At 37.8% G+C, this 116,198-nt stretch overlaps 1 protein-coding gene across 1 annotated transcript; it reads right to left on the bottom strand.

The window, feature by feature from the left end:
* Nucleotides 1–2,591: 2,591 nt before the first annotated feature.
* Nucleotides 2,592–45,701, bottom strand: CMC1 (C-X9-C motif containing 1). Its single transcript, XM_015853957.2, has 4 exons — nucleotides 45,570–45,701; nucleotides 33,583–33,675; nucleotides 5,280–5,370; nucleotides 2,592–3,743 (listed from the first exon to the last, which is right to left on the bottom strand). The coding sequence occupies exons 1-4, from the start codon at nucleotides 45,592–45,594 to the stop codon at nucleotides 3,629–3,631; spliced, it is 324 nt and encodes a 107-aa protein (XP_015709443.1). The 5' UTR covers nucleotides 45,595–45,701; the 3' UTR covers nucleotides 2,592–3,628.
* Nucleotides 45,702–116,198: the final 70,497 nt, after the last annotated feature.

Below are 116,198 nucleotides of genomic sequence, written 5' to 3'. Positions count from 1 at the left end.
GATAGGAGGGTGGGGTTGTAGTGCTTTCTTTAGGCTGTATTTCCAATGCAGTCACTCATTGCTGTGGTGAAAATGTAATGTTTCAAAAGGAGTCCCCAGATCTGAAGTCACTTGGGAGCTTGCTCACTTGACAAGCATCTGTTGGTCTGAAGCTCACCTTTCCATCTTAAGTCAAAATCTGTTTGTCATTTAATCCATGCCACTGGTGGCTCAAGGTTCTTGTTTTCCATTTTCCGAAGTGAAAGGTGGCCATCACAGTGACAGCAAATAAAATGCAGAAGTAGCAGTAGAAAAGGAGTTCTGGTGTTTAGTATGCCAGTGTGTATTTGTTGCATCAAGCAGTAACGTTGCATGAGATGAGGACCGATACCATCAAATAAGCACAAAAATTGATTTGAAGGTAAACTGGAAATTTGAAAACTTGACCTAAACCACAGGTTTGACAATTATTAAGTTAAGAAAGCACTAATTCTACTGAACAGAAATGAAAGGCAGCTTTTGGGCAGGCGGTGGTTGTTGCCTTGAGTGTTTATGTGAGCATATGGCAAGTTGATGAATATGTATTTGAGTGCTTTCAGAGTTGGACTAACCTTCTAATAATGTGTATGTAAACTTCCATGGTTGCTCGATTCCTTTTAAGTATTTTTGAAATCTCATCATTTTAAGTCTCCCTACCAGTTTTATTGTGTTTATGACAGATTGTGGTTTTTTTCCCATATGAAATATCCATACTGAGGAAAAACAAATTCTCAAATGAGCTGTAATGTGCTGTCGAACTTGTACAGCAGGAAAAAGGCAAGCTGTGTACTGGACATCTGGTGGAGGTACAGTAAAACAGAAGCCAATGCAAATAATAGCATATGAGCTGTATTAGAGATGTAAAGAAGGTATGATTAAATCTCAAACTCCTTGCAGTAGACTTTGGAAATCTTAGACACCTGTGTTTTTAATGGAAGAGGATGCTGTAGTAGTTGGGGTGATGGTGTTTTTGAGTATGGGGTTTGATCCAGGGGAGAAGCATGAAAAATAACCAGGCACTTATTGTTACTAAACTGCGAGTGGATGAACCATTTGTTTCAACTGTATTTGACTTTTTTTCGGGGGGCCGACAGCCAGAACTGATACTGACAGTCATTACCACTGATAGAATTATGTCTTTAGTGCCACAAGGTGGATGGTTTTTAAACTGGAGCAGCATGTGGGTCCCCTTGAAAGTAGTTACAGTGGAAGCTTCGTAACTTGCTGCAGGCTTCTGCTTAGAAGTAACGCAACTTCCTCATCACCCACGTCTGACTACTGTCAGTCAGAGTAAGACAGCTGAGTGTGCTTAGTGTTTTGTTGTGTAGTCAAATAGCAAGCCTGCTTCTCACTTAAGCATAGCTTAAGGCTTTATTGGTACTATTGATGCTTTACTACCTGTATTAGAATCAAGGGCTACTTCCTGTTAACCTGAGTAGGAAGGAGAGGTTGCAGCTCAAATTAAAACAAGCCCTGAAGCAGTTTACTAGTATGTGTGTGTCACTGCACAGCACTTACATACTTTCATTTCAACTTTAAAAGATGTAAATGCAATTAATATACTAAAAGCACGAAAGGTGTGAAATCAAGAATTCAAAACTAGGAAAAAAGCAAATGAAGGCTATGAGTGTAAAAAGAGTAAGCTGATTTCATAGGTAAGGGCTGAGCCCAGTTCTGAATGCCACAGCAAACAAGGGAAGGTGTGGGTACTTGGTTCTTAAACATGTGTCGGTAAAGAGAAGTGAATGGCATACAGTGAATGATTTACAGCAATTTCAGGCTTGATAGTAAAGTGAGCTTGCTTACTGTCAGCTCAAAGGGACTGGTTATAGCCGTGCACATGAAGCATGTAACAAAATGGCAGAGGAGTAACACCTGCAGGTAAAAAAGGACTTTGTCCCATTATCCATGTTATTTCTATCACCAGCACCAATCAGTGCACTGGGGTTCCTGCCACCTGCTGAATGTAGGTTCTGCTAAGCCACAAAAGAGTGACTGTGTTGCTGTGCTATTATCTGTACTGACTGGCTGTTGTGTGAGCTTGAGTGAGACAAGATTCCTATGAGCCCTCAGTGCTGGCACCTACCTACCACAGGCAGTGTACCACACTGCTTCTATGTGCTTACCCCAGAACCAAACTCTAAGAGCCTTTGATAAAAATGACAAACACAGGCTCTCTCTCCAGGGGCTTCTAAGTGTAGCCAGTTTTCATACTAAAATAACAGAACTTTCTTGAAAAAATAATAAACTTTTAACAGTAAAAGTCATCATCTAAGTTAGCTAATTAAACATCTGAATACCACTTGTCTACTTACCTAGAATACAGGTACATCTTCAAGTCTGTCTTTCTGAAGCATTCCCTAAACTTTCAGACAGTGTGCTGCCTCATAGCAGAAGTAATATTACTGATTGTACCATCACAATGCACAGAGCAAAAGCAAGGAGTAACCTTGAAAGTTAACTTCAGCTTGTGTGTGTATGTATGTATATATAAGTATATCAAAGTCTGATTGAAATTTCCCACTTAAGTAACTTCACAGCAGTAATAGTTTTGTGGTGAAATAGTACCTAAGTTAAATGCAAATGTTCCAAAATTTATTAATTAGGAAAAAGATATTTCTATTTCATTTTTAATATCGTGACAAGAAATTCACTATGTGAACAAATACCCTGTGTGTGGCCTTTCCATACTCATACTACTTAGTGGTCTACAATTATGCAGTTTTAAGTATCTGTATGCAAGAAATCCTTGTCCCTTTCCATATAGGGCCTTGTTTATGGTTAGTTTTTGCAACAGTATTAATAGATGTTTAAAAACTGACCTGCATCTTAAGAATGTAGTTCACTTGTTTACTCATCCATAATCATTGTGCAAGTGTGGTCGCTCCTGAAGTATGGAAGTGTATATAATCTTCATGATGAAAAAATGATAGTGGGGGAAGACATTTCTCAGTGATTTCTTGCCCTGTTCCTACTCTCAAGGAAAGGCCGTATGGGACAACTCTTGAGTTCTCCTCTGGAGCTGACTCTGAAGCTGAAGCAGTCAGTTGTGCCATACAAAGACATGAAACATCCATCTCTTTTCATATTGTAATCTCAGAATTTAAGTCACAGTGCAGGTAGAAGCAATATTGAGCTCTTACAACTCAGTGCTTTCATGAAAAAGTAAATTGGTCCAAGAAGGTCTTGTCTTCTGCATTTACCACACATCTAGTAAGAGCATCAAAAATATTTCCAGGTACTTTCAATGTCAGGTGATGAAGAGACTAGTTTTCATATATACCTCACATTTGTTCACCCTTAAATTTTTATGTAGCCTGCCACGTATAACTAGATACAAGCTTGAAATTTCAAAAGGCTGTTTGTTAATTGGTAACAAAATCTCAAGTCCAGATGGAGGAGCAGGTTTTTGCTGTCAAGGTTTGCAAGAGAAATTGCATGCATTATAAACTTGAGTACAGAAAATGAGAACCTTCAGCTTCAGAGATATTTCTTTTACTGACTTGCTGCTAAATTTTACCACAAGATACTGATGATTTCAAAGTCTGTTTAAATCAAGTCAAATCATTAAGTTGGATATAAAACTGTAACAGTTCATTTTAAATTTTAACTATATATTTGAAGTAATCTTTTGCCTTTTTTTCTTAATTCCAGTTGCTCTGTATTCTTCTCTTTGCTTCAAATATTCTGCTTTGCATTCTTCATAGAATGATGGATCAGAATAGCTAAAAGAAAGATGAACATTATTAGAATAACAGAATAGAAACTGTATTAACAGCACTCAAAACTGCTCTTCAGTCCCACCCAAAGTTATCATCTTAAACTCTAAATACTGAATTGGTCTGTGTTCTCTCCTGAGCACACTCTTTCTTGAGGCATAGTTCTCATTCTTCAGGCCTATGCAGAGAAACCATAACGAGGAAAGCAAAGAAAGGGAAATATTCATTCAGTAGAGCCAAATAATTTTTTCTTATACATAGGAACCTATCTGCAAATAAGTCTCTGGAGAGCACTGATCTTTATGCACCTGCGAACCTAACATGAATTTTAGGGGAACGATTTTGAGTTTGCATCTTGAACAGTAAATGTGTGTGGGTAGATCCAAAAGTAATGTCTTCTATTTATTTCCAGGGAAACTACAACAGACATAAAGAACACAATAATGCTATTTGATAGAGAAAATTCTAAGCTACAAAATGCTATCTTGCGTGTAGTCACTTCTGTTAGCTATGTAGTTTTAACCAGAGATGAAGAAAAGCCTGCACGTCATGTTATACTTGTAAAAAGTCTGCACTGTTTCACATCTGCTATGATTGCACTGTTTCACATCTGCTATGATGTTGTCCATGCAGTCCATCTTTCATCAGCCCAAACAGATGGAAGTCAGAAGATGCCACCTTCAGACTATGGTAGGTGTAGTAGGATAATCCAGTCAGAACTGGCCCTGTGCTCCATAGTCTTCAAACTGGCATAGGATTTGACATTATCAAGAGAAAGGTTGTCTTTGTCTCTAGCTTGACTCTGAAGGTTCAAGTCTGTTGTGTAGCTGTACCTTTTTTTCATCAATTCTCAAACAAGTAACTCCACCTATCACTACATTAAAGGCATTAAACATTAACCTCTGGTTTAGCAGTGTACATATGACATGCATTCTATCACAACCCAATCCACCCATACCCACATAATGTTCAGAGAACACAAACTCCACAATAAGAAATTCAAGAATAACTTTGGCCTAGTGACACTGCAGGGACATTAGACTTCAAATAGAGACATTTCAATCCATCATGGCATCACGTCACCCTCTTTAACAACTTCCTACTGCAGATAACAACTGCTGGATGCTTTTGAAGTAAAGACTAAATACTGAAAGACAGTACAAGAAGTAAAACCAGAATGATCTAATCCTGTTTCTGTAACAGAATATGAAGGTGCTTCCACTGTTCACCCACATCCCCAATTCAGCACACTGAGTACAGGGCTGCATTTCATTGGGGCTGAGATTCTGGATCCGTTAGCACTATTTAAATGCAAGGAGGCCTTTTTAGCCATAGGATAGTTTTATTTCTGAAATTAAGTCTTGTCAGGTAGAACCCATGACCACCATCCTTTCTTCTAAAGCGAAGATGATATGATCTTCAGAAAAAAACCAAAGTCACAAGGTTAGCAAAGCCCTTTTTAGAACATTTAGCATTTCTATTCAGTTCTACATTAGAACAGCCAAAAACATGGAGCAAAACAAAGGCTCAGAAAGGACTTACTAGCCAACGAGGCAATCTTTCAGTGCTGTGTTCTCTTCCCGACACTTCACCACCATAAGAAAACCAGTTTCTTTGCAGCATTTAGTAAATGCTATAGAAAAACAAAAACATCAGAATTAGAAAAATGACTGTAAAATAAAGAAATCAAAATCCCTGTGTGCATGCTTTTCCATGGAAAAGTATGGAATAGTGAATAGTAAATATATATAGTATATATATATAGTAAATAGTGAAAAGTAAAAATAATAAAAAACACCTCACAAATCAGACCTGATTTATTACTAACATTGCTGTAGTTGGCCTGGAGCCTCATGCTATTTATAAGGTCTTTGTGGCTTGTTGAGCAACAAGATTTTAATTAGGATTCTCCCCTAATATCGTACAATGTGTGCATACGCTGCTGTAGCTAATACTAACAAATTTATGAAGCTACTCTTGCAGCAAATCCATGATTCTTAGACTGCTTTTCATACCGACTATTCAGGGCTACCGCAGCAAAACAAAAGGAAGCATGAAAAATTAGGTAAGCCAGGATTGCCAGCATTTCCTCTTCAATGAAATAATTATTTTGGAGTAATTAAAGTACATTTACATCTACAAATTAAGAGTGTAGTAACAGTGACAGCAACTACTGTCTCAAAGGAATGTCACTGCCAATCAATCACCTCTGAGAAGGCATCTTTGAGATACAAGGTAAGAAACTGTGAGGACATGATTCTCTCCTGGAGTGCAGCAGTTAGTTAGTTAATCAGCTGGGACTGCCACACTGTGCTCTATGGCACTACAGTACTCCACAGAGGACTGCCATCTTCTCTGTGTCATGTGGCAGCCTCTGGGTGTTCTTTGATACTGAACTTCTTTAAAGTAAGTCCAAATGGCCAAGAAAGGAGCACTGTCCCTGAAAATATCACCTTCAAAGTTCTTGGAATTATGATCTTTGGAACAACAGAATATATAAGGGAGGAGAGACAATCATCTATCTCTTATGAGGACTCTAGGTTAGCAACTATCTGCATTTAACAGGTGGAAAAAGAAAAGTACGGAGATAAAGTCCAACATAACCAGCAACCAAATCAAGAACAAAGTCCTTTTCCAGAATTCCACCTATTTCTTCATATCCAAGATTTTCTTGATAATTATTTAAATGCATCAGATTTAGGTCATATAAAAATCGTTATGTTCAAACATCTTTAGTAATACTTACTTACAGCTAATCCGGTAACATCAAAACTTAATGCAAATGGTAAACGGCATAGAACGGGATAGAATCATAGAATTGCTCAGGCTGGAAAAGACCTTAAACATCATCAAGTCAAGTCCAACCACAACCTCACTATGCTACCCTAATTCTAACAACCCATTGCTTAATCATGTCCTTGAGTACCACATCCAAATGGTTTTTAGAGCGGCTAGGAATGCTGACTCAACCACCTCCCTGGGGATCCCACTGCAGTGCTTAACTGCCCTTTGTGTAAGGTTTTTCCTGATATCCAACCTAAACTTGCCCTGGCACAACTTGAGGCTATTTCCCCTCATCCTGACACCGCTCCCACTTTAAATGCCTTTCAGATACTGGAAGAGAGCAATAAGGCCTCCCCTTGGCCTCCTCTTCCCCAGGCTAAACAGCCCCAGTTCCCCCAGTTGCTCCTCATAGGGCATATTCTTCAAGCCCTCCAAAAGCCAGAGATCACTGCCTACAAAAACCATCAAGAAAAAATGCTACCTTTTGCTCGGACCTTTGTCCTTTCCCCTCTAAAATAGGCATTAATCTAACTATAACGTCAGTGGGGCAAAGCATACCTCCTAGAATCATGGACACCCGTGACTTGAAAGTGACCCAACAGCAGCAAGCAAGCCCAGTCTATAGGAGGCTTTTAATTATTAACCTACAAAAAGACCCACAACACTTCTCGTGCTCAAAGTGTTGATGACAGTGGTGTGTCATTATCCTGCCAAACTTAAATTCACCTTTGCAAAACATTGCAAATAACTGACATCTTACCCATTTGAACACGTTACTGGTGAACCTTTAAACATACACAACTCCTAACATTATACGCGGGTTCTATTACCACATTCCACTTGAAAATGTACCATATGAAAGTACACCAAAAAGCTGCAATTAAATTGACTAGTTAATTACTTAGTTGGAAGGACACAGTAACTTGTGCTCAGGGGTATGTATTAACAACCAGGCTTGATTTCTCAGCTCTCATGCGATATGTGGCTTATCTTCAGACCCCAAAGCATCCAAATGCATATGCAGAGCTCTGAGGATACTTTGAGTAGCTAAAGCTTATGAAGCAGCACAAGCTCAGAGCAATATAAGTAGCATTCTATTACATTATCAATATGTTCTTCAGCTTTTACAGGTGACTGTTTTTTTTTCTTTTGCTTCCTGGAGTGCTTGCACTGAATGTCCCTACATCAGCATCTCAGAAAATTCATACCTATTATCACATTTCTAAAGACGTCCTCTGTTTTTCAGCAAAACATCAGAAGCCTCTGAAAGCTTATGGTTCATGTAGTGACTAGTTTGATTTCTACTCTCCACAGGCACTGCCCTAAGCGCCGTGCAGTTTTTCTGTAGTAATCATTCCTTCTGGAAGCTGTGAAGTAAAAAAACCACTGTAGACAATAGGAGGTCCCTCTCACTTGTTAGCTCACCCGTCTTGATCGGCTACAGGCGCAATGTCCTGGTGAACAGAACCTGAGCTGCAACTGCAACTGGCTGCCTTCAGGAGTCCCACATTCAACTATGGCCAGGAAACCAGAAAGCACTGCTACCAAGTAGTAATACTGCATCTTGCTTCCATTCCACAGAATGGAACAACAGAGGCAAAGAAGGAGTAGGCTGAAAGGTATCAGGCATTCCCACATGAGCACATAAAACTTAGTCCTCTTTCCCTGTGATTTCCAGTGCTCTAAAATCCCTTTAGCAGCCATGTAAGGACTGTGGTTCAAGGCAGCTCTAGTCACAGCTGTTTACCAGAAACCTCGCTGGATTCTGTGGAATGTTGTTTTAATTATGCTCTGTCTTGCTCACAATTCTTTCGTTGCCCCAAACATTTCAATGTTGATCAGCACAGAGCGCTAATGCTATTGTATGCAATGATTCCAGATACCATCTCAAACCATCTCTGTCATCTGACAATGACCACATTCCACAATCAAGCACTGTCTGCACTGCGGACCAAAGCTTTGGGGTGCACACCATACGACAAAGGGAGCGGACAGCACAGGATTTAATAACAAAACAACTGCTGTTAGACATGCGTTAGCCGCCACAAGCAGAACTCAGACCTGCAGGAACACCAACCTTGTGCTGCAAACGAGTCCACATCCTGACACTGCTGCATGTCATACAAAGAACAATTGCCCTCTCAGTGCAGAACTGATCTCTTAAAAATCTTACCCACGACCCTATTTTCACCATTTTGGCAAATGGCTTTCCATGACTTTGCAAGTTTGTGCAAGGAAACAATGTTTTCTTTCCGCACGCAAACAGAATGCGACCTACCATAGTAGAACCTCAGGCAGCGGTGAAACTAGATGCAAATTCAGGTCATATGCAAAGTCAGTGCAAGTTGTAACAAAGCAAAGAAATAGAGCATGTTTCAAACAATCAAGAGTTTTCAGCCACAGTTAGGAACTGGTTGTTTTAACTTTTAGTTCTGATATGGCTGTACTGAACCAAGTCCAACCATCAACCCATCACCACCAAGCACACTATGTTTCTTATCACCACACCTACAAATTCCTTGCACACCTTCAGGACTTTCTTGTCCTATTGCTGTTAGTGGGGAGAAGAGGCCAGACCCCACCTTGCCACAACCTCATTGCTAAAAATCATTAGTGTTTTAAAAGAATGTTTTAACTATTTTTGAGTTGTTTCCCCTCTTCTTGTTCTGTTTTATTGCTTGACTACAAGATAATATGGGAAACTGATGGAAAACGAAGTGAGACTGAGTAGTTCTCATTTATATTAGACCAAAGACAGACTGGATAAGTGACTTTCCCATCTATCCCAGCAGATACAAAAACAAATGCAATATCTGACACATTAAAGACATGATTTTCAAACTTTAAATGATCAGATACACTACCAGAGGGTTAGTTACAATGAAGTTGGTGGAAGTCCACAGGCACCTGTCCTGGGACATGTAATTCATAATTTAACAAAAAAGAAAACAATAATTGAGGGCACTGCCCATTTTTTACCTTAGAAAATATCTATAGGTTCAAGAAATACTTACTTCTAAATGCTGAGAATAAATACTTTGAGGATTTTAACCCAAAGGACAAATCAACAGCTGGCACAACTTGTCCCAACTCTGCGATATAAAGATAATGATTTTCTTCCATACCATTAAACCAGATTAAAGGTTAAATTTAACATTCTTAATCACGGTGTCTGCAGATATATGTGCACCACAAAAATAAAGCACAATGTTTAAGATGCAAGTGTTTTTTTTATGCAGCTTATCAACACCACCCCCACCAGCCTCAAAGAAGGGTAGACAAATCTCTCCCCTGTGCTGCACGCAAAATGAGCTGGCAGAATCTGTGTGAGACTGCAGGAAAAGTTTCAGTAACATATAAATATTTAATAGGAAAAAAAAAACCAAAACCCAACAATGCTCCGACCCAAGCATCAAAAGTTTTGATTTTCTGTAGTGTTAAGGATAACATGTTACAGCTGTGGGGATTTTTTAACATAGTATTTTTATTTAATTTATTTAGACTTAAAATAGCTTTTTTAAAAGACAGGTAATCATTTCTCTAGGTACACATGGAAGTCTTTCCACAAAGCAAGAAAGGAACAAAAACTGTGACAGTGAGCAGTGCGGAAAATGTGTTGGAAATAAAACACTGAGGGATCATCATTATTTTTATTTTACTGTATGAACTGTCATCTAAAGGCCATTTTGGAAGGTGCATTTTTTCCAGACTTGTAACATTACCCATGCACTCATACTGCAAAACGTTGTGCAATTAGAATAATATCAAAATGATCATTTATCGGTCATCATGGTGTATCTCTTGTGCAGATGTTCTTCTACACGAAACAAATACTCTGCACTGTAGAGCTAAATTGATCCTTTTGGGTCTGGCTTCGGTTTATTTAAAGATTTTACAATTTTGCTACTTAAGAGAAAGTCCTACAGAGGTGTTATCTCACCATTTATATTTTCTCAACACTTATGATACTGTTATCACACTCTTAAAATAATTTTTTTTGTTGTTTCAAAGAAAAAAAAAGCTCGTATTATGATTGAGACCAGGCTTATGTTCTATTCCTGGGGTAGGTTTCTTCCCCTGTGAAAAAGAGGGAATAATTATGCCCAAGATGGGGATGGATCAGTCCTTGAGCTCTACCACTGGGAGGACAAAAGCTGTCCAAGTAACAAGGGGAGTCCACGGTGGAAAGACAAGGAAACAGTTCTGCTACAAAGTAAACAAGGATAAAATTTTAAATATGTTTGTGAAATGTCCACAAAATCATTAAAATGGCAAAATTCATCAGCGGCATTTTACGGTGAAGTTGTTATGGTTTTAATTTTCTATTAAATTGTGATTTATTAGCTTGTTACTTTGAAGATTACTCAGTATGCACAGAATAGATTACTGGTGTATTTAATGAGCCAGAGGAAGAAGTAGGATGAACATGAAAAGATTGCTTTACATAGTACACTACAAGCTATTTGATATTTCTAACACAGTACAAAAGAAAGCTTCTCTGTAGATTGATCATGGTTCAGTTAACATCACTGAATATCTAATACCTCCAACTCAATTAATTCTCACCTGATTAAGATCAGTCTGATATTCAAAGTAAATCATCTCTCCAGTCAAGTAGAAATCAATATTTATGATTTTACTTTTAAATTACAATAACAAATAAAATATGTGCATCGTCAGTATGCCAGGAGTAGCTTTCCTGTTCTAGTCTACTACGGCATGCCTAACACAGCTGATTAAAGAATTATTCTAATTTGACCAACAATATATATAAGACTCAGATTAATTTGAATAGTGGAAGATTGCAAGAAATAATTAAATGCACCTTATATAGGGCAAACAGAAAATTGACACAAAATAACCTTGATTCTTTCAAGTGAACCTCTCTTATCAGATCAAATGCTATGTATTTGATAAAAAATACTAATAATCACATGGTTTCCTTTATCCTGTTCATCACCACCTCCCCAAAAACCTGCACCATTTCAGTTCTTAGAGCTCCAACATGCTGCCAACTCCATACGGGGGCAGATGATCCATCAGCAGTAGTACATGCTGCAGGACTGGGAAGGAGACATGACTACAGAAACCAAGGCACTTTACAGAAGGGATGCTGACCACGTGAATGATCACCCCTGACCAATCTTTTTCACAGTGCTCACTGTGGAAAACACCAGCTCTGCCTTAAAATACAAAATGCAAACAGGATCCTCCATTACATTATAGCATACCTTGCTAGGAAATGTCAAAAAGTCACTCACATAGTGATTAACAAGTAAATGTACAGCATGGAGAACTGCCATGAAGGCAGACAGCACAATTGGCGATACATAGAGCACAAGTATTTTCCTCCAAATTAGAAACTGTTTCTCTAAACACACTGCCTTGGGGTAAAGAAGATGTGTTAGCAATATCCTAGAAACAAAGCTGAAGACTTTGCTGTAGGGGACATTTACAATTAAAGATGAGAAAATGACATACTGGATCAGACAAAGGGCCCATTTGTCCTGCATACCATCTTTCTCAGAAGTCAGTACCAGCTGCTGCTACAGGGGGGGAAAAAAAAAAGTGCCAGAAAGTCTACATTATGGAATAGCATTTCCTCAAGTGAAGTTTGTTCCTAACCCCTATCAACTGTAAGCTGGGCTTATACCTTGAAGCAAAAACTTCTCACACGCCTTTCAAAACACTTACAATCACTTGCACAGTAGGAAACTTGTCAGCTCAGACCAAGATAAGAGGAGGAAGAAAGAGGAAAAAACCACCCAGTACCAAAAAGGCACACGCTAGCTTGAATTCCTTCAATGTCTGCCCCTGGCTTGCTTCAGAAGTCCGTGTCTCAGATATTGTGTTGCAATTGTACAAGTCACAACTACTGCAACTGTGGCTATTTGTCATACCACAAGATGCCTTTTTCATTAGCGAGTTTTCAAAATCCTGCTGCAAGAATTAATTGGCCTCAAAGTATCCCTTGGCTGGATGTATTAGACCTGCCTGTGCAGCTACTCTCTCCCTGACAATTCTTTGGCGTAGCCGCAATAGGATAAAGCAGAAGGCAGTAAAGGCACTCTGTGTATATCAGAAATGTTTGGTTTTGTGGTCTTGTTCCCCTCACACCTCAAACAATCCACTTACTTGCATTGTGAAGCAGATCAACTGTAGCTGCAACACTAAGAGATGATGTGTGCATCAAACTAAGAGAGATGGTTCTCCAAAACAAGAATCCAGGCTGGCTCCACAGACATTACAAACAATGCTTCATGAATAACTGAAATAACCCCAAAACAGCAAACACCAATATCTCAGAAATCAGCAGAAAAAATGGCCCTTAACCTAGTATAGGAAGCGCTTCAAATTCTCATCTCTTATAAGTTACATGGTATGGTCACCTGATAAGGGAGTTTCCTGTCTTAAATTAAGGCCTACAAGGAGCTTTTCAAATGAACACAGGAAATTAATGTCTTAAATTATTTTCACACCTATCCAAAAGTTACATATTAAAAAAGAACAACCCTTCCATGTCAATTCTGAAAACACATGTAGGGCATGTAGGAAGTCTCCGCTATCACCTAAATCCAAACAGATTTAGCTTTGTTTTTGTTACAGAAACTTTAACAGGGCTTTTGTTAATCATTGAAAACTGAATTTCTGACTGAATTTGGGGGGGGAGGGGAGGGAATAAAAGAAGTTTAAGAAACCAGCACCACAGAATCATAAATAAATCAGTGAAGCAGTGAATGACAAAGCCATATGCCCATTCCCACATGATGCAGAGGCCTGCAGTGAGGGAACTTCTCTCACTGGACTCACTATCCATGTTGTGACATCTAAAATTTGCTCACATTCAGACTGAGAATTGTGGTTGTTTGTCAGAGGCATAGCCAGAAACCCCAAAGCAAGGGAATGCCCCAGGCAGCAACAGGGAAGAACTTCTGTCTGCACCAATTAACCCACACTAGCCCACAGAAGACTGCTGGAATCTCTTCTTTCTAATTTCATAGCGAGCAATAAGAGACAGTGAATAAAAATAAAAAGCAGCAAGTGTACGAAAGGTGGGAATTGTTTCACTTTTAACAAAAAGGCCAGTGGAGACAGAGCCAAGCACAGTAACTTAAGCACACAATATTAGTACAACTAAAGATATATAAATCCTCCAGCAGATAACAAAAAAATATATATGCCTGGTTGGAGTAATTTGGGTTAAAATCAGGGTTCTGAAAAAAAATAAAATAAATAAAAATACATACACGTGCAACCTCGTGGTATTTTCTGTAGCTCTTAGTCCCAATGCTTGGATAAGGACAAGTCAGCTTTCCTTGTTCTACTTTTCTGTGTCAGTACTAACAAACGAGGTCTGATCAAAATGACTCTGGGGGTATGAGAGGTGGAAAGGTTAAAGTTAGTTTTCAGTTTAACAAGAAATCTGAATGCGCAAATGAAACTTGACCAGGGAAAGTGTCTTCCTAAGAAATCACATAGCCAGAAAAGAAGGTTAAAAAAAGTACACCTGCAAATTTCATGTAGTACTTGAACCTGACTGTTGCTGAATGTTGACAAAATACTGTTGCAGACATAAAATTTATTAGTAATATGCTTTTATCCCAAGAGAATATGGACTCAAACAGCAAACGGAGGTTTGGTAGAGATGGTGCAGTGAACTACCTACTGGTAACCTCAGGGTAGTGGGTGCAACCTGATCTCATCTCTCGATCTGATTAACACATTTGTCAGCATTATTTTCATATGTGTATAAACACACACAGATGTAAGTGCATATATATGTACACGCGCATATATACACACATCTATAAGTGTATATACATGCACAACTACAAGTTTACATATATACATAATAGACATGTGTATTCTACACCAAACACAGAAACAATAAGACACATCCTCACAACCCTGACTAAGCAACACACCCAGAGCACAGCATAACAGAGATTAGGGTTATGTCCTCACAAGAAAAAAGACAGAAGAAATCACAAGGGCACAACTATTCTGTGTAAGGTCTTACAGTGACTGTGCTATGTCAGGCAAAGGAGATTTAAACCAGGCTATTTAGGTAGATTTATCAAGACAAACCAACACTTTTGTCCTCCCTTTGAAAATAATAATAATAAAATCCTACTAAGCAAAGTAAATATATTGCTGCAAAACAGTCTGTGTGGTAAATCATGACTTTTCTGCTAAAGATAGCTGCTTTAGGAATGTTCCTGTCAGGTACAAGTATTGCCTTATACCTAAGGGTTCAGGTAAACCATGCCCAGTATGCACAGCCACCAAGTTAAACTACACTGTTTTTAAACAACTGCTTCCTTTAAGACTGACTTGATCTAATTTTCCTCCCAGCCTGTAGTAAGTATCCCTGACATCAAGTGTTACCATACCAGACGCTGGAAGAGGCAGAACTGGAACAAATGCAAGTTCCCCCATGGCTATTGTCTGTCACTGCCTGCTCCTATATAAACAAGTGCATCCAGCTTGAGCAGCACAGAGTCGCCTCGCTGCTGCTCATCCTCCCATCTCCTTCAGGAGCTGCTGAGCCACTCGGGGACAGCTGAGAAGTTAGCATACCAGATGATTCAAAGCAACAACACACCCCATAACGACTGACTCCTTAGCTGAACTCTGAATTTAAATAAAAAGATCTATTTATAAAGAAGCCAGATTCACTGAGTGGCACGAACAGCAGTACTGTCTCTCTGCCACACGGTGGAGGTAGAGGTCATTTATGTAACTCTCAAGGAGGCAATTACACAGTTACTCCACCATGACACCAGCTCTACCTCACAGTGTGTTCCTCCAGAGACGCATTTTTCTTCCTCAGTTCAGTTCACTGCATTTCCAAAAACACAGTTTTAACTCAAAGATCTTTTTTATTTATTATTGTTAATATTTTCCTCTGCTGTCCAAATGAAACAAAACATCCTTTAAGCAGAAGTGAACTCTCAAGCTGGAGGGTGGGAGGGTACAGAACAGGGCCAAAAATGCAGGTCAACTGAACTCCCTCAATGGTATAACACCTAAGATCAATACGCTCCCCTCCTTAGAAGGAGTAAGCAACCTTTCCTTACAGGTCACAATTCTTCTTCATATAATCTTCCCATAGTGCCAAGCATCACTCCAACATTTCCAGAACATGCTACCATGTACTTAACCTTGGGTTACAAAGTATGTTTAGAGTCCGCCTTTTTTCCCCCTCTTTTTTAATTAGTAGTCTTCAGAGTCTACAGGTGTGAAGGTGTGGGAAGCATTCGTGCTGAATAAGGCACTATTCAGCATTTTTAAAGACAACATACCTAGAAGCACAATTTTAATGGAAAAAAGGTTTAGCAGTGCTTCTGCATTCTGAGTTTCATACCAAAGACCCTTTGCAATGATAGCCACAGTGTCATTTCTTCTTCAAAAAATACAAATCACTGACCAGGTAGGCAGCCAGAACGTCACACTTCCCTATTCATGTCATGCTTTTTTAAAGAGATTTTTTAATGACAACAAGAAAACATATTATGAAAGTTCAGCTAAATCAGATGTTATTTAATATGCCAGTTTTATAAATTCTGTAGTAACAGCTTAATACCAGAAAGTAGTCCAGTCACCAGACATTCCCTGTACCTTTGAATTTGTTGCATAAAGGGCTTTTGAAATGAGAATGCACTACAAACTATTTTTTGTTGGAGTACTTGTAAACTCTCTACAAGCACCGCAGCTGCACTCAGCCCTCAGCTACTCCACACTTCCAAATCGATACAGATGTTCACAGGGTTCCTTCCACAGAGTGACTGCATCTCCTGTGCTAAGCCAATTCCATCACTGCTCTGCCTGGTTACTGCACTGCACAGCCAGCTACATACATCTACTATAAACGAGACCTGCTACAGACTCTGTAAAACATCAAGTTTTGGGGTTAAAAGGTGCTCACTAAGCTACCTTTTGACTGACCTCAGGTAGCCAAAGCAAATTACCCAGCTGCTATATAAGGTATTTCCCACTTGCCTTACAGGAATAGAGTGATCACAATTCTCCACTTCAGAAATTCCCTCTTGACACACGCTCTATCAGAGCTAGGAATGCATACTACCTTCAAACCTTTCTTTCAGAGTTACTAAACCAAACAGACAAAGTTAGTGCTATTTAGAATAATGCAAGATCCACAATTGATTACAGTCTTACTTGAAGAGCAGTTGGCCATGGTGGAGCAAAAACTTGTAAAAAGGCAGCAAACACCTAAGGTGTTCTTACTCACAGAGGGAAACTGACAATAGTAAGGGAGGAAAACAACCCAAAATACAAACCCACACCCTGATACATCCCATGGTCTCATGTGCGGCTTCCAGAAATCACTGACTGCACAGACAGTTTGTGCATGGACCAGAAATGAAGATGAAAACAGTCAATGACAAAGCTCTGCTCATGAATTTATTTGTTTTGACAAGGAAGCATCAGACAGAAGCTGTGATACCCAAGCTGATACCCAAGCATACAGCAGAGAGAGCCAAGCAACCGCATCTGTGATGCTGCTGGCTGTCATAAATGGCACCAGGCTAAAGAATTCTGCATGTGGCAGGGGTTTAGATTGGATTATAAGGAGACACTAAGAGACATGACCACTTCTCTACAGCTACGTTTATCATTTCAAAGCCAAAAAAAAAAAAAAAGAAATTGAGGGCACAGGACTTACAAACAAGCTTTTGACAGAAACACTGTGTGAAACCAAGAGCACCAGGAATCGTTAGCTGTGGAAGTCTCTCAGGAGAAATCATCCTTCAGTGTAAGGCTTTCTAGGCAAATGGTATAAAAACTGGTGTAACACCGTAAACTTTAATGGGACTAATCTAGACTGAGGTATAACAAAGCCTTCGGGATACTCCAACTTACAACAGTTGACTATACTGTCGATGGGTTGGCCATGAGCCAGCAGTGTGCCCTTGTGGCCAAAAAGACCAATGGTATCCTGGGGTGCATTAAAAAGAGCATGGCCAGCAGGTCGAGGGAGATGATCCTCCCCCTCTACTCTGCCCCGGAAAGGCCTCATCTGGAATACTGTGTTCAGTTCTGTGCTCCCCAGTACAAAAAAAAAACAGGGATCTCTTGGAAAGTCCAGCAGAGGGCCACACAAAGATGGTGAAGGGACTGGAGCATCTCCCCTATGAAGAAAGCCTGAGTGAACTGGGTCTGTTTAGCCTTGAGAAAAGAAGACTGAGAGGGGACTTGATCCAGGTCTATAAATATCTGAAGTGTGGGGGGCAAAGACTCTTTTCAGCAGTGTGTGGAGACAGGACAAGGGGAAACAGACAGAAACTGGAGTATAAAAATTACCACACGAATGTGCACAAGAACTTCTTTACTGTGAGGGTGATGGAGCACTGGAACAGGCTGCCCAGGGGGGTGGTGGAGTCTCCTTCTCTGGAGATATTCAAGACCCTCCTGGACACCTACCTGTGTGACCTGGTGTAGGGAACCTGCTTTGGCAGGGGGGTTGGACTCGATGATCTCTGGAGGTCCCTTCCAACCCCTACGATTCTGTGATGTACGCTGCCCAAAAGTAACTACTCAGGTTTTGTTAACTGCTTGCTAAGAAAGATGGCAAAGTCCATAACAGTGACAAGAGAAAGGGAAGACAGAGTTCTAACAATGTCAGTCATAGGATCCACAGACATGATTCACATCCTGCCAAGACCAGATGTGACAGAAGGCACATGTGCACTGAACAGTGGAGGCTGCGGACACTGAGAACTTGAAAACTCAAACAGCAGCAGCAGTCAGGCCAGGATACAAGCAGGACCTTCCCAGCAGTAGCATTACATCCTTGCAACTTTCTTTTGTTTTCCAGGTCTACTTAGGACCTTTTTTCTTTTTTCTTTTCCCCCTTTGGAGTGCATTTTGACTTCTGTGTGAGAACCTTTCCTGGCTGGGATCCAAGACTTGGTGACCACGCATAGCTTCTCTACTGATCTGAAATTCTAAGAGCACAATCTGACCAAAGATCTTTTCTCCATTTTCTGGGTTCTGAACAAAACGAGCTTTCCTTGCTGAATGCAGATGCACACATGCCTCCACCACCACAGATTTGTCAGTATGTAAATTTTTCCAAAGATTTCTTCTCACCTTTATTCTGAAAGAAAAAATCACCCAAAAGCTAGCATATGCTGTATTAATGTAAAACCCCTAGAGGGCAACTAAGCGTCAATTTCAACCTGCATAAATATTCAGCTCCTTAACTATTTTACAGATTATGTAAACTATTTCCTTGAACCTTGTCTTTTACCCCTCATTTAGAAGAAATGAATCCTTTTCATTCTCAAATCACATTACTGCTGCCTATTTAGTGTAAGTTAATCACAACTGCCCAACCAGAGGCTGAGTGCTCAACCCAACAAAGCTCAAATGTGCACAAAAAAAGAATAAAGGAAAGAAAACACATGCAAGGGCCTCCTTTAAACAAAGAGAAAACAAGCATATGAAAGTCTGAAATCACTTTCTTTGCATTAAAGTCTTTTATTATTCAGCCTAGTATTAATTTATTGCATGGCATCTGCTTTCTTGTACAGCAGGTTGGTTGCGGGTCTCACATTTCTGAATTTAAGTTTATACTGTTGGGATTATTTGCCTGTCTACCCCTACATACTATGGTTTCAGCCATCTATTCAGTATTTATGGGCATACAGGAAAAAAATAGTAATAAAGCAGGAAATAAGATAAATAGGAAATTAGTCTAGCTCCAAAAAAGTTTCATTTGCTCTTCAGTCTTTAAGTAGAGTCCAGGTCTGCTGATAGCAGGGAAAGAAAAAGAAGTGGAAAGTAGTTGGTGCCATGAAAGTAAAAAACCTTCACCCAATGCCAACAGTTCTTCTCAAATTTAGAAGTGATAACTCCTGTGTCCAGCTGAATCTGTTTGTAATGACATAGCAGACATCAACTGCCTCTCCCTTCCTTTCCATTAAATCCTGCTGTGAGCTGAAGGGCACTGCTCTGCCAGGCCACATGTGCACAGAACCCACAGACATTCATATTGCTACAGAAGGCACTAACAAATCAGTGGGACTTTAAAGCTGTATGGAAACAATCTGAAACAAGGCAGGAAAAATAGCTCAAAGGAATCCTTAGCAAACGCCTTCAGATATCAAGGGTTTCTATATAGTTTTTTTCAGAAGAGCAAATACCCTCACACTAACTGGCAGCATAACCATCCATATTTTATGCATAACAATGCAGGGTCAGTCTATTCATTTGTCAGTGTATTTACAGACCACAACAGTCCTTCATAAAGAAACCATAACCAGAATCATTGTTAACAATTTACCCTTGATGTGAAGTGCACCTTACACTCCTTATCAGGGTGGCTGAATTTGCTTTCAGACAAATCAGACTACTGCAACTTAAACATCAGGATAATGGAGATGAGCGGTAGCAAGTCTGCAACATACGGCTCCTCACTGAGACCACATCTTAGTCAACAGAGTAAAAATGTTTCTGAACTGTAAGCCTTGGTTAAGAAAACAAGACTAGAATTAGGTTGCTGTTGTGGTTCCACCCAGTAGGCAGCTTAGCATCACACAGCCTTTCACTCACTCACCCCCACCAGTGGGATGAGGGAGAGAATTGAACACAGAAGTAGAACTCATAGGTTGAGTATGGTAAAGACTATTTTTACTCATAGGTAAAGACTATTTACTGAAACAGAAATGAAAAAAACAAAAAAACAGTTATATATAATACAATATATAATCATATATAAAAAACAGTTATATACCATATATATATATATAAACATATATTTATAAAACAAGTGACACACAGTTGCTCACCATGTGCTGACTGACACCCTGCCAGTTCCAAAGCTGCAGCAGCACCCCAGCCAACCTCCTCCAGTTTAATAGCTCAGCATGATGCCACATGGTATGGAATGTCCCTTTGGCCAGTTTGGGTCACTTGTCCTGGTTCTGTCCCCTTTCAGCAACTTGTGCCTTTCCCAGCATCCTTGATGGCAGGGTAATATGAGAAGCTGAAACATCCTTTGCTCTGTAAAGAACTGCTCAGCAACAACTACAACATCACTGTTTTTGAACACTGCCTTTCTTGTAAAGCCATAACACAGGATCACACCAGCCACTAGGAAGAAAATCAACTGTGTCCCAGCTGAAACCAGGACAGCTGCAGTAAGAGAACTCCCTGTGAAATGATGCTAGTTTCCCAAGCTCAACTAATTATCACTCAGAAGAGAATTTTATTCTGTGGTCATGCTAATCCAGCATTTTCTATCGCAGAAACAACGTATTTTTGTACTGATACTTTCAGCTGTGCACACCCTTCATTAGCCATAGTAGTAGTGAGATACTAATTAAATTCAGATAAATAAATGCATGTTTGAATATGTAAGTAGTCATCTAGAAGAGATTGGAACTAGCATATTTAAGTTTTCTCACATGCCCTGTTTTCCTGCATTGATGGATGGCTAAGCAGCCGGGATGAAAAAAGATGAAATCATAACAATTGGTCTGAGTTACTACTGTGCTGGGAGAATGTAAGTAAAGCAAACATTGCCAACTCTGTTAAATACCTCCTACAGAATTATAGAAATTATTTTGGGGGAGTCTAAATTAAATGAGTATTCTCTGCCCAACAATGAATGCCTCAATGTTTACGCACAGTCAGTAACTAGCATTTATACAAACCTGATAGAGTGAACAAGACAGTTACTGAAAACAAAGAATAACAGTAATATTCTGTTTCCATTACTGTTACAGTTACTGAGCAGAAGCGTATCAAAATAAATTGACAAAACAGCTTTCACTAGAAGGAGGTGAACTCTCTTCCTCCACCATTCTCAGTCCCCACAAAGGACTTAAAAAGTTTCTCAAGCTGTTTTCAATTGATAAAACTCAAAAATACACGTATCACATGAAAATGTAGATGCTTTTTATTTTCTAATTAGTTGCTTGAGGATAGCTTTCAAAAGGATGAGGACACTTGTTACAAAGCTCTCCAGAGAACTGAAGACTCCTTTGTATTGTTATTCAACAGTAATGACACACCATCAAATGTAGATAACAGAAAATATTTTAAACTTAGAATACCGGACAGAGGTACTGAAGACAGCACAGAAGCTCTGAGTTTGGTCCTACCCTGTTTAAGACATGAATAATTAAATCTTTGGTTATAAAACCCAAAACACCATACGATTTATGATCCTATAAAAATAGTGGTAAATTTCCTTTCATTAACTAGACACATGCTGTACGTTAAGGTAATAAGGCAGAACAGTGCCTTAAAATAATATAAGAACGTTTGTAAGCGTTATGTCCTGACAGAATTTTACCCTGAACTCCCTGACAGGCAGAAAGGTATATGTCAGTTCAAATCCATGACAGTCTATCTGCACTACAGGCTCACTCAGCATGCCAAACATTTTCTATCATGTTGAATTTTACTTCCTAATATCTTTCTCACTGAGTTGCTCCTAAATCTGGAAAGAAATAGAAGGAATATTTTCTGAATTACCTGAAATAAAGTATAATGGGACTCAACCCTTGTGCAAACTACATTGGCAGGGGTCAGAAATGGGATGGCAAACAAACCAGGCACAATTTTGTAGACTGCACACCCAGGGCTATATCATGGATAAAACAATGTTTCTGTAAACCCTGCAACACAGAGATTCTTCCATACTGAAGAGTTCAATTTCTTCAGCAATGTTTAGACTATGTTTTTGTTACACTTCCTAAATAATGAACAGAAGGCACACAGCAACTTGTATACACACTACGAAGCTTTACTAAAAAAAAACACATTGAAAAAAGAGCAAAGAAACAAGAGGAAAAAAATCAGGACAGATGAAGAATGACAAAGATTATTTACACCAGAAAAAATAAAGAGTACTTTTCATCACTGGCCTTATGAATTATTTTGACTTGGCTGCCAGATTCACTATAGAGAACTACTACTCCAAAGGTAGAAAAAAGTAATGGGACAATGAAATGTACCATTTGAAACTGTAGACTGTGGTGATACTCATAGTGGGTACCGTTTTCTTCAACCAGAAAGTTCTCCCTCAAAATCTGAACATCATTTTTAACCCGGTGATACTCATGTTTTTGGTGCTTTCTGTCTTCATTTTGCCGTGCTCCTGAAAACAACTCATAAACCCTAGGTTCCACCATCTTCCCTAAACAAGCTCAAAGACTCCATAGTAGAAATAGGATGGTTACTGAAAAGGCCTTTTTTTTTTTTCCTTTTTATTTTTTTTCCCCCCCTTTTCGCCCTTTTTTGCCTTTGGATAAGCAGATTGTCTTATTTATTCCATTCAAAGTACTGCTTTTATTCAGGCCACTACCAGGAATCTGTCCAATGTCTGATGGTCTTCATGGGGACATCAGCATTTCAATAGCAGGCCTGTTGGGTTTTTTTTTCTGTTTGGGGTGGGTTTTTCGTTGCTTGTTTTTTTATAGCATAAAAAACATTTTTTTCAACTCAATTTACAAGCAGTATAAAAGTAAAAACTCTGCTCCTTCAACTGCAGATTTCATAAAGCACGCATTGGTATTGATGAGGTGATGAGGATCGGGAGCAGGACACAATACAACTTCCTTTTAAAACACAAAGCAAAGCTTTTAATATTATCTACTTGTAAAATCCATACATGCAGCATGTGTATAGTAAAGATGTTTAATGTCACGCAGAAACGCTATATTCAGTGAGGCCTTAAGTCATTCTGTGAGCCACTGAATATTCTGAGTGACAGTATTGCAAGTACACTGCAGGACAGCATGAGTAGTCAGAAGGCTCTTGATATACTAAAAGATTTAATCTGGAAAAACAGTGCAATTCAGCAAGAACAAAATAAAAAAATCTTTAACCCTAATACTGTATATACACGTGTTTGAGTATGAATGCCATGTACAAAACCACTCTGTTTCACAGAAACAATCAAAAGCACAAATACACAGCAGGCAGACAGATTCATTTCCTCTGTGCCTATCTATAGCTTACACTGAGAACATCAGTGACCTACAAAGAAAAGCTGGACATCCTAAAACAAAATGCCTTTGGAAACAAACAAAGCAATCTCTGAATGGTAAGCAATAACTAAGTATGGGAACAACCTGTCTCTACAAGCTGCAACATTAACCAGTTTACAGACATACCAAACACAACCTCAAGAAGAGAAGTCCAATTCAGCCCGGCATTCCTCTCAGTCTCGGTAAGTATATCCAAGGGAAACCAGCAAGTAAAAAAGCAGACCCCTAAATACCATAAATAATGTCTAAAAATGCCTACAGCTTCTTCAATTCTTTCCCAGTACTGAGGATTTCAAGAGAAGAATCTTTTTACCCCATTCCAAGCGTACATTATCAACTTCGAAATTCCTTATGCAAATTCCTGTCCTACTCGTCACCTCACAAGCACCACCTTCTACCCCTTAGTGGATTCCTCTCAAATCCTTCATAATATCCCTCTGAAATATGTCTAGTGTGCAGAAGCTGAATTGTTTTTCCTCATCCATACCTCCAATGGTCTGTCTGTGTAGCTCTAATACTCCTTGTCCATCCCCCTTCACACCTTCTGACCTGTTGTGCAGCTTTTGATTCCTCACCCCAAATACTTCTCACCTTCTGTCATATGATCATATTTCACGTGCAAGTATCTGTCCTGATCTTAGGCAGACACATTCCAAGCACTTTATTCAGCCTGATATCTTCCTTTTTTATTTTTGACAGTATTAAAATGCTACAAACAAGATTCAGAGAAATTACAATAAAGCACAATTATTTTATGGCCTTTTGTTACTGTAGCCTTTATTCCTCTCTCAATCAGACCTGTAAATAGAACACTCTTCAGAGCAGGAATCTCCTCTACTCTTTTTCTATGCAGCACTATGTAGCCATTTATTGGAAAACAATTATAATGGCATCAAAATTAAATTAAAATTTGCAGCAGGAAAGAGGGATTATTTTTATTGCCATTATTGAAAGTACCAGAACAAGAATAACATGCAGAAAAGTTTTACTTAGCAACAGATAAAACAGTTACTACTTAAAGCTGTATATTGTCGGTGTTGTTCCCATGACTGTTTAAAAAAGAAGTGCCTGAGGAACATCTCACTCCATTTAAACAACCTTTAGCTTTAATTTCCACACTGAAAAACTTTAGAATGGCTCAGTCCCAAAGAAGGATGAAAATTAGAGATTTCATTAACCACATCCTGATGTTTCCAAACAAAAAAGCATGGAGAACAGTCAGACCGCCACATCTTGTTAAGCATATGCCTACTCATTGGATGTTGTACTGAGGGACATGGTTTAGTGGAAGCTATTGGTAATAGGTGAACGGTTGGACTGGATGATCTTTTAGGTCTTTTCCAACCTTGTTGATTCTATGATTCTATATTTCAACTTTATCTTGCTTACTCCTGTTGCCTGATAAGGTTTATCTTTAACCCTCTGTTGCAATTTGATTTGGGGTTTGTTGGTTTGTTTTTTATTTTGGACTGCTCAGCTGACTCATAATATTCTACACAGAGATGTTCAACAGGTACAGCTCTCCAGTCTACAGGAAATGGAGATCAAAACTACAACTCTCATAATACGCTGCCTTCTCAAATCAAAGCCTGTTAATTTGTAATTATTATTCTGAACCCTATTTAGCACAGCAGTAATTAGAATTTTTCCCCACTACCTTTCCCTGAATGCAATACACTCTTTAAAACACCAAAACACTGCCTGCAGTCTATCTGAAAAGCACTATTTATTGGTTTGCAGTTCCAAATATGCAGTAGCTGCTTTTGGGCAAAACTAACTTCTATTTTCCACTGCTGCACCTAGTGCTATCTACACAACACATTCTGATGTCAGCAGTTGAAAAATAACCTATTTTCTGTGCAAAAGTAACCCCGGGGTAATATTCATAATTCATACACAATTAAAATATTCATACACGTGCACAGAGAATATAGCATGACCTCTTAAGGCATTAGATTTATTTACACAACAAACTGACTGTCTTACTGTTGAATGTAACTCTACAGTCATTCTAAGAGGGGTTTACAATCCAAAACTGCAAAGCAATTGCTGAAGTACATCATTATGAACACACAGTTAATATGAAAGTTACAATCACTCATATTAACAGTATGTGCAACTATGTCACAGGAATATAATACTGTAATATTCTAATACATAAACTACTGTATCTGTAGTTTATCACCATCATCAATGAATAGACAGTTTAAAAAAACAGTACAGAATTCATTCTCGATTGCTGGCAGTAACAAGAACCGAAAGGGGAAGAATCAGGATGTATCAACTAGGAAAGAAAACCGAGGGTCAGTAAACAACACATCCAGCATCTAGTAAGAGATACAAATATGGTCTTAGTAAGAGGCTGCAATCACAACCCCTCTTTCTAGGAGGATTAAAAAAGAACTTGACTATGTCTCTCCTAACCACTGGCTGCTATCCTGCCAACTCAGTCAGCCAACAAACGCACTTATGTGAAGGTTGATCCAAACACCACCAAACAGCATGACATTAATGTCAAGGGGAAGTTTGTCCTTCTGTCTTCATAGCCTGCACCAAACTGACCTCTGACATGGAATCAGCTATTCAACCTAACAGTACAGAGCTTACCAGTAAGAGAACTTGCAATAATTTGACTACATAAAAGGCATTTTTAGCCTCGTAGAGCTAAACAAAAGACGTAACCCAAAGAGATTAAATTGTTCCTAAGTCAGAGAACTCACATTAGCGCTAGTGTGCCTCCCAAGAGAAAAAAAAGTTCAAAGAAAGAATATCAAATAAGAGACAGACACACTTTTCATCACTGGGCAAGGAACCTCCAGGTACACAATCAGTAGCAATGGAGAGACACTCAGCAAGCTTGATTTGACAGGCAGTTTGTCAGCATGCAGCGACACAGCTAAAAGGTGAAAACAGCTGCTGAGGAGGATTTGGGCCTTAGTTCCAAGTCCAACACTTCCAATGATCCAAGAAAGGTATAAAGATTATTGTTTTGTTATACACAAGTACCTCCCTTTTGTATATGTTATAATACTGTAAGTCCAAGGTTTAAAAGAACAACACAGTACTTCCTCTACTCTGAAGAGCTGCAGAAGCAACTATACTGTCATTAACTTCAGCAGTTAACTTGGTCAGTGCTTAACATGGGTATTACTGCACACGCATGACAGTAATCCAAATCCATGCAGGCATCCTCTATTTAAACAAGCATTTGTTAATATTCTTTATTAATCTATACTGTGTTAATATATTTATGCTGGAATGGGAAAACAACTTAAAATTCAGGATCTTTAATGGAAACCAAGGAAACCTCTAACTAAAGAAAACCGAAAGAGTGGACAGAACATAGATAACCTATCAAGGTATGAACTCCAAGCTATCACCATCACTTTAGTGTCTATGCATAAAATTTCGTAACAGGTAAGAGAATCAAAATTAAGACAGTGCTTGTAGGATGTGGCAACCTGGCTGAAATTGATATTCATTAGAGTACTCTTTGCATGAATAGGAGCATTTGGACTCTGTGGTCTTTATCAGAGCCCCAGCTGGTAATGGTTGAAGGTTAATGCCTTACTCCATTCTGTTCAATTTTCTTTCCTAATTAGTCCTCCAAATCTATAGCTGTGAGCACCAAGTGTCTGTGCTCAAAAGAAACTAATTAATGCTAGCAAATTAGATCAAGTCCAAAGATCCAACAGCCAAACTCTTAAATGCTCCTTGTTAATAGGAAGTGTAGCTGTCAATAACTGCTGTTGGTGGCTATAATGAGGCCTCTTTCTTTCACTGAAAGTGATTTCATTTCTCTTTGTCCCTGTAAAAGCTGTTCCATTCCCTAATAAAAAAATAAAAAAAGACTCTACACGACTAAGTTGCAATGGCAAAGCTACCAGTCTGACCCACTTCTTGTGATCAGCTGGGTTGAAATGACATGAAGGGAGAGAAGGAAAAAAAATAAGAAATCAGATGGATTAAGTTCCCTCCCCAAACATTTTATTCAAAGTCCTTGCACTAGTTAGAGTACTTAGAATTTCCATCACCAAGCAACACAATATGCTCTCATATTTTTTCTTTATAAAACCTTCTAGATCAGCTTTGTTTAGTTAATACTGTAACTATCATTCAAAAAACAAACAAATAAAAAAAAAAACCAACATGAGATCTATGATCTATGATCTCATTTCTTCAAATTGTAATTTACATAGAGCTGTTCTCTCTGCTCAGTTTGTTGGAGCAAAGCTCAACGTAACATAATCCCTCTCGAGATTGTATTAATTCACTCACATGATTAAATGCGATGAGAGTAAATGTTTGTTGGAAATATATCAACCTGAATCTTCTCCTAAAATAAAAGCTATAGTGCACAGATGAGAACATCATAAGAATTCATCTTATCCTCAGGAAGACCAACCGGACAGAAACACCTACTAATTCATTACTACTGCTAAAAAGAGCTGTAGCACTACCAAAACATGCCATTTAAACAGCTGACAACTACACGGCATGTCAAACAGTAATCTCAGTACCTTCATACAAGGTGAGAGGCTCGCACAATACAACCATATTGTACTTTAATACGCGGAAAATAAACACAGCAACAGAGGAAAACACTTCTCCCCTTTTCTATCTGCAATTTTGCCACTCAGTTTTCTGAGAAAAATGAAGTTGTAGGTGACAAGGCAGCATCGTTTTTCTCCTCTCATAGAAAAAGGCTATTCCAGTCATGAAGTTTATGACTCCTTCCATGCAACCTTTTAGGCTTTCCATCGAATTTTCAATGTATACAAAAGCACGTGTAAGAAATGACTGGTCACAGCAGCTCAAAAATATTACCCGGAAATGTCATGCTATCGCACTGATTTTTACCAGTTACTTGATCTTTTTGCTTCAGTTAACAGATAATTATCTTCCGTACATTCCTTAAACACGCAAATTTCAAAAAGATGATAAGGACTATTTTCCACTGTACAGATCAGCAGGTGAGCAAAACTAAGTTATTTTTAGTTTCAATCTGCTTCAAGAAAATAAGACTGATCAATATTTTTACATATGAGCTGCCATTTAACTTCCTGATGCTACCAGCCTTAGCACCTGCCAGCGTTAATCTCAGAACAGACTATAGATACCAACAGGTTAATGCAATTGTCTGCATCAGTTAAGGAAAGTGAGCAATACCACTGAGCAGCATATCAAGATGAAATTCCCTATTTTGTATATTTCATTATTTGCATTTCTTACAAAAGGATGTATGTGTGTTCATACATATATGTGTACACATATATACACACATACACACACACTTTTTTTTTTGGAAGGACAAATACCCAGGCATGTACCTAGGCAGTTTAATGTGCAGCATCAAATATACCTCAATCAGAAATTTCTTCCTTTTTATGGAGTTTGATTTGTCAGGTGTAAGGGTCATGGACTAGAGCAGGTGGCCCCTACGGGGACAGAGATAATGTCACTGACAGGACTGTTGAGTAACTGCACATTATCAAAACTCTGGTTGACACTGGTCATGCTCTACTGTAGAGAAGCCTGCAGTAGTGTTGCATCCAATCATTTTCACTAAGTATCAACGTGAGCCCTGAGGAGGAGAGGGCTAATGGGGAACATGGAGAATGGGAGGAGGGTGACTGCCTGGAAATGTCCTTTTCCAGCCACACTTTCCAAACCAATTTTTAAAGCATTGCCAAGTATCTTAGAGATTTTTCAGGGCAAGTGGATTTTCATTGCTAATTACTTCCTACAGACACCAGAACCAACATAAGTATGCTCCAGAGGAGATTCCCAGCTCACCACAGGAGGAAACCATCTTCCTTTTGTCTCCCTCTTATACTAAAAAAAAAAGTACAGAACATCCCATCCTCTTAGCCACATTAATTCCTCCCATAACAAACTTCAAACAAGAAACAGCCACATTCTTATCTTGTAGGCAGGATCAAGTGTGAAATCATCCAAACTGTTTTCTTTACTTAACTGCCTTCCTAATGGCAGTAACCAAGCTGATTTGAACTAGCTATTCCTGTACTCGCTCTGAAAAGCATATAGTTCAGTTACTTATATGAATACTAGGAACCTAACAGAAGTCATCTGCAAGTCTCTCTTGCTGACTGTGAAAGGCCCAAAGCCACCTATCAGTAGCAGACACCAAAATGAAAAAGATAAAAAAAAGTTTAGACTAAAACCTTGTCCCTAGAAAGAAAAAAAAATAAGTTTGTGGGGTTTGGGAAAGAGGGGAGGAAGCATTTTCTAACACAACAAATACACATCACATTGAAAAATGTATACAAAATTAAAGTCTCATGATTGACTCAATGACCTGAGTACTTTCTTTAGCGGATCTAAACTTAAGACAACGTTAGAACCAAAACCCATGGCCTCTAAAAGTTACCTGTTTCTGCTTTTTCCATGACGAGCTATTACAAATTAGCTCAATGTACAGTACTTGCAAGACGATGGTTTATATATTTCTGTCCTGAAAGGTTCTTCTCTACCTAACTGCAAGTTAAAAATTTCAGAATCAGTAACTCTGAACTGCAGAATAAGTGCTCTTAAGAAACGGAACAAATGTTCATTATGTACACAGAATCAAAATCAACCTCAACCAAAGCTCCTGGAGCTTCTTTGGTGAGTTCTCCTAGTTTCACAGCAGATAGAAGTCATGGAAAGAAGAGCACAAGAAGTTAGAACAGCAGATGTTTTGATGAGTTTCACACTCTGAGCTTTTGATGAGCATAAGACTATGAGACTATGACACGCACAAAAGAAGATAAATTGACACATTTGCCTATTTTTAAGAAATTTACTCAAAATTAAGATTTTATAACAGTGAAATAAAACTAAAGAGTTGACAAAGACAAAGCAACACTGCTCAAGAAATTATTTTATAAAAGGAATGGATGCAGCAACAGCAGATAAGCACTCATTTTAGCTAGTTAAGTTTGTAATCACCTCTTTTATATGCCAATAATACGCTGATTGAATTAGAGGGGTACAACATGATTCATGCTAGCATCTGCATAAATACTCTGAAACGTTCTTGCATGACAATGTGCTGTGGCTGTTTTGTTTGTTTGGTAACATTTAAGAAAAGTACTGTTCTTTGTATGATACTCCAATAAAAGTCCACAATTTCATGTTCATATACTTAATGGACATTAAGACAATAAGGCATGTTGGCGTTCTGGTCATTTGTTCTTCAAAAAGCACGTTTCCTCTGTTACCAAAATTACAGTAATTTTCATTAGGAAAGTGCTTGTCCTTTTTCAGGACATGAAAATGATTCTGCAACTAAGATGTCCTTAAACTCTCAAGAAACGTGCAGCACTTACAAGAGTTATACTGCCACAGTTTGAAAAAAAAAAAATCAAAATAAATTTAAATAAGTAAAATGAAATATGGCCAGCATACTTCATTGTTCTTAGGAATTATCTTAAAAATGGACAAACTGTCATGGTTATTTCATCCCTAAGCTACTCTGTTAAGCAAAGACAACCCAGCACAGCAACGGGTCACCCATGTAATCACGGTGGCGAAGCAGTATCACCTCTTTAGTTAACAAATCCTTTCCTTATTTATTCTTTTTATTTTTAACCCTTGGGGTTTCTTTTCTCTGGATGCCTCCTAAACACGTGCTGGACAGGCTGTCGCTGCTCACATTATTAGCTCTGAGAAGCACACATCTCTAGGTGGTATAGCTGCAGGCTAAGGTAACGGCCCATATACAGATGGACCCCATGCTCATGCAGAGAACTATTGAATGTACAGGGGCTCCCTGTAGGGACAGATAGGAAGCCAGCACGACCAAGAAAATTGTAAAGACCTATACTTGAAGAATAGCTTTTTTCTCCTATACTAATAATACATTTATCACTTTCCTAGACACAAAATGAAACAAAGGTATACTAATAGAAGTTGGTCAAACAAAACTAACAGAGCAGAAAAACCTAATCCAAGAACAAGTACCTATGCTACTTAACATAAACAGAATCAGTTCATACCTGCTACATTCTGTAGCACAGCAACTGGATCTCAGGAGTTCTGATGACTTAATTACACAGCTTATGCTCTTAGTTTGTAATCGTGTACAGGCAATGGCTTTTATGCTATTTACCATGATTAAGGCTATCCTCCCATACTAACAAGAAACATTTATTCCAGAAATAATTTCACAATGGATTTGAGAGATAAATTCTCCTGCAGACAAAACTGTTTAACCTTCATTTACCATGATTTGCTCTCCACCTCCCTATACGGATTGAAAAGCGTACAACAAAATAGCTGAAGTGACGCAATCACCTTTTTCAGAAGAAATATTATTAAACTATATGGTTGTAACTAAATTTAATCCTCAGAAAACAGATGGGTGGTTGAAAAAAAAGCTTCTGTAAAGAAACTGTGAATTGAAGTTTGTGTAAACAACGTAACCACAACCAAACAAAAATGACACAGTTGACACCTGTTTTACTTCTAGTTAGAGCTGGTTGTCCAGACACCTTACAAGTCAAAAACAATAACAATCTAACCAGTGTTATTTAAAGTCATGGCTTCCTATGGTTTCCTTCCACTTTCCCATGAAGCCTCACAATTAAAGTCTAGTAGATTATTCTAACAGCAAAAGACAGAAAGCCACGCACCATCAGGGAAACGCTTGCGCTTGAAAACCAATGACTTAAGGAAGAACTGTGCAAGTGTAACCACTGACAGGGCAGCTGCTTTTGTGGGAACTAAAAAAGAGAATTCCTGGAAAAGGTCACAGGCAATACCAAGCATTAGACTTTTCCAACACACTACTCCTAGCCATGTGTTTGCATCAAAGCTGTTGGAGTCAGAAGAGCACAAAGTGCAACAGGATGTCATCAATGTAGTTACCTCCATAAAAACAAGCCCTACAAGCAGCAGAATCTGTAGAGGACTATGCAATGAGACACAAAATGACCATGAAAATCTTTCATACCACAGGGAGTTTTGCTGGTTAGCTCACAACAGAGTGTTTAAAAGAGTTGTCAAACTTCAAGCACTTTTTTTTTTCTTGGCTTTTGTTTTATTTTTATTATTTTTTTATTTACTTTAAACAAAAAGACAAGTGTTGCAGATTTGTTGACCTTTTGTCTGATGACAGGTGGCTGTGAGTAGTTTGCACCCTGGCAGACATTTTCAAAAGAAAGAAATAAACCCGCTTGATGTGTCCCTTCAAGGTGAAGTTGATGCTTCAGCAAAGAGGGAGAAAGTAACTGCTTTTCAAAAGATACTTGTGCTATGGAAAGATCATTTTGCAAATGGATGTTTGGAAATGGACACATTGTTACTGACTTACTGAAAACAGTGCAAGTGTCTCACCTATAGAACCTTCCGATGTATCTGTATACTTTAACTTGGAAAACAAATATTTCACCTTTATCTCATTCTTTTTTAATTTCTATTTCTGTATGGTTCGTAATGTACACAGTATACTAGTATAGAGAACATACGTATCATTAATAATTAAGTCTACATATTTTGGGTACAGTGTGCTCAAACTTGTTTTTTAGCCAGTAATCTTTATAAGAAAATAAAAAATACCAAAGCAGGCAGCATCAGCCTAAAACAAATTCTGTCTAATTACATATCTCCGTGTGCTTGCATCACTAAAGCACTGATGAGGGAAAGGATACGCTTTGTAAATAAATCTATTACAATGGAGGACGCCCTACCTGAAGGGTCATGTGAAGCAACTTCATCTATACAAGTATCAAATAATAAGGACAAGTAACCCTTTGTTTCTCCCTCATCACATAATCCAGATCAAAATGTGGAAAGTTTTCTAGCAATGAGAACCAATCAAGAACAAGTCATTTTTGATAAACACGTCACACCACCAAGCAGCCAAGGTCATCCTGGCAGGTTTATATATGTACCACACTATTGGTTTCACAGCAAACAGTTAAGATGCTGATCGTACATATTAATTTCCTGACTACTTGTCTCCAAAAACAAGGATTATAGTCTGGGAAGAAAAGTGAATACATCCAATCTCCTGATGTATTCTTGACTCTTACCTCGCACTTTATCTGAACACAGCTCCTTAGCTCGGTCTCTCATTATCTGTGGAATCAAGACATCTTTTTCTACATGTCTCAGCTTAGAATTCTCTGCAAGAGAGACAAACAAAAATAAAAGGAAAACGTTATTTTTCCAAGTTTCAGAGAAAAGTGATCCATGGAAATAACACAACACAGGTGTAGGGAACCTGCTTTGGCAGGGGGGTTGGACTCGATGATCTCTAGAGGCCCCTTCCAACCCCTACAATTCTGTGATTCTGTGAACACCGTTTATAGAACAGATACTAAGATACTAAATCTGTCACAAACCAACAGCAGAAAATACCATGGATCTGGTGGCACTTTCTTCATTCTGCCTTAACTAAATAGAACATCTACATAAAGACAACACAAAGATTTAGACACGTTTAATTCAAGAGATTAACTTTTTTCTGTGTTATCTATACAATCTTCAGCTTTTTAGCTCACGTAATAAGGCAGAGAAACATAGCACCTTGGAGCAGAAACTAAAACTTGTATACTTGTATTACTACGTGGAAGACTGAGGTTCTTCAAAAAGAAACACAAGTAACCATTTTCTTATCTGTGAGAGTTTCTTCACTGAGAAAAACAGCAAGACAACACTGATGCCTGAATTCTGAATTTAAATGTAGAGCTGTAGTTTGCACGCAGTTGCCTCTAAACAGAGTTCATTACTATGTGCACAACTACTGATAACAGATCACTTGGAAACGCATTATTTTTTTTCTAAATCAATTCTCTTCAGAACAAAAGGGGTGAGAATTTACCGAGCACAACTTCTTCCTTCTTCGCTTCTGATTTAAAAGCCCTTTATAGAACATTTGTTCAGAACACTGTAGAGCTCAACATCATTATACTGAATACTGGACTTTCCTCCTCAAACACACTATTTATTCACCTTTTGATGCTGATATAATTCTTCAACATAGAATCAGCTGTGATGCTCTCATTATGAAAGCTGTGAGATACGCTGTAATTCTGGGTGACAAATCATTTTAAAATAGCATTTAAATATTTAGATTGAATGGAAGAAAATGTGTGATGTATTAAATCAAGGAAATGAGAAACAATTAAGTCATCTGCCTCATTTCAAACACGCTAATTTTCAGAGCATCTGCAGTTATCTCTAGATCAAAAGGAAACAGATTAACGTTTCACTAGTCATTTCTAATGCCTCACCTTTTAAAGCTTAGTAACATTATGAGGCTACATTATGAGCTTGCGCAGCATTGTGTGTCCGATATTACTGGGGGAATCTGGTAATGAAACAGAACTCTATAATGACGAATACACAGAATTAGAACTAAAATTTTCTCTTTCTCCTGATAAATTTCTTGTTTGAAACTTCTACAACAAAAAGAAACAGTCTTTTATGCAGCAAAAATACTAAACACAAATCAATGTGTTTTTAATGCTCTCATTTTCATGACTGAGAAAATAATTACAATTAAATACAAGTTCTTCAGGGTATCAGTACAACTACAGTACAAAGGATCTGTACAATCAAACGTAAGATGCCACACAACTTTAAAGCACATTTCTTAAAAAGCAGGATTCAGCCCAATGGTATGGCAGGAAACAGCACCACTGAACTACATGCCTCAGCTCTACTTTGAGCAACTTCAGCCAAAACAAGCTGGCACTACTACAGTCCTTCCCTATCCCAGTGCCTGCAATGCTCTTCCCTCTCTCTGCACACAGAGCTGTTCTCTGCTGGCCTGTGGACCAAAAGGGAAGTGAATTTGGTTGGACAGTGAATAAATTTCTTCTCATGCAATTTTTCAGCTAGATAGATTCTCCAATCCATTTCACTATGATACTTTGATGGTCCATGAGAAAGAACTGTGCAGGAGCAGAAGCAAGTGGAGGGAAGGCTACAGCTACCACGAGCACCACTGGCTCAAACTATAGCCTACACCTTTATTTTGTCTTAGCTACGGGAACATCAGCTGCCACCAAAGCAGAGGATTTGACAGTCCCCAGTCAGCACTGTGCACCCTCATCACATCAGCACCCATGGGCAACTCAGGACACAGGGAAGCGTCTTGAAAGAAGAATCAGAAGAGAGCAATGACAATCATTTAAAGGCAATTATGGGACAGTACAACGGAAACAAGAATAAAGATCACTTATGGTCTCATCTACAGTTTTTTCTTCAGAAGTTCACTGGCAAGTATCAGCTTTTAAACCATACAAAGCACAGGCAATTCAGATCATTTTATATAGCCAAGGTGGTAGATTTCTGCACCCACATGCATCTGTATCACCAAACAGGTCGAATGGAGATGTTTAGATTGAGTAGTACTGTATTTACTCATGATTTTCAACCGGAATGTCTAAAGCATTTTAGCATTCTTCTTTGATTCTAAACTAATCATTTTATTATATGAATAGCAATTTTCAGTCAAAGATCTCAAAGCCCCGGTGGCGCAGTGGTAGGAATGCCATGTTGCAACACTGGAGGCCTGGGTTCAAATCCCCCTGTGGCGCAAGTGGTAGAAGTGCCGCTCTGCTACACAGGAGGCTCGAATCCCGGGGGTTGGACTCGATGATCTCTAAGGTCCCTTCCAACCCACACGAGAATGTGATACTGTGAACACGGTCCTGAAGTTGGTATCCCTAGCATTTATACAAAACATCAAATCAAAATAATAAGGCGCAAATATTAACAACATCAGCTATCAGCTAGAAACAGTTTATGTGTGGAATAATTTCTGATAGCAACCGACGAGCACCTGCAAAGAGATCGACATCAGTCTAACCAAATCAGCTCTACAGCTGAAGTTACATGGCAAGAACTTTCAAAGAAACCACACCTTAGAAGCAAGACTTCATCAAAAAACATGAGGCCGTCACAATGTAAAGCTACCAATTCCTTTTGCCTTTTTTCAACTATATTACATTTTCTAGAATAATAACTAGTGTTTCCCTTTAGATAGTTCACTAGTCTGCACTAAGATATATATTTCTTATTCTAATACCAGATTTGCTGCTGACTAGTCCCAACACAATCTGCATTACAATACACCTACTATGTTTTTTGCCTGCTGTTTTATTTTTTCTTCAAAATATCAGTAGAATTATTCCTAGGCAAGCAAGAAATAGGTTTTCTTACAGTTTGTCCTTGTTTGAGAGTTGATACCTTTGGTTCCTATCCTCATCCTCCTGCACTTTGCCTGGTCTTCCACATAGGCTGCTTGATGCTCTCAGCCTTTGGCAGCAAAGTGTGACAATAACATACTATTTTTTTCAGCTGCCAGCAAGCCAAACAAGTGTTAGCAGCAGCTTCTCCTCCTTATCTTTGCCAGCCAAAACTTGGGCACACTTGTTACAGCAACTTAATGTTTCAAGCATGTTCTACCTATATAGTGTTTGGTGTTGAAATCTACTACAATCAAAAGTTACAAGGAACAAACCAGGACCATAAGCAACTTGAGTAAAGGTTACATAAATCAGAATTAACAATAATAAAATATTGTTAATAATAGAATTAACAATGTAATTAAAGCATTTTGTATGAATAGGCGCAGAATAAAGCCAAAACCAAATGTAGGCTTGCAGACGTTAACACATCTGGACCACTGGCTCCTTCAAAACAAGGGCAAAGCTACAGCCAAGGAATTGGTGAAATAAAGCTACCAGACAAAACTGTATCAGCACACTCCAGAATGCTGCTGCTTCTCACAAGGACATAGAACATAACAGCTCAAAGATCTAAGCTTGTAGTTGCCAGAATAAAAGACACATGGACAAAACCTATAAAAAAGTATGTATCCCTCTGAAAGAGGGACTATTTTCCGTGCCACTACAGGGTACTGTAAGGAATTAAAGGCAGAGATCACAAAACTATGAGATATTCCTATTCAGTGAAACACTAAAAACAATTTTAAAGCATTTTTCTTAACACAAATAAAATCTGGGGGTTTTGGTAAATTTCAATGCCTGAAACAGCTCTGACTGTATACAATACGTAGGGCATGAGGCTACATTTGCAATAGTTTTCTGTGGTTGATTAAACCCTCAGCTGCAAAAGCTATCTAGTGCGATGGAAAGCCAAGGACCACAACCATTTAATTTAATGGTTTTCATTATTTTTCTATAAAATGAGAAAAAAGCCAGGAAATACAAGCATCAGTAGGATGCAACCACTAGGAGAGTAGAGTATACACATCTTATTCTCTCTGCATGGGAGCTGGGAAACTGGGAAATGACTGAAACATTCTTTGCCTTCTTGCCTCTAGCTATAGGATCCACAAAGGCCTAAAGAAAGGATCACGGCACAGTCCTGTGCAATGGACAGCAAGCCTTTAAGAGGACAAGAGATGGAAAGAACATGAAGCTGCTTTGCAGTCTTAATAATGAAAGGAACTCTAGCAGCTTTTCATATTGAATAGAAGACTGTAACAAAAAGGAGATACCAAGATGAAATCTTTCCCTGAACAGTATAAGTTTTATCACCTCTCCATCCTCACTCAACATTGCTGGTTACCGACTCTATTCATCCCCCTGTCACTACATCTTGCTGGTAGTCTACAGCTCTGCTCTCATCCTTCAGATGACTTTAGGAAGCAAGGACATAGATTACTCAGAAATGTTGAGAAGAAGTTGAAAACTCATCCAGATGTTTGAAGAAGCCTCACAGCTTTAGCATCCAAGTGGGACTGCATAAATCAAGTCCAGTGAAAGGTTTTGAAACATGCATTTTTGGATACTCTGCTTGTAATTTGGATGCCCTTGGTTGTTCATCTAGTGACTTAAAAACAACTGAAACTAGTACTTCAAAAATATGAGATGATTCAGTAAGAAGCACAGTATCAACGATGAGCAAAGCAATGAGTAACAAGTTAACAAAGTGCATTAAATTCAGGGGTTTAGTCTTTTTTTTGTATCCCTTGACAAAAATATTTCACATACTGCAAAGACAGCATACAATTGTTGTGTTTTAGGAAGTTCATGGTTTCCAATGCGCTGATTACAAAGCTGCCTGCGAAGTATACTTTCTTTAATAAAAGAAGTAGCAGTGCAGTGTTAATTGTATGCTTAGAGGCAAATGTTCCTTTCCTCGGACTACTGGCTTCAAAACCCACGTCAGACTTATTTTAGTTGCATCCCAGTTGCATTTTGAATGGGCAAAGACAGCTACAACTTACAACTCCTTCAAGGAAAAAAAAAAAACACATTCAGGATTTACATCTCTGCTACTCTGCCCAACTTAGCCAATCTGGATTAAACAAGAAGTTAGCATGAATTAACATAAGATCTGTAAGTCATATGTATACGTGCACCATAAAAACAGTCATCAAAAAAGGTATGTATCACTGAATATGCTGTATCACTGATGTTATCAATTACCTAAATCCTCTATTCTGAAATATGAAAGTCACACAAATTCAGAGAGAGATCTATTAAAGTTTAAGCTGCGCCAGGGGAGATTCAGGCTGGACATTAGGAAGTATTACTTCTTGGAAAGGGTAGTCAGGGACTGGAATGCACTGCCCAGGGAGGTGGTGGAGTCACCGACCATGGGAGTGTTCAAGAAACGTTTGGATGTTGTGCTGAGGAATATGATTTAGCCGGGAAGTATTGGCAATGGTTGGACTAGATGATCTTCTAGGTCTTTTCCAACCTTGATAATTCTGTGATTCTGTGAATCCACAAGCAGAAAAAAAGTAGGTGCTTCTAAAAACATAGGAGGGTTTATTTTCCTGCAATTGTAGTTCTTAAAAAATGCTTCTTGAAGATGAAATTAATACCTCCTATACAATCCAATGACCCACGAAGGAACTCCTGTGCCCATACTCCAAGAAGTTCACAGGGCCAAAATGACAGAAGAGTTTCAGCACATTCCTTTGCAACTTCGGTCCCACAGAAACATTCAGGATCCGGCTAAAGGTAATGAATTTCACCAGTCAAAAACATCCAGCGTGAACCAGCTCACGATGGACCAGGAGAGAACGTTTTCGTGCATACATGAAATGCTACCAAGTTTGATAACTTCATTTGCACATCAGCATTCGCTCAGGAATTGGGAGTCTTAAGTACTTTGCTTTCTACCAAGGTTTTAAAGTGCAGGACAACAAAGTGAGAGAAGTGTTATAATCCAAGAAAAGTAATGTATGTGATATCCTGAAATCCTGATTGAAAAGAGGCTGATCAGTTCAGTTTCTTTATACAGTAGGCTTTTTTTAAGCTGTATATGAATAAATTTTGTTGTATTTAAAAAGTTACAGATTTTGAGATTTTTCTATCTAATATTCACATCATTTTAAATTAAGATGGAGTACAGGCATGACAACACCGGGGGAAAATTTCCAAAGCTTTAACTTCTCACCATTCTATCATCACCTCAAAGTCAATTTTCACCTTTTTCACTGGCTGAATTTGTTATCTTACATTTTGCTTGGGGGCTCATGTGTTCTTGCAACATGGCAATACTGGATTACGAGAATACTGACAAGCCTGTTCACTAAAAATGAGCAATGGCTATATTACAGTCTGTAATATCTAGAAAGAAAAGGGAAAGCAAACCTGACAGAGCACACTTATTTGTTAATTACATGAGGCTTCCAAATGCTTGTATGTCTACTGACTAATAAGTAAAGCCAAGCCTGAAGTTGCTTGTGGACATTTTTGACACAGGGAGGTTTGGTTGCTGGTTTTTTCCACTCCAATCACATAACATAACTAGGATCCACACAATCAAATGTAGATCAGCGCTTAATATTTACTATGCTGGTTCATTCATGCTATCTTTTACTGCGGAGACCAGCTTCAGAGCAGGTAAGACTGCACTGGGCAAGGAATATGGAGTAGAAAAAGCCAACAGAAAAGCTCTTTTTAAGGCTTTTTTGAAGACAGCAACAGTGCTGTGCTTGTGCTGGGGAGCTGACAGCTTGTGGGCAGGCTCCTGAGTCAGCAGGGGTGGAGCTGGCACATTAGTAGCAGTTTAAACACCCTATGAAGATGCCATCACCTGCCCTTAACCTCTGCACCTTACTATAAGCTTTAAATAGCTTTGGGGAGCTGACTTCCACCCACAGCTCATCCTAGGTTAGTAGCCACTGTTGCTGCCCATTGAGAACAGTGTGGTTCTGCTGTGAGGGAGTGAGCACTGCCCACACAGTGATACAGCTGTGGGTGTAGGTGGTGATTCAAGAGCTGAGGACTGTATCATCCCTCCTTGCTCAGCAGTCTGGCTTTCTTCTTGGCGGTCTTTGAGACTGCAGGCCTAAACATGGTCTCCACTAGATAGAGGGCCTATTCTAATAAGACTGTGGTGACCCAGATGGAGGGCCTGCCCAGAAATGTAGCAGTTCAGGTCTCTGGCTGCAGGGAGGGCCTGAGCCTGTGGCTGCCTGGGGAGGGAGGCAGGCAAGAATTCCACCTGTGTGAGATGCGAGCAGGTGGATGAGCTGCTCAGCCTGGTGGTGGAGCTCAAGGAGGAGGTGCAGAGGCTAAGGACCATCACGGAATGCAAGAGGGAGATAGGCTGGTGGAGTGACTCTCTGGAGGGGGAAGGCGAAAGGGGAGATACCCTCCAAAAAAGTGGTGGACCCCCTGCCCTGTCACAGGAGGACAGACCTGACTGATGAGGAGGGTTGGAAGAGTCCTGACTCAGCGTCATGGGTGCTCCCCCTGCCTGCCTACCTCATGTCCACTGCTCCCTCTAAGCAACAGGTTTCAGGTGCTGGAAATCAAAGGGGAGGTGAGCCACTGAGTATTGTGTTCAGTTTTGGGCTCCTCACCACAAGAAAGACATTGAGGCCCTGGAATGTGTCAAGAGAAAGGCAACAAAACCAGTGAGAGGTCTGTAACACAAGTCTTATGAGGAACAGCTCAGGGAGCTGGGATTGTTTAGCATGGAGAAGAGGAGGCTCAGTGGAGACCTCTTTATAATTTACAACTTCCTGAGGGGAGGAGGGGCTTGGCCTCTTCTCCCAGGCAACAAACAGGACCTGAGGAAATGGCTCCAAGTTGTATCAGAAGAGGTTTAGACTAGACGTGAGAAAAAACTTTTTCTCTCAGGGAGTGGTCAGGCACTGGAATGGCTGCCCAGGGAGGTGGCGGAGTCACCATCCCTGGCAATGTGCAAGAGAAATCTGGATGAGGAGCTACAAGATATGGTTTAGTGGTTTGCTGTAGCTATGGTAATGGTTGGATTAGATGATCTTGTAGGTCCTTTTTAACCTTGTGATTCTATGATCTTAACTATTGCACAGGAATAGTAGAGCTGCCAGTTAGGAGAACTTAGAATGTGAGCTACTTATAAGGAAACCAACCCAAACCCCTTCAGACAACTGTAAGTGAGAATTCCAGCAAAATACACAAAATAAGAAGGCAGTAACAACTATATGGATGTTACTATTTAGAGTTCTATTACTTCTGAATTATTCATTTGTTAAACTGATGTAAAATTCCTCCAAGCACAACTTCTCATCACTTAATTGCTGCCTTGTGTGTTTATTTCAGAATCAAAATACACATTTTGTACTTTCTGAGACAGCAAAAATTGACATCCCTATGGTTACAACCGGATTCCTATACAAAGGGTACCATGCTTTTTATGTGAAGCCCAAACATTTGAGAACTTCTGGTCTAAACCAGTCACAAAGGTACAATTCCCATGACCCCACACCCTTCCTAAGAGTGGATGTTGTCAAAGAATGTGCTGCTCACTAACACCTGGAAAATGAAACAAAGAAAGGTCCATAAACATCACAAACTACCCGAAGAACATAAACCAAAACAAACAAACTAGACCTAGGCAGTGTATTCCAGATCTTTGTATACATTCAAAACTGAAATAAGGAATCAGTATCCAAGTGCAAAGGAACCTGCTCTTGAAGATGAGGTGCGGGAAAAATCTACAAACCATTGAAACCCCCAGAGGAGATGCCAATGACATTAAGAATAGCAAGAGTATTAAACACTCTTCTTTTCTTTCATATAAAACTGGAAAACAAAATGTTTCATTAGAATATTCTGCCTAACATCTATAAGGAATTGAGTATTTAGCTCTTCACTCGCTTTTTTCAATACATGGTTGAACAGTCTGTCTGGCTCTGCAGTTTACATCTTTCATTTCAGATAACAAAGAACACACACAAGTTAAAATATTTTCAATATCAAGACAAAATATCTTTCTTAATGAAAGTGCGGATTAAAAAAGAAGGCAAAACAATGCCTACCTTATTCATCTTTGATTTCTGCACTAGCAGATTTAGTGAATGCAGCACATAACAAACAAATCAATGAAGACCTTAAAAACTAACAGCACATACATATGATTCAAAACCACAGGTGATCATTCAGTTTGCCAAAAGCTGTACAGAATGAGGGGTTCTGATGTGGAAAGAAGAATGAAAACCTTTTGGTTACATTAACAAAATGACTGAAGATGTTTCTCTGGATTTTAAACTCTATTCAGTATTCTAAAACTAGCTGGAGTGTCCCAATACGGCATCCATGTCTTAGTTCTTTTCCCATACAGTTCTCAATAATGGGCTGTTGAACAACTTTAATGAATCACTATTATCCTTTCAATTCACATCTCTGACACAAGCCAAAGACACTTGGAACATCAGAAAGGTCAATCTGATTTAAAACCCTTCTTGATGATGGTAACTTACATTCTTGATCACCAATGTTATGTAAGGAAGTTTAATTACAAGGTGAAACTGTTCTTCCTTTTACTTGTATATTTTTCACCTCTTAATTTGACATTGCTGTCTCTAGCATTACTTCTTTCTATCTTTTGAAGCTATGAATCTATATCCATATATTCTTCTATTTCTGTTTTACTGTCTATGTCATTTCAAAACGAGCCCTAATCATTCTAGAAGGCCAATTCAGTCCTTTCACTGATACACTGCTACTGTATTTAACCACCTTAATTTTCAAATGATGACACTCAGAAACAGATACTTCAAGTAGCTTAAGAAAATGATTAAGTTCCTCAGTTCTTAAAGCCCCTAAAAATATCCAGGGTAGGTGTCAAACCTTGTACCGTGTATCCAAGCTACCATCAGTAACCTTATGTTTCTCTTTAAGCATTTGTGAGTTCTCAGAAGGGGATTCAGACATCATTACTAACAATGACAACTACAACCAAATGCATGTTGAAAATGTGCCTTCCAATAACCCATGACTTCTACTACTGAAAGTAGCATCTTAACAATGACAATTTTAGCAATGGGGCATAGAGTAAATAAATAAATACATAAATACTCCCGTGCCGGGCTGTAGCATGTTCATTCTTCAGAAGTATAACGCAAAATCATGTTAACACAGTAGATAAGTCATTTAAGAAAACTCTTATTCATTTCTTGGTTAGCGTGATCTATTGGGTGGCATCCCTGCCCACAGCAGGGAGTTCAAATTAGATGATCTTTAAGGTCCCTTCCAAGCCATTCTATAAATGCAACCACCTACTAACACAGCCACAGTTCGTTCCCAAATAGTGGCGGCCAAAAAGTCTCCTTCCTTAGGAATTGTGAAGATTCACATCTCCAAGCCTTAGAGGATTCTGACATTCACTCTCTACTCTCACACAAAGGCATGAGAATATTTGTGTTTTGTGAGCATAAATGCGGCATCACTCATGGTAACTATTTACTCAACTGTGATTTTTCCTCTTCTTTTTTCCTCATATGTGTGTCAAGAAGTAGTTAATGACGATAACCACACCAGAGTTATCTGAGTTAACACCTTACTGATACAAACAGAGCAGCTCACACCTCTTGCAGCTATTGTTTCCACTTTCTCCACAATCTCACGTAGACATCTCTGCTTTCAGTACAGGTTCTGAGGTTTTCAACAGAGATGTAACAGCCAGGGACTAACAATGGGGCTAGTGGGGAGATAAGGTAGAGGATAGCAAGGTTGCAGATTGAGCGAGGTGTCAGTAAGCAATGCTGCTGCTTAGCAGATCAATCTCAGTACTGGTGTCAGAGTATATATCTATAAAGTACCTCCACAGGACTACCACCACAGATTAAAAAAACCAAAAAGACTACAGTACAGGGTGGGAGGCATATGTCATATAACAACAGGAACAAACGGGAATGCAAAACATGTCAGTCTTTGGAATCATCTTTGTCACACAAGGAATGAACGACGACTTATTTTCAGCTATTCTAATTTCTACTGACTTCTTTTAAAGGATAACTGAGAGCAGAACTGTACTGTTGACAACCACCAGCAGCTGATACACAGCACAAGTTTCATACCATTTTCTTAACTCTAACACAGCAGCACTTAGATGTGCTATCCACAAAACCAGAGCTTGAGCACCACAGAAACACCTTATCAGCAGGCCCTGGAAAGCCAGGCCCAAGCCATTGCCATCAGGAACAGGAAATGGCCAGTGCCCTTTGGTTTCTAAGGTCAAGGCCTCACCAAGCAAGGCACAAGCATGAAGGGGAACTGCCAGCTTTCACCTCGCTGTAGGCCTGGCCTTTTAACATAGGTGTGCCTGCAAAAGGTACAAGCCTCAGGAACACAGCGCTCATATGCACCTTATGCTACTGTATGGCCACAGGTTTAAACTCAGCAATGAGACACATCTATTAGCCACCGGGACACTCCTGTGCCAAAGGTCCAGAGCCACGACAGCTTGCAGCTTTGCTCCCCAGGCAGGCAGGTAGGCATGGCGAGGCTCCCAGGGCACACACATATCGCTGTCCCGGGGCTCAAGCCGAGTTCTGCCGCTGAGGGGAGCCTGAAGCCCGCGCCGTGCTCCCAGCGCTGAGGCAGAGGACGGCGGAGGGCAAGCAGAGCCCCTGAGCCGCGAGCACAGCCCGAGCACAGCCCGAGCCCACCGAGGCTCCCGCGGCGATCCTCCTCCACACTCGGCAGGGAGGACACCAGAAGAGTCCCGCGGGGACTTCCCGCAGGAAACCATGGCGAGGCGCCGACGGGAAGAGGAGGCGCGGGGGTGAGCGCACCGTGGCGGCCGCCCCTACCTGCTGCGCCGGAGGGAGGCTCCATCTGCGGCTCCACGCTACGCCGGCAGCTGCGCACACTACGTAGCCGGGCCCAACCCGCTACCGCGCAGGCGTGGACCGACCCTCTCCCCACCCCCGTTGCGAGCTGAGGGCGGCGGGAAGGGGGGAAGGGCTGAGGGAAGTTCTGCGCTCATGCATTGGGGCGAGTGTTTGGGTTTGGGTGTTCGCTGGGATGTGGCGCTGTGTGGTGTTGAGGAGGTTTAGTTCCTCGTCACTGGAAGCCTTCTGCAGCAGAGGGTACCAGCTTCACCAGGAGCTCTTACGGAGTCACAGAATGACCCGGGTTGGAAGGGACCTCAAGGATCATGTAGTTTCAACCCCCCTGCCTGGCAGGGCCACCAAACATACACATTTACTAGATCAGGTTGCCCAGGGCCCCGTCCAACCTGGTCTTGAACACCTCCAAGGACGGGGCATCCACAGCCTCCCTGGGCAGCCTGTTCCAGGGCCTAACCACTCTCCTAGTGAAGAACTTCCCCCTAACATCCAACCTAAATCTTCCCTCTTTCAACTTAAAACCATTTCCCTGTGTCCTGCTATTGTCAGCCCTTTCGAAGAGTTTACTCCCCTCCTGGGAGTAAGTTCCCTTCAGGTATTGAAAGGTTGCAATGAGGTCACCCTGCAACCTTCTCTTCTCTAGGCTGAACAAGCCCAACTCCCTCAGCCTGTCCTCATAGGGGATAGCCCCCTGATCATCTTCGTGGCCCTCCTCTGGACCCTTTCCAAAATCTCCATATCTTTTTTGTACTGAGGGCTCCACACCTGGACACAGTACTCCAGATGGGGCCTCACAAGAGCATAGTAGAGAGGGACAATCACCTCCCTGTCCCTGCTGTCCACCCCTCTCCTGATGGAGCCCAGGATCCCATTTGCTTTCCGGGCTGCCAGAGCGCACTGCTGGCTCATGTTGAGTCTTTCGTCCATTAGGACCTCCAGGTCCTTCTCTGCCGAGCTGCTCTCAAGGACCACTCCTCCCAGCCTATACAGGTGCCTGGGGTTCTTCCGGACCAACTGCAAAACCTTGCACTTTGCTGTGTTGAACCTCATTAGGTTCACCTGAGCCCAGCTTTCCAGGTTGTCGAGGTCCCTCTGAATGGCATCCGTTCCCTCCACCGTGTCGACCACACCACTCAGCTTGGTGTTGTCAGCAAACTTGCTGAGGGTGCACTCAATTCCCTCATCAGTGTCATTAATAAAGATGTTAAAGTACACCGGTTCCAAGACAGACCCTTGAGGGACACCACTCATTACCGGCCTCCACCTGGACATAGAGCCATTGACCACCACCTTCTGTCTGCGGCCTTTCAACCAATTGCTTATCCATCTAGTTGTCCACCCATCAAATCCACTTCCCTCCAATTTGGAGATGAGGATGTGACTCTTAGCACAGTTCTGTGAGGATACAGCTGCTGACTGGGGCCTACAGGGTCAGAGTTTTGCAGCCTTTGGCCAAGGGAGCTGTTGTGGGGTGTCTGATGTGGGGACTGGAAGAAGATAATGAGAGTTACAGGAGTGGCTGCCTTCATTGGTTAGTTGGTTTGTACCCTTGATGAAAGAGCTTTTTGTCTAAGTACGGTTGCTTGAGAAAAGTCACACATTGGGAGGTCTGCAGAAAGAATAAAGTGTGCTTTTTGCATACCATCACTATGAGTTTATTGCTAATCAGTCCACTCTGTGTGTCCTCTTGGACTCCCACCACCTCACTGTGCTAACATCCACTGTTTGGTCTCCATAAGCATTCACGAGCATTAGTGAATGTTAACGGGTGCCATTTTATCAGTTGAGCAGAATTCAGTGCTACCTCTTTGGTTCAGATGCTCTTCCATGTCTGACACTATTTTGTCAGACTGCCCCTCTGCTGCCATCTGTCACACAGCCACAAAATGTAACAGAATATTGATGGAAATGTTCAACTTCTGCTATCATACCACCAACATCCACCTCTGGTGTCATGAGGCAACATAATAAAATAGGAGGCACTACTTTCAGGGCAACCCTTGTACTACATTGTACAAATGAAGAAAAATTTGAAACAAGAAGAGACTTTCAGAGAACTGAAAGTCAAGATGTTTTTAATAGATAGAATCCAGAGTCTCCCAAGAACTTGCTCTCTCTTAATGCTGTCCTCTTCAACTGTTTTGGCATATGAGTTGTATGAATCTCTTATAATCTCTAAGGTCCCTTCCAACCTGCACGAGACTATGATACTATGATATGAAAAATCAGTCTATTTAAACATGAGCCTTCTATATGAGGTGGCAGAAATTCTTCAGTATGGCATTTCCTCTGTAATCCTGCATTGTTACTTCCTGTTCAGTGCAAATGAACTGAATATTAACCATTACATTCTCAGGTAATTGAGAAATATAGGAGTCTTCCTCAGACACCACATAAACCTTGCATGCCTCTGGAAGATAACAACAGAAGCAGTTTAGAAAAACTCAATGGGAAAATATTGATCACAATTTCAGATTATTTATTCATAAAAGTAATTATCATTTCAGTAGAGATCTGACTTATAAATTCACAATTTTTTGTTTGTTTACTTTCAGATATACATGATTTTCCCACATGATAATTCAGTGCTTTTCTTTGAAAATGGATTTTTTCAACTTGAGGCTACACTAAAAGGTAAGTTCTTCACTGCCAAAGCATTCACAGAAATTAGTACAGCATGATGCAGGCAAAATCTTCCACACAGTTACCTTTGGCCCTTCTGATTTAGAGTATTTCTGTTATAGGGCATTAAATGTCTTCATGGTGTTTTGTTTGTATACCACAAGTTTGTTCTCATTTCATAGGGTAGAATATGGATATTGTATCTGTTTTTTGTAATATTAAACTGTAACACTTTCAGTTGATATTTATACACCAATTTGATACTTTTTGAATAGGTAAGTGAAAGTGCAGCATATTCTTTGTTTGTTTGTTATTTATGGATTTTGGCATGTGCTTCTGCAGTAAATGCAAGTGTAGGGAATCAAAAAAAAAAAAAAAACAAAACCCAATCTGCAGACTTACATATATGCAACATGAAAATATAAACAAAAAAAAAAAGAAACCACATGATGCAAAAAGGAGCTTTCAGTGTGGGAACAGAAAACTTAAAAACGAGTAAGCTGTAATAAATAAAATCAAATACTTGAAGTTAGTCTTTGTCAATCTTAGACTCTTGGCTGTTGGTTTTTACAGGTGCCCTGCAGCACCAGCACTACAAAGATTTCTTTAAATTTAAGACTTTTGAACTACAATTTCTGCTCTGTGTATTGTGTTAATTTGATTGTTTTCAGAGACGGGATACTAGGCTAGAAACAACTTCACTTTTGAATAGTATTTCTGTTCTTTGATAAAGACAGTAGATAATAAAGAAATATCCAACTCTGTAAGTTTGGTAACCTACCGTTCCCTGCTGAAGTGCTGTTGGGCCTGGAAAACAACAAAAAAAGTTCTGCAATTCTAATTGTCACATATGACGGAAGAAAATGTTGAATGCTAAGAAAAAGTGAGGTCTCTGTGACTGAAAAAAAAAAAAAAAAAAGGAAAAATAATGATAGAAAATCTTTCTTGTGGAGGTTACAGGGGCAGAATTAGGTGTTGAGTGAGAGAATATACAAGTGTAGATCTGGAAACTTATTCTACTTGCAACTATTATAAACTACTAGAAATGAGGAAGTATCAGGAAAAAAAAAGTCATACAATTTATTAGAAATCTTGGCAAAGAATTGAATGAGACTGATATTATGGGTAACAGAAACAACATAACTAAGACACTAAGGCATAAACCTTAGAAAGAGGCTTTAATTTAAAAGAAATAGACTTGGGAGTCTGTGGTGGATCTGGATGGCACAGTGACTGAGCTGAGTAGGAACAGAGTAGTTTTTGCGGACAGAAGAGAGGTTACAGAAGAGAGGAAATGTGATAAAAGCCATGTCAAGAATTTTAGTAGATGGATAAAAGAGCTGAATGTTTTGTAAGTACATATTTTGCATATTTTTAAATGCAGAGTAGATGTAAATAAGTTCAGCATTCTATATAAAGATAAAAGATTTACTGCTGTCCTTCAGGTGGAAGTGCTGGTTATGAGAGCTCCATTCTGTAGGAGCATCCAAGAGTAAAATGGGGTAGTTTCATTACAAGAACAACAATAACAGCAAAAAGATGGAAAGTGGATATCACATAAACAAGAAATCCTACTTGCATCTTGTCACTAGAGTTATGAAATGACATTCAGGAAATATAATTTGTGTTTAGTCGGATGTTTAAAGTAGGAATTTTGCATTAGTTCTACAGTCCTTTGAAGTTATGATGACAGGCATCAGGCTTTTTCTTTGCAGTACACTGATGGATGTTAGTACTATAAGCTTAACTTAATTACCATAATAGTATCTGCCCCTGTTTATTTGGTACTACATGCATCATTTCTTCAATATTGTCTCCCAGAGCTTATATCTACAAGGAAAACTGCTATGTCATATTTCATGCAGTTAATTCCCTGAGATCAAAATATTGGATACTCTGGTGAAATTGACTCATGGTTGTGGTCACATTTTTCTGCGTTGATTACTACAGTGGGAAACTCATTATTCCCAGTATAGTCCTGAAGGATGCTAGAGGATATGGGGGTGTTTGATTTTCAGCAGATCTCAGAAAATTAAAAACAGTCATAAGTAGTGCTGGATTGCAGTCAATTCTGTGTTTCTGAGATTCATATTGTCGTTTGATTAGTTAATCGCCCATTTTCGAAGGTGTGAACATATTTTCACACGTCAACCAAGACAGTGTTAACAATGAAACTATAAATAACAATAGAGATTAATTATCTATTGCACGTCTCCTCACCATGTTCTTACCAAATAAAGAGTCTGTATCTGTCTGCACACAGGTGTGATTTCTTTTTAAACTCCAAACAATACCCTTGTCAAATTAGTTCAGATGAATATTTTCAGATGACACCTCTTCAGCGTGTTTGCTGTTAATGTTTTTGATCTCGTTCCATGAAATGTAACTTACAGTAAGAGGCTGTGATTCTTTGCTACACTTACCCATGTGAAATAAGTATTCACTGATAGGTGAGAGATGTGAGGGAGTTTTAAATGAGAATTAACATCTAGAATCAAAGGAACCATTTTCTTCTCTGTTTGAGGGAGGTATAGTTTTACAAAAGTCACCATAAAGTTGTTCAAGGTCTCATTTGCTATTGCATTCTGAGATTTTCATTGACTGGAGAAATCCATTCCGGAAGAGAAAGAGAGATGAAGGATAGGATTGTAGTCTCTTTTGTAGTGCATATTCCAATGTTGTAAAGCTGTTCACCCACAGAAAATTAATCCCAGGCACACACTTGCTTTCTAAATGTATGAAGATCTGAGATCATTTTAGCAGAACCTGCTATTGAAGGATGAGGAAGCACTGGGAGTTTTGAATTATTTCTTTCCTGTATTTTGGAAAAAATCTGTATTTTACCATGTTCTAGTAGCTTGCAGACCTCCAAGCCTACAGGCCTGTGAAGTTACAGATGAGAATCCTGGAGTGGTATCTTCACAATGCAAGCCTTAGCATTGTGTTACTTTGGCATTTCTCTTGCTCCAAGGACTGCAGTTGACACGTCAAGCTCTCCAGTGGCACTGTTTCCAGACCTCTGTGCCTCGACTCTTATCGCCTCTTCTAAAATGAAACCTTTTCCTTTGTGAGGCAGGCCTTTCTGCTCATGTTTTAGGGAAGTAGGAAGCGTCTTGTCAGGGTGACTACTTCCCATCATTTCTGTTTGTTGTCCTAGCAAGAAGTCACTGCAGTAGTATCTAGGGAGCTGGCCATCTGCTCAACTAGAAAGAATGCATCAAATAATAATTACGTTTTCCAGTTACTACTAGATATAATTGCCAGAGAGAAAAACACTTTGATTCCCTTCCTCCTGCATAGTATGCATAGAGCAGCCCAATCTTTCCTGACTTTAGTTTCCTTAAAACTTCTTTTACCCCAACAAATTCAGATATAACCCAAACCTTGAAAACATGTACCAGATCGGATGACTGGATTTTCAAATAGTAGTAGTTCAGTAATATGAAAAGGAAGCGAAGGCCCACTAATATAATGAGGCACTCTTTATAATCTGTCATCATTTGCTCTACCCTACTTACAAGAACAATGTTCAGAGTGTGGGCAGAATGTTTTCTTGTCTGAATACATTCGCGTCAATATAGGGTGACTCCCAGTTGTACTGGAAGTTGAATTTAGACATATTTTTTACTTTGTTTTCCTTCCTTCCTGCTAAGTTCTCTTTCTGTTCATTATTTTCTTTAAAAAGCTACTTAGCAGTTCTTTTGCTTTATACTTCTACCTTTTATTATTTTATTTATTTATTTATTCATTTATGTATTTTAAATGCCATAGAAAGAAGAGCTAATTCTTGATGTTAAATGTTTAAAAGGCCAAATTCAGTGTGGCGTCTGGGCAGCTGTAAACACTGCCATAAAACATTCCTTTTATGTTTTGTTTTGCCATCCAACTTTCTTTTTATTGATACTAGCCTGAACATTTCTTAATCCCTCCCTGAAATGATTTTGTGGTTTTTTTTTGTGCCACAGAGGAGAATGCTGTTACATGGGCAAGCAGTGAAGTTCAAAGCTGCTTTCCAATCTGTTCCTCAACATACGTGTATTATAACTCCATCATTGGTGTCAGGGTTTGTTAGCAGCATAGGGGAAGAAACATAGACCATTAATAGCTGAAAGATACTGTGATTTATTTTTCTTAATGTTTATAATAATTAAACATATTCACTACACTTTTTGTTACAAATTCCAACTTGACATTTAAAGACAGATAAACAGGATGTGAGTAGAAGAAGAAGCATTTCCTTCCATGACCGATATAATCAAAACATGTTGTTTTTATAGAAGATTTTCCTCCCTGTAGTTTTCAGGTGTTTATGGGTGATGCAACGATAATAATGCTGAACACTTAGCATCTCCATATTCACCAGTCTGGAAAATTCAATCTGACTTTAACTTTAGCACTGCTGTGCTAGGGAACCTCAACTGACCAGCACTGATTCTGTGATTTATACTTACTGAGATAGGGACATTATCAAGAAAAAGTATTGGCAGTCACAAAACTCTATAACCTGAAGTTCAGTAAGGATAAAAATGTCTCACACTCTTTTTTGTGTTCATTCGTTCATTGCTTTGGAAATAAACTTTTTAGTTCACAGTATCTGACCCATGTTGGGCACCTAAGTACTTGCCTGTTTATATGTGTATTGTTGAAGACAAGGAAATTACTCCCATCACGTGTTTATGAAAAGTGAAATAATTTCTCATTGCATTTTCAAATGAATGTGAAGCCTGTCCCTTCCTAATGTTCTTTATGTTCCTGAGTATGTTTTTATAGCTGCTGTACCTTTATCTGCTGACATTTATGTCAGTGTTAAGAGATCACTGAGTTCAGAGAGGGAAGGTCTGATTTCAAAACTCAGCTCAATACTTATATTTCCCCATAACATGATTCTGGCATGTTTTTAAATGTGAATCTTACTGGGGATATTTCCATTCTGAAGTAGTAGATGTTTTGTGCAACTCCAGTTCTGATGGCTTGTTGATAAGATGGCGGCAAGGGTTAATTGCAGTTTATGTGGCAAACTATAGTGTCATTTTTAGAATCTTGATATTTTTCAAACTGATTAGTGTTACACTGCAATACACTGAATCCAACTGAAAGCTCAGGAGACATATCCCAGTTAACTCCAGTTGGTAAGTTGATTCATGTTGATTTCAAATCATTCGCTTCAAAGACTTTGATTAACCATCTCCTAGACTTTACAAAAAAATCTTCAGCCTTTGTTAACAACTGAAAGGTGTATGAGAATATATAATGTAATGAAGCTGTACACAAAAGATGGATACTCACCGCAAAACCTTTGGCAGAGTTAGTAAATGAATCTTATGAGATCTTGGAAGTTCTGAAATTTCAGTGGCAGTGAATGACATTTCTAACTTTTGGCAAAGGGCAACTGGCAGTTGAATAGTATGATTCAGGATTTCATAGTCAGTCTTTACTCAGGTAAATAAAAGTTTAAGGTATTACTTGTATTTCTTGACTTCATAACAAGCTCCAATTTGGAATTTTAGATTTTTCATAAACACTTTTATTATTTGCCTATATTCTTCATTAGCATGATCAGTGCATAGTACTAATGTATCAATTTGTCAAAATCAGGGATTGGGATCTGTTTCTTCAGGCATCTGCATATCTATTTGAAAAATCTCATTGCATAAATGAGAAGACGACTGGTAGAAAAAAAAAAACATTATAAATTCTGTATTCAGTATGAACAAATCTACAGCTTCTCTTTTAACATTACACATATGTAATACAGGTCAAAAGTAATTTATGTGCTTTACATATAAGTATATAATTCTCTTTTGTACGTATCCCATAGAATTGGGAAAGGAGCATTGCACCAAAGAAGATATAATTGTACAGAAACGTTTAAAAGAAAGTGTAACTAAGGTTCAACTTTCTGTCGTGTTTTTACACAACCAGGCCTAAGTGTTAATGAACTCAGAAGAACAGGGATTTTTGGTCAGACTATTTCAAACTGATTGTTTCTTGACAGTTTTTTTTTTTTACCCCACTTTTTATAACACCTTTTATTTAGTTTAAGTGACTAATTCAGATTTTAGAGAGAAGAATACCCAATGCTCTAATCTCTCAATAAGGTTCAGAAAACATATCTGAGACTTCCCAGAAGTTCTACAACAAAATTATGGGTGTGAAAATTTCACATTTCTGGTAAGTCAAAGGCTTGAAATGAAAAGAAAATTATTCTATTTAAAATTATTAATTATATAAATTAACATAGAGAAGATGTAAAGAATAGAAAACCAGTGAAAACACCCATACTCCAAATCCTTCTGTGTTTTACCTTGAATGGGAATTTGGAACTATAGTTAAATCCACTTTAAAGGATAAATCAACTTTTTTTTCCCCCAGCATTGTGTTCTAAAACACAAGCATGTAAATCTTCCTTAGTATCGTAATTTGTATTCAGTAAAATACAATAAGATGATTGAAGAATGTGATGAATCAATCCCCATGCTGGAATAAGCTGTAGGAAGGGGAAGATGAAATTTCAATGTTATCACTGCCTGATATGGAACAGCAGATTAGGAGTAACAGCAAGATTTTAACCCTCATGTTCTGAAAAAAATTGCAGTTGTAATTTCTTTTTCACTTGGCTGAGCTGTATAATGCTCGTATCATGTATAGAAATAAAGGTTTTGTTTGTTTTAATGGTTCTTTCTCTCTGTTTAAAAAAGGAGATTTTCCATTGTGGAATTTACTTAGCTTCGTGTTTATTTCCCCAGCTAGAAAATCATAGCAAAGTGGAGACAGCCAAGTTAGCTAGAGAAATCACAGCACTTTTGGAGAATCACAGGGTTGTTCTTGTTTTTTTAATCATTATCTCTTTATGAATTTCTAATTCATCTTTCTTCCATTGCTATTTCATGCATAAAAATGCTTATTACCCTTTTCCTTTCTATTGCAACTGTGACAAATTGGCACGCTTTGTTATGCGTATGGATCACTTTGTGCCAGTTTTAGTGGAAGAAGAAGTATGTTGCAAAAACTTGATCTAACATCTCTAGCAAATGTTACCCTTGTTTTGGTTCCAATTTCAAATGCACTGGTTCAGTTGTAACTGAGAGTAAATAAGTGATTTTGTCCTGCATTCTTTGAACTGATTAGAAATTAAACTAGATCATGAAAAAAAAAAAAAAAAAAAAAAAAAAAAAAAAAAAAAAAAAAAAAAAAAAAAAAAAAAAAAAAGGGGAAAATTTGAATTTACTTTTTTATTGTTATTTTAAGCTCATGCTATAGTAATATAGAAATATATAGAATCATAGAAACACAGAATCCTTATAGAAGGGCCCTTCAGAGGTCATCTAGTCCACTCTCCGGCAATGACCAGGGACTTCCACAGCTCAGTCAGGTGCCCAGCGCCCTGTCCATCCTGACCTTGAATGTCTCCAAGGATAGGGCATAGACCGTCTTTCTGGGGAACCAGCTACAGTGCCTCATTACCCTCACTGTAAAAAGACTTCTTCCTTACATCCAACCAAAATATCACCTTTTAGTTTGAAACCGTTTCCCCTTGTCCTGTCACCAGAGACCTTGTGAAAGAGCCTGTGCCCTTCTTTCTTGTAGTTCCCCTTTAGATACTGAAAGGCTGCTCTCAGGTCACCTCGGAGCCTTCTCTTCTCCAGGCTGAACAGCTCCAGTACTCTCAGCCTGTCCTTGTAAGAGTGGTCTTCCATCCCTTGAATCACTTTTGTGGCCCTCCTCTGGACATGCTCCAGCAGGTCTGTGTCTCTTCCATACTGACGACTCCACATTTGGAGTTGTTTGCTATGAATTTAAGCTTCTAGAATATGATGCTCTAGTATGTTTCATACTAATTTCAGATGTAGACTTTGTGGAAGACAGAGCTACTAGCACCATCCTGCACAAGTGCAAACAAAGTCCTTGTAGGAAGATGTAACCAGTTTTCTTGGCAGTTTTATCCCCATTCATGTTCTTACCATGTCTGCAACAGAAATATAAAGAATTGTTCCAGAGATTATATTACTGCATGTAGATTTTTATAATTAAGATTGAAGAATTTAGTGCTAAAACTAAAATGACCATTCAGGTGGTAATGAAGATGTGTCTACATACTGAATACAATTTGCACTGAATTCTGTCTCACATAGCAGAAGTCCTGCCTGAGCTAAAACCCAGTTAGAACATAAGAACAGGAAAACATAATTATTTTTTTTTATCAGTGAACATATACTGCTCAGTTTATTGACTTTCTATTCAGCAGGCCATGTTCTTTGAGCTTAAAGAATTCAAAATGCCCACCTATGCATAATGTTTGCTCGTAATTTCATACTATTGATGTAGCAAAAAAAAAACCAAGCAAACAACAACAAAAATAACCCATCGTGTACCACTGCCTGCAAAATCTGAGTACTAACTGGGTTAGGCCCCTGCAGGCTTCTAGCTGAGGAGTGAGGAGCTCTGGATTCTTGACAGAGGCCTCCAGGGTGAAGGCCACGGAAGACACCTCAGGGAGATTTCCTGCTGGTGGTAAACCGGTGCTACGAAGCTGAGAAGCAGCTGCAGCAAGTGCTGCTCGCCAGCCTACCTGCTGGAGGTATGGGGCTGTGGTAGCACAGAGCCAGGGTAGAGGAAAGTGGCAGAATCTCCGCAGCACAGTCCTTGCCAGGTTAGGGAATGTGTAACAGAGCAGCTGTTGGATATGCAGTGACAGTTACCACAACCACCATGGCTTTGCTGGCTGACAGCATGTCTCCCAAAGGGGGGTAAAGCGTGGGCTACTGTAATCAGATGTTCAGTCGGAGAAAAATGAACTTTCTGTCATTCAAGTCCTTGTGGGTACTGCAAAGAGAACAAAAGACTACAGTCATTAAAAAAAGTCACTGGCTACTGACCTGCCTGTCAATATGCATTAAAGAAATTTGATGCTGCTGCTGAGAAAGTATCAAATTTGCTTTGAAGAGCAATGTTAATGCCAATACGAAGTCAGAATTGGTGTTGATTTGTAACAACCATGTTGGAAATGAAGAGATGATTTTGTTACTTATTGTGTTAACGAGAGAGAGAATCTGGTGCTGAAATAGAGAACGATGGAGGGAAAAATTGGTAATTGCTGGTTTCAGGTTTATTCTCGATGTAGTATATTCCTTACAGTGCACAAGAGCAATTAGGCTCTGAAAATTGCATTAAACCTGAGAAAAGATGAACTTGCTGTCTCAGTAGTTGTTTCAAAGATTTGCATTCACTCTGACTCAGAAAGAAGCTGGAGTCCACAGTGAAGAGAGAGTGGCAAACACTGGCATATCTTAGGCTTTGATTTACTGCATCTCAGTGGACTTAGAAGCTGTATACCGTAAAGAAACTTTCCTTTTCTAGGAAGCATCTTCAAGGCCCCCCTTAGAAGACATGCAGACACCAGTTACATTTCTGCAGACTTAAATTCATATCCTGTTTCAGAAAAAAAAAAATAGGCTTTGTGGTCTCACTTCAGCTTTTACTGTTTTTGATGTACATCAGAAATACCCTTTTTCCTCCCAGCTTCTCACACATGATCAGTCAGAGAACAACAGTAATTCTGTAAGTGCTGTGCTATTCTGGCAAGTTGTTTTTGCCATAAACTTCTTCAGCACTTTTTTTCATTCTATTTCTCTCTGTTCCATCACTTAATTCCGGCCAGTTCTCACTTCAGCAGTAAAAAACTTATAGTGTATGTAAACATGAACTACACTTGCTTAAAGTAAGATTTTTCTACTTCTTTCCATTCCTTAGTCATGTATGAAGCTTCTACGTTTTTCTTGCTTTTTAACCATTAGTCAGAAAGCCGTATAGACACTGGGGCCTTTGGGAGAGATTCTTTCTATTTCTCACGTGAAAGCAGGTCACTGCTCTTATTGATTACTGAACTACCAGATGTTTTAAGTGTCAGTGTCAAGTTTTGGGTATCTTACTGGGTTGGTATTTGTGTTGGAGAACCCAGTGTTTGGGTTGTGCAGGGGCAGAGGTTGGTGGTTTTGCCATTAAAAATACCAGAGAAACAGAAGTGCTCTTCTGTTTTTAAGTAATCAGACTTAACATTGATCAAATATTTTTAGAATGTTCACTCATAATCTTTCTTTTTTCCTCCTTTTTGGTATTTCCAACAGCAACTTAATAAAGGGCTCACTATTTTTCTTTTGCTATTTTATTATAGTTAGGATAATTCCTGGAATGTTGCTATTACTGTTACACATCTTAGAGGAAAAAAAATGAAATGAAGACAGGGAAGATTATTTTCTTGCAAAAATGCTGATGAACGATGAGAAAAATATCCATGGGGAAATATGTAAAACTATTAACGTCCGTAAGAACAAAATGATATTTTCTTTAATATTTGTATACATGAATCAGAATTATAGACAACTTTGAAGATTTAATGAAAAGCTTGTAGCTAAAACTGCATGAGTTTCTATCCCAATCTTATTGTAAGATTTGCAAAGAAATACCTTACATTCTGCTAAACTGGTGCTACTTCTGTATTACTGGAGGAAAAAAATGATGAACTTCATAAAACATTTTAGCTATTAAAAAGTTAACAAAGGATTTTAAGATACCGTGGGTGGATTAAAAATGCAGTGCTTGAGCCAGTTGGATCAGGTTTATTCTTTCAAATTTTACCGCTAAAACTTGAGAATGTTAATTGGTCACATACTTACATTTGTCATGTGAATGAAACCTCAAATTCATTTCAGTTGAGTTAAACTCCCTTACCTAACAGCACAAGCTGACCTTATGGATGCTCTTCTGCTATTATACTTAGTGGTTTACAAGTACTCCAACATTAATCACGTGACTTTCAAACTCAGTTCTTTCTGATCTTGGTCTGTGCCCTTGCAGGTGCAAGTCAAGGCACCTTTGAGTTTCCCATTGTTTTCTTGGAAATACACTTCTTGTTGGTGTGCTGTAATGAGGCTTTTAAAGGAAGCTACTTAAAGGTGCCAGACATGATGTTTAGGTTTGTGTTGCTGTTTGGTTTATTAAAAGTTATGGACAATCACAGCCTATGGGAAGAGAGACAATACAAACTCAACTGTGTCATGGTTATAGTAATAAATCTGTATTGAATTTCACTACAGGAGCTGGGGTAGGAAAGAAGTGCTGCAGTCCTATGGAAAAAATTATAAGAAAACCAACAAATGCCCACTAAGAGTCACATAATGTAGAACCGAATGCCATCCTGGCTGGGAAAACTATCATCTTCTTTCCATTTAATAGCATGGGATATTTTTCAGATCCAGAAGTATAGACCTGCAAGTGTCTTTTTGACAAGAGGATCTCAGAAGAATGAGATCCTTTAAAGCTGCTCAGACCTTCCTAGGAAACAACCCACAGAATAAAGCGGGTATGTTTATTGATGACATTCTTTTTTTCAAGTCTTCATCTTAATTAGTGGAGACTTCAGTAGCAAAACAAAAAATACTGTAAGCAGTCCCAGACATTTTCAAATGTGCATTTGGTGGGACAAGTACATATATTTCATCAAAGCATAAATTAATACACTGCAAAAAGAAAAAGTACACTAAACTCGGTACTTGTATGTACAAAATTGAAAAGGGAATCCTTCTAAACAATCTAGGAACTGATCATTCATCTGACCAGGTTTTTGTTTGAAATCAGCATATAAGATGCAATGCATTGTATGTCTACTTCAAAGTTTAGACACAAAAGAAACATGTTCAATAATTGCATTCAGGTATCAAGAAAGAAATGGATGAAAATGAATTTGCCAGTCATATATTATATAAGCCATCATTGTGTAGATTTATTCATTATTTTATCATGGTAAAGCCCCTTTCTTGACTGCTTGAGAAGGAGATCTGACAGCACCATTGCTTTAGAGAGGCCAGTAGCAATGTAAACTACCCACCTTTAGCAAATTTCTTGGTTCTTTCCTTTGTTCTTAACCAAGAATGGTCTTTTCTGCATGTAAAATTTACAAATAGAGATCTAAATCTAGAACATGTGAAGTCAAGTGTATTCATGAATCTGCAGAGTAATCTCAAGTGATACGCTGCTTGAATATAATACATTGTCACTGCTCTTAAGACCCCACAGCATTTCTGTGCTCTGCCAGAAATGACTAGGCAGTCGCTCAGTTTGTCCTAACGATATGTTTCTGCCCCTCTCCTTTAGCTTCACAAATGTTTTAAAACTAATATGCAGCAAGAAGCAACAGCAGTTTTGTTCCAACTTCTAGATCAGTCCATGCAAACAGCAACTGCCCTAGGAATAGTGAACTTTCCTTTCTGTTGTTCATATACTTGCATAGTTTCACAAGCCATGTTTCTGGGTAGCTAAGAATGAACTGGAATCATCTGAGTGCTATCGTCTTTGAAACTTTACAAGGGTAGAAAAAAACAGCCTGAGGAACAGCTTTCGAAAAAGCCCTCTGTGATGCTACCACTAGTCACCTTTCCAGACACATCAATGGTAATGTCAGAGAAGTTGCCCTGTGCTCCTCCTGTGCTCTTGTAACCATGGTGAGTACACATTTCTCTTTGTGTTTTGAAGCCAGCTGCAGTAAGCCCGAATTGCAATTTCTGCCCTGGCTATTTCCAGCAGCTCAGCTAGGTTTTGCCTCAGAACTTTCTGTTCTTTATTGCCCTGCATACTTAGGTGATGACTCTTCCAGCACTGATTGCTCACTGACTGGCAGCAGTCTGGGATGGCTAGCTTTCATAGGAAGGTTGTCATCCTACAGCTACAAAAAGGATGCATTTTAAAGACTAATCTGGAGAGCAGGGGCTAGGTTGAGAATCTAAGAACTACAGAGAAATGGCCATTCGTCTTTGGAAAGTTCCGTGCCTGTTGATTATTTTCTCATATTTATTTTGCAGTCAGATTCAACTGCTAAATGCTTCCATCATAGGCTTGTGAAAGATCCCCTGGTGCATGAAGCTCATTGCTGTGTATCTGTAGTATTGCATTCGTTCTTCATTCCTCTTGCTTTTTCATTTTAACTGTTTGTTAATAGTGCCTAAAACTTTTCAAATACAAAAGTGTTGAATGTATTGTCTTTAAGCCTGAAAAAGAGAATTCTACCTGGTGGATCAGGAGAATGGCTGAGAGGAACAATTTGGGCTGCGAGACAGTGTAGCTGTGATTTTAATAAAATAAGCAATATTTTTTGAATGCAATAGGAAGTTACAGAACGGAAAGAAACTATTTTATGTTTTTCTATTTCCCTGAGTCAAGGGCTGTAACCTGCACTGCTTTGGGAAAACATTACAACATACAGTGGAATGACCTCAGGAATCAGACGCTTGAGAAAAACTCTCAATCTACTTTCTCTCAGATCTCTTAACATAAATACAGACATGCTGCATTAGTATGGAGAGTGAACATTTCTTGCATTCTAGTGAGCTTATCATGATCGTGGCTGTTTGCCAGCATTAACATGCCAGTAGTTTGTTGGTTTTTTTTAATTTAACACTATTGTAGTGTTAGTTTCTGTTTCACTCAGAGTTACTCACTGACAGGCTTAGTGATGGAAACATTCAGAATTGAAAGAGAAGTTATGTAATCTGATCACTCATTGTGTGTTTACAGTGAATACTATAAGTTTAATTTTAGTAATTTGAATTATTTATAGTCAACTAGCCAAAGTGTAGGCTTCCTATCACAGTTAAATTATAATTTTTTTCAAAACTAATACGTTTGTATGAAACTGTTTAGAAAAGATGGTGGAAGAAAAGCAACAAGAGGTTAGTTTAGGACATATTTTATGGGCTTGTCCAAAGACAGCATATTTCTAGAAAAAGATAATTAGGGTAGTTAGAAAAAATTATAAGTAATTCAGGTTATTTATGTTGAGTGGAAGCATGGAAATAAACAGTGTCTGATGAAAGATGGTGCAGTTTTTCTTCTTGCTACAGTTGTATGAAACTGCCTTTGTATTGATTCAGGATAGAAATGTAGGACGCTAAATGTTTTTATTTGGTACAAAGGGAGAGAGGTAGTTAAAGAAAAACAAATAATGGAAAAATCTCATAAATAGGGAACATATTGGCAGAATATAATATTTGGCATCATAAAATCAGGTAATTTAGGAACCTCCTAGTTTGGGTAAGCGCACAGTATTATCATAAGCTAACCATTTCAGAAGTTGGCATTTGAAGAGCGTATTGAGAAGGATTTTTGTATTTATCTGGCTCCTCATGTTCTTATTTTTTTGACGTGTTTGTGCTATGGATGCTATCTACAGGCTGGGAAGTGTACCTAAAGTGTGACGACAATGGTGGCTTGCTGAAATTAATTAAATTCTGCATCCTATGGATAAGATCATTTTTTGTCTCATTTTTTGGAATATTTCATCATTTTCCAAAAATGCTGAGTAGCAGTAAAAAGGCTGAGTAGCAGTTCCGACCTCCACTGCAAGGGTAGCACCCTGATTTGTGACCACTGGTTTGTCATTCACTGGGGAGTAAAAAGTGTTTCTGTACGATAATTCTTCTGTTGCCATTCCTCCATATTTTCTGTTATTTGTTTGGCAGCATGTTAGATAGAAGTCTTATCTACTGGATCATTTAAAATGAATCAGTGGACTTGTGTCTGGTGAGGAAATAACTATTTTTAATTTGAAGATCCTAACCATCCCCAAATGAGTCCCCAGCAGTTGGTTGCCTTACACATGAATACCCAGTAGAAAAGGAGTCAGTACTACAGATAGTTACCATATCTGAAACAATACTGAACTGTAAGAAAAAGAAGAAAAATAACTGAAACTCCAGATGAATTGGCAGGCTGGACTGTGTAAATAAAATGGCCGGTTAATTGTATTCCCTAGTGAATCCAGTCCAAATGGACCAGACGGGTTGAGTGCATAATAGAACATGTGCACTGCAGTTTGAAAATTTCTTGTAATACTGATGTATGTTGTACCACCCCTGATGGAGCTGAAATTGTAGTACACAAAATGTTGGACCTGTGTTGTATTATCAGAGGACGTGGAATCACGTATTTTGAATGGAAACACTAAGTGCTGTCATGGTGGTGTGACAGAAAATGGCAATCAAGCACAGCTGAGTGGCTATTTTTGTCTGGATAAATACTCCAGTTTGTCAGGCTCTGTCTTCATATCTGCTGCAGTACACAGGTGGAGTTCAAAATTAAACATTAACAACTTTATGTTAACTTAAGAAGAAGTTTTTGTTTGTTTGTTTTGTTTTTTGCCATCTACATGCATTCTAAATGTGGAGTAAAGTAACTGTGTTCAAGTTATTCATAAAGGTTTCATGTATTCCATAAACTCAAATTTTGTGTAAATTTACTTCTTACTCATTTCTTGACTTAGTTTGCCAGTTTCTGGCATTGCTGTTAGTACATGTAGTTTCCATTGTAAAAATCATTCCGTATAAAAGATGATTTTAACTTGGTTAAGTATGAACATAGCACCCGCTGATACAATTATGCACACTGTGCTGGAGCAACTTATTTGCTTCTGTGTCCCCAAACTAAATGCAAACTATAAAATATAAAAGTGGGAGTTACAGTTATCAAGGTTGGAGTCTTTCCTTGGCTTAGGATAAAAGTGGGAGTTCAAGTTTCCATTTTTGAACTATAAATACAAATTTAATGTTTGCTTAATAATTCTCTGGGGACTTTTTATCATTAAATGTGGCAAAAGTTGGGGGTCAGATGAATCAGGAAAAACCATAAATTTACAGTTCTTGATTTCTCTGAAACATTTTCTTCAATTATGTGAAGATGGGCAATTATCCCAAGACATGTTCATGGCACTTTGCGCCTAAGGAATGCTGTGTGGCAAGCTGAAGAGGATCAGGATGAAGCTGTTGACAGTGTTGGGTGGGAGATCTAAGACAGAGTTGATAGATGGTAGGGAAGTACTTCAGGGAAGTGTTAAGGTGCTGCAAGGGTACAGCTAGTGCACAGGACTGAGTAGGGAGCCTCAGACTATGGACACAGATGGGCTGTGCTTCTCTGAAGCCAGGAGCACTATGTCCTGAGAGAACAACGGGAAGAGATTAAACAGTGTTTTCCCCCTCTCATCCCAGAGGATTTTCTTGAGTTGTGTTTCCCTAATTTGATTTAAAATAGGCTTGATAGCTAAGGCCAAGATCTCCCAAGTATTTTGAAGTGGATTTGGTTGATTGGTGAATTTATATTATATTGCATGGATATCTACTACAATAATTAAATACAACTGTTCTTTGCAACACTTCACCATCCTAATAGCTGGAAAATGTACAGAGAAATACTGAATTATTACATGTGTGGAATCATTTTTGATCATGGCATTGTTCATGGCATAGATGAAAAAAAAAAAAAACAAAAAAAAAACACAAGAGGGCAAGTTGAAGATAGGAAAGGAGTGAAGAGATAGCATGATAGAGAATCTGGATAGCTTGTGTCCATTTCACTTGTCAGTATTTTTTAATACTAACAATTGGAGAGGATTTTTAAAAGCCATAATCAATCATTGAAATGATATTTATCTTATCAGAAAAAGAAGATCAAGGGGCTAGGAGATAATATAAAACAAGTGATGCTATATGTACCCACTGGAAAAATTCATTACAAGATTCAGAGGCTAAAACCTAAATTATGCCAAATGAAAATGAGCTCCAGTATTTAACAAGCTAAGGAACTGATTCAGTATTGAACTGTTTTCAATCATAATAGTAATTTTCTTGCTTCATATTCTATAGTTCCAACAGAAGTTGTAGTCTTTTTGTGTAGGAATTCAGCCACATTAGTCAGAGCAATTCCTCCAAAATATACATTAAATATATTAAACTGACGAAGGAGTAACCTGCAGTAGATTACTCACCCACCTTGATCATGAGATCTGACAGTACTAGTGCAAGTAGAGGTGAATCTCCAGCTCTTGAGAAAATCTAATTACAGTCTCACCTACATTTAATTTAGGCACAATATCTTTTCTAAAGTCTTTAACATTTTTCCAGGTTCATACAAATGTTATTTATACTACACTCACAGAGAAACAATGTGCTGCATGTAGTATTCTTGTCACTGTGGAGATGTGCTTCCATTTAGGATGATCTGACATGCCTTTAGCTTTGAGATATGGGAAGTCATGCATTTTGAAATCTTCCCTTTTAGAGTCATCCTTAAGGCTTGCTTTTTAAAACAAGTTGCAAAATAAACAAAATCCATCTGTTTTCTGGAAAAAGAGTTGAGAAAAATATGTTGTTTTCAGTGTGTTTATGTGTCTGTTTGCTTAACTGTTGCTTTGGTGAGAAATCTATTACCTCGAAGTTTGTGAACAGCACTTTGCAATTTTCAAAGGTTTTGCTATGTACAAATCTGTTAAATTTTGGTGCCATTTAGTTGGTGCATGCATCCAAGGAATCTGTACTTTAAACAGATATGTCTTAACATTTCACTTCCTTCTTGGCGTGTTCTATTTCCAGGAACCAGATTGGTAAAGAAATACACAGGAATCTTTGTGTTTGTTGGGTATTTTCAGCCCTGCCTCTGCACGCAGTTCTAGTTGGTACAAGTCAGAAAACACTATGCGAATCTTTAGGCAAATCAGAATACAAAACCATTATGAATTTAGCATTGCTCATTCCTATGATCAGCACAAATGGACACAGACTGAGAATATAGCATGTGCACACATAAAAAAGCAAAATGAAAAGCACTGATTTCATTGTGATTTATTTATTTTTTTTGTCCTAACAAGTAGTTTCACGGAGTCATTGAATTTTAAAGACTTCTATGATCATCTGTTCCAACTGTCCACCTGTCAGCACCATGCCCTCTAAACCATGTCCCTAATTGCCACAGAGACCCTTTTCTTGAAAACCTCCCAGGACTTCACTACTTCTCTGGGCAGCCTGTTCCAATGCCTTACCACTCTTTCTGAGAAGAAATATTTTCTAATATCCATCCTGAGATTGAATATCCATATAATAACTGTTTGTTTTCCCTTTATTTAGATAATGCAGTTTTTTATTTTAAAGGGAAACCAAATGCTAATATTTTGAGTTATCTGACTTGTAACTATCTATTTAACTTAAGTGTTTATTTTCACCTTTGATGTGGAAATAAATTCCTCTGCTGCTAGGCTGCATCATGTAACACTGACAGATACCATGTCAGAATTGCTGTATGTTCCTCAGGACAAACCCAAAGCAAGTGTAAGCTTCATTATATACTGTGCTTTGTACACCGTTTTACATAGCTTTTCCACAGGCTACAGAGACATTTCCAAATGGATTTGTTGAGATGGTTCACTCTTGAATTACACGATGCCAACCTAGATAATTGACAGATTCTTCTAAATTTTTAATTTTTAAAGCACATTGTTATGTATTTCCCTACTAGGTAGGGTAAAGCATTTTCTTGGCAATACTGGCATGCCCTGAGGATCCCCAAAAGCCTTTTAGAAAGTATTTTATATACTGTAAGGAGGACTTGAGATAGCACTTCCAGGTATCCACAAGATTTTGTAAAGTCTGATGAGGACAGATAGATTGGCAGTGGATGTTTGCATCTCAGGCTTTTCTGTGTATGGTTTCTGGCCAATGGTGATCACTGCTACATGAAATTTATTTGTCCGATGTAAATGAAGAAAGATTTTGGAAAAAACTTACATTCAATTATGGTTCATCTATCAGAATGTGGTTAAAAAATAACTTTGTTCATGCTATGTTGTTCTCAGCACACTAGATTGACACTATTAAGGAAAAAGCCATTAATCTTTTTTGTAGATCTCCCTTCTTCCTTCTAGCCTGGACAAAAATCCATTTTTAATCTTGCCACATAAGTATTCTGTGCCAGGTCTCTTGCAAATGGAGCTTCAGGGTGTTTACACAACTTGTAGATTTGGGTAAGTCTTTGATCGTTGTCTGCCTTTCCTGTGTATATCTAGGCTACAGCTGAACTGTACAGAGGATTGGCTGGAAGTTTCAAGTGTAAGTAAAAATATAAATAAAGACATAGTTAATAAGCTTAACATGCCTTTCCATTGTGAACCTCAGACACAGTATTTATGTGCATCAAACAACAGCAAGATTATGAATCATTCTTAGCACACAGATCTCAAAAGACAAAATGCACCAGGCAAAAGACTTGAATGAATGAAGAGTATGAGACATCTAATTTAAAACCCGCAAGAAATACATCCCAAATTGAAGCTACTGGGAAAGAACCATGATGCTGATGGAAGATTTCTCTGTTGATAATCTATGTATGTGGCTGTACACTCCATTAGAGAGTTTGAAGTCTTTTATCTTGCAGATGCTGAAAAGAGTCCAGCAAAGGGCCACCAAGATGATGAAGGCACTGAAACATTTCTCCTATGAGGAGAGGCTGAGAAAGATCCAACCATTCAGCCTGGAGCAGAGGAGGGGGATATTTGTCAATGCTTACAAACAACTGACATAACAAAGTAAAGAGGACAGAGCCACGCTCTTTTCAGTAGAGTGCAGAGACAGAACAAGACGCAATGGGAACAAACTGAAACATGAATAGTTCCCACTGAACATCCAGAAGCACTTCTTTACTATGCAGGTTACTGGCACAGGTGTCCCAAAGAAGTTGCAGGGTCTCCTCCTCAGAGATCTGCAAAAAGACCACCTAGCCACGGTCCCAGGCAACTTGCTGTGAGTGTCCCTACTTGAAAGAGGGTTGGACCAGATGGCCTGTAGAGGTCCCTTCCAACCTCACATTAAAGACACATTAAATTTCATGAAGATTTCCCCTGATTCTTTAAATAAAAACTGACACCAGAGTAAGCTATAGTAATGATACAAGTGGTTCTAGACTGCTGCAGTAATACATATTCAGGTTCCACTTTGGTTCAGATGCATTATTTCACTGCTTATTTTTCAAATGCACATGTGCGTATGCATTTGTACATTAACATAAAAAAATACATCCTTCCCTATTCACACAATGCATTAATATTGCCAATATATTCTTTTATAGAAGATGATAGCAAACATCTTTCTTTTCCATATTACTATATCCAAAAGATTTCTTGAATTATGTTTATGTATACTCAAGGTAATTATGGTGATCAACTGAATGAAACATTTCCTCAGCTCTGAAATGTTATTTCAGCTGGCTTACATGTACCATCTGAGTCAGATTTAAAATAAAAAATGATAAAAAAAAAGGATGTGCAAGTTCTCTGACTCAAGCTATACAGCATATGATTGAAGTAAAGAACATCATCTCCTTTGTTCACCAGGTTTTTTTATTATTATTATTTCGTTCTGGTCTTCTACTTTTCTGCTCCTCAAATAAGGCTAATTACAAAGGAAAAAAGTTGAAACTGGTGGAGAGAGATCCTTTAAAGCCATTTCTTTTGCAGAATGGAACAAAAGAAAGTACCAAGGGCATGGATAGGCCTTGAAAAAAAGAAAAGAGAAAAACCATCTAATGAGGGTGTTGAGATAAGTGCTTGTGAAGAAAACTGGCAAAAAAAGGGCTTTTAGTCTAAAATCCATAAATAAGTGGGCATTAGATGGGTACTAGAACATTTTTAACAAGAGAGGCCACCAAACTGTATCATCCTATGCAAGAGCTACAACCCTAAAAACTCTGCTTCTTAACAAGATAAGGGTTTTTCTCTTTGAAATATTAATTTGAAAAAGAAATACTTGAAAATTAAGGAGTATTATTCATGTCTGTGAATCCATTATAGAGGAAGACATCATGAAAGCTGCTTTAGATGTAATTATGAATGCTGTAGACTTTCTAAAGGTCAAAGATCCTGAACAGTCTGAAGAAATTGTTCACAGTACATGATGGTTCAGGCGGGAATTGACCTTCAGTCTCTCTTTGGGTCTTCTAGGCTATGGTAAAGAAGTGTCACATACAGCGTCAACTACAGAAGAGTTTAAGAATCAAATCATTTGCCCATCCTCCAAACCTATTTCTTAATACTCCTGGGTAATTGGGCACTCAGATGTGCTTGATATCCATAGATGTGCAGGTCAGGTGTTTGAGACTCAGTCTAATTACCGGAGAACGACTGCCAGCTAAGCATTGTCCATTTCAGCTCTCAGTGCTGCTCTTGTAACACACAAAAGAGAAAAACAAATCTGAAAGGGAGAGAAGATAAAAGGAGGGAGAAAAATAAACTATAGTACCTGATCCAAAGACTGTAGAAGTTAATGGAAAGTCCCATTAGCTTCAGCAAAGTTCAGATTAATCCCCATTTTTAACAAGACTGGCAGTTTTTTATCCCATCATGCATTAGATCTCCTCTCATTCATGTGCACCAAGAAGTTTGCATGCACCACTGATCTGATTTTCCAGCGTGTTCTGACAGATTTAACATTTATGAAACATTAAGGGAATTATCTGCTTTAGCTTTGTTTTTTCATAAGTTTCTCATATTGTGAATTTTTAAGGGTTTTGAGAAAAGTATAATGACATTAGTCTCCAAAATAAATAATAATAATTATAATACTTCTGCTTCTAAATACCTTTGGCCATAAATAGAAATTTGATGTTTTCATTGCCGGTGTCATGTTTTGACTGTGAATAAGAAAAGTAATATGAAATTTTTAATGGAAATCTGTAAACACACAAAGTGTTCTTTTCTTATTCACCTTTACCGAAACATCTGGCACATGTTCTATGCCGATGATGATCTGGTGATCACATGGATCTGGTGATCAGGTGTTTGAATTTGATTGCCCGCTAGCAGCTTTTGGAGGATTCACCCACAGGTGTCCTACACGTGAGGGGATAATCTTTTGGCACTAACTTTTCACTGCAGGCTACCTGTGTGGCTGATTGCCATTGACTTTTTTATGTGATTTGCTGCAGTATTTCCCAAACTCTGGGTCAACGATGAGCAAATATATTAGCATAATGCTAAAGGGTTTGATACTTCCATCATAAGCAATTCCATAATTTAATCCTGCTGAAACTTGCTTTAAAGCAAATTTATAATCCTTCTGTTTTACACACTGAAGATTGAATTCAGTCTCCAAACAACACAGTAACTCAGTAGAGGATACTTGAATTTTCTTTATCACATTTTAAGAAAAGTATTTACTGACTATGGCAGAGGAAGTGGTATAAATGCTCTCTGATTGACATTCAGTGCATTTTTCTCACGTATCTTTGAGCTCACTTAGCTAAATAACCACAATTGTCAGAAACTGCAGACTTCATAGACTCAAACTGTGTTTTAAAAGTAAGATGCTTTTGAACTTTGAAAACTGTATATGCAGAGCTGTTTTGCTTACGCACTTGTAACCTATGTGAGTTTGGCCAAAGCTAGGCAATAGACATACTGAAAACAGTATGGGAAAAACAAAAAAGAAACCTGCAACTTGGAAAAAAAAAAAAAAAAAAAAAAAATAGAATATATATAGAATTATAAATTTTATTCCTCTATAACATATAATTGAATAAAAATGAGACAAGAAGCATATTGATAATAAGCTAAGTAATCTTGTTGGTTTTTTTGGTTTTGTTTTTCATAATTGATTATATGGAATTGATGATATCATAATTGATGATAATGGAATAAACAAGGAGTTTTTTTATTCCTATCCCTCTGCCTGTACATGTATTTATTTTTTTCTTCAGGAAAGATAATTACCTTCTTTTAATATATTAGCATTGAGATTTTTGTAGTGTGGAAACAGTCCTGTGAGTTGTGAAATAAACATATTCTGAAATACATATGTAGCCAATTACCTGAGCATTTCTCAGTCAACTTGAAACATTCTTTTTTATAAGTTTCATCTGCTGATTAAAAGCAGGCATATATTTTTTATCAGTTCACTGTGGCATATGTTGTCTTATTTGTATGTATTGTGTCATATTACATTTCATTCACTTCCGTCATCACTGTGAGTAAATTATTTGTACCTGGTATAAACCAGGCCAACATGTCAAATAAATAACGAGGCATTGTATTTTTCATAGACAGCTGAGTCATTAAAAGAAAGCCAGCAAATGCTCTTGTATTATCTTCCTCATATTCAAAGTCATTCAAATCTAATGTGCAAAGATACTCAACTTACTTTTTTATGACTTTCTGTATCCACTAAGAAAGAACAAATAATACGTTATATTTTTATCATTATTGCTATCTTCAACTGCTTTTCAAAAAAGTAGACAGAAATGACTGGTCATTGCAGCAATAGTAGTTTTATTTTGATTTTGTCTTCGTATAAACTTTAGATGGAATAATTCTACATAACATATTACTTATTTTTAAGTAAAGATCTTCTCCCTCATATTTGCATTTACTTACCTATAAGTGCCAAGTACAGATATAGCCGTCCTTACTTACCTCATCAAAAACCCGTCCCATGTTTGTCATAAGAGACTCTACACCCAGCAGCCCTCCTCTATTGCCCACCTATGTCAATAAAGCAGTGCCACCATGTCTTTTATTATTACAACCTAGTGGCTGTAAGTTTTGAAAAAGTAATGGTCTTCATCTGCAGGATTTACTTTCTTTTTCGCATGCACAAGAGAAATAAGTCTTAAGACTAATACTGGTAGGAGTGATTTCAGCAGTGACACAAGTTTAAGCACATTTGACTACTTTTTCTTAGACAAAGGCCCAGTCCAATAAATTACATCACTTAATTGGAAGCGATTTATGGGCCAATATGTGAATGCACAGGATTTCATAGTTTCACGAATTAAAGGAACCGTTAGGGATATCCAAAAGAAAGAAACACTTGGACAAATTCCATTCAATAAATAACAGACCAATATTAAATGAATTAAGTGAAGCTTTTGTGAGTTAACAATCTGCTTGTGTTTCCAGGTGAGTTGTTAATATATCTTAATGTCAGCGTGACCCTACTCATGTGAATTAATAAACTGATTTCTGCATCTTAGTTGCCAGAGATCCTTTATTATGCCACTATATGCACTTTTCCTTACTGAAGACAAGCACTTCCTGTGACTGCTGAAAAGCTTCCTGTTGTGGTTTTTTTTTTCGTTGCATTTTCATAAAGGAATTTAAGAACAGACTTCAATAATGCTGAAAAAAATCTTTTTTTTTTTTTCTTTTTCTGTATATTTGCAACTCCGTTTTCAGTTGTTATAAATATATGACCTGCTAATTTTCGATTGAAATGTGTATAGTTGCAATCAGATATTCAACTCAAATTAAAATTTGATACTGACTCTTTAACCAGACTTCTCTAAGCCCTCTCTTATCAGAGAGAAATACCGCTCACTTCACAATCACACCTTATTCATGTCATCGCTTTTTGGCTGTATGTACATTTGTGAACAACTATTTTCAAGGATGAATCACGGGAAGGAGAAAATTTCACCAAAATCTCTGATGAACCCCTTGAGAGCTCATTAACAATAGCAGTCTCTTCCATTGAACCAAACTGATGCATTACTTTCACAAAAACAAGATAAGATATCCCACAAGGTAAAATATCCTATTTTATGTTTAGGTTGCTCTTTTTTTTTTTTTTTAAAGCATTATAATAATAAATAGATATTTAAAATATGTTGGTTATTTATTATTTACTCCATATGCAGCCTAAGATGATTCTTCACTCAGTGCAGCCCAGGCAAGCCAAAAGTTTGGATACCATGGGCTAAGAGAACCTTGCTGTGGAAAAAAAACAGAAGTTCTTTCAGATTACAAACCTAACTAGACTTAATACTGCACTCTGTGCTGTCATGATGATTCAGATTGCAAGCTCACACCTTTGATTCCAAACCCCAGAAGTATCCACTGGCAGCTTATGTTCAGCCTTTGATTTGATGCAAAACAACTGTCTCCCAAACAAAGATGTTTAGAGTGGGAATGCAGAGTATATGTGATAGTTGTCCAGTCTCTTATTGTTCGATGAAAACTTGAAGATGTTGCTCTGTCATTGGTCCTCTCAGGCCTATCTCAGAAAATGTTTCTTTTTCCTCAATACAGTGACTTCACCATTTCGTAGGCAGATGATTCGTGAAGTACCTCTGCTCTGAATCTAGTCAGGTGGTGAATGTTACTGAGCTGTGGAAATGACTTGGCATTTTCAGAATGTGAACCTCAGGTAGAGTAGGATGAGGCAAGCAGGCAAAGCAGTGTTCAGATTCCACTATGGCACTTGCATGTGGCAGCAGATTTGAAAGATGAGGAATCTCTTTCCCAAACTCTCCTAAGGTCTTCTGCCTTCCTAGCTTCTACTACAACAGAATATTTGACAGTTGAAGAGCTTTTGCAAGCAAGTAGTATAGTACATCTTTCATGTGCAAACAAGTATAAGTGGTACTCAGCTTTTGGCCAAGGACTAGTGACTGAACTCCCCATGTTGGTACACATTTTCAGCCCTGTTGTGAAATTTGATAAGAGAATGTAGCAGAAGTGTTATTTGGCTCCTTCTCAGTTAGCTCAGTTTTGAAAAGGACAGCAGAAAACTGAAGCTAGCCTCTATACCATGCAACAGCTATGAATTTCTTCCCTGTTTCTCATTGCCATTACACAGTACTTGTTATCTCTCAATGTTACTACTTAAAGAAGTGCGTATCTGGGGAGGAAATCAGGTTTCTGTCACCTACCAAGCTCATGCTTATTAATAGCAACCATTCTACCAATGACATCCAGAACTTCTCTCTCACAACATTTTCAAGACACCCACTGCAGACTTTTTTTTACATGGCAAAGGCCATACAAAGTGACACTGCAGACCTGTGGTTGGGCACCTGAACTAATCTTTGCTGAATCCTGATTACTTATGTCATTGTCCTTATCTTTCTCAGTATCCAGAGATATATCTGTCAACACATACCTAGGCATGTGTGAGAATGATGTGATCTCACTAACACCTACTGATTTTTCTCCTAAAGCAAGTTTATGCAGGTACTTTAAAAAGCCATTGCTAATACTGTCTATCTATCTAGGTTTGGACGAATATGCTAGCAACCTCCTTGCTGGGACTGTACCTAGACCTAGCAAGATCAGAGTAAAGACCAAAGAAATGTTGGGTTCTGTAATTCCAGGGTTGTTGACTTCAAGGCAGAGGAACCAAATGGCCCCGAAGCCTCTTACTCACATCATATAGACTTCTTTAGCTCTGTCAGCTACACAGCTGTGTAGGAAGTTCTGTCCCAACTGTGTCAAGCTGAAGCTGAGGTGCCAGTCAGTCTGAAGCTGAGATTCTCATGGGCTGTGCTGGGAGACCAAAAGACATCATTAGAATCTCTCTGTATTCAGTCCTGGAGATTTGGTTGATTCAGGTGATGTTGAACTATTGCAACAAATGTTGCTTCATCAGCATTCAGATTGAGAGCTAAAGTAGACTGGGGGGGGGGGGGAATTAAGGAAAAAAGCTAAAACTCTGGGTGGCAAAGCCAAACAAAGAGAATTACTCAACAACTCTCCTTCTAGCGGTACCACAAAGCTTTTGTCATCATTGTGGTCGAGTCTTTGCTCCTGATAAAAGTTGGATGGGATGAAGTATTCTGAGATAAGACTGCTTTACTATTTTAGCAAACTATGCTGCCAGCTCTGCAAATAATCATATGAGTAAACATCAATTGTGAAAACAAACAGCAGATATATACACAATGCTGTAGGACCTGAGGTATGATATGAAAAGCTACGCAGCATTTCTAGTAAGTGAAAGAGAAACAAGGGTAATATAAAATGTTTTCTGAATGATATTTGCCTGAAGACTTTAGGAGACATATTTGCTATATATGGCACTAAATAATTATAAAGTATTTGTCCAGTATATTGTTCTATATTTGTCTACAAAAGTGTTTACCATAAATAAATAAATAAATAAATAAATAAATAAATAAATGAATAAATGAATTTACTAAAATTATTTTATATTTTGAGATATTTTTTATTTTTTTTAATTGTTTTGTTTACTAACACCACAGAGCCAGAAGTATGTATACAGTTATATAGGATGTAAGTTGCACTTGCAGACAGTGAATCATAGTGTAAAATAGACCAACATTTGTAGCTGAAGTTTTGTGCTTATACTGCCAAAGGCCTGAAGTTCTAAGAATATAATCATTTTGGCATAGGTTATTTTCAGTGACCACCCAAAACTTCGAAAACAGTGATTCATGCCAACATTACACAACACTATAGGAGGGAAAATGAAAGAAATGCTACGTTCAATGGGTCTGAAGAACTTTCTCTTTTAAAATTTACTGTGTATTAATTATGTATGATGTTTCAGAGTATGAGAGTTGTTTGTAGCCTGTGGCAGCGAGGTAGTGAAATGAGACATAACTGAGACAGAAAACAAAAGTGTGTCAGCATATCAAATTACACAGATATTGGTAGCCTAAATATATTTGCTTCTTTGGAAAGCTATGGTTGATATTATGACATTAAATCTATGCATACTGGTCTTAGGTAGCAGTACCGTATTTTTATCAAGATAACAACACTGAGGTGGTTGGATGAAAAGAAGTGGAATTCTCATCTTGCTGCATCATAGGAAAGAAAACTACAAATAAAATATCTCCTTAATCTGTTCTGCAGCAATTAATGATAGAGTAACTGAATTGCATTTCATAAGCCAAAAATCATAGCAACACCCTATTCATTTGACAAAATAAGGAAAAGGCTTATGTGAGATTTATATGCTGCATATAAATATTTTTTCCCCCTTGTTTGAAAGATTGCTTTTCTCTAATAGTGCACTAAACTACTTCAGAGGGAATTCCTTCTTTGACAGAGAGGAAAGAAGGATCCCCAACTTTCTGGTAATTAGTTGCTATTTTGATTTAATAATGCCATTTATTAGCTGTATTATTACCATCTGTAAGTTGTTCTTTTTATATCTTTTGATCCCATGGAAAGAGAAGCTGTCTTTCTTACAGCCGGAGACAAGCTGTTGAAATGGCTGCCAGCAGAACTGTGGTGTTAAAAAAAAAAAAATTGCCTTGCAAACTTGAAATGGTTGAGTCAGTGGGAAGACTTTAACATCTTCTACTCTACCCACTTGGATGCCTGTCTCCCTCCTTCCTAAGTGAGAGCTTTGTGAGTATTAGAACAGTCACTTCACCAATATTAACTGAAAAATATTGCCTTCTAGCACCTCTACTATTTTAAAAATGTTTATGTTCCACCTTCTCTTTTTTAATGCTTTAAATTGTCTGTTGTGAGACTCAGACAGAAATTCCTCAAAATCTCAGGGCTCGCTGCTGCACTGTGCAAGAGTTCCGGCTTTCTTCCTCATCTGTTCTGCTATACATTGTAGATTTTTACAGTCCTACAGCCTATCTCAAAGATCACATGATGCTCAATGGACATAACATTGTAATTAATCAAATGTAAGAGAAGCAGCTCTTATCTTAGCAAGGATAATTCATAGCTGTTCCTACAATACATGCAAAGTATGGTTATCAGCTGGAACATCAGTATCAATCTGCACGCCTTACAGTATTTTCACTGATGCCCCTCCTATAGTGCTCTTAATTGTGCCAGTCATATTCAGGACTGCCAGAACTTCCAAATTGGCTATTCTTAGAAGGGGCTCTGAAATTTATGAGAAAATACCACTAGATTTCACCCTTGCTGACTTCTTCTTTCAGATTTTTTAGAATCTGCTATCTCAGAGTTCTTATAGATTTTTAAAATATAAATTTTAATAAAAATGTTTGCTAAAGATACTACATTTTGCTCTTAAAAGTGAAAATCACTGTAAAATAGAACATGTTGATTCTTTTTTAAAGTTCTAGAATTTCCTATCCATTTTTAGTTAATATGAAAAAAAAATGGAAATTCAAAGGAAATATTAAAGGAAAAGGGACTGCATGCTAGCTGTTTATAATGCATTAATCTCTGTCATATAAAACTGTTAATGTGCTCTCTACTGCACATGATAAAATAAAAAAATGGAGCCTGGTTTTGACAAAACTAGGGAATATCTGTGAGGATTGTTTCTTGACTCTTAAAAGTGGATCTTATTTAGTCTTCCTAGTCCTTTATGTCTACAAGGATGTGCATTACTTCTCTTATGTTTCCATGTTATCTTCCTCTTCAGTCTCTGTTAATGTCTTCTCCTGGTCTTATCCTGCTGTGACTGAGCATTACAAAGTTTTTCACGCCTCCATGCGCAAGTCCATCAACCAATTAGTTTTAAGAGCACATGATACATATAGATGGCATGGCAGTGGGTTCAGACCTAGGTCAGCATCCTCCAAGCTTTCAGTCAATATAAAAAAAAGTATGGGCCTACATTATCAGTTGTATCGATTTAGAGAGTAGATTTTTCACCGTTGTTACTTTTTCAAACTTACTTCCAGCTGTGATCACTGTTGTTATTCTTCTTTTTGGCTTTCACCACAGAATTTCTCACTGGGACAAACACTTTTAAACAAGAGCTGGAAATGCATTTAAGTATGAGTTTCATACTGACTTCAGAGCTTTTTGTTGCACATCTTGCATGCACATACTTTAAAACACTCCAGTAGAATTCCAATTTTTACATCTAGTCAGCTCCTGTTTTCTTCTTAAAAAGCCTGTAAGGTGTGTGTGGAAATCTTTTATTGGCCATTGCGTTCTGTGGTGAGTCTGCCTTAAAAATACATCTTACTTGTAAGGAAATGTAGAACATGATGGGCATTCTATTTTAATTGATCTACAGCATCAGTTTTCTCAAGTCCAAATTAAATAAATATAGTCAGTAATATTTAATCCCTTAAATTGAAACAAGAGGATTTGTTTCAAAAGGACACTGAAGTCTAACTAAAGGACTATGTAGCCACAAGTGCATTTTTGAATACTGAACAACGCAGAATATCATCATCAGAAAGAGAAGGTTTTACATATCTTTATCTTCTGTTGGTACATAATTATCTCTACACCAGTCGCTCCCTTTGTCAATGTGCTGCCCTAAGCTATTTTCCAGCAGTGTCTTATGGCCCAGACCTTAGTATCTAGTCTTAAGCACTTAGTATAGTTCTGCTAGTGTTAAGTGGCAATATTAATTTGCTTAAGATTAAGCATATGCCTAAACACAAACAAGTCATATTCTGTAAGAACTTTTACAAGGTGTCATCACAGAACTAACTTACGATTATGTCAATTACAAAATAGAAAGACTTTTCTTTGGTTTTAGATTAGCATCCAGAATACTCTGTTCTCAGATACACTTCTTTTTGTACCTTATGTGGAGAGCTATATAAGGATTCTTGTGCTGAGGAAGTCTCTGTGAATTTAAATTGAACACTACAACTATCTTCTTGCAGATATTAGGTAGTTTGATGGATCATGCATATATATATAAAGAATTCTCTTTTTTTGTTGTTTCTGTTCACGTGAAAAAAATAAAAATTAAAAATTAAAACTATAAATAAATTATTGACTTCACTGTACATTTTAGGAGTAAAAATTTACCAGAAATATTGAATAAAAATCAGCCCACAAGTTTTCACATCCTAAAAATCAAACTAACGAATCAACAAATATCTACCTTTTCTGTAGAAATTGCCTCTGTTGTTTCTACTTTCATTGAAGGAGGTTGATATTGTAACTGCATATAATATAATCAATATGTGTACTGTAATACAAAATTCATTTTGAAATAACTCTGATACTAAAAAAAAAAAAATAAATAAATAAAATTAAAAAATGATTTAATTATCCATCCTTTTCTCCAGCAATGTTGATTACCAGTGACTGACAACATGAAGGTTTTTAAAATGTATTTCCTCTGTAAGTTAAAGCAACTACTATCCAAGATAAAAACCTCAGTCTATGTTTACGTATCCAAATGACTTGATATTTTAGAAATAACAAGAACTGTGGATAATGGAATCTTCTGAATAACCAGCAGTGTTAATTATGCATCTTCTAAGTGATTATTTCAGTATAAAATGTAGGTGTTTTATCAATCAAAGCTAAAAAAAAAAAAAAAAAAAAAAAAAAAAGACTGTTCTTTCCCTTTGTTACCAAATCTGGCAAATCTGGTGAGTCAGATTGTTGTTAAAGGTCATTTCCAACCTGTGTTAACATAAACAAGCTTGGAGGGGTTTTGACCAAAAAGAAAAAAAAAAAATAATAAAAGAATTTTGCCCAAATGAGTAGAAATTGAAGTGTGGAATACTGAGCCAGGTAGAGCAGTACTGTGGACAAAGATAATTCACGAAAGTCTTTTTTTTGTTTTCTCTTTACTTTAATTGAACTATTGACCTTGCAAAAAATATTCAGCTTTTTATGAGGGTTGTTGTTTGTTTGTGGTTTTTTTTTTTGGAGTGCCTTTTTGTGCCTAAGCTTTGAAACATGTATGATCCGACCCAGCTTCTCTCAGAGGCTGCTAGGTTTTCTAACTCACCGTGCTGGAAAACACACCAATCTTGGGAAATCAAGCTAATGTCTCTCAGCTGTGCAGGAAAAGTGTGAACAGCTCTGTCAAATGAGCTACCCCCATCTTCTTTTTTTCAGGCAGCATCTTATACTTGAGCAGTCACTTCACATTTGCCATTTGAGCAGTTGTGATATAACTGCTGTTTTATTGCCGGTAGGAGAGTTTCTGTGAGGAATCAGAAGCTGGTCTTTCAGCTACCCTGGCCAAAAAGGGTTTTAGTCACAGGACTCTATTACTGGTGAATGAGTAAAGAGTCCTGACAGGATAACAAGAGAATATGAACACATAGTTCTGGCCTAAAGGTTGCTAATTGACCAAGTGGTAATACGAGGGGAAGTATTTTTCAGCCTCGAAACTCTTTACCCCCAGATAAGTACATTAAATGCCATCGGTTAACCCTTTGAGTGCAATGACCCAGTGCTGCCACGGACATGTCTGGTATGATAGACCCTCATGCTTCCTAATCAGTGGTGACGTATGGAGTACAGTCGTAGGTCCAGATCGGTGTTCCTTTGTTGGTTGCTAAGATGTCTCTGGGCATTTAAAAGGTTAGACACTAAATTGTAAGTGTACAGCAGCACTGGCTTAAAAACACATGAAGAAATACAATAAATCAAAAGAGCAGTCAAGAAATAAATTATAACAATATAAGGTGAAGAAAAATAAAATCCAAAGGATTTTTCTTTGAAATCAAGTAGATACATTTTGTTGTTTTTTTATTAGATCTCTTCTATCCGATAGTTTCCTAAAGAGTAAAAATATTTTCTGAGAAAACTCTTAGTTCCTTCTCATACTTGCATCATAAATATTACTAAATTTGTAGAAAAAATGTTAAATCGGGTTATGTCAAGTGGGGATACATTTATGAATAATGATTCAGACTTCATAAAAAAAAAAAAATTCCAGTCCTACAAGTTTGATTTTTGTACATTTTTTTTCCCTTGGTATCTTAGTTATTAATTTACAGGCAGAGTAGTTCACTTCTATTCTTAATTAATGTTTTCCTCTGGTCAGACAAACAAAAATAACCAACAGTGGAAGGTTCCGTTCCAATCTCTGTGAGCAGAAAAAGATATTCAAGATTTCACTTTTGTTGTCTTGAGAGATATTTGAAGTCAAAATTGTCCATTCTGAGAGAGAACTCTGCTTAGCAGATTCTAGAGTCTTCTTGGTACTTACATTATGTAGGACTTTACCTCTTGTCCAATTTCACTGAAATTACTGGGATTACTCATCTAATATGATAACAGTCAGAAGATTCATTGATGGCAGACTCAGCCACGTGAAGGCTGTAATCATTTGACAAAGTAGTCATTTAACTACTTCACTTTGTCTTCTCTGACATAGAGGTATGTATTTAGATTGTATGGTGTCATGACTAGTTCTCATGTGCAAGGAGAGCATCTTACAAATAACATGTGTTTGGCCACCAAGAAACATTTCAGTTGCCCCAAGGTACCACACATTGTTACATTAATGAAAATTTGCAAACTGATTGTTTCTTACTTATCCTAGACTGTCCAGAAATTACCTCTAGGGAAATAATGTAAGCTTGTAGCATAGTAAATAAACACAGAAAGCAGTAACTTACAAGATACGTTATCGAGTCTCAAATGTGAGATGTGTTATGCAGGCTTACCAAAACCAACACTCCCCACCTGAACTATTTCAGAGAGCCACGTGCTGGTTCTTTGGGTAAATCCAAAAATCTGAGTTAAAAGGCAGGGATTCCCCTGAGATTTGCAGACATGAGATATCATAGACTTTGCATGTTGTCTTTGAGCTTGAAGAGCTGGTACAGTAATGAATATAGCACAGTCTCTTAAAAGGAATGCCAAAATTATAGGGGAGAGAGAGATTTGAGCAGTGAATAGGTGGCTGCATTACAGTGCAGTCTACAAATACTAAGTGGCAATCTAGCAGAGGATATTCTAGAAGAGGTGCCTTGGTTATATTCCAGTTGAATACATTGCAGGCCTGTATGTACTTGGGCCCAGACTAAAAGGCAGCGTGAACCTGAAGTCTTCTCTGTGTGCAGTTGACTAAATGGGATCTGAGTGCTTGGCCAAACACTGGAGAATCTATATTGTCCAGTTTCCTTCCCGTGTTCTGTTTGTTTTGTAGCTCAGTACTGACACTTACAAAAAGTTTTAGCTTGCCTAGAAACAGGAAAGGAGCATTCTAGGTGGATATCCACATGTGAGAGCTCACCAACTGCAGCTCAGTTGCTACCACTACTTGTTGTGGGGATACATGTTTTCATTTACAATATTGCACCTTGCAAGCGTAGATTGATGAGATATGTAGTTTCCTGCTATACAGGCCATACGGGTGCTAGACGTGGTTGACTTGGGAACAAGCTGATGATGCAAATGAATGATAGCATTATATTTGTGTCCATGTTGCATTTAACCTCTAAAAAGAGTATATCTCATGTCTTTTGATTACTAATAATAAATAATCATATTGACCCTGTCTTTAAATTCTAAAATATATCACTGATTTAAATGTAACTGAAACAACTGTTAAAGTGGGTATTTTCTGGGAGGAATAAAAGCACTCCCATTTTGAAATGTCAAGATTTAAGGAGAATCAGTTTGGTTTGTGTTGATTTGGCTTGCACACTCCAAACTCCAGAGATGCCTGAGAGCTGTGTCTTGCCTTCCCCAATGGACATGCACTACCAAGGTTCCTTTCTTCTGCAAGATGTCAGAGCAGGTCAGTCGGAAGTCATATTTTTTATATTTGTTTTAATTGGTTTTGGTTTCTGCATTATAATAAATTTAATCAGATTATGGTTACTTTGTCCCTAGGGGCTCAACTCTAATTTGCTCCTACTGCCTGGTCTTTGGTTAACTAGATATAGACATGAACCATTCCTGGCAGCGTTCCCTACACATTAGTTTGAGAAGCCATCATTTGTGTAACCGTCACTCTTGCCTTCATTCAATCACACCTTTGAGATTTCCCAATTATACAAGAGGTAGAAATTCCTCATATCAAATTCCACTTTCCTATGTATGCCATCTTTATCCCATCATGTAGTGCATATCATTCTGAACTTGCTCATTAATCCTGTGGATAGCGATGTGTGTGCTCATGCAGATGCCAGTGAAGTCTTTGTGCCTGTACTATATCTTGCTCTCACTATAGAGCTCTTTGTCCATCACTCCTTTGAATTTTTTTAACACGAAATCACAACTATCATCAAATAAATTAACTAAGAACATTCAGATCTGTTATTTACATCTTTCTTTTAGCCTTGTTTTCTGAGCAAAAAAGTCTGTCACAGTTTCCCAGGGAATATGTATGTGTTTGTATCCCTCCCCTGAACCTGTTGACCCACTTCAACCAAATATTGTGGAAAAGGCTCAAACTGTATAGTTCATTTTGCCTGAAACATAACATCTGGGAGGTGTGAAAGACCATCAGTGATCTACAAGACAAAGACTGCAGTGTGAATTCAACTGAGATTATTTCCCAGAGGATTCTTTCAGGAAAGTCTATTTAGAAAGACCTAACATAGAGTAGCTTTAATTTCTGATAAAATACAGTACAAAGACAATTCAGGAGATATTATTTCAGCTTTATGTGAAACTACCCATTATTTCTTCATGTAAGTAACATACCTTTCTATTCTATTACTTACTTATGTAAGTAACATACCTTCTATTCCAAGATCATTCACTATTGATCAGTGAAGAGTATAATCCTCAGCTTTACTGGAGACTTTGTAACATCAGAAGTAACATAAAGATGACGTAAAAAGTGAAAGAATATTTTCTTAGCTTTTTTTAATCCTTTCTTGTTAAGAACATTGTACTAGAAAGAAGCATTTGACTGCTGGGACTCTACTAACAGTGGAGATCACACTGTGTAATCCTTTTAAGGAACTGGACAAGCTCCACGTATGGAATAACAGTGTTTCCTACCATTCATTTTTCTCTATTATGGACACACCTGATGCACTGCAAGATGTAGTTGAGAAAGGGAGAAATTACTATTTAGTAAGGCTTATAAATGCTTGTTTTTTTGTTTACCAGTAATATCAATTTAGACCAAACACTTAAGATGGAGGAGTGTTCTGTGGTGCTTTTCATACTTCATTTCAGGGCTGAAGTTCAGTCACAGAAAATTATTAGTAAACATGGAGCTGCAAGAATAATAGAGATGCTTACGAGGCACGAAACAAACACTTAAAATATTTAGAACTCTGTGCGTAAGTATAGTGTAGAGATTAGAAAATGCACTGAAAATTGTATGATTAAAGAGGAAGAAAAGAGTTAACAGTCACATTACATGTAAGATGATAAAATAATTGCCTTAATTCCTTGCTTTTTCTGTATCTCAGTATTCAGAAAAAGAAATCCAAATTTTAAAAACTGTTCATTATTTTCATCATTTCTTTTATTGCACTTTTGTTTATCACACAACTTTATTTTTTTCATGATATATATTAATGCTTCCTAAACCAAATGCAATCAGCAAGCATGAGATGCTTTGTTTGTTAGTTTTCTTTTCCCATCGATTGAATAGTTTAAGAAAAAAATTCCTTTTTCTATTCGAACGGCCTGATTCCATTGACTTAATTTGTGTTATTCCTGATTTATAGGTGTTAATGTGTTTATTTTCTGATAGTGTTTAGAATAGATGTTAAAACAGTAGTCACCATTTTCCTCTGTATTTAGTATGTCTGATTTTGTAGTCAGAAGTTAAATTTTCAATCCCACTTTACTCACTGTGAAACCTTTCATAATGTTCTTTTTTCTCCTTCAGATGTCTCTCTCTTTGCAAATCATGTCTACCAAACTCTTTAAAGTTTAATTGCATCTTCTATCTGTCATTTCATTTCTCTTACTACTTTGCCAAATTTGTTCCTGATTTTCCAGGTTTCAAGAAACAGACATTGAGTCATACACAGCTGAAAACTGTACACAGGGCATTCTATTCTGTTCAGATTGTATTATCATCAAATCACATTTTGTTTGTTCCCCTGAACACATAAAGTGAATTCAAATCCTCACAGAAAAAAATAAAAAGTAAAAAATAATGTGAATCAAGAATTCTGTTCATAGGTGGAAGTATGAAATAGCTATATTTCATATATGAGGAATAAATATGAGGAAATACAAAATGGTTCTAAACATGAAGATGTTGCCCAGAAGCTTTCAGAAGTTTGGGTTTTATTTAACATACGAGAGAAGACAAAAGACTCATGTGTTTGTTGTTTCTTTATCTTACTGTGAAAGGACTTTCAAAGCATTAAGATCTCTTAAGACTGCACAGCATGAAAGATGATTGTTGTAACTGCCTTGCCTCTCTGGTATTAATCTAAAATTCAGAACTCAAGAAGATGGGAAGTACTTTTCTGAAAAATCTGCTGCATTAGACATCTAGTTCTATCCTATTTGAGGCAGTAAGCTGGTGCCTCTCCAATTTGTGAATTTGTTCAGATCAAAACAATGGACATAGAAAAGGAAAGTCACTGAGAGAGACTATTTAATTTGCCTAACTATTAAAATAATGTAAACGAAGACATTGTCATTCAAAGTTTCTGTTCAGTGACCGCCACGTGTTTGGAAGATACCAACAACTTACAGACCTCAAGAAACACAACAGTTACTTTGGGCTGTTATCAAAGAATATTTAAAAAGTTTATGAATGCTATTTCAAGTCTCTGTTTTAACCTTTATTTCCAATTTTAAGACACAAGCTATTCATTAATGCAGTGAAATCAGTCCTAACTGTAGAAGGTACTGGCAGCCCAACACTCTTAGGCCTACTCATTCACTGAGCACTCAATCTAAAGCCAAACAAGAATGAAAAATAAACTCAAGGGAGAATCATGAGGATGTGATGAACAATTTAATCACAAGGCCTAATCTTATTAACCCCTGCACATGTTTTGATTCTTAAAGATGCAGGTAGACCTATATTGCTATCATTTGCATGATTCACCAAGTAACTGCATTTGTCAGATACACCTTTTCTGTGACTCTCTGTTATGTGAGAAATTAATAAAAGTATATTGACTCTATTAGCAGTGTGTTGCTCTTCCTTGAGCTTTATCGAGAGTTATCGCGCATTATAGTTTGGTGGCAGTGCTAGAGAAAAGTGAAGACAGAACTGACCTCTCATAGCATTTTTGTGACCATGGGGCTCACACAAGCAGCTTGGCATCTGCCGGCACATCTTTAGCGAGTTGGCAGCCCCAGCGCCCTTTGCAGGTTGCAATCAAACCTGCCTTCTACAGCAGCCTCTTTCTGGCTGATTAAGTTTAATGTAATTTTAATTAAAAACCACAGTGTCAAAGGGTTTAGCTGCTCGAGAAATGAGCACAGATTGTGGCACAGTGGCAGCAGTCACTTGGAAAATGGAAATGCATCCTGACAATATTGTGTAGGGGCCAGATAAACAAAGCTGCAGCTACTGTACCCTGCAAAAAGCTGGGAGAGACCATCATTGCAAGGAACCTTATTCAAAAATAAAGTATAGAGCAGTTCTCGTTCTTGTCTTCCAGTGATTTTAAAGCACATCTCAGCAGCTGAGTAGAGTAATAACTGCCAAGAATTAAATCCAGCCTTTCCTCTACATTTTTATATTTGTACAGTGAGTTACATAAATCTAGGTTTCATTTTCAGTCCTTATTTATTTTGAACTGCAAAAGATTTGCTTCATGCAGTAGGCTAATGCAGCTCTTCTCCTTAGGCTATAATGAAAAACAACAATCCTGAGATGAGAAAATTTACCAGTGCTGAAAGCAGGGAGGTGTTTTGCTTTTGTCTGCTTCCAGCTTTTCTTGTCCCTCGAAGCTGATCACAAGGAGATTTTAATACTTTACGTACTGCAGATATTGAGCGACATTTGGAATATGACCAAAAAAATCACTCCATTGACAAAAGGTTGCATCATATCTGCAAGGTTCAATTTCAGCATGTCCAAGTATACACAGACATATTGTTAATAGTGGCTTCCCAAACAAGTATATTTTATTTTCTTAGTTGCTGTATATTTAAGTAAAGAAAATCACTTGGAAGTTATTAAACACTGTCATCTTGGCAGAAGTTGCTAGTTTTTAAACCTGTCCTTTGAGTCATATATTTGTGAAATGAAGGTTTGATCCAAAGTCCTCTGAGATCAGTGGAAAATCCCCAATGAGTTAGACTTTGGATCAGGTCCTGAGAAGTATACAAGAAAATAGGTAGGTACTGCAGCAATATTATTCACAGGAATTCCTTTCAGCAAGAAGCCTTTTTGTTATTTGTAAATGCTACCAATTCTCCGGGGCCAGAACCCCAGGAGAATTCCATCTAGTGACGTCAATTCTGTGGAGGAGAACTTCCTCCATCCCCTTTTAGGTTTGTGGGACATTTTTGAACAGATGGAGCCTATATAGGTGGGATGGGTTCCATCTGAACAGAAGGGTCACAAATGCACCGACTGAGAGGATAGACAGAGCTATGGGGGAGAGTTTAAAGGAGTGGACAGGGGGATGGGAAGTCTGTACAGAATCCAGCAGAGAGGAAGAAGCAGCTAAAATAAGCAGATGGGTAGACAAGGGGAAATATTATTAAGGACTGAAATATGTAACACACCTGCAGAAAAGAAAAGAAGGTTGAGAGAGAAAATGAGAAGATAGAACTTCTGTCGCAATACAGTTAGGAGCTACAGAAGAGACCTGTTTTTGTAATGTGCAGAAGAGGTCAAAGAAATAAAGAGGATTTTAAAAATGGTAATATTTTATGAGGACAGTCCTCCTGAGTGTAGTCTAGCTGATGCTAGTACTAGAATGTATTTATGGACATTGCAATTGCTTTGGTATATAGGGGGCAACGTGATAGAAAGCTCAATGAAGGCCTGAATCAGGCTTCACGTATTACAATTTATTGATAAGTGAAACAACCAGGGCATGAATATATGAACATATGATGCACTTTCTGCCCCCGAAGAGGACAATGGAAGCACCGAGGAGAAAAAAAGATGCAGAAAGAAACCAAAAGTACATCACATCACAAAATCTTGAAGTCATTACGCTCTAGAACAAACAAGCCAGTGGAAGGACATAGAAAGGCTGAGTATAACTAAATTTGATTGATAATTTGATTGAAAAATAAAAGCTGAACTTCATCAATACAACTGAAGACCTGTTTCAGATCCAGTTACAGTGGCCTTGAGTCTAGATGGAAAAGATTATTGAATATATTTCCATTGACCTGTGTGTTTACATACTTGTTTAAAGAGGACTTTCTCCCACCTCTAGTCTAGCATCACTGTTACCTCAAATAAAATTCAGATAAATGTACTAGCTTTTATTTAGTAGTGGTTATGATATGATGATAAGATTAACTTTTTAGTATAATTTCATCAAATAGAGCACATCTCTCATAAAATAGCCATTAAATCGCAAGCTGCTACAGTCTCCTATACCTTCTACTGTCACTTTATAAATAATAGGCAATATTTTGTTTGTTTGTAAATAAATACTTTTAACAGAAAATATTTATAACTTGTAATTACAGATGGTTCTGAATTAATGAAACTTCAATCAAGCCCAAATGTAATACTTGTCCTTACAATGGACCATGAGAAACCCAGATCAGAGTACAGCCAAGAATTTAAGAAAGTTAAGATATCTTCAGTCATTTGTAACACATTGCTATGTGTCTAAGAACCTTTTCCTTGTGGTTATTATCTCAAAAATCCTTTGGGCACCAGGCACCCTCAGCTTTGCTTGTCAATTCTCTCTGTGCTTGTGAACAAAGTTCTAAGGATATTCCATATGGAAACATGCAAGTGGTGCTTTTATGATCACCAGGGGAAGATGTTTCCCTGAAGCCTTTATATGTTTTCAGGAAAATTCTGAGCATCTGCCTGGAGCCCATTTGAATCATACATGCAATTCACCTCTACAATGAAATCTGACTATGAATCTAAATGAAAATGCCCAAAGGGTTACATGGCACAATAGCAGGATACATACAGCATTTCACTGGCATGCATATAATCTTGTTATTTAAGAATCTAGATTTAGATGCTTACATGCAATTGTACAAATAACTAGTAATATGGAATGAAGCAATGAGATAATTAATAACTTGGCAACAAAAATAGGTATTTTAGAATTTCAGAAATGTCAGACTATTTGACTTTCAAATCATACTGAAGAGGCATGCTACTATTACCTCATAAAGAATCCTGGGATAAAAACAGGGATTAGTTATATAGCTTTCCTTCTGTCTTTCTACAACGTTAACAGAAAGTTAGTAGAAGACAATAAAAGTGCTTACTATATACCATTTTTAGAGGCTTTCTAAATTAAATTAAAGCCACTCAACATAGCAAAAGAACCCTCAGGCATACTACTACATACTACTTATTTGCAGTATTAAATATTCAGTGCTTTTCTTTTTAAAAGCATATTTTTTACAATTGTAATAAACTTACATGCTAAATCATATTTGGGGTTGCACATAACCTTGTTTATTTTTGTGTCGTCAAAACTATGCTTTCCAGATTTATCTCTCTTTCCAATATGTAAAAAACTGAGTAGACTTGGAAGGAATTTTCTGAGTAGTGTTTTCTTCCTTTATTGGCTTAACATATAAACTTTCTATTTACAAAAAGTAGAAGAGTGAATAAATGGATATATTAGCCCAAGCAATTGCTTTAGTCTAATGAGCGTTCACAGTACTAGTCAGCCATTAGATATCTGTTTCTGTCTGTCTGATCTATATATTACACATATTCTCACCTGACCAATAGTCACTCCAGTTTTCATAGCGGAACCAAACATAAACACATAGAAGTATAAGAACTTTTAAATACTAACATTAGGACAACACAGTGACAACATAATATGGATTCATAAGTTTTTGAGTCATACTTGACATTTGTGTGTACAGTGGCTAATTTCAATGAGGATGTTATGGATTGGATTGCCTTCTGATTTCCTCTGTCTCTCAGATATTGTACTTGTGGGACTCTTAGGAGCAGTCTATAGTGTACTAATTACAATCTTTAAATCAAAAGACTTCTAAACAAGCAAATGTCTTGGTTATAGCTGCGCATATGTTTGTTACAGATTGTGTACTCTTTTTACAGTTGGAATAAGCAAAGATTTAAGTTGTGCAGTTTTGCTTTCTTTTGCAAGAATATGAGTCCAAAATTTTGAAGGCTTCATGTATATCTGAACAAATTAATGGTACTGCATAAAGTACCTCGTGATACCCTTGACTGCCTCATTGCTAAATCTCAGTTTCCAAATGCAAAGTATGTAAACAGCAGAATGTTTCTATAAAGCTCTTTCAGTACTCGTATGGCTATTTTATTTTCCACTTTCAAGTTATTAAAAAATCCTCCCACTATTCTATTGAACCAGGAAATAAGCTTTTGCATTTATACTTATTCATTACTTCAACAGCTTAAACCTCAGGTCACAAGTGCATATGGAAACAGCATTTGATGCAGGTCAGGGACATTAAGTCCTGCTAGAGTTTGAGGGTGTCCTCATACATAGAAGTGTACCTGTACAGAGGTAGCTATGAAGCTACAGGTTTCATATAAGCTGAAATTTAGCTAGATATTCAAAACAGGTTCACCTAAACTCCTGTCAACCGTATCTTCCACTTGATCAAGACTCCATTTTCTGCTTAGGCTGCTCACCTGTTTATCTTTGTCTATTTATCCTGAGCATTACTCTATCATTGCAAAAGATAAAGGGAGATAAAAATACATTACTTTTCTCATTTGCTCTTGATTTGACTTACAAGGTTACAAATTTAGTGAGCAATAGTGGCTGTTGGGGACCACAAGGTACTGAAAAGCGCTACGCTGGATTTGTGTAGTGAGCTCTGGGGGTTTGCTGCTTTTGGGGATTTGGGAATCTACAAAGAACAGAAAACATTGAGAGAGCATAGAGAAGATTCAGGGTGCAGTAAAAGAACAGATGTTCCTAATCAAACATTAGCCTAAATAGGAAGTGATAGCTGCTGCTGTAACGGATTGAAGGTGACGAAAGGCAAGAGAATCGCCTGTAGATCATAACAAGAAATGAGAAGGTGGAGCTGCTCTCTACAGCGCTGGTACGTGGATCCAATCCTCCATGGTATTTTAATAAACTGGATATTGTTAACTTGTGCTAACATTTACCTTGCTCTGTTCTGGCTGTTGGGTACAAAATATTGTTGATTTTCATTTATAAGTATTGGTTTTACTTGGAAGATACATTTTCAGTGCTGTTCAGTGGTAAACTCATGCTTTCTCAAGAAAGAAAATTACTCTGGCTTGTCATCCTCAAAAGGCTGTTGACTTTAGGCCTTCTATCCATTTGCAGCAAGGAGAGGGAAACTGTATCATTCCACTAGAAAATGAATATGGATATTTAAATCTTTCTTCACTATTGGCTTACTCTGAAATTATTATTCATTTGTTTCCATAATGCAAATTCATGAAGGAAAGACATGGACGCTTCTATGAATAGATAAAGCCAACCTCTCAATCACAAGTTTATATCTATTTTAACTTCCTGACCACAAAGGAAGTTGTATAGAGGATAAATCAGTACAATGATTTTATTTGATGAACATGCTTTTTGACCACTTCTTTTAGAGTGAAATAACATTTGGAAGCAGAACCCTCTAGAAGGGTGGCATTTTATTATAGTAGCAAACATTGAACAATATCAATGCTGTATAAAGTAAAGAAGAACCCCTCCTAGGATCTTTTATCAGAATTTTGATCTGCAGTGTAGGCTCTCACGCTGTCCGGTTCAATTAATCTATATTCTGCCATGATCTTGATGTGCTCTGAAATTGCACCAAAGTATAGCTGGTCACAAATTTCACACTTACCACTTCAGACAAGTGAAAGGTCAAGGGCTTACAACAGTTGTGCAGCTCCTTATCAGTACCACAAAGCACAAACAGCATGGAGATGACTACAGGTCAGATCAGCTGTAATTTATACTAGCTATAGTGAGCCTATACAGATCTTTCCAAATTATATAGTGAAATCTGTATGTTTGAACATTTAAGACTTGTTTTGCTTCTTAAAGTTCCATTAGAACTGGCAAAATATAGTTTTATATATACTTATTTAATTTTCAGGAATGTAACAGTATTAAAATACTGTTGATTATTCTAATCTTTAAAACCTTTTAAAAATCCTTTAAAAGTGGGATTGTTAATTTTCCAGTTTTGAAATGTTGTTTGTGTCTTAAATTAACTGCCATGTTTTAAGAGTTATTTAAATAGATGATTAACAGAATTTGTTTGCAAATATGCAAGACTAAACTTTGAATATCATAGAATGAATTAGAGAATGGCTTAGATTGGATGGGACCTTAAAGATCATCTAGTTGCAACCCCCCTGCCATGGGCAGGATTGCCGCCCATTAGATCAAGCTGCCCAGGATCCCATCCAACCTGACTTTGAAGGCTGCCAGGGATGAAGCACCTACAGCTCTCGTATACCTGTGATAATCTTTGTGTACCTCCTCTGGACAGTTCTGCATCCTTCCTGTTCTGGGGGGCCCTAGACTTGGACACAGTACTCTACATGGGGCCTCACAAGGGCAAAGCAGATGGAACAGTCACCCCAGTTTCTTCAGTTGCTCCTCACAGGACATATTCTCCAAGCGCTTCACAAGCCTTGTTGCCCTTCTTTGGACCTGCTGCAGCACCTCAATGTCTTTTCTGTATTGAGGTGCCCAAAACTGAACACGGTACACAAGGTTTATCTATAAAATATATGAAAGTTTCCTTGGAATAGTATTTAATCATACAGTAAAGCAAGAAGCTAATTTTTATGCACACCATGTAAAAAGCACTTTAGTTCTTTGTAAAATGAGAACACATCAGTCCCTTGCATCCAAAAGTCTCTTCAAGCAAAGTATGTGTATTTTCTCTTGGAATATTAAAACATTTTATTATTTCTTCAGGCATGATGGTGGCATAGATTGCCTTTGGGATATTTCAGTGCAAATCAATAATAATGAAACTTGTCCTGTTACACCTTCAGGTACATCTGATGGAACATGAAAGATCATTTACAATGTATTGAGCTGAAATAGTTGCTGGAACTCATATTAGCAGAAAGCAAGCAGAAATCATCATGAAAAGTAAATCAAAATGAGCTAATTGTCTGATATTGATCTTTGGAATTCAAGAACAACTGGACCTTTTGAATGTATCTGCCTGTCTTTCACACCAAAACACTGGCATTGGTACATGGAGGAAAATATCTCCTAAGAGAGAATAGCAAAGATTTGCCTCAGGTTGTTGCTTTGCTCAGTGTAAACTTAGCTGAAATTCAAATTCTGAAATAATAAATCTGACAGAAATTAATAGTTTATTCTTTGCAGTGTGTGCAGCATCTTAAAGCCAAACACCGACATACAAATTGGCAGCTGGCATTTTAGACTGCAAAGTGTTAGCCATCTGGTCCCACAAAATAAAATATTTATTTGATTTTTCTTGAGTATCTAAGTTAGCAGACTACTCAGAGTCTTCAAGACCTTTGTTTCTGGAACACCTTTTGCTTGGAATTCCATCAAGAATATGCATAATATGATATATATTTGTTTATATTTATCTTCGTTAAGTCAGATAAGGAACTTAAGAATTAAAGTTGTCTTCAGAAATTGCTGTATGCTTTTGAGTAACAGTTGCTGTAGCACAAGCCAAGTGGTTCACTCAGCTTTATATAACACTGCCTACATTGTGTTTTACGTTACAGGGTTCCTTTCACTCGTTCTCTTCTCTATGACAAGTATGCTGATCCCATCAGTTAAAATATACAGAAGAATTTCATTTTTCATGAAAGTGCATTGCTACAGTTCTCCTGATGTTTCGTGACATTAAAATCTTATTTGGAAAGTGTACTGCTCCTAATTTGGGCTTCAGCAACAAAATAATTTGAAAATACTACTGCTGTATTTACTCTTCAGTTTAACACTAGAATTGTTAAAAAGCAGCTAAATACCAATGAGGTGACAACAGAAATGTGCCAATAACATTTAATATTGCTCTGTCTGGAACAAACCACGTGCTGGAAATTGCTCATCACTTGGTGATAAAACTAAAACCAATAATCCAAAATGCAATTTAAAATAGCAGCAATCTCTTCTTTGACACAGTTCAACAGTACTACACGTTTCTGTTCATGTTGGTTGGGAATTTTGTTATGCACAGGAGAACATCAGTGTTGCCACTGTTTTATAACACCAAGGCTTTACCAGAAAGCAGCAGAAAGGGATTCTTACCATTCCTTTTCACTGCTTGAGATTCTGTTGAAAGCTAAGTTTTATATTCTCAGATTTATGCAAGTTATGCCCACAGGCACAGAAATGTTTTCTGAGATAGTGGCATGAAGTCATCTGGTCCTAGCCAGGATTTTTTCTACTACTGTGGATTTTCAATAAATAGAAATATTCCATACATTTTACATATGCAGAGCACAGTACTTTAAGTTCCTCATGAGCAACAGACAAGAATATATTTGAACTTTAGTGGGAAAAAATCTAAGAGTAAAATACCATCTTCAATACATCTATGATTCAATTCCCTGTAACTGGCAATTACAAATATCCAAGGAATGTAATTGCTTGGTTATCCCAAAATGCATCACAGGGCAGAAATAAGTTCGTTGATTTCATATGCTGATTATTTATTTATTTATTTAATGTTATGCTAGACTTGGAATTCTATTAGATGAACTACAGGCATGGAAAGAGTGTGCATCAGGCTTAGCCTGCAGTGTTCGGCAATTCAGCATTCATGACACCATGTGTGCCTCCAGCTCAAGAGTAGATGGGATGCAGGAAAGGAAAGAAAAGGCAGAAGGCAAGGTGGTGGGAAAGGGAAAAGGAAGACAGAGAGGAAGAGGGAGATGAAAAGGAAGAGGGAGAGGCTTAGGAAGAGGAAGAGTAGAAGAAAGGAAGAGAGGAAGAAGAGAAGAGGGAGAGAGGAGAGGAGAGGAGAGGAGAGGAGAGGAGAGGAGAGGAGAGGAGAGGACAGGCAGAGGATGAGGAGAGGAGAGGAGAGGAGAGGAGAGGAGAGGAGAGGAGAGGAGAAAAAGTGAAAAAGAATGAAAAGAAAGGAGGAGAGGAAAAGGAGAAAGGAAAAGCTAGTCTTACACCACCAAAAGCATTACGAAATCAAAAGTACTCCAAGGAAGGAATCAAGTCAGCTAATATTAGTTTAAGTTCCACATTTAGGGGACTATCACTTATCACAACATGGGAGAATACAACAAGGCGCTGCAGGGAAACTATGTTGAAAGACCTGTTCAATTCCTCTGTTTGAATGAGCAGTAAAATGCTACAGACTGGAAGGGTGGGATGAGAAATAGACGCAACGAGACAGGAGCAGTTGTAAGTCTTGGACTGAGACTCTAAAGGCAAGATTCAACTGTCTAAATGCAAATACTTTCTGTTTGAGATGCCCTAGAGTATCAAAGACATCCACACATATGATCTTTGCCAACAGGCTTTAAACCAGGTACATCAGGATATAGTGATGACAGCTTGCATGTATGTGAGGGAAGAGAAGATGGGGCAGTAAATATATGAAGTAGGGTGATGGGTGCAACAAAACCCTCAGGAGGGATAAGAGAGGTTAAAAGAAGGTTTGCCTCAAGTGCTTGTGCACAAATGCACACAGTCTGGGAAGCAAATAGAAAGATCTAGAGCTCTATGTGCAAGCACAGAACAAAGACTCACCAGAATAACTGAAATGTAGTGAGATAGTTCACATGGCTGGAACTCTGTTGTGTGGATATAGGTTTTTAGGAAAAACAGATGAGGCGGACAAAGAAGAGGGAGGTGCTGTTTATGGGAAGGAGCAGCCTGGGTGTGTGGTGCTCTTTTAGGTAAGAGAAAACAGACTAACAGGAAGCTTATGTGTCATGATTAGAGGAGTGGCTGGTAAGGGTGGCAGTGTAGAGGCAATCAGTTATAGATCATGTGGTCAGTATTAGGAAATTGATAAAATCTTCTTGAAACAACTGAAGGAAGTCACCATATCACAAACACTGATTCTTATAGCTTGACACCCTAGAACTGGGAGATTCTGCTGAAAAGGACCTGGAAATGTTGATAAGCTGTATAATAAGCATGTTGGTAGCATGAACTTTACATACTGATATGTATCAACAGACATACAGCCAGGACATGAAAGACAGCTAGTACTCCCCTCTGTTTGCCACTTGCCAGAATGCATCTGGAATCCTGCCTTTAGTTTTGGGACCCCCACTACAAGAAAGATAGTGGTAAACATGAGCAAGTCTAGCAGAGGGCAACAAAGGTGATCAAGAAACTGCAGTGCATAGCCTGGGTATCTTCAGAGAGCAAGATTTTTTAGAGAAGATATAAGGGGACCTAACAGCAGCTTTCTGACACCTAAGAGAAGGTCGTCAGGAAGACAGTTTCTTTACTAACGAGTGCTTTGGAAGAACAAGAGCTGTAAATAGAAACACTGAAGGTTATAACTAGAAATGAAAACCAACTAAACAAACAAAAAACCCATTCCACAATGAATATACTTAAGCATTTCATCAGGGATCCAAAGAAACAGCAGAGTCTATAGAATATCCATCCTTGGAAGTTTCAGAGACGCCAACTAAGCAAAGCCTGGGATAACTTTATCTAAATTCATTGTTGACCCTCCTTTACGTTGGACTGGAAAATTCTTAAGATTCTTCCTCAATAATAATGAGGTCATTCTATTACACATGGGACATACAAGGTCCAGAAACTGCAGGTTCTGGAATGTTGGACAGAAATCACATGGAAAACTCAAGGGCACTTCAAGTGACTTCGGGGATTTGTATTAAGGCAACTGAAAGCCTGCTTTTACTTTGTAAAGTACTGGGGTGACACATGATTATGATTTCTTTTCTCACCACAAGTGCAGTATATACACAGGAGTATATTGCTGCCTCTTCTTTTTCCAACTCCAGTTAGCTGTTGTGTCATTTTAGAATTCATTTTGAGGGAGTTCATCATCACAGTCTTTTGACCAGATGGAAAGACATTTCTGGCAATTCCTAAGAAGTAAAAATCTCTTTCCAAAATGCCATTCAGTCTAAAGATCATCCTTCAAGGTTGAATCAGCACATTCTTAATGTATTTCAAATTCATATTATAATAGGCACCACCAAAGCTAAAATTAGAGACGGGAGTAAAATAGATTTAAAATGTTCAGTAAAATAAGTAGGAATACAATGAAAATGGTCACACAACCAAATCTTTATTCTGCTTTTATGTAGAGCCAATGGGCCTGTGTCATATGTCACTATATTAAGTGTGACATATGACATATAGCTTCTCTGCCACAGGTCTTGTGAAGGCTGAGATTTCACATTCACATACCCAAATATACCAGTGAAATGGATTATTACATCTAACTGATTTTTGCTATTTGTGAAGGTATAAGGGAAATAGAACTCAGAGCATAGATTTTTCGATGTCAGCAACCTCATACATCTCAGAGCAGACCAAAGCTTTGTTTTCTCTACCTATAAATTACATTGTCTGTTAAACTCAAAGGAAGCAGAACAAAAGGATACATTTGCATATTCATTTCCTTTCAAGTTATGGACTTTTAAATCCATGTTGCTTGTATTTATAGACTAATGGTGCACCATTATGTAGGAAGCTTAGTATGTCACTGCACTTGGCATGATTTTTACTCAGCATATAATATTTTGAGAGCCATTTTTTTCAAGCATAGCGTAATAGGCTTTAACTTTGCTAAGCTTTTCTGCCAGGCCTCCAGTGCCCTGCTGTTCTATTATATTGAACTTGTAAGCAGGACGCTCTGCCAGGCTCACCCAGATTACTGCTGCAATAAGGGCCCTGCTGAGTGACTAGTGTCATGATAAGTGCTAGGGAGGGAGTTCACCATCTTGGCATACTGTTCTCATCTTATTAAATTCAGCTTTGTGGAAGCAGGGAGTCTGCCTCTCGGCCTCACTGGCTCTGGCTCAGTCCAACTGCTACTGTCAGACAATATGAAAATAGGAACCACCACAGCTAATGGCAGGTGCTGTACCACAGCTGAGGGAAAAAAAAAAAACAAAAAAACAAGGAGCTTGCTCTCTCTTTCTCTCTTTTTTTCCCCTTTGGTTTTATAAGCACTGATTTGAAAACATATAGCTTTTTAATATTGTTATAGCTCTCATACTCACAGATACTTGCTGAGTCACTGTTCTTTTTGAACGTGTTTATTCTATTCATTTTAACCAGTCTCTTTTGTTCTTATCTAATTATGTTTGAGAATTGCAATGCTGTGAACAAGTTTTTTCCAGATCAGGTTTTCTATCACCCAGAATTGGAACAGCACGGTGTTCTAAAGATCCAGTCCTAAAATTCCTGTTTAGGTAAAACTTCCTACTGAGTGTTTACTGAGGAAAATTCCCCAAATTCCAGACCTGAGGCTGTACTGAGAGTGAAACAAATTAGCCATTCAAGTCACCCCAAACTCAGTGGCACTTGCTTCCTGAATTCTTGTTTGTCATGTTAAAATCTAACCTCGAGATTTGGGTAGAGGATTCAGGCAGGTGATTCTTTCCAAAACCCTAAAATGACCGTCTGTGTTCTGTGTGTAAGCTGTGCTGCTGAATGCAGCAGGAAAAGCACAACATTCAAGACATCCCTATGGAAAGGGAGAAAACAAAAAATCATTTGTTTTATGGAATGAATTTGCACATATTTAAGGCATGGCTCTGTTCTGAATATTGGTTTCTAAAAGAGTACGTGCCCTTTATTTTTGAGCCACAGGCTCTTCTAAGCTAAGAATAAAAAAGCACTTCCCAAGGGCTTGAGAAAGGATAGATAAATTCTGCACTTGCTGGTATCTCTGCTCTTCCAGTGTCTTCCCTGACATCAGCAAATACATTATTTCTCACTGCTTGGTGATAACTTTCAAATAACCCAATTATTGTCACTTCAGCACTTTGTAAATTGGATGTGAGCAACACAGGCAGTATAAACTTTCTGACAGAAATGTCAACATGGCCCAACTACAGAAGTCACTGTATAGAAAAACCACGTTGGGATCAATAGAAAACCCAGATTTACAAATGCACTTATGGCAGGAGTTGCTAGGTCTGGCAGGTTGCAGTTCAGCAGCACACTTGTTGGCCACGTCTGTCTTCATAAGTGTGACAGATTTGATTAAGCTCTTTGAGAGAGACTGATGTAAAAATTCAGACAAAATCAGACCTTTCTGCCAATTTGCAGTATCACATTGACAATTCATTCCAGGCTCATCAAAGGTAAGGAATAAAGGACTTAACATTTTTAATCCCCCAAGAGAAAATGAATAAGGAAATTATGTTTCAAAAAACTGTGATTTTTTTCCTTGAAAAACAGTACTGGATAACTATTATTGAAACTGACTATCACGAATATTGTGTCACAGACTTCTCAAAACCTAAGCAATTTGCATGCAAGGGAATTCTTGTGAAAATTCACGAGCAAATGAAAGGATAAAACAAATCTATCTGGTCAAATTCATTAGTCGGGTGAATCCAATTTGTTTATACTCGTTCTTTATTTCTATATCACATTTATGAGCTTGCATTTGCAAAGGTTTTAAAATGTTCCCTCAAAGCCACAGTTTATTACATTTGGGGTTTTTTTGGTTTGGTTTTTTGTTTTCCTTAAATCTCTTGTTATCCTCATGTGCTTTGATGGTACTGGGGGGGGGGAGGGGGGACAAGAGGAGGGTAGGTTATGGCAGGTGTGTTCTTTTGTTCAGGTCACTGTGTAGTTTACAGATAGCAGACTGCCAAGAAAAGCATGGTTATTTTAGAAGAGGTTTTCTTTTTATCTAATTATTTCTCTATAGGCTTTAAAAGTTTGTCAGAAGTTCAGAGCCTTGCAGCTCATGAGTGGGTTAAAGTGGAATAGTTGCTGGAAATTGTCTAAGTGGTAAGAAAGAAACCTAATGAGAAGTTCTGTATTATGTGAATTGATTTTATTTTGTTTTGCTTTGAGAAAGCACAGAGATCTCAGACTTAGCTCTTTGTCGCTGAATCCAGGCTTGAAATCAATAAGTAGGGGGATGATTGTGTCTTGATTCAGACTATATTTTATGAGGAGTACATGGAACCTACAGCAATCCAGAGGTGACACTGATATCTACCCCTCATGCCTACAAACATGGAACAAAAAGGGTAATTGATGTGGTTTAATGTGAGTTATTTACAGCAAATTCTAAAGGATTAAAAGGCCTTTGGATATGACTGCAAGAACCCTCCCTTTACGAGGTGAAACATCAACTTAGGTTTCATTTGCTTCAGATTTTTAATCATTTTAATATGGAAGAAGAATACTCAGGTTATTTCAGTTGGACAGCAAATTTTTGACAAGATAGCAAAGCTGGAACTGGTGTTTTCTGTAGTAAATGTGGACCTTGAAATTTGATCCCACCTTCAGTGATTTTGCAGCTAAAGGGTCTCTTCCATTTTAATTGTAAAAATTAGTTGTGCAAGACATTCTGAATGAAGGTGGGCCTATAAAAAGTATTCACACTTGTCTTTCATTCATCACAACAAATAACATGGAGTGATTTACCTTCACACATCAGGCATCTTTTGTCCTGCTTAACTGACGGCCTCTTTTTGCAAAAGACTTCATCAAGCACAAGAGGCAGGCACTAATTGTACAAGCCCAGGTATGCTTGTGTTATGATGGGAAAAATAATCAACACAAAAGTAGACACAGCTGACCAACTGTCTTTTTTTTAACTATAGTTATGTGTGTTTGGTTTTCTATATATATGCGTGGTGGTTGGTTTTTTTTTCTATGAAAACAGCGTTTTTTATATGGAAAGTTGGAAATAAATACATCCTTTCAGTGTTTGTAGCAGGAAAACTGAAGCATTATGCAAGCAAACAAGAGTGAGAGAAAAAAAAACCACAAATGAATCTATTTTCTCTGTCCAAGTTGAATCAAATGTGAAAAATAAACAAACAGCACAGATGGTGAAACAGTTTAAATTTTTAATACTCTTCCAATGTTAATCATTTCCGATGTTTATAACAGCATCATAGCGGCATACACTGAAATATGTTATTTTATTATTTGAAAAATCATTTTAGCAGATGAGCAATTCACAATTTTCAACAGAGTCATGTTTGAAAAATATTTTTGGAACGTAACCAGTTCACATTTTCCTGAATAAATATTAAACAATCTGCTGAAATGCTAAATCTTTGGCACCGTCTTATTTCTGTCTACTGTGGATAACATATCTGAAATCTTACAGTTCCATATGCTCATTTCTTTTTCTTTATTAATATATAGTGTCCAGAAATGTAAGTGTGGACAGGTAAAACTTGAATTCTCAGTAACTCCCTTCATTGTTTCTCGGTGTTCTCACAAACAACACAAATTTTGGAGAGAATCCCAAATGGCAGGTGCTGACACTAAGTAGAGACAGGAACAGCCTTCTTGTTAACATATTAGCTTCTCCTCACCTACCACTGCTCTGTTACAAAACTCATTGACAATGAAAGAACGAAAGTTAAACAAAGTATATGATAACTAATTTGGTACTGTTACAAATATCTTAAACAGCTGCATAAACCTTTCTGCAGCTTAAATGCAAGCCCAGCAAAAAACCTCTGAAGCCTTCTCTATGCCCTGTTGGATAACTTCCAAGCAAGTATATTTTCTTTCCAGAGAAAATTTAAACCATTCTTTGGAAAAGGTGGTGTCCTGGAGAGATGGACTGAGAAAGCAGAAAGACAGATGGAGGAAAACAAATGAATCAGGTACTCCTGCTTGCACAAGGAAGTGAATGAGGAGAACAAGTAATTGATATGACCTCAGCAGATCCATATTGCTGTGAAGAAAACCCATTAACAAATTTTACAATATTAGCATGCTCTGTATGTTAGCAGTTGATCTAAAGAATTTCATATCAAGTCACAGAAGACTCCATGATTTCTTTCTTCCTCTCTGGTGAGAGATGCTATGACTCCTAACTCATGAAAGGGAGAGAAAAATAAGAATATAATAGTTTATACTATGTTGCAAGTAATTAGTTTAATGTTATTATACCTTTTCAAATTATTTTTACTTTTGTTAGCAAAATGTCAAAAATGGAGAAAGCAAACACTTTGGTCCCCTGATTAAAGGAAAAATACAGCATTCACTGGTTTTGTGCTTGCGTTCAGTATTTTTCCTCAGATTTCAAAAGCATTCCTTCAAATCTGTTACTGTCCTACTGTCCAGTTCTGTGTATGACTGTGGATGACTTGGTGGATGTTGACAGATTTATCAGGAATATAATTGGCCTGGTTCTGTGGAACTGAAATTTTCTTGTCAGAAGCAAAGTAATGGTTGACTGAATCCGTATTAAATGAAAATAGTATTTATAGAGAGAATAGCCAATCTACATCATTCAAAGAGTGTTTTAGAGAAGGGGAAATTACTGGATGTTTCTTACATATATGTATATTTAATAAAAATCTTTTAATGTGGGTTAATTATTATTTGCAGGATATTTTTGATCTATCATTTTCATGTATGTATTCCTCTTCTTGTTCTTTCTTTCCCTTGGCAACAAGAAGAAGACATGGAAATTGGAAAAATGAAAACCAGATGCTGGTTGAACCATATCCATATCAGTGGAATAGGTAATGATAAAGACAGGAAGAAGGATAAAGGGGGCAAGTTCACTCAGCTTTCAACAACTTCATAAACTTTCTTTTCATTGTATCTTTCTTTTTTTCTATGGATATCCAGAGCATGTCTCTTGTTCTCATCATAGACTGAAGAGCTGAAAAGCTGTCTTGCTTCAGGTCAGAGATAGGCAGTGAATGTGGAGGATATCTTCTTTATTTAGAGAGCCTCATGAAGGATCATTCTGTTGAATTGAGTGACTACTATCAGTTGACAGGACTTTCTTTTTCCCTTTAAACTGAGGTTTACATTTCCACATTATCTATCTAGATATTGATGTTCAGCTCATCCCAATTGTGTAGCATCCTGCTATTGTGAAGGTAGTCCTTAATATACTTTACCTTTCCTGTTTAGTTGCTAGAATTTCAATTTTCCACATTCCTTTTGGAAACTGTAACCACGTGATTGATATTGTTAAATATGTTTTGCTGGGTAAATACAAAACCATCATTTCAGTTTGTTTCGAGGCTATTCATTCAAGGAAGAGAGAATGCTTAGCACGTACCTCATTCACATGTTTTAGCTAATGGATACCCTGGATAAGATATCTTAAAATGAACATGATTTTTGGAAACTAGTTTTTGAAACTGGGACTTCAGCAACAAGCACTACTTGCTGTCAGATGCTTGACAGCAAATATATGCTGCTTTGTTTTCCTCACCAATTTTACAGACCTCACTTTGGACTATATCTGCTGAGTATCACAAAACTCTTCTATACTAAAAAAGTAATGTAAGTGGTACCTGTGATAGATCCACAACCTTTACATATCAGCCACAAGAGGGGGATGTGGAATACTCGCTGAATAGTAGGTTTTAGAATACTGTTTCTGACCGTTGTCAGTGTTATTGGTAGCTTTTTTGGCTTTTGCCACCCGACTTCTTTCAGCACTAGGCTTATTTTCCTGTATAATATGGCTTGCAACAGTCTATTTTCAGCTAGAAGTAACCTTCAGAGGGGTTCAGATGGAAACATTCTGTCACCTAAACTTGACCCCTTCTTTACTCCTTAAAAGAACAATGACAGTTGTTCAATGCTTTCACAGAACTATGCAGTTATCTCAACACAGAAGAAGCAATTAATTGTACAGCATGATTTTATTTTTTTTAAATAAATTAATTAATATGTAGTTTCTAATCATGGGGAACCTTATTTAAAGCAACTGAACTGTGACAGAGTATACTGAGGGCAGAATGGTGCATATTGTAGAAAAATGTGTATGAGGGCATATAGACAATTGCTTTTGGGGACTGCATTGATTAGTACATCATTGCATACTAGCAAAGTGCTAATTGCTCCTCTTGACCACAGGCCCAGTTTACAGGGCTTTAGCAAAAACGTGCCCAGTGCACTGAATTACAGAACTAACACTGTGTTATTTCTCAGTACAGCTTGCAAATTCTTGTAGGGCAATATGCATTAGCCTTAATTGGATGCAAGAAAAAAAGGTGGTGTAGACATACTCTCTTGCATTTTAGAAGGAACCAGGCTGATACTAATTACTCGTGTTGTAAATGTTGCATTTGCTTTGTGATTACAGTAGTAAAAGCAAACAAGTTACCTGTATTTATATAACACTAGAATTATGTTTAAATATTGTATATAACAGCTACGCAAGCAATAATTTGTCTCTACTTGATATGTTAGCTTAAAAATGCAGGTGCAAACTACTTTGAAGAAGTTATTGGTACGGATCTTAGAGAAATCTTAAAATATCATTGATTTAGAAGATTGGTCAATTTCATAATAACTGAGAAGGTAAAACAGAACCATGTAGAATAGTCTCTATTTTTATCTTGAAGGTATCAGAAAGGTAGATATTTCTGATTTAAAAAATAAAAATTAAAATTAAAAGATGAATGAAAAAAAAAAAATAAAAGAAGAAGAAAAAAATCTCATCTTTCTATTTCTTTTCTAAGAGCTTAGAATTGTTTCTTCACAGAGTTCTTTCCACTCCTGAAACAGATTAGAAATAAGTATCTTGACTGAGTAAGTGAGGAGGCAGTAAGGGAGTCTACTGATCTGAAACGGCAAAAATCTACAGGTGTCATTCTCATTCTGCTGCACCTTACTTCAGCCTTTCCTGCACCAGACTCTGATTGTGTTGTCCTGCTCACACAAAAATTTGAAGGTCAAGTTTCCTTCACTTATTCTTTAGGTCCCTTTCTTCTTTACATACAGGACTTCTTTTAGCTCAGACGCTTTCTTTAGATAGGCAGCCTGGCACTAACTCAATTTATTTTCTACTATATTTTAGTTCTAGGACTTCAAATTTTTCATTCAGGATTTGGAGTCCTTAGTACTAGAAGCCCAACCTGACAGTACAGTTACTGTAGTATTTTAGAGTAGGGCATACATTACAGTATTTTAGCAAGGAAATGGTGTTTGAAGGTATAAGATGCTATAGGGAACAATCAGAAGCTGAGAAAAGAATAAACAAAATACTTTGTGGGGTTTCTTTTTGCACATTGTTAAAACAGCAGTAATACCGAATAATACAAATCCTAATTTTATTTTATTTATTTATTTATTAATTTTTGTAATAACAAAGTTCATAAATATATATATATAATGTAACTGAAAAGGACAAGTATGTGTCACAGCAACAAGGGCACTCTGTGTCACAAAGCATGTATGCGTTAGCTCTGTCCAAAACAACCACCCACTCAGGGTTCTGAAGGGTAGGCATGCTGTTATGACCCAGATTCAAATGGTGAGAGTGGGAGTGAGAAAGTGAAAGTGTTAATAATACTTCAAGAATAGAGCTAATGAGAAGGGAATTTCTGGGATTCCCCTTTCATTCCAATTTTCTCTCAAAAGAAAACCACAGAGTTCCCTCCAAGATAAATAAGTCTTTTTGGACTAAATACTAATCACTAAATCACTAAATATTGAAACTGTAGAATGAATGATGCGCAGCAGAACCTTATACCTGTCCTGTCTGGAAATACACATGTGAATTCTGAAGAGGGACAGATAAATTGAGAGGTATAAAAACCTCAGAGGAATAGTGGCATTTTGACTAGTGCTGAAACACTTTCTGAGAATGGAAAAAGATGGATAATTTAGAATACTGACATACTTCTTTGTCTTGCTGCAGCTGCCATAAATTTAAAATACAATAAATTTGTTTCAGCTGTCAACACCAAATCCAGCAGCCTGCCCCACCAAGTAGCTTGCACAATGGCTTTTTGGAGAGGATGGGGCATATGCTTACCATACTGCTGCAAAGTCTCATTTTTCTTGCTCCTTCGTCTGCCTTGATTCACTACATTCTTACATGAATGATTGCTGTTACACTGCCACAGTACTTTAATATTTTGTACTTTACAAAAATTTTAGGAAGCCTACCAGCTCAGATTGCCATTATATCCACACTGAATGTGGTAAAGCAAGTAATATCGGCAAATATAAGCGTTTTACAGTGGTTGCTTATTTAGTTTTTAAGTTTAATAATGAAGTAATGAAAGCTTGATCAGACTCCAACAGCTTTGATGTCGAATAACACTCATAAATTCAAAGTATTTCATCCATTGCATGTTGATGATTTATGTAGATAGATTCTATACAGAATACATAATGACTGCAACATCAAGTTCTCTGAAAATTTCAGTTCTTCAAGAATTCCTTTATTCAATACAGTGTACAGCAGTAAAAATATCATGTGTTTGTTCTCTGTTTACCTTGTTAAAAATGAATGGAGCTAAAGAGCTACCACTATCTCTCTCTGGTAATATTTTCTTCTTTGGATGTAAGCAGCTTTTCGTAAAGAATAAGAAATGTCAGTATGTGGTTGCTTGCTTACAATATCTAGAGACTTACTCCAATAACTATGATTCTTTGGAAAATAGAAATGAATTATTTAAGTTATTGGTTGTGTTTGCAGAGAAACTCCTCTAAGATAGAGTATAAAATAAAAGTGGGGTTCAGGGATGGCTCGTTAGCTTGCCTTCCTCTGAAACTTTCCTGAGGTGATGAAAGACTGGAGAGGAGAAGGACATTATCTCCTTTTATGAAGGTTCGTGTCAAGACTTTTTCTCCCAGTGACTGAGCACAGATATTGAAAGTCTGTTCTATCTCCCAAATGTCTGATGTCAACGTCGGATGTCATCTTAGCAGCAGCAGCAACAGCCGCTGTGACAGTAAAAGGCAAACAGTGGAAGACATAGCCAAAATGTTGAAGTCCCTGCTTCCCTCCTCAGGGCTAACAAAGCATGCAGAGACCTACATTCTGAACTTGGGACACAGCTGTTAAAAGCACTTTAGTTTTCCAACCTGTGTGTCTGGAAAACTTTGTGATTGCAAGTGATTTGGACAAGTCTGGCTTTTAGAGCAAAGTAAAACTAGATACTTAAAGTTTGAAGGTGTAACAACTAAGTAAGAATGATAGAATTTCACACCTCTTATTTCAGATTTTCAAATCAGGCAAAACAATGTGCCTGCTTTTATTTTAAATAAAATGCAATACATGAAAATATAAAATTATATGGATGGAGTTAAATGAGCTGTACAATATACCCCCAAAACCATAACAAATTATATCTGTATATAAGTCTTCATTTTAAGGGAAAGTTTGAAAAGTATTCACCTCACATAAAAGCTGTTCATTAATCTCATCACATAGCCTGAAACAGTGGAACTATTAGCAATATATAGCAGTGTTAAAAAGTGCATTAGAATGTCTGTATCCAAGGACTAGAGTTGCCTTACAGTAGGTTGTCATGCTCTTTCTTTTTTTCTTCTTTTGCTTTTTTCCCAACTACCATCTGTGCTCCAGAATTCAGGCTTTTATTAAAGAAAAAATAGATAAATAAATAGATAAATAAATCACCTGTAAGTTTTTTGGATTCATTCACAGTAAAACCCCTCATTACAACTGAGAACTTGATCATTTAAACTTGAAGAGATTTGGATTATCAGTGGAAAAGAGTGAGAAACTGAAGGGTGCAGGTGCCAGCTGCATGTTGCAGCTGCAGCTCTTCATGAGGCTGGGCCTAACTTCTTGCTGAATGAAGTCTGGAGACATGACAGTGGATTAAACTTCCCAGTTTCACTGGTATTAAACTTCCAGTTCACTGGTAGCAAAAAAATGTCCAAAAGTGAAATGCTGATTCTGTTAAGTCAGTTGCAAGGCTGCTGATGACTTGCACAGGAGCTGGATTTTACTTCGGTTCTTTCACTTGGAAATGTAGAGTGAGAGTAATGCTTTGTTGTTGCTACAGCAGAGGAAATTTAATCAACACAAAACTGTGTTTTTTACATGGAATCAACATGCATATTATGTTAGCTCCTTGTCACGATCATCTTTGTTTCCCTGATACATGTTCTAGCCAGCTGTCTTGTAGGTTTTCCTTATGGATTCTGATCTATACAGGTTTAATGCTTTTGGAAAATAACCTTCTCACTGAGCCATGGGAATGGAGTTGCAGGCTCTGTGTACTGCTAACACTGACATACATGGAGGTTATTTTTTGTAGTTCAGACTACACCAGTCTCAAAAGCTTTTTTAGTTTTTGGTTCCTAAGTAACGTAGGGTAGAAAAAGGTGATAAGAAATGATATTCAGAAAAGAGCTGACTCCTCATCAACACATTAACAGTTCAAAATCAGTTACTAAAGAAAGCTATTTTCATCTAGCAAATATAAGTGAAAGTATCATTTCACAGTATAAAATAGCTATGGAATTAAAAAGACCTTACATCAATTTAGTTTGTGTTACACAGACTGGTATGGACCAGTTAAAAATACTGTGTATTTTGAAAGACGTGGTACTTATCACTTATCTGTGGGTTTCGTACTAGAAGCATTTTTTCTGATCTAGGAGGTACTTTTGTATGCAAAACTTCACCCACAAGAAACTACCCTAAAAAGGCAACCCCCTTGAGAAAGCTGCTTGGTAGACGATGAGTTGGAAGGGACTTACTGATTTTATTGAGAAAGTAGTTTGAATGTATCTTGTATGACTAATGGGATATGCCATCACCCACAGTCTTCACTGAACATAGCATGTGTACAGTATAAAAACATGTTATTTTGGAAATATTTCATGTATCTGGGAAACATTTAGCAACACATTTACAAAGCCAATGGAAATCTCTTCAGATAAAATCCTTTTATGAAGTCGTAGCTTATTCTACTTCAAAGATTAACACAGACACAACACAATAATATGAAGATGCATGTATTCAGCTGTTAATATGTAAGTTTAAGTTAGATCTACTTGTTCTAACATCATTAGTGGAAGCTTTGTGAGATCTTTTTCTTAGCTATGTAGACTCTCAACTGTTCTGTCATATTGACTCCTTTGCAGATTACTGCATTTGACAGAGGAACCAAGGGAGAAAGTAGCTAGAACACTGAATTTCTGATGCGTTTAACCAAGTGTGATGTTTGGGATGGTTTAGATCATCTTCTCTTGTTTTTAATGTGCAGCAGGGTTTAGAAAATGTTAACTGTTATTGTGGGAACATTAAGTTAGAACAAAGCTTTAGTATAGCTTTTTTTCAGTGTACAAAACGCTTAGATGTAGGCTGACTCATATATGATTCACATCAGACAGCTGTACAGATAAAGTCAAATATGACATAGTAGCAATGAGACCTAATAGTTGAGATAGATCAGAAGATACAGAGCAAAAACAACTGATCATTCCCATGTTGCAGAAACTGGAATTTAAGTGATGATAAGCAAACAAACAGAAATAAATTGAGCTTTAATTATGCTGCTACAGGAAGACTTTGATAAGTCTTCCTCATAAAAATCTTGTATCTTAATTTTGTATAAGAGAAAGAAAACTATATACTACAAGAGCAGGAATTAATCTGATAAGTGTAAAAAGCAGTGAGAATCAACCTCATGCCACAGACCTGGAGCATACTTGTCAGTAGACTGTCCATTTCCAGAGGCAGAGGTTTCTAATGTAGTGATTAGAAAAACCTTAAATTCACTATAGGTTTCAGTGGATGATGTTTCTTATTTCTATAGAATTCCCTTTGATATTTTAGAAATATGATAGAAAGCAGTAGATCTCCATGTGAAGAGCTTTACCATTATAGTAATCATGTCATGTTTAAATTAAAATAAGGAAAAAAGTTTCCTATTTGTATGAAAGGAAAATGTATAGGGCACAACAGTAAAAAGTCTTATTTCAATCATAAAATATGAGAGTTGCTCTGAAAGTAATGCAAGTATTGGCAAAAAAGTTCAGCCTCTGCTACCATACTACCAGTATCTTGTTACATTTTGTTGCTGAGCTACAGGTGGCAGCAGAGAGGTAGTCGTGACAAATTGGCGTCCAACAACATGGCATCTGACAAAATGGTGTCTAATATAGTATTGCATCTCAACCAAAGGTGTGGAATTGAATTCCTCCATGTGGAAAAAAAATGGCACTCATTGACATCCATCAATGCTTGCTGAATATTTATGGATGTGGGCACAATGAGGTGATGTGTTTCAGCAGTAGCGACAGAGACAGTGGGTCACCTCTGCTGGTGCAGATATTTGTGAATGCAGCATGTAGGCTCTTGTTCATCACTGGTGAAAAGGCTAATGGTGGTGACTGTTGAAGAGCACTATTCTGTAGTTAATTTGTTCTATCAGATTGTGTTATTGTGCTCTTTATTTCTGTTGTACTTTTTGTGGGAAAAAATAGTAGTCTTTACTTTTTGAGTGACCTGCATGTAACTACTTTTCTATATAACCAAGTATATTCCTGCTATTAACAGAAATACACTGCAGTATGTCAGTTCAATCACTGCTTAAAGTATGAACTTTACATGACTGTGGAAGGAGAAGGAGTCCTACTACTATGTTGTGAGATTTTTTTGTTCTCTCCTTCTGGATTCTCTCAGGATGTGATTGATGCCATCCCAGCAACAGATAAGGAATGCCAGAAATGGCACGCTTCTAAGGCAGCTGAATTACACGCCAGGAAAAAAAGAAATGCCAGTTGGACAAACACAGGAAGTGTAGCTGTCAGTTTGTTAGTCATTGTATCTGTCACAAATGGAAGTAATATAAAGAAAGTCTGTTTTTTCTAGCTCCTGACTTGACTGAAATATTTCTCCCATTTGAAATAGGCATCTCTGCAATGTTGGTTTGTTTTTTTTTGCTATTCTACATATGGATTCATCATTTTGTGTTCCAACTTTGGACACTGAAATTTAACATCTAAGCATGTTCATCTGGCAGGTAGCTTTCTAGGGCACATTACCCACTCTGACTTACAAGAATGTCACAGAAAATAGTGACAAAATGGAAGTGAAGGTTAATTATAGCATGAGTGATACTTCTCTTCTTGATATAAGTCCTGTTACTTGTCATAGTCAGAAATTAGGTTGACCTGACCTGTTTTAGTCTAACAAATGTTTATCTGGTTATTGCTTCTTTTTCAATTTTATCCTAGACTTATCTTGTGTGATTATTTGTTGAGTTCAGTTACACTGACCAGCTGCTTGGTCTGATCGTGTGGTTATGATACCAAAATAAGTTTGGGCTGGGCTGTCCTGGTATGGGCTGCCACAAGGAGGAATCCGTGGGCCTCATTTACTTGCTTCTTTTTCCTTGGAATACATTTTATGACCACTCAGCTACATATCAAGTAAAATTAAGGATTTGATTCAACAGAGCTAACCCAGCTGGAAGGAAGAGGGTAGAGAGGGAGATGCAAAGACCTTTCAGACCTGGCTTACCCACAGCTGCAAAAATGTCATTGCAGACACTAAGGAGTCTGTCCAGACGTGTGGAACAAAGGATGACTGTCCTGCCCAATGAGTGCATGTACATATTCTAGGTTAAAATGATCATTTTGTCTGCACAGGTTGATTAACTATTTCCAGTTCTTGTATCCTTGAGGCCAATAATCGTTGCTAATAGATTTACATTATTTTATCCAATTCTCCATAAGCTCTAGGCCTTAACAAATTTCATCACACGTACACAATTTAAAAGCCTCTACCTTATCCAAGTAAACTCCAAATTGTTCTCCCTGTTTCCTGACCAGAGTGCTTGTTTTACATCATTTTCATTCTCTGAACATTGGTAACCTCCTGAGGCTGCAGTTTCATGTTTGTTGACTACATAGTATTCCCATTCCAGTTGCTCTGGTGTTTGTCATGGGACATCACCCTCCAAGATGTGCTGGTGCAAGTGGTTGGGCGTCAGTTTTTGGTTTAAATCAGGGAATTAGTCCAAGTTGAAAAAGTCATGTTTTATTAATTGTTTTCTTTTGACCCAAATCCCTGAAGGGACATAATGCCAATGAAAACAAGCTGGATATTGGGAGTACCTTAAGCCACTGACCACTTTCTATTGTGAAAGCAAGCCCCTGCAAAGACTTCAGCAAAACAGCTTCAGACTTACATGATTGCAGCTGAGATTAAAATCTGGCCTTGATACATCAACCATCTGTTTCTCTCCCAAGAAAAGAGACTCAGCAGGAGTCATTGTAATTCTGAGGACAGGACTTTGTTTTCATTCCTGTAGTTGTGTATCATAAATAACTCTACTGATAATGTCTGAGTTATTTTCTTGTTTATTCCAGCGTATATTGTTTCAGAACTCATTCTTCAGAAAATTACAGAATGAAAGACTTGCTTTGGGACAGATCTGGATTTCAGTCTCTCCAGATTTACACCAATGTAACTCCAGTAGTGCTCTGGATTCATAACAGACTAGCTTAGAATATGACTTTTTTTTTAAGCCATATGGATGCATATAATTTTGCCTTAGTAACTTTCTGCTGTTCTTTTTTATCTGTTTCCAGTACTTCTATCTGGTGTACAGTGGCACCCACTGGTTAATATAACCACTGATAGGTTGAAGTATGCACTTCTGCTTCTTGATAAAAACAAAATGAATGGGAACCACGGTGTTTATAACACATACTGGAGGGGGGGGAAGCTGTCTATTTGTTGACTTAATAGTTATCTGAAATTATACAGTAAAATATAAGGAAGATGAAATGTCCTATACTTAGTATACATGTATGGGTTTATATTTGAACTTTAAGGCACTCCAAATTGTGTGTATTTTTGAAAATAAGTTTTGTCTGATATCTGTGCCTCTTCAAATTTTCTCATATCATAGGACATATTTCTTCAATATATATATTTGTTTTAATGGTGTCTTCCTCTGTCACACTGTTACCTCTTCTACTTTACCAGTATCCTGATTGCATCCATTACCATCTTTTAGTTTGTTCTTTCCTGCTGTTGAGTCTTCAGATTTGCCTGTAAAGCTGAAAAATAAATACAGCACAGGAAAATAAATAAATAAATAAATAAATAAATAAATAAATAAATAGATAAATAAATAAATAGATAGATAAATAAATAAATAAAATCAGATCTTTGGGGTTCTCAGCCCTGGAACCCCAGTACTGGGAATAATTATAGAGGTTCTCAGTTTTCATCTTCTCTACCTGCCCCCTCAACAAGTCCTGCCTCATTTCTCCTCTGAATGACCCTCACAGGAACCATCTAACTCCTTTGCAGTTTCTCTACTTCTGCAACTTGAGCACACATCCCACAACTTGCATACTTACAGGCCTGATTCTCCATCCTATCAGCAGATGATTTCCTCTAAGGATTTCCGAAAGTCCATCGTCAGCTGAGCTGATTTCTTCCTTCTTTATGGACCAAAGCAGACACTTCACTTAATCCCTGCATGTCATTCAAGGACTAATAATACCCTCAATCTGAAGGGGTAGATCTTTACATGGAAAGACATATAACACTACACTGTACTGAAAACTGGCTTGGAATATGCTGATTGAGTAGAAGCGTGTACTGGCATCAACAGTAGGTTGTATAACTTGTACAACCTGGCAAGCAGTGACTGCAGTATGAAAAGGCTATGGAATTTTATGTACACCTGATTTAAAGGACTCTCTGAAGGGCTTTCTGAACAACTACCTAGAAGCAATTGGTACTTCAGCATGATGCTCTGTCTCCAAGTGTACAATGAGGTTTGTCTCTCAACTATTGTTTTAGCTGGTAACTATGAGGGCATGTGTGAATGAGCAAATAAATATGTAAATAGTTATCTGCTATCAATAGTAATGCTTCAGTGTTCTAAGAAATATTGATTATTGTCAGCTTATTCATCACCCAAAGTCTTATCAGGGAAAATGCAATTGATAACACTTCTGCACAAATTCAAGAATCTAATGTGGCAGAAGAGGGTTCTATTATTCTGATTTCTTTACTTTTGGTTTCTAGTTAAAGATAGGTGGAAATAAATGAAGTAGCAAAGTTTTAAAATAAAACAATTTGATATAGAAATTCAATGACAATATTTATTCTACACAGTACTATTTATAATTATCGATAGCAGCATCCTAAGTAAGTCAGATCAAAGCCATATTGTCCTACCTTGAAGATTTTCTAGTACAAGATATGTTAAAGAAAAAGCAAGAATCCTGGCAGTATATTGGCAAGGAGTTGGTAGTCTGTGTAGAAGAGCGTGTTTCCAAAACCTCTAACTGCTGTTTGTGATACTTAATATTTAGCAGTATAATTCTATAGTCTCATTACCACGTATATATCTGACCATTTTGAATTTATCTAAACTTTTTGCTGTAATGATATTCCACTGCAATGAGTCCAAAAGCTAGTTTTGCTTTGTGTGCAGATTTTCCTATTGCCACTTGAAAGTGCCAATAAATTTGTTTCAATGAATGCTTTCTTGTTATTGAGTTGAAAGCATACAATTTATTACTGTGATTTTTTTTTCTTTTGTCCCCGTTTCTGTTTAAGGCAAACACTGGAGAGTCTTTCAGTGTGTTTCTACTAAGTTTTATTTCATCTAACTCTTGTGAACCCTTTTTTTATAGGGTTAGTTAAGATCATGCACAATATTCTGGACAAGTTGATCAGTTGATCAGTTAAATTACAGTCTATATATATATGTTTCTTGCATAGTCCAGTAACTGTTCCCTTTTTCCACCACCACTTCTTCATGAGTAATGGTCTTTTCTGATGTGTGCGCAGCTTTGAGTCTTTTTTGAGATAGAGTCAGTTTAGGACTAAGGAAAGCAAGCAGTTCCAGTGATTTCCTTTAAAGATTGCTAAAGATATTTGTCAGCATCTGGTTTCATCTGCCATCATATTTTTCTATTCATTCAACTTGCTTAAGGCCTCCAAAGTTTTTCACAGTTTCTCTGGTCTTGATCAACTTAAATAATTCTGGAATGTCAGTAAAAATCTTTCCAGATAGTTGATAAACAACAGACGCCCTAGAATGGAACCTAGTGGCACATCATGTATAACCTGATGCCATAGCAACCATTTTTCTTGCTTTTTGTTTCTTACTACTTCACCATATTTTGATCTGTGCAGAAACTTTGCCTTTTACTTTTCCTCCTCCTCTTGCATGCCTGCTTAGCTTATTTTATTGCTCTGTATGAAGAATTTGAACAAAATACATTCATATTAGGATTTAATACTATCATATTTAACGCAACAAATACAGCATACCACTGAGATATGGGTTACATTTGTATGACTGCATGTGTGTACATTAACTTGTACTCTTTCCATTTAATCCCACAGTATCCTCCCTTTCTTTTCCTATTATTTTCATAAGATCCATATGTTCTTGCAAACTATGTGTACTAATGTATCTGTACTAACAGCAGTCCTAAGTTATACTACACAGGAATTCATTCATGCTGATTTGTGAGTCCAACACATTCAACCGCATTATTTACCTAAGTTCTTAATCCCAGACAAATCTATTATCAGCTTCTGACTCTAGTCCTTCTGAAGGCCATATTGCTGGCTTGTCGGTGTTTGCTTCTGTAGCATAGATACGGTAATGTCCAGTCTCTCTTGGCTACGGAGTCTAATCTGTCTGCAAGAGAACCTTATGTACTGTATACCAACCAGTCTCTACTGACTTCAGTGCTGTTAGATTTGTCTATAGCGCCAGATGGCCTTCTGTCTTCCTGGCACTCTTACAAAATGGCCGGTCTTCGTGCGCCTGAGTTGGTGAGTGCCCATGAAGGATGGTTGCTGTACTCAGAAGTCTTTTGTTTTCCACAAGATTTAGAACAGATTGAGTCCTGGATGCTTACTCTGACCTGGTCTACCTCTTTCATATCACCACAGCAAAAAAATCTACCTTGACTTTTCCACTGCATCTGGAAATGAGGCTGTAGAGCTTTCTCTTCTGGGCACACACCCCAGTATTAAGGACCTCAGAGTAAGATAAGATGTGCAGTAAGCAAAACTAGGAGTAGAAGTAAAAGTCTGTTACAAACACCTGGGAATTACCTTTTCTTGTTTCATCTGAGAGTCAATTATTAACTGAGCAAAATCTGCCGAAAAAGTTGACTCTCAAACGTGTGTGTCCATCCCCTGGGTGGATCCTGTCTGAGATGCAACTGCTGGGAAACTCCCATGCAACTCTAATTACAACACCTGTCTAGGAGAACAGTAGCACAATGCATTACATTGTCCCCTATGGCTGTCTAGCTACAGCAGCAGCTCTTTCCTTTGCAGCTGTAAGCTGTTAGCACGAGATACAGCAACTTTGAGCCTCTCTAGTTCACTGAGGAAAGTGAGTTTAGCTCTGAAAAAGACTGAAAATTGCATACAGTGATGGCAGGCAGTGATGGTGTCACCCTGCACTTACAATGTATATTTCTTTAGGTGTAACTGCATGCTTTTTTGCACATGGACATCCTAGAAAGCATGGACAAATTGGAAGGAGTCCAACACAGGGCCACCAAGATGACGAAAGGGACTGGAGCACCTCTCCTATGGGGAGAGGATGAGAAAGATACAACTTTTCAACCTGGAGCAGGGGAGATTCTGGGGGAAAGTGCAAGGTAAATAGAGTCAGGCTCTTCAGTGGTGCCCAGTGTCAATACAATAGACAGTGGGCACAAACTGAAACATGGGAAGTTCACACTGAACATCAGGAACAGTTTCTATACTGTGTGGGTGACTGGCACAGGATGCCCAGTGAGTCTGTGGAGCTGCTT

Source organism: Coturnix japonica, chromosome 2 (assembly GCF_001577835.2).
Source record: "Coturnix japonica isolate 7356 chromosome 2, Coturnix japonica 2.1, whole genome shotgun sequence".
NCBI classification, from domain to species: Eukaryota; Metazoa; Chordata; class Aves; order Galliformes; family Phasianidae; genus Coturnix; species Coturnix japonica.
This window is presented reverse-complemented; position numbering and strand designations above follow the sequence as displayed.

Bases quoted from the DNA above. Each gene is read 5' to 3' on its own strand.
- CMC1 (XM_015853957.2), bottom strand. From the start codon at position 45,594: ATGGAGCCTCCCTCCGGCGCAGCAG. The intron at 5,371-33,582 runs GTAAGAGTCAAG...GTTTTTCTATAG, and splicing joins GTGTTCAGATAAAGTGCGAG to CATTTACTAAATGCTGCAAA. The intron at 3,744-5,279 runs GTAAGTCCTTTC...TCTTTCTTTTAG, and splicing joins AAAGATTGCCTCGTTGGCTA to CTATTCTGATCCATCATTCT.